Source organism: Rana temporaria, chromosome 2 (assembly GCF_905171775.1).
Source record: "Rana temporaria chromosome 2, aRanTem1.1, whole genome shotgun sequence".
In the NCBI taxonomy this organism is placed as follows: domain Eukaryota; kingdom Metazoa; phylum Chordata; class Amphibia; order Anura; family Ranidae; genus Rana; species Rana temporaria.
Window position 1 is genome coordinate 4,163,577 of NC_053490.1, and position 144,179 is coordinate 4,307,755.

General features: G+C 48.1%; 2 protein-coding genes and 1 pseudogene across 2 annotated transcripts; 2 read left to right on the plus strand and 1 right to left on the minus strand.

The window, feature by feature from the left end:
• Window positions 1-6,343: 6,343 nt before the first annotated feature.
• LOC120929942 lies at window positions 6,344-6,478 on the minus strand (annotated as a pseudogene).
• Window positions 6,479-9,861: 3,383 nt separating this feature from the next.
• Window positions 9,862-11,351, plus strand: LOC120928415 (olfactory receptor-like protein DTMT). Its single transcript, XM_040339516.1, has one exon. It carries the CDS (start codon window positions 10,016-10,018, stop codon window positions 11,000-11,002), a length of 987 nt encoding a protein of 328 aa, XP_040195450.1. The 5' UTR covers window positions 9,862-10,015; the 3' UTR covers window positions 11,003-11,351.
• A 9,833-nt stretch (window positions 11,352-21,184) lies between these two features.
• LOC120928398 (NACHT, LRR and PYD domains-containing protein 3-like) lies at window positions 21,185-84,300 on the plus strand. The gene is made up of 7 exons (XM_040339496.1): window positions 21,185-21,689; window positions 26,584-26,622; window positions 31,416-33,123; window positions 47,586-47,759; window positions 76,937-77,134; window positions 78,807-78,880; window positions 84,032-84,300. Exons 1-7 carry the CDS (start codon window positions 21,470-21,472, stop codon window positions 84,163-84,165), a joined length of 2,547 nt encoding a protein of 848 aa, XP_040195430.1. The 5' UTR covers window positions 21,185-21,469; the 3' UTR covers window positions 84,166-84,300.
• Window positions 84,301-144,179: the final 59,879 nt, after the last annotated feature.

The following is a 144,179-nucleotide window of genomic DNA, read 5'->3' on the forward strand; positions in this document are numbered from 1 at the left end:
CCTGAGGTACGGGGGGCACAGGAGCCGAGAAAAGCCAAGCATTGGCCTGCAGTACCTCATTTTCCCTGAGGTACGGGGGCGCAGAAGCCATGAAGAGCCAAAAATAGGCCTGCAGTACCTAATTTGGCCTGAGGTACGGGGGCGCAGGTGCTGAGAAAAGCCGAGCATTGGCCTGCAGGACCTCATTTTCCCTGAGGTACGGGGGCGCAGAAGCCGAGCAGAGCCGAAAATAGGCCTGCAGTACCTAATTTGGCCTGAGGTACGGGGCGCAGGAGCCGGGAAAATCCAGACATTGACCTGCAGTACCTCATTTTATCTGAGGTACGGGGACGCAGAAGCCGATCAAAGCCAAAAATAGGCCTGCAGTACCTAATTTGGCCTGATGTACGGGGGCGCAGAACCCGAGAAAAGCCAGACATTGGCCTGCAGTACCTCATTTGGCCTGAGGTACGGGGTGCAGGAAACGAGCTGAAGTGTCCTCTGGCCTTTTCGGCTGTTTTTCAGCGCTCTCTGGCACCCCCCCACCTCTGGCCACATTCGGTATTGCATCCCATTGAAGTCAATGCGGAACAAATTATTTTCGTTTCCATTGACTTCAATAAGAAAACTTGCTTTGATATGCAAGTTCTTTGGATTACGAGCATTCTCTTGGAACGGATTATGCTCGTAATCCGAGGTTCAACTGTACACAATTCAGAAGGAGGTTCCCCTCCTCCCTACCAATACAACTGTTACCAGAAACATAAATTAACATGAGCTAATTAACTAGTCGTTTACCCAGCCTAGGTGACTCAGATGTATGACCTTTCGGGGCAGACTTTCCGTCTTTTAGCTCAGAAGACACATTAATCTAAATATAAACACAGGACACCCTCACACAATAGAGGAGCTCCAGCAGGAGTCGGCCCGTCTCCTACATTGTACAGAAGCCAATGTAATCAGCTCTTTCAATTGACAGGTCGAGTTCAGAATCAAACAAACCAGGAATAGTCTTTGGGAAATGTTGTGGTTAAATTTTACGTAATTCAAGATACATTTTCTCAGTCACCCTGTGCCCCTAATGGGCACAGGGTGACTTAGACATGGTGGGTGCTGAAACAAGGGTTTCTCGAACTCTCCAAGGGATTCTGGGTTCCACGGGCCCTCCGGTCGCAAAGATGGTTGTGACGGGGGTCACTTTGGGTGGGGGGTTTGTGCGGCTCAGCTTGCCTGGGAGAGCTCTGAAGGCTCCATGTCCAGCTTCCCCGACCCCTCTTATGTGTAGATCACTCTAATAGGGGCACAGGGTGACTTGGACATAGGGGGTGCATTGGGAGCTGAAACAATGGTTTCTCAAACTCTCCAAGGGATTCTGGGTTCCACAGGCCCTCCCGTCGCAAAGATGGTTGTGACAGGGGTCACTTTGGGTGGGGGTTTGTGCGGCTCAGCTTGCCCGGGAGAGCTCTGGAGGATCCTTGTCCAGCTTCCCCGACCCCTCTTATGTGTAGATCACCTGAACAGGGACACAAGGTGAATGAGAACCCCACTATGATCTGTGCTTATCGGACTCAATGCTGTATACAATGGCCCGGATTCACAAAGCACTTACGCCGACGTATCTCCAGATACGCCGCGTAAGTGTAACTATGCGCCGTCGTATCTATGCGCCCGACTTTGAAACCAAGATACGCCTGAAAATAGGCTTCATCCGACCGACGTAACTTTCCTACGCCGGCGTATCGTGGGCGCATATTTACGCTGGACGTAGGTGTCACTCCCATTGATTTCCTATTCACATATGCGAATGAGGGAGATATGTCGATTCACGAACGTACTTGCGCCCGGTGCATAATATACACGGTTTACGTAAGTCGTATGCCCGGCGTAAAGTTATTCCCCATATATGAGGCACAACTCATGCAAAAGTATGGACCAGGGAACACAGCCGTCGTATTTTACGTCGTTTACGTAGTACGTGAATAGGGCTGGACTTAGGTTACGTTCACGTCGTAGGCAGTGAACCGTCGTATTTTAGGGAGTAGTTCCGACGTGATTCTGAGCATGCGCACTGGGATGCGTCCATGGGACGGCGCATGCGCCATTAGTTTTAAGTACTTGTATGGCACTCGGACCATCATTTGCATGGGGCCACGCCTCATTAGCATGGCTCATGCCCACTTCCACCTACGACGGCTTACGCCGAGGGAACCCAGCGCAGTTTGGGAGGCAAGTGCTTTGTGAATTCGGTGCTTGCCTCTCTGCGCGGCGTCGGCGTAGCGTGTATTAGATACGCTACGCCGGCATAAATATGTGCCGATGTTTGTGAATCCGGGCCATTGTATATATTGTGTGTTGGCCGTTGTGGACTATTTGCTGGGATGGTTTGGGGTGTGACTGTATTCTATCGTCTATTGTGTCTGATGCCTGAACTATTATGGGATGTGCAAGTGTTTTTGCTGTGAGGAAAAAGGGACCCCCCTGCTGATGAGACTGTGTATTGACAAGTTTGAACACACCTGACCGGTGTGGCCATTGTCATTGATTGGACAGTTTGACCCACCCTGTTTTCCAAGGGATGTGTTTTTGAAGAGAGATATCTGTTACCATGTGCTTGCAATAAACTTTTTCCTTTTTGACCCTCAAGACAGAGCTGTTGTCTCGTTTGTGGGGGGGTGGGGGCTGGGAGAATTATTTGTATGGGGTCTTTTATTCGGCTGGTTGGAGTGTCTGATAGCTGCCTTGTGTTCTGGAATGGAATATCCTAAACGACGTTAACCCCTGCCGTTACAATGGTCAATGCAGCTTTACCAGTGGTTTGACCCCGCCCCCCCCCCCCCCCCCCCCAGTTAAAATAACTTTAATGGGTGATTCCCTCAAGTGGGTTTTTGTGCCAGTTTAACCACTTCCCGCCCGGTCAATAGTTGATTGACGTCTGGGAAATGGCTCTGTTATCCTGACTGGACGTCTATTCAAATTGCGACAGCGCTGAAAGCTGAAAATTGGCCTGGGCAGGAAGGGGCGTAAGTGCCCCCCAGTATTGAAGTGGTTAAGGCCCGTGTAGAACTCAAGGTAAGGACAGGTTTTTAGACTGTCGGGTTACTGTTCCAGGGTGCGAACAGTGTACTTTAACTGGGACTGATACTGGTTATGTTGTTACAGGGCCAATCCTGGGCGGGTGCACGGGGTGCCCGGCACCCGGGCGCCCAGAGGGGGGGCGCCGAAGTGTCAGAGGGCTTCCCTCCCTCCTCCTCTCCTTGATCCGTGCCAAATTAGCATACCCGACGCGGAAAACGGCGCGAACTCCACCCAGCGGGCGCCGAAGTATTGCACCTACGATTTGAAGGCGTACGCCTGTCGGATCGAAGCCAGAAGCCGTCGTATCTTTGTTTGAGGATTCAAACTAAAGATACGAAGCGGCAAATTTGAAAGTACGCCGGTGTATCAGTAGATACGCCGGCGTACTTCTTCTGTAAATCTGGCCCTCAGATTTTTATGCAGTTACAGGCATGTTACAGTTAATCACAAGGACAAAGACACACTCCACCCACACATCACACAATGGGGGGCTAACGAGTCTCCAATACACATCCCTCAGACTTTTCGGCACCGGTCTGACATAATTTACATGACCTAATTACTACACCTGAGAAGTCAGACGTTATGACTCTCACCTGTTATTCACAAAACACATTCCTTTACTAAACATAATTGACATGCTAATTCCCTACCCCTGAAAGGAGACATCTGACCTTTCAGACTTAATCAGTACAATAGACACAACACAGTATTAGCATCACACAATGGACTTTCAGGAGCCTATTGACCTGTTGTGGGTCAGCATGAAATAACCTGTAATATGTCCTGATCTCCTGCCATACATGAATTATCAGTTATCAGTCACCCTATGCCCAAAAGGGGCACAGGGTGACCCTAGACACAAGAGTCATTAGTGACGCTGGCACAGGAGTACCCCCCATTCTTCAAAAGTCTCTGGGTGTCACGGGGCATTCCGTTACACCCATCATTTCTGTTCGGGTGACTACAGTAAAAGTTTGAATTTCCCCTTCACTTTCTATCTATTACAATAATCATAAGGGCAAACATAGAGGATGAATTTCCTCAGCGGGATACAGACAGCATTAAAAACCATAGGGCCAGATTCACAAACAGATACGATGGTGTATCTCCTGATACGCCGTCATCGTATCTCTGACTTACACTGGTCCTATCTATGCGTCTGATTCATAGAATCAGTTACGCATAGATAGGGCTAAGATCCGACAGTGTCACACTGTGTTACACTGTCGGATCTTATTTTCAATTTGAAAATGGCGCCGGGGGCGTTCCCGCGGATTTACGTTGAATAATATGTAAATCAGCGAGATACGCGAATTCACGAACGTACGCGGACCCGACGCAGTGTTCTTACGACGTTTCCGTAGCGGCTTTCCCGGCGTTTACTTACCCCTGCTTCCATGAGGCGCAGCCAATGTTAAGTATAGCCATCGTTCCCGCGTCGATTTTAAATTTTTTAACGTCGTTTGCGTAAGTCGTTCTCGAATACGGATGGATGTCGTTTACGTAAGCGTCAAAACCACTGACGTCCTAGCGACGTCAGTGGGAGCAATGCACGCCGGGAAATTCCGCGGACGGTGCATGCTCATTTAAATCGGCGCGGGAACGCTCCTGATTTAAATAGTACACTCCCCCTAGCCGTGGAATTTGAATTCCGCTGGGCGATTTACGATCTGCCGCCGCAAGTTTGGAGGTAAGTGGTTTGTGAATTACCCACTTGCCTCTCAAACTTGCAGGAGCGGATCTTAAATCAGGTAGATCTAGCGGATCTAAAGATCCGCTGATCTACGTGAATCTGGCCCAATGTCTTGGCCTTACACTTAAAGCTGAACACTGGTCTTTCTTTAGTCTTGCATAGTTTTTTTTTTTTTTTACAGCCCATGGCGTGTGAAACACACCCAAAAACTCCACCCGGTGCCAAAAAAGTGCACACATATAAAGAGCAAAACACAAAACGTGCAACGAGTGTTACACTTGTCCTCCTTACCCTAATCCCCCGGGGGCATTAGGCTCCAGACGGGGACTGAGGTACTTCACATGGTCTATCTGGCCGAAACCAGACGGACCCCGTTCTCTGGAAGGTCTGCCGAAACAGACCCAGGAAACCAGACGGACCCCGTTCTCTGGAAGGTCTGCCGAAACAGACCCAGGAAACCAGATGGAACCCGTTCTCTGGAAGGTCTGCCGAAACAGACCCAGGAAACCAGACGGACCCCGTTCTTTGGAAGGTCTGCCGAAACAGACCCAGGAAACCAGACGGACCCCGTTCTCTGGAAAGTCTGCCGAAACAGACCCAGGAAACCAGATGGACCCCGTTCTCTGGAAGGTCTGCCGAAACAGACCCAGGAAACCAGACGGACCCCGTTCTCTGGAAGGTCTGCTGAAACAGACCCAGGAAACCAGACGGACCCCGTTCTCTGGAAGGTCTGCCGAAACAGACCCAGGACTAGGGTCTGACCACAGTACCAGGTGGGGCTCCCCCGAAGGGAGACCCCATGAGAGCAGGTGAACTAAGCCAAAAGTCCATGTCCACCCACTCCCAAGACGTTCAGGGCAGGCCCAAGGACCCACACCCTACTAATCACTCGTGACAAACGTGCAACCAGCAAAAAAATACAAAAAAGTGACAACACAGGGGTAAACAATAAGAAAGTGGGCGAGAAGGAACATAAGGGAGAGTGAAAAGTGACCATTGTGCAATACGATGGCCGGCCCTCTGGCCAGGAATCAAAAATTCCTCTGGTCCAAACTAAAAGTCCCAGCACTTTCTTAAGTGTCTCAGCCAAAAGTCCCAGCACTTTCTTAAGTGTCTCAGCCAAAAGTCTCAGCACTTTTGCTTTTTGGCACCATGGTCACTTCACCATACACACTTTTTTAAAAATGTGTATGGTGAGGTGACCATGGCGCCAAAAAGCAAAAGTGCTGAGAGAAACACTAGTACAGATATGGCACCCCTGAACTGCCACTCCAGGAGCACATTCACCATAGACTTTTCGGTTCTTATCCGACCCCCTGACCAGGTCAGTGCGGCACTCTTCTCCTACCAGATTGAGAGCCCTTCTGGGTTTTCTCAGGGAGAGCCACCAACTATCAAGCAGCCTCCACCGGTACTAACCCTTCCAGGCCCCCATCAATCCAGCAGATTTGTATGGCTCACCCAGACTCCCTCAGACCGGGCTCGCCAGCTCCTCCACAGGACGCCAATACCAATACGGCCAGACAAACCCCCGACCCTCTGCCTTGACCCAGTTCTTCTCCATCCCCATCAGAAAGCTTTCCCCTCCACACGAGCAGGTTTTGCATATGCCACTGCCATCCCTTTCCACCTCGCTGTATATTAGGGATGGTTAGCACAGCGCCACCTCCTGGCAACTGATAAGAACAGATACTACACTTGATCTTAGCCAAAAGGCAGAGAAGCGATCAGTCTTGCACAGGTGTACCAGCTCCTCTCCTGGACTGAAATGGCTTACTCTGATTTCACTGCACACTGTGAGCTTCTCCCAATGTGCATTAGAAGCTGCAGCAAGTCAGGGAGAGCCCACCTCAGTTCCTGGCTGGGGGACATCCAACATTTAGCCTGAATGTCCCTTGCCAGGCCCTTTTTTTCGTTCTTTGGGTTTGAGTTCTTTCAATCATGAAGGCTCACCATCCCATGTGGGATCTACCTAGGGTGCTCTGGATGCAAATACAGCCTGCCTAGGAACACCCTTTCCTCAAGACTGACATCTACCCACCAAGGCATTCTAATATTTGCATAACCCTCCCAAGAGCGAGTCCACTGCTTGCATCAGGACGAGGGCTCTTCAGAGGAATACTGAGGCAGGGATGTTTTTTGGAAGCTATGTACAACACCATGTCAACCCTTCCCACCAGCCATGATCTGCTTGCATTACAAATTGTATTATAACGTTCATTGGTTGAAGAGAGAACTGGGGAAAGAAAAATCTCTGGCTGGCATTATTTGCTGTTTCTGGAACCATTGGAAAAAGAGGCCTGGAGCGAGTAGATTGGAAAGGAGCTAGCAGAGGGCCAACATGACAGGAGTGATAAGGGACAGCAGGTTAAGGAAGTTAGTTTGGAAAGTGGGGGGTATTAAGGGATTGGAGGAAAAGTTGTGGAAAGGAGGGGTTTTAGTTTATTAAAGGGACAGGAGGGGTGACCCGGGCAACACAGCAGGGGAATCAGTTAGACTGCAGTGGTCATCAACCTTGTCCTGCAGGGCCCACTAACAGGCCAGGTTTGCAAGATAACTGAAATACATCACAGGTGATATAATTTGCTGCTCTAGTGATTGCAGTATTCTAGTCTGCATCTCCCCAAGGTAATACATAAAACCTGGCCTGTTAGTGCCCTGCAGGACAAGGTTGATGACCACTGAGTTAGAGGAGAGGTTTCCCACCCGCCCTCCCTGGGTTTCGTTAACTTTCCTTTCTTTCAGGTGTTGTTGTAGTGCACGTCATGGCAGCGGACGGTTGGCGGTGGTGGTCTTTGATGGTGGTAACTATCCTATGAGGTGGAAGTGTGGGGGACTCACCTGTGGTATGGGCCCCCTGGTGTGCGCAGTTAACAAGGGTTAGCTGAAGATGGTAATGGTGGCACTGTGGGTAACAGGTTGTCTCCGAGCTGGTGTTATTTTGGCTGGAGGCCTAGTACGGTAAAAGGCCCGCATCGAAGAAGTGAAAATGGTTATGTTGGGAAGTGCCGTCAAAGACCACCCGGGGGGAGCATCTGATATCTGAGTTTTGTTATGGTTAAAACATGGTTAAAATATGTTTTATATACACATATTTATATATATATATATATATATATATATATATATATATATATTTAATATTTATGAATAAAGAAGGCTGCAGTTGGCCAGTTTTACTCCAGCTCAAGTGTGGTCTCATTATTATAGGTAAGGTTAAGTGGGGTTTAAGGTTGGAGTAAGTAAATATGGTGGCAGTCAAGCTATGGGATGTACATCTTAGCTACCCTGGTCAAGATTTTCCTTCCCTTTCTTGTAGTGAAGTCATATATAGTGGAGTCCAGTTGATAATTGATATTTAGGTATTAGTATGATGACTATAAGTTATGTTCCGCAGCAACACCCAAGTTCTCCAGAGAGTGCAATTTATTTGGCTTCCAACACAGAACAAAGTCCAAATTCCACAGATGATACAAATCCAACAGAGTAAATATGACAACGAAAAGTAGATTTAGAGTCCCATCTTTTCCTAGATCAATTCTAGACCCGTGCCTTCATATTCATACAGAGTGACAAGACTGACTGAATGCCAGCTTGAATGTCTCAAATACTGGTCTCACACTGGAGGGAGGGGTTCTTCCAGGTCAACCAAATGTTTCCCATGAATAATTACCCCCTCAAGTCTAATTACCATCAATAAATACTTCCTTATGTATGTAATCAATTTATCCTTTGAGGTTAACAGGCCACCTCACACACCTAGGTAGTCTTGCATAAGATTAACACATCAAAGGGTCCTCCGCCCGATCCATTTGATATGTTAGAATTCAGCTGGCTTCTAAAGTTCAACTGAATTCCTGATCAATATGGTAATGTAATACAATATCCTACATAAATCATTGAGATTAGACATGTGCGTTCCCGTTCGTAACGAATGGATTTTCATAAGAATTTGTTAGTATTCGTACATTCAGATCAATTTGAACATCCGAAAAGCTGAAAAAAACAAAATACGAAAATTACGGAATTACGAATAAGCAAAATAATGAACAAGCGAAAATACGAACGTATGATTGGACAATCTTACTCAAATACGAAACACCGAAAAAGCAAAAGAACGAAAATGACATCTATAATGAACGATTTGCATTCCGTATTTCAAATCCTTTGTCTGTTCGTATTTTCATTCGTATGTTCGTATTTTCATTTGTGTGTTTTGTAAATCCATTTCTTTGTCTGTTCGTAAATTTGTGTACTTGTATCGTTCTTTCCAATGGGCACTGGGCAGTGTAGTTAGTGAGTGATTATTTAATATCTTAGCCAATCAGCTTATCTCTTTTGTGCTGAGTCACATTGGACAGTGTAAAGCCTCGTACACACGATCGGACTTCAAACAAACTTTTCCGTGGATTTTTGTCTGAAGGGAGTTGGCCAGACTTTTGAAACCGAAAAAGTTTCTCCGATAGAGCGTACACAGTGTCGGATTTTTTGGAAAACGCTCATTTTGACGTTTGTTGGCAAAAAGTCCGACCGTGTGTACGGGGCTTAAGAGAAAGTCTAACCTAATATGGATTAGCCACGTGTTGCTATGTATTTACGAAAGTACAAAATTACGAATCCATTAAACGGAAATTATTATCTAACAAAATTACGAATTTCGAATCAACGAAAATAAATTAGACAGAATTACGAATCATTCAGTATCAACGGAAATAAAACTGTTACAAAAATACGAACGGGTCCGAATAGGAAAACTTGAGTCTTACGAAATTACGAATCTTTACGAATCTACAGAACGAGTCGAAACGGAACAAAAAAATACGAAAATTTTTGTTGTGCACATGTCTAATTGAGATAACATGTAACCAACATCCCCTTGGCAGACAGTATTCCCTTGGCAGACAGTAATAATAGCAGGTGGAAAGGTGAAAAGGTTCTTACAGTTGAGTGTGACCTTGTTGAGAAGATCCCCTTAATTCCTGGTCACGAAAAGCTGTGAAAATGTGGAAAAGTCTAGACTAAGTTGCTTCTAGCCAAGTCTGTAGATTGCATAAAAAAGTCTGGATATGATTCAAAATATGAAAAATAGTCTCTGAATATTTATGTAATAAAACATTGTCTCAGGAGATCAGGAAGCAATCTTCTTCTCTGTTAGGTCATATTTTATACGTTTTTAAAAAATTTGATTGGCATGCCTTTATTACCTTACAAGCTCTATCATTGTGTCTTTTAGGGATATCCTTCTATTTGAACCTTCACCGGTCCATGGATAATCGGTCTGCCATCTCTGAATTGGTTCTGCTTGGATTCCCAGGAATTGGAGAGAAGTTTCACTCCCCGGTCTCCATAGCTCTGTTCCTGGTTTATCTCACATCGCTTTTCTCGAATGGCGTAGTCATAGCACTGATCACTTGTAACCGACATCTGTACCAACCGATGTATGTGCTCATCATTAACCTCGCCATCTCCGACTTGCTATTTGATACCATCACTCTGCCGAAGATCGTGGCCAAGTACTGGTTTAATGATGGGTCTATCTCATATGCTGGATGCCTCTTCCAAGTACATTCTGCCCATTTCCTTGGGAGCTTTGACTCCTACATCCTCTTACTGATGGCCGTTGACCGTTATGTTGCCATATGCAAACCCCTGAGGTACACATCAATAATCAACAATCAACGTACCATCCTCATCTGTTGCTTCTTCTGGCTCTTCACAAGTATTATTGGCATAACAATCGCTGTTCTGGACTCTAGTGAACGACTATGTGGACAGAATATCAGTAGCTGCTTTTGCACCAATTCAGCGGTCTTGTCCTTGGCCTGCAATGATGTGACCCCTGTGAAGCATATAACTTTTTGCCTTGCTATGTTTGTCCTTCTTTTGCCTCTTTTCTTCATCCTTTTCTCCTATGGAGTCATAATCCGGGTCATCATCACACAGACCCAGTCTGTGAGTCGGAAGAGAGCCTATTACACATGTGCCACCCAGTTGAGTGTTATTTGTCTATATTTTATCCCACGGATATTTGTGTCTGTAGCCAACCAAGTCAACTTGATCCTCAACGAAGACGTGAACGTCCTTATTCTCTGCCTTTACACATTTGTACCGCATATGGCTAACCCCATCATTTACTGTTTGAGGACTAAGGAGATTAGAAGGACCTTTAAGAACCTTATCAAAAGGTGGATGCTGATAAAGATTCCAAGAATTCCAGCAGTGAATGTAAATACAATCTCAGATCACCTTTAGGGAGCGACCCAAAACTGTGCTATGGAGGGGCGCTGGTGGGCTGGATACCTAAGTGGTGTTTGACATCTTATAAGGCTACAAACATGGAGATCACCTTCTCAAAATCTTGCCTTTGCCACCACACCCCCCTGTGAAGCCACAATACTCTTGTTGAAGGAGGTGGATTCCCAGAACAGTCAAAAAGTAAAGGTGAAACTCCTTCATCATGGCCATGACTTTCAGAAGACAAGTACAGACATCCCACTCCTGTGACTCAACCTGACTCAACCCAGCAGAACCCTCCAAAACCAAATTCATTTTTCTTACCTGGAGTGAGCTTTTAAGCCCCGTACACACAATCGGAATTTCCGGTGGAAAAAGTCAGAGACCATGTGCATGCCCAATCGGAGTAATTCCATAGGAAATTCCGATGAATTCCATCGGAGTTTAGAGAGAGAACATGTTCTCTTTTGCTCCGATGGAATTCTGTCGGAATTCCGATTTGATGATTTTGGTCGGACAAAGGTCTGATCGTGTGTACGGGGCTTCAGAGTTTATTTATTAATGAATTATTACATGTTTTGTTGAATGATGCAGAGCACACAGAGTCGGATGTGTTATTTCCTTCATCGAACATGGCACCACTTTCTATTTGGATGTACACAGATGAAGTCATAGTGCCACCATGTGTTATATACAGTATCTTGCATGTCACATATCTCTTTCTGAGGCCCCGTACACACGACCGAGTTTCTCGGCAGAATTCAGCCAGAAACTCGATCAGAGCTGGATTCTGCCGAGAAACTCGGTCGTGTGTACACTTTTCAGCGAGGAAGCCGACGAGGAACTCGTCGGGCCAAATAGAGAACATGTTCTCTATTTCCTCATTGTTCAATGAGGAAAGTCGGCCCGCCGAGATCCTCGGCGGCTTCAACACTGAACTCGACGAGGAACTCGATGTGTTTGGCACGTCGAGTTCCTCGGACGTGTGTATGGGGCCTCATTGTTATCATTATCGAGCTTTCAGGGATAGTGCCAAATGTAACATTGTTTTTGTCACAGGATAACTTTACTTTTAAGGGGCCCGCTATGTTGTCCCAGGTTCTCTTTCCAAGCAAGTGTAGTGGCATCCAATCACACAATGACAGTCTCAATGATCTGTCTAGGGGTATCTTTTGATGCTTTAGTGCAGGGGTCTCCAAAGTGTGGCCTGAGGGCCAGATGTGGCCCTTTGTTAGCCTTTAAACGGCCCTTGGGGCACTATTCCTCCCACTGATATGAGGCACTATTCCTCCCACTGACACCAACAAGGGGGCACTGTCTCGTTCACTTATTCCAATGGTGGGATACTATTCCTCCTACTGATAGGGGCACCACTCCTCCTCCTACTGACCACCAACCCTGAGGCCATCTTTATTCTCACTGATGCTGGGCCCAGAACATTTTCTGCGCCCACCGGCCCTCCTAAATTCTGAAGGACAATAAACTGGCCCTTTGTTTGAAAAGTTTGGAGACCCCTGCTTTAGTGTAAGGTCTGTACTCACTATGTCCCTGGATATATGGATGCCTCCTTCCAATATCATACATTTCTCAAATGAACACTCCAGACCAGATCCTCAGTAAAATCCCTTAATAAGTTTCAGCAAGTTTCAGTAGAACAGGCTCCCTAGTTCTAGCATAGTTGGGACCTCGATGAGCACATGTAGAGCTTACAGCTGAACTGCCCAGAAGGGCAGCAGCCCTTTAGGCTGGGAACTTCTCCTCCCAGACAAGAACAGGGTTCCCTCAGGTCCCAGACTATTAATGCATACTTCATATTCCCATGGCACACATTCCTGGATACGCTCTTGGGTTTGGGTGCTCGTAGCAACCACCAGCTGGATACTGGTGCACGTTACAGTAGAGATATTTGCCAGCACACCATGGAACGACGTAAATAGCGTCCAAAACGGATGATTTATTGCATGATCACTGTAACGGAATGGCCCGTGACACCCAGAGACTTTTGAAGGATGCGGGGTACTCCTGTGCCAGCTTCACTAATGACTCTTGGGTCTAGGGTCATCCTATGTCCAATAGGGGCATAGGATGACTGAGAAATGATATCATAAATTACATGAGATGGGACAGTAATGATAATTCATGTATTGCAGGAGATCTTGAAATATTACAAGTTGCTCCTTATGAACAGGTCAATAGACTGTTGAGGTGTTAATGGAGTCGGGCTCCTAAGATATTCCATTGTCCATTGTGTGATGCTAATACTGTTTTGTGTCTATTGTACTAATTAAGTCTGTAAAGGTCAGGGGCCAGATTCAGAAAAGAGATACGACGGCGTATCTCCTGATACGCCGTTGTATCTCTGAGTTTCGAGAGGTCGTATCTATGTGCCTGATTCAGAGAATCAGTTACGCATAGATATCCCTAAGATCCGACAGGTGTAAGTGTCTTACACCGTCGTATCTTAGGCTGCATTTTCAGGCTGGCCGCTAGGTGGCGCTTCCGTAGGTTTACGCGAGGAATATGTGAATACGTTCGGCCGGCGCAATTTTTTTACGTCGTTTACGTTAAGCTTTTTTTGGCGTATAGTTACCCCTGCTATATGAGGCGTAGCTAATGTTAAGTATGGCCGTCGTTCCCGCGCCGAGTTTTGAAATTTTACGTCGTTTGCGTAAGTCGTTCGCGAATAGGGCTGGACGTAATTTATGTTCACGTCGAAAGCAATGATGTTACGCCGCCGTAACTTAGGGCGCAAGTTCTTTCTGAATACGGAACTTGCGCCCAAAGTTACAGTGGCGTAACGTATCTAAGATATGTTACGCCGGCCGGATAGATACGCTCAGGTATCTGAATCCGGCCCCAGATGTCCAACTTTGAGGTGTAAATTGGGTCTGGCTTCTGAAAGACCTTTCATTGTGGATGCTAATGACACTGGGGTAGATTCAGGAAGCAATTACGCCTGCGTATCCATAGATACGCAGCGTAATTGCTAAGTAGCGCCGGCGTATCAACTTTCTGTATTCAGAAAGCTCGATACGCCGACTGTAGCCTAAGATACCACTGGCATAAGGCTCTTATGCCGTCGTATCTTAGGCTGCATTCTGACGCTGGCCGCTAGGTGGCGTTCCCGTAGTTGTCAGCGTAGAGTATGCAAATTGCATACTCACGCCGATTCACAAACGTACGCGCGCCCAGCGGTCGTGTTTTACGTCGTTTGCGTTCGTCGCTTTCGTCGTAAGGCTGCTCCTGCTATTAGGAGGTGCAGCCAATGGTAAGTATAGATGTCGTTCCCACGTCGCGATTTTCGAAATTGACGTCGTTTGCGTAAGTGGATCGTGAATGGCGCTGGACGCCATTTACGTTGACGTCGAAGCAAATGACGTCCTTGCGACGTCATTTACCGCAATGCACGTCGGGAAATTTTCCCGACGGAGCACGCGCAGTACGTTCGGCGCGGGAACGCGCCTAATTTAAATGATCCATGCCCCCTACGGGATCATTTAAATTACGCGCGCTTACGCCGGCCCCTTTTACGAAACGCCGCCGCAAATTACGGAGCAAATGCTTCGTGAATGAAGCTTAGCGCAAGTAATTTACGGAGGCGTATCGTAAAAACGGTACGCTGCGCCGCCGTAGCAGTGCGCGCCCCTACCTGAATCTACCCCACTGTTTTGTGTGAAAAGTCTATTGATGATAGAGGTGTTGTGAGTTAGCAGTCTAAAGGTCAGACGTCTCTTTTCAGGTGTAATGGATTAGCATGTCAATTACGTCTACAAAGGAATGTGCATTATGTAGCAGTGGCGGAGTCGGGACGTCTGGGGGATGACTAATAATTAACTCAACTGAATGTCATTATCTAAGAGAGTGTGTATTGAAGTGCCTTGTGGGTGGAGTTGATTCATTGCTCACTTGGTTTCTAAAACTGTATATAACAAGCTGAGTGTACCATTAAAAGTATTCATTGATTTTGGAACCAGTAACTTTTTTTTTGTCTTTAAGCTTTGGATAAAGCGAGTAATGCTTTACAGGAATAGAGGGGAACATTTTCCAATGTGGACATCGACTTCAGGGGCAACTGTCTAATGCCTCGTACACACGTACAGGTTTCCCGGCAGACTTTTTACCGCCAGGAAAAGCCGAGAACCTGCCCGGCAGCTTTTTCCCCCTACACACGGCCGGTTTTCTTGGCAGGAAAACTGCCATGAGAGCTTTGGCCAGGAATCCCGGCCATGTGTGTGCTCCACCGCAGTGTTTCCCATAGGAAAACTCCTGGGAAAAAGACCACTGGGAACCCAGGCAGGAAAAAAGAAAACACGTTCTCATCGTCGGAAAAACCTTGGGGTGGATTCAGGTACGACTTGCGCCCTCTTACGGAGGCGCAGCGTACCGTTTTAACGCTGCACCTCCGTAAATTACCTGCGCTACGCTTCATTCATGAAGCAGTAGCTACGTAATTTGCGCGGGCGCTCCTTAAAACTGCCCGGCGTAAGGGCGCGTAATTTAAATGATCACGTAGGGGGCGTGGATCATTTAAATTAGGGGCGTTCCAAACGCAGTGCGCATGCTCTGTCGGGAAACTTTCCCGACGTGCATTGTGGCAAATGACGTCGCAAGGACGTCATTTGCTTCAACGTGAACGTAAATGGCGTCCAGCGCCATTCACGATTCACTTACGCAAACGACGTAATTTTCAAACATCGCGGCGCGGGAACGACGGGTATACTTAGCATTGGCTGCCCCTGCTAATAGCAGGAGCAGCCTTACGCGGAACCCGACGAACGTAAACGACGTAAACTCCGTACGTAGGGCGCGCGTACGGTTGTGAATCGGCGTTAGTATGCAATTTGCATACTCTACGCTGACCACTACGGGAACGCCACCTAGCGGCCATCGTAAGAATGCAGCCTACGATACGACTGGCATAAGAGCCTTATGCCAGTCATATCTTAGGCTGCAGTCGGCGTAACGAGGTTCCTGAATACAGAAAAGTCGTTACGCCGGCGCAACTAAGCAATTTCCCTTGCCTAACTATGGTTACGCAGACGCAATTGCTTACTGAATCCACCCCCTTGTTTTTTTTCCGACAGAATTCCGCTCAAGCTTGGCTTGCATACACACGGTCACACAAAAGTTCTCTGAACTTTCCACCGTCATGAATGCTGTGATGTACAACACTACGACGAGCCGAGAGAATGAAGTTTAACGCTTCCGAGTGTGCGTCGGAATTTTTGCTCTTTGGAATTGCTACAGACGATCGGAATTTCCGACAGGAATTTTTTTTTTTCGTTGGAAAATTTGAGAACCAGCTCTCAATATTTTGTTGGCGGAAATTCCGACAGCAAAAGTCCGATGGAGCCTACACGCGGTCGGAAAGTTTACGTTCAAAAGCTCACATCGGACTTTTCTTGTCGGGAATTTTCGATCGTGTGTACGGGGGGCAACCCGTTCGCTAATGTTTTCATGTCTGTGTTCCATTGAGGGGGGATCTTCCTTTACTTCCTCTCCTTCAGACAACAGCAGCAGTCAGAAAAATCTCTACAAAATCAGGGGAATTCTCCTCCTATGCCTCGTACACATGACCATTTTTCCCGTCGGGAACACTGCCATGACAGCTTTTGGCCGGGAAAACTGGGCGGCCCGGATTCAGAAACAACTTACGACGGCGTATCTCCAGATACGGCGTCGTAAGTCTGAATCCGGGCCGTCGTATCTATGCGCCTGATTCAAAGAATCAGATAAAGTCTCTTACGTCGTCGTATCTTAGGTGCATATTTACGCTGGCCGCTAGGGGCGCTTCCGTATATTTCCGCGTCGAATATGCAAATGAGGTAGATACGCCGATTCAGAAATGTACTTGCGCCCGTCGGATTTAGCTACGCCGTTTACGCAAGGCGTCGGTCCGGCATAACTTTACCCCTCATAAAGCAGAGGTAAGTCATGTTAGGTATGGACGTTGAAAACGTCGGAACAGCGTTGTATTTTACGTCGTTTGCGTAAGTCGTCCGTGAATGGGGATGGGCGTAGGTAACGTTCCCGTCGACTAAGCATTGAGCCGGCGTAACTTAGGGAAAAAATTTCTACGTGATACTGAGCATGCGCACGCATGCGCCGTTCGTTAGGCACGTCATTTACGTGGGGTCACGATTCATTTCCATACAACACGCCCCCTACCAGCCTACTTTGAATTACGCGGGCTTACGCCGGCCCATTTACGCTACGCCGCTGTAACTTAAGGTGCAAGTTCTTTGTGAATACGATACTCGCCTCTCTAAGTTACGGCGGCGTAGCGTATATGAGATACGCTACGCCCTCAAATAGTTACGCCATTCTATCTGAGTCCGGGCCGGCGTGTGTATGCTCTGTGGCAGTTTTCCCGACAGGAAAACCGCTGGGAATCCCGGCGGGAGAAATGAGAACATGTTTTCTTTTTTCCTGCCGGGATTCCCAGGCGGTCTTTTTCCTGGCAGTTTTCCTATGGAGGAAACATAGGTGGAGAATACGGTGGAATATGCGGTGGAGCATACACAGGTCCGGGATTCCCGACCAAAGCTCTCATGGCAGTTTTCCTGTCAGAAAAACCGGCCGTGTGTAGGGGGGGGGGAAGCTGCCGAGCAGGTTCTCGGCTTTGCCCTCGGTTTTCCCTGCGGTAAAAATGGCTGCCGGGAAACCCGAACATGTGTACGCGGCATTAGACAGTTGTCCCTGAAGTCGACGTCCACATTGGAAAATGTTCCCCTCTATTCTGGTTCTGGTGACGAATGTAAAATTCGGTATTTCCCATCACTTTCTACCTCGGTGACGATGGTCATCAGGACCCAGACCCCAATATAAACCTCATAGAGATTATAACCCTTCACCACTCCGTCCCAAACTGGAACACAAGTTTTGGCTTTACACCTAAAGTATTTATAAAACTCAAAACTTTTCTTAACCACTTAAAACCCGGACCATTATGCAGGTAAAGGAACTTCCCCCTTTTTGCGATTCGGCGCTGCGTCACTTTAACTGACAATTGCGCGGTCGTGCTAAGTGGCTCCCAAACAAAATTGATGTCCTTTTTTCCCACAAATAGAGCTTTCTTTTGGTGGTATTTGATCACCTCTGCGGTTTTTATTTTGTGCGCTACCGTGTTTCCCCGAAAATAAGACCGGGTCTTATATTAATTTTAGTCACCAAAAACACACTAGGGCTTATTTTCAGGGTAGGGCTTATTTATTTATGGTACCGTATAAACAACAAAACAAGTTTGTCGCCAAAGACTGGAAAAGTAATTATACAATAAAAAAATCAAGAAAATTAATCGATGGTTGGCTGCAATAATTAGGAAGATTCTGCCAGGCATTGATCAGCAGCTAAATGGTGTGGCACATCAGGAGTCATGTGAAAATGGTGAGCAGAACAACAATAGTGAAAACAAAGTAATATTTATTGCTATGAACACGTAAAAATTCCAGCAATCCTCTGTGTTGTAAATAATGTAACTGACAAGCAGGATCAGTGTAGTGATGGAATTTACACAGTCAATCTACCTTGCAGTGTACAGCACCTGTCACCCACAGGCACAGCTCCACTGGCAGAGGGAGGGGGCGTATGGAGCCCAGAGGCAGCACGTCTGTGCTATGACATTCTTACCCGGTCCACGGGAGACAGATGGGAAGGGGGAACCGAAGCTGTGGAGGGCTCGGTGGTGTGACTGTGGTATCTCCGCTCCGCTGTGTAGTTTAACTCCACTCACGTGTGCGCCGGCAACTTCCTGGTCGGGACGTCTCGCCGAATCAGGAAAGCAGAGCAGGAACGAGGCTTGGAGAGGGCGGAGGGGATTGGCGGTAGCTCTCCCATTAGCTGAGATCCCTGGCTGATGAGCGCACAGGAGGCAGCATCAGCCGGGAGGAGAGAAGAGGACCTCCGGCGGGGCAGCAGTGGGTGCAAACACGTTTTTCTTATTTATACCGGTAGCAGCAGGCAAACAGTAACAAGCATTTAAAAACCAAAATTCACGGAGATTGACTAGGTCTTATTTTCGGGGTAGGGCTTATATTGCAGCCCACCCCAATAATCCAGGTAGGGCTTATTTTCGGGGTAGGGTGTATTTTCGGGGAAACACGGTATAAACAAAAATAGAGCGACAATTTTGAAAAAAAAACAATATTTTTTACTTGTTGCTATAATAAATATCCCCAGAACAGATATAAAAAAATAATTTCCTCAGTTTAGGCCGATACGTATTCTTCTACATATATTTGGTAAAAAAATATCGCAATAAGTGTTTATCGATTGGTTTGTTTATTTATAGGGCCGGATTCACAAAGAAGATACGACGGCGTATCTCTGAGTCTGGCCGTCGTATCTATGCGACTGATTCATAGAATCAGGTTACGCATAGATCTCCCTAAGATCCCACAGGTGTAAGTGACTTACACCGTCAGATCTTAGGCTGCAATTCCAGGCCGGCCGCTAGGTGGCGCTTCCGTATCTTTTACGCGTTGAATATGCAAATGAGCATTTACGTCGATTCAGAAACGAAAGACCGCCCGACGCTTTTTTTTTACGTCGTTTGCGTTCGGCTTTTTCCGGCGGACAGTTACCCCTGCTATAGGAGGGGTAAGTGCGGCGTATCCTATGTTAACTATGGCCGTCGTTCTCGCGCCGAGTTTTGAATTTTTTACGTCGTTTGCTTAAGTCGTTCGCGAATATGGCCAGACGTAATTTACGTTAACGTCGAAACCAATGACGTCCTTGCGACGTCATTTGGAGCAATGCACGCTGGGAAAATTTGCGGACGGCGAATGCGCTGTTGGATCGGCGCGGGGACGCGCCTGATTTAAATTGTAGACGCCCCCTAGCCGCGGAATTTTAATTACGCCGGGGGATTTACGATACGCCGCCGCAACTTTAGAGGCAAGTGCTTTCTGAATAAAGCACTTGCCTCAAAAACTTGTGGCGGCGTATCGTAAATCAGATGGTGAGCAGAACAACAATAGTGAAAACAAAGTAATATTTATTGCTATGAACACGTAAAAATTCCAGCAATCCTCTGTGTTGTAAATAATGTAACTGACAAGCAGGATCAGTGTAGTGATGGAATTTACACAGTCAATCTACCTTGCAGTGTACAGCACCTGTCACCCACAGGCACAGCTCCACTGGCAGAGGGAGGGGGCGTCAAGGACTTGATTCTGAGCATGCATGGGTTTTCTCCGATGGAATTCCACACAGACGATCGGAATTTCCCATCAGAAAAATGTAAAACTCTTGTATGGAGAGGAGGGAATGCTTGACGGGGATATCATACCGATACCGTCACAGCCCCAATGTGCACCAATATGCCCCAATGTGCACCAATATGCCCCGATGTGCGCCAATATGCCCCGATGTGTGCCAATATGCCCCGATGTGTGCCAATATGCCCCGATGTGCTGCAATATGCCCCGATGTGCGCCAATATGCCCCGATGTGTTCCAATATGCCCCGATGTACTGCAACATGCCCCGATGTACTGCAATATACCACGATGTGTGCCAATATGCCCCGATGTGCTCCAACATGCCCCGATGTGCTCCAATATGCCCCGATGTGCGCCAATATGCCCCGATGTGTGCCAATATGCCCCGATGTGCTGCAATATGCCACGATGTGTGCCAATATGCTTCAATATGCCCCAATGGGCGCCAATATGCCCCAATGTGTGCCAATATGCCCCGATGTGCTGCAATATGCCACGATGTGCTGCAATATGCCCCGATGTGCTCCAATATGCCTCAATGTGCGCCAATATCCCCCGATGTGCTCCAATATGCTACGATGTGCTGCAATATGCCACAATGTGCTCCAATATGCCCCGATGTGCTGCAATATATCCCGATGTGCTGCAATATATCCCGATGTGCTGCAATATGCCCTGATGTGTGCCAATATGCCACGATGTGCTCCAATATGCCCCGATGTGTGCCAATATGCCCCGATGTGTGTCAATATGCCCTGTTCCCTGATGTGCCATGTGTCCTGATGTCCTGTGCCCTGATGTCCTGTGCCCCAGTCTGCTGTGCCTTAATGTTGTGTGCCCTGATGTGCTGTGCTCTTTACCCTGATGTGGCCTGGTGTGCTGTACCCTGATGTGCTATGCCCTGATGTTCACTGTGCCCTCATGTGCTGTGCCCTGATGTGCACTGTACCCTGATGTGTTGTGCCCTGTGCATGCATGCACGCCGGGGGGGCAGGGGCGGCAAAATGCACCTTCGCCTGAGTTGGCAAAAATCCATGCACCGGCCCTGTCCGTGTGCACAAATGATGCCCCACCGTGAACTTCAATTCCATTCTATCATGAAAAAATCTTGACTCCATTTAGGACAACTTAGTTCCAGAAATTATTCATGAAACAAATGAATCAAAGCCTTGCCATGCTAACTAAAACCGTCTATTTAATATTACTATAAAGGTGAGGAGCACTTTTTGGATAAACATCGTAATGACCTTATCCAGCATATAACGATGGTACATCCCGTGTTGGACTGTCTATTGGAAGGAGGTCTCCTGACTCAGGAACAGTACGACATTGTGAAGGAATCAGAAGTCATAACCCAGGAGAAGATGAGAGTTCTTTATAAGTTCGTCAGTGGTTGGAGCTTCTCTCACAAGGACACGCTCTACCGAGCTCTGAAGACCAGCAATCCCGGGGTCATTGAAAACCTAGAAGGAAATTCCCAATCAGGTACTAGCGCCTAATGAACCTTTTCTATGCTCGACATAGCTGTCCCGACGCAACCAGAAATGTTTTTTTTTTAACAAAGCCCCGTACACACGACCGCTTTTCCCGGCAGGAAAACCGCCAGGAGAGCCTTTGGCCGGGAAAGCCGGCCGTGTGTATGTGTCAGAAAAACAGTCGGGAATCCCGGCGGGAAACTAAAGAACCTGGGGCCATATTCTCCTAGATTTCCCGCGGGCTGCGCGTAAGCCATTTACACTCCGCCGCCCCAACCTACAGGAGCAAGTGCTTTATTCCCCAAACACTTGCTCCGTAGTTTGGGGCGGCGGAGTGTAAATGGCCCGGCGTAGCCACGCGTATCTCCAAGGGGGCGGCTTCTATTTAAATTAAGCGCGCCCCCGATTCTAACGAACTGCGCATGCGCCGGGCTTAAAATAGCCCAGTGCGCATGCTCCAGTTCTCGGCGTAAAACGTCAATGACGCCGACGTGTGCGTCATTGACGTAAAGTCGTATTCAAGAACGACTTAGGCCGGGTACTCACGAGCAAACATGTACGGTGAAACCGGTCCGTCGGACCGTTTTCACCGTACATGCCTGCCAGAGGGCTTCTGTACGATGGTTGCACTAACCATCGTACAGAAGTCCGCGCGTAAACATTACGCGGGGCGTGTCCGCGTCGTCGCCGCGATGATGACGCGGCGATGACACGGCGACGTAGGCGGGCCTGCCATTTAAAGGCTTCCACGCATGCGTCGAAGTCATTCGACGCATGCGAGGGACGGCGGGCGCTCGGACATGTACGGTAGGTCTGTACTGACGACCGTACATGTCCGAGCGGGCAGGATTCCAGCGGACGGTTTTAAAACACGTCCAGGAATATTTGTCTGCTGGGAAAAGGCCCGGCGGGCAAATGTTTGCTGGAATTCGGCCCGCTCGCGCCTACACACGACCAAACATGTATGCTGAAACTGGCCCGCGGACCAGTTTCAGCATACATGTTTGGTCGTGTGTACGGGGCCTTAGGGAAACGACGTAGCCGAAGGAAAAACACGACGGGGACCCGACGCCATACTTAACATGGCCTACGTGGGACTTGCGTAAACTTACCCCTCATATAGCAGGGGTAAGTTTACGCTTACGCAAACGACGTTAGCGACGGTTACGCGACGCAAATTAGTTCGGGAATCGGCGTATCAGGCTCATTTGCATAAACAAATGAGACCTGAACGTAAACGCCATCTAGCGGCCGGCGGAGTAATTACATTTAAGATCCGACAGTGTAAGTGACTTACACATGGCGGATCTTAAGCGTATCTATGCGAAAATGATTCTAAGAATCAGTCGCATAGATACACGGGCCAAAAAAGAGAGATACGATGGAGTATCCTGAGATACTTCATCGTATCCTTACTCAGAATATGGCCCATGCTCTCTATTTTGCCCCGTCGGGATTCCCGGCGTTTTTTTCCCCCCCGCCAGATCTACTACTTACCTATGGATTCCCGGCCAAAGCTCCATGGTAGTTTTCCTGCCGGGTTCTCAGCTTTCCCTTCGGTGTTTATCGGTGGACTTTTTACCGCCAAGCGTGTGTACGAGGCTTCAATCTATGAATGACCACAATATATGGTTGCCACCTTTTCATCGAGCAAAACCAAAACACTTTTTTGTTTTAAAGGGGGACTGCTGTGAACTCTGGTGTAAAGAGGAACCCTGATGTAAGGGGGGTTTCTGCCCCCCCCCCCCTTACATCAGAGTTGCCAGCATTTTGCCTTACCACTTGCCCACCGGGCCTATTCCGGCACTTCTCTCCTTCATGTAGAAAAATCACAATTTTTTTGCTCGAAAATTACTCAGAACCCCCAAACACCATGGGCCAGATCCACAGAGCGAGTACGCCGGCGTATCTACTGATACGCCGGCGTACTTTCAAATTTCCCGCGTCGTGTCTTTAGTTTGAATCCTCAAACCAAGATACGACGGCTTCTGGCTTCGATCCGACAGGCGTGCGGCTTCGTACGCCTTCGGATCGTAGGTGCAATACTTCGGCGCCCGCTGGGTGGAGTTTGCGTCATTTTCCGCGTCCGGTATGCAAATTAGCGATTTACGACGATCCACGAACGTACGCATTTTCTAACGTCGTCTCTAGTCGGCTTTTTCCGGCGTATAGTTAAAGCTGGTATTTTGCGGCGTATAGATAGACTTGCCATGTTATTTATGGCCGTCGTTCCCGCGTTGAAATTAAAAAAAATTTTTTACGTTTTTGCGTAAGTCATCTGTGAATCGGGATGGACGTAAGTCACGTCTAAGTTTAAAAAATGACGTCGTTGCGACGAAACAGAGCATGCACAGTTAATTCGGCGCGGGGACACGCTTCATTTAAATGAAGCACACCCCCTAATCGCCGATTTGAATTCCGCCGCCAGAAATACACTACGCCGCCGTAACTTACGGCGCAAAATCTTTCAGGATTTGAAAGAACGCCAGGTAAGGTACGGCGGCGTAGCGTATCTCTGATACGCTGTGCGGGTGCAGATCTATGTGGATCTGCCCCCGCATTTCTAATGTGTTTTTTCACTGCCATCTTCTTCCCTCTAATTAGAACCCCCAAACATTATATATATTTTTTATCCTAACACCCGAGAGAATAAAATGGCGATCGTTGCAATACTTTCTGTCACACCATATTTACGCAGCGGTCTTACAAGCGCACTTTTTTGGGGAAAAATATACTTTTTTTAAATAAAAAATAAGACACCAGTAAAGTCGGGCCAATTTTTTTTTATATTGTGAAAGATAATGTTACGCCGAGTAAATTGATACCCAACATGTCACGCTTTAAAATTGCGTCCGCTCGTGGAATGGCGACAAACTTTTACCCTTTAAAATCTCCATAGGCGACGTTTAAAAAATTCTACAGGTTGCATGTTCTTTTGAGTTACAGAGGAGGTCTAGGGCTAGAATTATTGCTCTCGCTCTGACGATCGCGGTGATACCTTACATGTGTCAGGGTTTGCTTGGAATCTAGGAGCCAGCTAAAAAAGTTAGGAGCCAGAAAACGCGCCCCGTCCCGACGAGCTTGCGCGCAGAAGCGAACACATACGTGAGCAGCGCCCGCATATGTAAACGGTGTTCAAACCACACATGTGAGGTATCGCCGCGATCGTTAGAGCGAGAGCAATAATTCTAGCCCTAGACCTCCTCTGTAACTCAAAACATGCAACCTGTAGATTTTTTTAAACGTCGCCTATGGAGATTTTAAAGGGTAAAAGTTTGTCGGCATTCCACGAGCGGACGCAATTTTGAAGCGTGACATGTTGGGTATCAATTCATTTGGCGTAACATTATCTTTCGTAATATAAAAAAAAAATGGGGATAACTTTACTGTTGTCTTATTTTTTAATTAAAAAAAGTGTAATTTTTTCCCAAAAAAGTGAGCTTGTAAGACCGCTGCGCAAATACGGTGTGACAGAAAGTATTGCAACGATCGCCATTTTATTCTCTAGGGTGTTGGGATAAAAAATATATATAATGTTTGGGGGTTCTAATTAGAGGGAAGAAGATGGCAGTGAAAATTGTGAAAAATTACATTAGAATTGCTGTTTAACATGTAATGCTTAACTTGTAATACCAACGGCTCACCACCAGATGGCACCAGCTCACAAAAAAATATATATATTTTTTTGCCCACCTTCCAAGCCAAGGACACTATTTCTAGTCGCCATGGCGACCTGGCGACCGGGATTTGTCGAGCCCTGACATGTGTGGTTTGAATACCATTTACATATGCGGCGCTACTCACGTATGCGTTCCCTTCTGCACGTGAGCTCGGCGGGACGGGGTGCATTTTTTTGCTCCTAACTTTTTTAGCTGGCTCAAAGATTCCAAGCAAATTTGTCAAACCCTGAGTCATAAAGGTTAACAAAAATGGCTGCAGAAAGTTGCACGTATCTAGCACACAGTGGGGTAGATTCAGGTAGCAATTGTGTCTGCGTAACCATAGTTACGCAGCGCAATTGCTTACTTGCGCCGGCATTTCGAATGCTCCTGATTCAGGAACCTCGTTACGCCGACTGCAGCCTAAGATATGCGTGGCATAAGGCTCTTATGCCGTCGTATCGTAGGCTGCATTCTTACGCAGGCCGCTAGGGGGCGTTCCCGTAGTGGTCAGCGTATAGTATGCAAATTGCATACTAACGCCGATTCACAACCGTACGCGCGCCCTGCGTATGCAGTTTACGTCGTTTGCGTTCGTCGGGTTCCGCGTAAGGCTGCTCCTGCTAATAGCAGGGGCAGCCAATGCTACGTATACCCGTCGTTCCCGCGTCGCGAAATTTAAATTTTACATCGTTTGCGTAAGTGGACGCCATTCACGTTCACTTAGAAGCAAATGACGTCCTTGCGACGTCATTTGCCGCAATGCACGTCGGGAAAGTTTCCCGACGGAGCATGTGCACTATGCTCGGCGCGGGAACGCGCCTAATTTAAATGATCCATGCCCCCTATGGGATCATTTAAATTACGCGCCCTTACGCCGGGCAGTTTTCCGGAGCGCTCACGCAAATTACGGAGCTACTTCTCCGTGAATCAAGGGCAGCACAGTAAATTTGCGGGGGCGCAGGGCAAAAACGTTGCCCTGCGCCTCCGTAAAAAAGGCGCAAATCTACTTGAATCCGGGCCAGTGATTGAGCAGAGGCAAATTTGGCGGCCACGAGGCCCCTGTGAGTGCGAGGCCTTAGGCGACCGCCTAATTTGCCTAATTAAAGAGCTGCCTCTGACCCTACCACAATAGTCCTCCATCATACAGTTTGCTCATCTAAAACCGTAGCATAGCCGTGATGCGCAAAAATGATAACCTTCTGTCCTTGCTCTTCTAACTGCAAACTTCTTCTTCTTCTTCAGAGAACATAGAAAAGGCCTCGCCTGGTGACCCCATGGAAGGTGTGTAAAATATAAATATATTATAAGAAAAAAAAACGATACTCCCTATTTTATACCATCTAATCAAAGTTAGCCTTGAGATGAAGGGGCTTATCCCAAAAGGGGGGTTGTGGGAGACGGCGCCCCGAAAAGTAAGAGATGATGGAGGTTTTCTTTGTAAAGTTATAGGTCTTCATTTGATTATATGATAAAATATAACACTTTCAACGCGTTTCTTTGCTTACACGGGCCACTTCATCAGGAAAATGTACTAAGACACTGAGGCCCAGATTCACAGAGAGCAAGGCGCACATTACGCCGCCGTAGAGTAACCCATGTACGCTACGCCAACGCAGCGCAGAGAGGCAAGCATTGAATTCAGCAAGCCAGTGCTCCCAACGCTGCGCCAGTGTGGCGTGGGTTTCGAAGGCGTACGCCGGCGTAGGTGGAAGTGGGTGTGACCCCATGCAAATGATGGGTCGAGCGCCATGACATGTACGTATCACGAACTGCGCATGCGCGCACTTAATTTTTTACAACCCGAAAAACGGACGTGTGTACGCGCCATTAGGCCTTAAAAAGGCTCTGCCTGACCCAAGAAGGTTGCTGGAGTCACATGGGGTGGCAGCTTCCAATTGGATCGCTTCACCAGTGACCCAAGAAAACCATAGAAGAACCATGTTCCCCCTGACTTCCTCTCCAACTGCAGTGTCACTGAGAAAAAGCGCCACCTGCAGTTGGAGAAAGCAGACTGCACCTGCCTAAATGCTGAATCAAGATTAACTATGAGATAGGGATTTCTCCAAAGGATGGAGGGAGAAGAAAAAAAAGTGAGGAGAAACCAGGACAGGTCAGTGTGTGGTATGGAAATATTGGGAAGGTTCATTCAGAATTATTGTTGAAATGCCAATACTCACGTCCTTGACGTTACAAGGAGCTCACATGGGAATTAAGCGGTCTGGTGACTTTCACATGTGGAGATAGGATACAGAGGGATATATTCGAAAATGAGGCTTCTAGCTGTACCCAGTCCTTTTCTTTATAGTGTGCATGCCAGTCAATTATTCTGGCTAGATGACATTCTCATTGGTATTTACCTAGGTCTGGGAGACATATGCCCCCTTTTGGTTTAGGTAGGGTTAGTTGGGCATAGCTGTTGCGTGGGCGTTTTCTACCCCACAGAAAGCTTGTGCATATTTTCTGATAGGTGCATAGGAATGCTGGAGGTAATGCTATCGGCACCTCCTGCAGGACATAAAGCAAACATGGTAGCACATTCATTTTTAGTACAGTCGCTCTTCCAAACCAGGAAAATATGGGTTTATCCCATTTTCGAAGATCCTCTGTTATGGTATGTAATTGGTGTGAGGCGATTAGCCAGTATTTTGGCAAATATTTTTAGGTCTACATTGAGCAAGGAGATTGGACGGTAATGGGTTACAAGATTGGGGACTTTCCTTGCTTTTGGGATCACAGAGATATTTGCCTTGGAAAAGTTATGCATGTTAATATCTGGTTGTGATAGGGAATTGAATGCCCGGAGAAAAGGATAGGCAAGGGTGTCTAAAAATGTTTATAGTAGATTGCCGTATATCCATCTGGGCCTGTGCTTTCCCAGATAACCGCCGTATTGAGTTCCTCACAGGACAATAGACCATCTAATTGGGCAGTTTTTTTAATGGGGAATTGGCTTGGGGCTATGTTGCACAATGAAATCTTGGATGATTACCGATCGGTGTCTAGGGTCATCGTATGGGTGTTGGGCTGGGGGTAGGTTATATAAGCCGGAATAATATGTCTCAAATTGTGTTGCAATTTCTGTGGAAGTCACCACAGGTTGGTCTTGTGTGGTGTGTATCCGGTGGATCGTAGAGGCCGCCTTTCTAGCTTGCAATACTCTTGCTAGGATTTTGCCACTTTTGCTCCCACAGCTTCCCCCACGGCTTCCGGGTAGTGGGCATTCCTATCCAGCAGGTGATTGACGTGATGACAAAAACGACCTCCCCCCGTCGCATAAGGAGCATCACGAGTTGCCGAAAGAAGCCGTTCGGTTCGCCGTTCGGTTTCTTTCGGCAACTCGTGACGCTCCTTATGCGACGGGGAGAGGTAGTTTTTGTCATCACGTCAATCACCTGCTGGATAGGAACGCCTACTCTCGCTGGAGTCACTGCCCGGAAGTCGGGTAAGAAAATAGCTGTACGAGGTATGTACAGCAAAAAAAAATAGGCATACTGTTATTGTCGAGAGTCAGCTCAATGTAATGTTAGAAAATTGTTTTTAGGGTGAACCTCCGCTTTAACTCCAGGTTAGATTATGCAAATTCCCTCTACCTTGGATTACCAAAATACCAGATTGCCCGTCTCCATACTGAAGCAGAGCATGATCCCCTCCCTTCAGAGACTGGGCCGCAGGGCAGTATTCCAACATGATAACAACCCCAAACACACCTCCAAGATGACCACTGCCTTGCTAAAGAAGCTGAGGGTAAAAGTGATGGACTGGCCAAGCATGTCTCCAGACCGAAACACTATTGATCATCTGTGGGACTCCTCAAACGGAAGGTGGAGGAGCACAAGATCTACAACATCCACCAGTTCCGTGATGTCGTCATGGAGGAGGGGGAAGAGGACTCCAGTGGCAACCTGTGAAGCTCTGGTGACCTCCATGCCCAAGAGGGTTAAGGCAGTGTTGGAAAATAATGGCGGCCACACAAAATATTGACACTTTAGGCCCAATTTGGACATTTTCACTTAGGGGTGTCCTCACTTTTGTTGCCAGCAGTTTAGACATTAATGGCTGTGTGTTGAGTTATTTTGAGGGGACGGCAAATTTACACCGTTATACAAGCTGTACACTTACCACACAACATTGTAGCAAAGTGTCATTTCTTCAGTGTTGTCACATGAAAAGATACAAGAAAATATTTACAAAAATGTGACTGAGGGGTGTACTTACTTTTGTGAGATACTGTACATGGTTCCGTATGGTTGAGACAGTGGGAAAAAAATGCATTGACATTTTTTACATATAAAGCCTTGTACACATGACCGGTTTTCTCGGCAAGAAAGCTGCTGGGAGAGCTTTTTGCCGAGAAAACCGGTCGTGTGTATGGTTTCTCGTCGGGAAAACTGTTGGGAATCTCGACGAGAAAAATAGAGAACCTGCTCTCTATTTTCTCGGCAGAGTGTTTCCTGCCGAGAAAACCAGGTAATCATGCGCATGCTTGATAAGAGTTTGACGCATTCACGGTAGCATACAAGTTTAGTGTAGGGTGTAGCAAGATGGCGGCGACGGCATCGAATGTGACGGGCGCCGGCTCATTGTAGTCGATGACTTCACCGCGTTCTGGCCATTCAAAAGAATGGTGGTTCTTTTGAATGGCCGTGTGTACACAGGGCTTGGCAAGGCTAGCTTACCGGGAATCCCGTCGGGAAAACTAACGTTTTTTTCCCGATGGGATTGCCCCCCCGTGTGTACAAGGCTTAATTCTCAAAAAGCTAAGCCGATCAACAGTTACTCCCCAGTGGACAAATGTGTTGCTGCAAAAGATTAACCACGTATTCATAAAAGTGGAAAATTAGACAATGAACACATAGGGCCAGATTCTCGTAGAATCTGCGGCAGCGTAGCGTAAGCCATTTACACTATGCAAAATAACTGAAGCAAGTGCCGTATTCTCCAAGCACTTGCTCCGTAATTTGCGGCAGCGTAGTGTAAATGGCCCGGCGTATGGCCGCGTAATTCAAAGGGGGCGGCTTGTATTCAAATTAAGGGCGCCCCCGCGCCGATTGAACTGCGAATGCGCCGGGCTGAAAAATAGCCCAGTGCGCATGCTCCAGCTCACGACGGAAAACGTCAATGACGCCGACGTGAGCGTCATTGACGTAAAGTCGTATTCAAGAACGACTTAGGAAAACGACGTAACCGACGGAAAAAGACGACGCGGACCCGACGCCATACTTAACATGGCATACGGCGGACTGGCGTAAGGTTACCCCTCATATAGCAGGGGTAACCTTACGCTTACGGAAACGACGTAAACGACGAGTACGCAACGCAAATTCGTTCGGGAATCGGCGTATCAGGCTCATTTGCATAGTCAAATGAGACCTGAACGTAAACGCCACCTAGCGGTCAGCGTAGTATTGCATTTAGGATCTGACAGTCTAAGTGACTTACACCAGTCGGATCCTAGCCTAATTCCGGCGTATCTAACAAGGAAAAACGCATATGTGGAGTCCGTGTGCCGCGCACCCCGAAAATGCAAAAACAAAAATGGGAAGGTCCCCCAGTGGGGTTTTTTAGCGGCATGATGTTCTCAATAAATAAGAGTGGTTGGATGATATTGAAGTTAAAATCTTTACTTGGTTTCAACATTAAATTACAATAAAATGTACAACATGGTTGGAGCATTTGTAAAATAGTGTAGATAATATACATATAGTACACTCTGATTATACATGAATATAAAAAAATAACAGTGGCAAAAATCAACAACAATACAATACATGTTACATCGTGATTCAATTGGTTTCCGTATGAGTACCCCGGCGCGTTTCGACCTAAACTGTCGCAGTCTTCTTCAGGGGAATTGTACTCTGATAGATATAATTAGAAAAATTATTAAAGTTACATCCCTCTAACAAAAATTCCCGCGTATCTTGTTTTGCGAATACAAAACAATAATACGCCGGCGGGAATTTCGAATTACGCCGGTGTATCAGTAGATACACCGGCGTAACTCTTTTGAGAATCTGGCCCAGAATGTTGTGTTGCTCCTAAAATATCTAAATTTGTTTCTTTCTCCAACGCAGATTGTAGAGTACAATATATGGCAGTGATGAAACAGAATTTCCAGTGCGTCAGAGAGCACAACTCCCGTATAGGAGAGGCAATTAGTCTGGACAGAACATACACCAGTCTCCTAATGGTAGAGGGTCATCGGAGTAGAAAAGAGAAAGAACATGAAATAACGTCTTTAGGCATAAGACTTCAACAAACAATGGATGAAGGATCTTCTGATGGATGGACCCACATTCCACTCCAAACTCTGTTCAATCCCAATCAATGGGGAGTTATTCCCAAAATCGTAGTTTTAAAAGGACCTGCCGGGATTGGAAAAACGATGACCTCCAAGAAGATCATGCTGGACTGGGCCTCGGGAAATTTCTACCAAGATGACTTCAGCTTTGCGTTTTACCTTGGCTGTAGAGAACTCAAGACCATCACCAATAAAATAAGCCTTGCCAGACTTTTATCGAGAAGCAGCAAATTTCATTTTCCAGAGAATGTGATTCGGTCCATTCTGAGTAATCCTAGTAAATTACTCTTTATCATCGATGGTTTTGATGAGGGGAGATGGACTCTGAAGGATGATTTTGAAGGTTGCGGTGACCCATTTCAGGAAACTCACCAAGAAGTTTTGTTGCGAAGTTTGGTCACTAAACAAAGTCTCTCTGAAGCTTCTCTGATTATCACCACAAGGCCATTTGCCTTAGAGAAGTTGGATGAATTTATTGGAGACGTGTCTTCACGTCATGTGGAAATTCTGGGATTTACAGCGGAAAACTGTGAGAAATATTTCTACAACTCATTTAACACTGAAGATGATGCAGTCAAGGCTCTGAAGATGATAAAAGACAATATAGTTCTGTACACCATGTGTGCCGTCCCCATCACTTGCTGGATTGTGTGCACTGTATTGAAACAACAATTAAAAGAAGATGTGGATTTAACGGAGTGTAGAACAGCCACCTCTCTCTACCTTCTCTACCTCAAGGGTCTTACAAAGTACCACGGGAGAAACCAGCCAGTGCACAGTTGCCTGAAGAAGTTGTGTGCTCTGGCCAATGAGGGCATATTGAATCGGCAAATCTTATTTGAGGAGGAAGATCTAGAAAGGCATGGCCTCTCTCTGTCTGAGGTTGAGTCTGTATTCCTCAATGAGAACATCTTTCACCAGGATATTGACAGTAGCACTTGCTACGGCTTCATTCACCTAAGCATGCAGGAGTTTTTGGCTGCTCTGTATTATATAATGAAGGAGGAGGACGAGGAGGCCATAAGAGGCCAGGAGACTTTCCTTCCAGAGATCTGTGAGGGAAAAAGCCTCTTGGGCTTGTGTTCTTCTAGTCCGCACTTGTCATTCGTTTTACGTTTCCTCTTCGGCCTCACAAATGAAAAACAGCTAAAGGAGTTGTCAAAGATCACAAGACGTAGCGTTTCTTTCCGAACAGCACCCGCTATCAGAAATTGGCTTGCTGCAGAAGACCCAATCAAATACAGACCCATGCAAATTTCCTGCTTGTATGAGACACAGGATGAGGATTTTATACGGACAGTGATGGGCCGAAGCACACACTTGGAATTCAACATGATGGAGAGCAAAATCTTCACCAGACAGCTGGCCTACTGTTTGAGGTTCTCTGCAGATATTAGTGCTCTAACCTTTGAATGCTATATAACGGTACAGAAGGACCTGGAAGTACTCTCTCCCTTCCTGCACAAGTGTTCTTATCTAAGGTAAGTGTTTATGTAAATACGCAAATCACTATCAGATTATAGCTGATGGTTTTTCACCCATATTGAACTTGAGCTCCTAAGTGCTTCTGTATCACCATGTTAGATGGTATCACATGACTATGGTATACCAGAATTCACCCTGACCGCTAAAGCCCCTTTACAGTTAATACCCCCACTTAACCTTTAATAAATAATGAGACCACTACTTAGTGTTGGAGTAAAAACTGGCCGTAGCAGCCTCCTTTATTTTAAATACTCTTTAAATAATCATAAATAACCAATAACAAAAACCAATAACACATAGAGAAAAAACACTTATTTCCTGAGATAATAACCTCTCTAACATGGTGCTGGACTTTGCAGGACCCATTAACCCTTAACTCGTTAACCTTTAAACTTTGTAACTATGTAACACTTTTTTGGCACTGCGGTGTCCTAACCTCTGGTCATAGGCCTCAAGCCGAAGCTGGCTCAAAGACGACCATTGACCGCAGTGCCCCCATTCACCAACCTTCCAGCTACATTAGTAGACTGGGAACTAGAAACCCCTTCAGGACCCCTCCCACCGCTGGGTACTGGCGTCCATCTTTGGGGTAATATCTTCTCCTGCAAAGTCCAAAAACACCCGCCACTGCCACGACACCGTGATCCATAAACCTGAAAGAAAAGAAAACACCAAAACAGCACCAAACCACATACCAATTTATCCATATACCATCAATACCGTAATCAATAAAACCCCAGAATAAAGGGAGGGTGGGTGGGAACTTCACTCCCCCACGCTGCCTCTGCCCGGGAAACTGAGAGTAAGAGATATCTGTGATCTCTCCTCCCCTGCTCTGCTCCTCCCCCCACAGCTACTAGGGTTTCTGTTAACCCTGTCATGGCCGGCCCTACACTGACTTCCAGTTGCTCCGGGCCTCACTTGACTATGGTATACCAGAATTCACCCTGACCGCTAAAGCCCCTTTACAGTTAATACCCCCACTTAACCTTTAATAAATAATGAGACCACTACTTAGTGTTGGAGTAAAAACTGGCCGTAGCAGCCTCCTTTATTTTAAATACTCTTTAAATAATCATAAATAACCAATAACAAAAACCAATAACACATAGAGAAAAAACACTTATTTCCTGAGATAATAACCTCTCTAACATGGTGCTGGACTTTGCAGGACCCATTAACCCTTAACTCGTTAACCTTTAAACTTTGTAACTATGTAACACTTTTTTGGCACTGCGGTGTCCTAACCTCTGGTCATAGGCCTCAAGCCGAAGCTGGCTCAAAGACGACCATTGACCGCAGTGCCCCCATTCACCAACCTTCCAGCTACATTAGTAGACTGGGAACTAGAAACCCCTTCAGGACCCCTCCCACCGCTGGGTACTGGCGTCCATCTTTGGGGTAATATCTTCTCCTGCAAAGTCCAAAAACACCCGCCACCAGCACCCAAAGGTAACCCCTTACCTATGGGAGCACCTCCACACCCTCATCGCTTGCTGTACCCCCTCCTCTAAACGCAACACCCACATATCAATCCCCACGTCCGTGAGGTGAACACCATCACTCCTGAGGTATCTCCATGTGTCCACTTCCAATTCGGGGTGCCGAACCACTAGCCCCCCGTTCCTGAGCACAAACCGCCCCACATTTCTGTTTATCTTCCTGCGCGCCCGATTCACCCCCTCTACCGACCTGGCCATCCTCCATGTTGACCTGGCCACCATGTCTGACCACACCACTATCGTATCCGGAAAGGACATCCGGATCCGCTGAAAGTAAAATTTAATGTCCCGTGCTATCTCCATCATCGATCTCACTCCAAGATCATTCCCCCCGGCGTGAATAACCAGAACCTCCGGTGGCCTGTCCAGCTGTGCAAATTTGTGCACCCCCGGCACCACCTTGCTCCATAACATCCCGGGGACCCCCAACCACCTTACACTCGCCTCCTGTCTCGATATTCCCAGCTGGCGACCGGTCGGGCGATCATCCGCCCGTCTGGCCCCCCGAACCACATAGGAGTGGCCCATTATCCAGACCAAAAGCGGTCCAGTACCTGAAAAACAGTAAACAAAAAAAAAAAACACGTCACCAACATACCCACATAGAGATAACCCGCTTTTGAGTAATCCCTGTCACCCCCTTTGCCCCGTAACTCAAAACCCCACTCCCCAGACCTTCAACCCAAACTAGCCACCAGCTGCGGCCTAACATATAATTGAAACCGCCTGGATTCCCAACGCCCTATCCTCTTTATTGCCTCTTCACCCAGTCCATTCCTTGCCGCTTCCCTAGCTGCCCCGATCCTAAAGGAATGAGCCGAGAACTCCTTTGCCACCAGGCCCAATGCCCCCAGACACTTCCTAAACACTGCCACAAACTGATATCGTGACATCGGGGACCCATTTTCGTGTACCAAAAAGGCGCCCCCCACCCCCGGACGTATGTCCAGGTAGTCCCTTACCAGCCCGACCGGGCACAACTCCGACCCTTCAATTGGGAACACATGAACCGCCCTTCCCTTGCCACTCTGATCCGTTTTGGACCTTCTGAGCCACAACGTGACCCCCTCCGGGGTCCAACCGACATCCGCAAATCCCATGCCCCCCTGGACCAATTTCGACGGGCTCACCAGCTCGCCCACCCTAAAGGCCCCAAAAAATGCCAGCGCGAATGCCGCGCGGAACAATGTAACTTCAAACCTGGATGAACATATCGCCCCCACTTTAGCCAGGATTCCTCTCAAAACTTCGAAAGACACCGGGCGGCGAGCGTCAGGTCGCCGCCCCTGTTTCCTGTACCCTTTCAGAGCTTGTCGCACCCAGAAGTCCTTTGTAAGATCCGGCCACCCTTGCCATTTGAACAGAAATGCCAACCCGGCCAATTTCTTATCCAACGCCGACGGCGACACTCCCGCTTCCATGTTTCTAGACAAAAAATACAGAACCAGTGTCCTCACCTCCGGTCCCGAAAGGTGAACCTCCGATTCCCTCACCAAATCGCTCCACTCCGACCATACCTTCTCATAGGCCGCCCAAGTACCCGCACTCAACGATTTCCTAATCCAGGTGGAGATTGTTCCAATGGAATCTGCCACAGCCACTCCGGACAAGGGACCCCCCGTTCCTCTGCCTCCGGCACCAGCTCCCGGAACCTGTCCCACTGAAACCGAGACAAAGCGTCAGCCACGACATTGTCCACACCCGGTAAGTGCACCGCATACACAAACACATTCAGCTGCATACAGCGCAGCACCAAGTGTCTCAGGAGACGAATCACTGGGGGAGAAGATGCGGTAACTCGATTGATCACCTGCACGACCCCCAAGTTATCCCCATGGAAGCGCACCTTCCGATCCCGGAAAGACGTGCCCCATAACTCAACCGCCAGCACCACTGGAAACAGCTCCAGCAGCACCAAATTCTTTGTAAAGCCCGCAGTCACCCAAGACTGCGGCCAAGAGCCAGCGCTCCACTGACCCTGAAAGAAGGCCCCAAAGCCCGCACCCCCGGCCGCATCTGTATACAGCTCCAGGTCAAAATTGCTGACCGGGCCGGACATCCACAAGGCCCTGCCGTTAAAACCCTCTAGAAAAGAGTGCCATACCCGCAGGTCCTCCCTATGCTCCTTCACGAGCCGCACATAGTGATTGGGCAACCTAACACCCGCAGTGCTAGCCGACAGCCGACGACAAAAAACCCTCCCCATCGGGATAATCCTGCAGGCAAAATTCAGCTTACCCAACAACGACTGCAAAGCCCGCAGCTGCACCTTATGCACTCCAATCATACCCCTGACCTCCGCCTTGAGGCCTTCTAGCTTATCCTGCGGCAAACGACATTCCATCTTCTCGGCGTCTATGACTATGCCCAGGAATTGAATGACAGACCTAGGACCTTCCGTCTTTTCGGGCGCCAAAGGCACCCCAAAACGTTCCGCTATGTGTTCTAGCGTAGATAACAAAACTGCACAAATCCGTGACCCCCCCGGTCCAATGCAGAGAAAGTCATCTAGATAGTGGATGACTGAATTCACTCCCGCCACGTCTCGCACCACCCATTCCAAAAAGGAACTGAATTGTTCGAACAACGCACAGGATACCGAGCAGCCCATGGGCAGACATTTGTCCACATAGAACTCCCCTCCCCAGTGACACCCCAACAGTCTGAAGCTGTCCGGGTGCACCGGCAACAGCCGGAAGGCCGCCTCGATGTCCGACTTGGCCATCAACGCCCCCCGACCGTATTTCTTGACCCATCCCACCGCCGCGTCAAACGATGTGTAGCACACCGAACAATCGCCCGCATCAATCGCATCATTTACCGACCCCCCTTTCGGAAATGAGAGGTGGTGAATGAGTCTGAACTTGTTTGGTTCCTTCTTCGGTACCACCCCCAACGGTGATACCACCAGACCCTCCAAAGGGGGGGATTCAAACGGGCCCCCCATGCGGCCTAGCCCCACTTCCTTCCGTAATTTCTCAGAAACCACTTCGGGGTGTTGGAGAGCCGAACGCAAATTCTTGGACAGCGGCGGAACCACCGTCAAGCTACAAGGAATACGGAACCCCACAGTAAAACCTTCCTCCAGGAGCTGAGCCGCCGCTCTGTCCGGATACCTACCGAGAAACGGCAGCATCCTTCTCACCATCACCGGGGTGCTCCCTCTTACCTGAAGAATCCCCGGGACGTCCCTTGCCCTGCTTGAAGCAGCGGGAAGAGGGGTGATTACCCCCACACCCGGAGCACTCATGCTTGTATCGGCACGACCCCCCAAACTTGCAGCTACCCTCGTTGAACTGCCAACAAACCCCTTTTTTCTTTCCGGCCGACTGTCCCAGGGAAGAGGCTCCGCCGCCCCCCCCCCTGAAAAAAACGGCGCCGACGTCCTCGGAGCCGTCATAAGCCGCATCCAAAGGCTAATGTCCTTGGCGTCCCAACGAATTTCCGGCCTGATCGCCCGACGTTGCCTGAACTGTTCGTCATATCTAAGCCAACCTGTGCCCCCATAGCACCTGTAGGCCTCACTGATCGCCTCCTGGTAACTGAAGAGCGCCGAGCAGTGCTCGGGGTTCTTCTCGCCAATCACACTGGCCAAAATGGAATACGCCTGCGACCAGTTTGCAAACGTGCGAGGTATTAGCCTGTACCTCCTCTTCTCCTCATCTTCCTTCTTAGAATCCTCTGGTTTTACCCTGTCCAAATTGAATTTTTCCAGCGGTAACAGCGCGAATATCTCCACGTACTCGCTCTTCCAGATCTTTTCCCGTACCTCCTGTTTCAGATGCGACCCCAGCGGCGCATCGTAACAGGTGTAAACCTGTCCCCTAGCCTCATCCGCTAACCGTACTAAATCCCGTTTTTTTGAAGCGGCCCCCGCCGACTCGGCGGTAACCTCCGGCTGCACTGATGCCCAGGCCCCCAAGCCGCCCCCACTTGCCTCCTTTCCAGCTACCACCAACGGCGTAGTGGCAGCCGCCACCGCCGCCGCGGCCACCCCCGTAGCTCCCCCGACCGGCCCCCAAGCCGCCGCCGGGCTTGCGGGAGGTCTGTCCCCCCCTTTTAGCTGACTGACCAGAGCCTCTAACCCCGACAAAAACCTTTGCAAACCCACATCACCTCCAGCAATACCCACCTGTGCATCCGTAACCTGGGACGCCGGTGCAACAACCACATTCCTCTCAACCACATCAACACATTGCCTATTAGAAACATCAGTGTAAAATGACTTACCGGGCTGCGTGGAAGCAATCCCATCAGCCGACCGTCTCGAATCCCTCGTTGCTGGTATCGTCCTGGGCAAGACCTCGTCCTCAGATCCCGACCGCTCTCCCTCCGACCGATCCTCCTCCTCCGATGATGACCCACCGGGCGGCTCGGTCCCGGAGGCCGAAGGCCCAGGGCCGGATTCACTCCCCCTGCGGGCCCTGGACCCGTGCGGCGATTTTGCCGAAGCTTTCCTGCTTGGCGTAACCCTGTTGCTGCCGACGCGCTCCACCTCCTGCAAGTGGCTAGCCGAGGAAGCTGGGGGGCTAGCCACCGTGGCCTGCGATCCCACTCGCCGAGACCCCACCACCGGGCCCGTCACTGCCTGATCCACACGCCGGGCGGGCAAGGCCGCCGCATCTGAGCCCCCTGGCCGTCCCCCCCTTGCACCCACGCTACTCCTGGTGCCCCCGGCTGGGCCTTCCAACACAATACCCGCCGCCCGCTTCGCGGGGGGGCCCGAAGGGGCCCTGCTATGTCCACTATCCCCCCTCTGCCGTCCCGGGGATATACTGGGCGAATACCGGCGGGGGGGGCGGGACGAGCGCGTCCGCGAGGCCCCCCGGCCTGTGTGACTAGGCCCCGACGACGCTGCTCCCATGCCTGTGTGATCAGGCCCCGATGCGACCTGAATTGTGTCCCCGTGTGCCCGCACTGCTCCCCGGACCGACCGTTCAGGCCCCGACTCCGCCAGCACCACACCTGTGTGCTCCGGCCCCGATGCTGCTTGTCCGGTCTGGACGCGGCTAGGCCCCAACGCCATGCGCCCCATGTCCCCTCCATCCTGCGATAAAAGCGCCCCCAACTGCCTCTGCAGCCAGTCCTCACCCCGGATAGCCGCCTCCGCCCTCAATCTCCCGAATAAATCCTCGATCGCAGCCATCGCCGTGACAATTTGGGACAAGCGAAATCCCTGCAGGCTGAGCAGACACAGCAGCAACTTCACTCCCCCACGCTGCCTCTGCCCGGGAAACTGAGAGTAAGAGATATCTGTGATCTCTCCTCCCCTGCTCTGCTCCTCCCCCCACAGCTACTAGGGTTTCTGTTAACCCTGTCATGGCCGGCCCTACACTGACTTCCAGTTGCTCCGGGCCTCACTAGCCTATGATGTGGTGACATGTTTTCTTTACATTCATGGGCTGAGCCCACCAAACTTTTTCTATGGATTCCTGGTTTTCCTAGTTCCCCTAAACCAGGGGTCTGCAACCTTTAAGACATAAAGAGCCTGTCATGGATCTGCCACTTAAGGGTTAATGGTGCAGACTGATTTCAGTGATTAACAGCAGGCTGCCCTATTTAAACACCTCAGCAGCACAGGGTCTTTGCTGCCTGATCTGCAGTTCTGACGTGGATCCTATCTGAGACCTGTTTGCTATCTGAAACCTGATTTGAACACTGAACTTGGCTTGTTTTGACTACTCTACCTGAAACCTGATTTGAACACCGAACCCGGCTTGTCTGACTCCTCTCATCTCTCCTATCCTGACCCGGCTCCGTTTGACCATCCGCCTGCTTGACTTCACTGCTGCCAGATCCACCTGCTTGTTTACCGACCATTCTTCAGTCATCTTTCTGCACGATCACCTGTTATGACCCGGCTTGTTTGACCCTGCTTTCCCGGTATACCTGAACTATTACTAACTTGTGCCGCTGTAGTCGCAGCTTCTGTGCGGGTCGCTAACCCGTTCCTACCTGAACTGTTACTAACTTGTGCCGCTGTAGTCGCAGCTTCTGTGCGGGTCGCTGACCCATCCTCCGCTGTACGTTCATGACCAGTGTAATTCGGATAGCCCAATTACCCCCCAAAACCCAACCACATTGTTACCGTTACCTTAACCCCCTATTATTATATAAACGAGAGACACAAGTAGTTGGAGTTAAATTTGGCCACGACAGCCAAAATTTTTATTTTACCACAAAATAATATTAAATAAATATTAAATAAAATACTTAAATCAACAAAACTTTTCCTTTAACACTTTAATAACCACTTTTAATAATAGTAACCCAGCCTATTGGTCTTTGACGGTACCCGGCTTAAACTTCCTATATTTAACCTTACACTGCGGAAACCATAACCATAACCGGCCCCCAGCCGACCCAGCTCGGAGACGAACCTTTTCCCACCGCAGTGCAACTATACCCGTATTCCAGCAGACACCGTTCCACTGGAATAATCCCCCATAAGGGTCCCATCCCACCGATGAGCCCACCACCATTTTCATCCCGTCTGTACTGCCACCATCAAAGACCACCGAACACTGCCACAGCCCGAAAGGGTAACGCCTTACCCTTACGGGCCCCTCCACACCCGCAGGGCCCTCTGTATTCCCTCCTGCAGATCCAAAAACCACAGCTCCATCCCCACATCAGATAAATGAACCCCATCCTTACTGAGGTATAAGCCTACATTCTCCTCCAACTCCAAGTGTCTTATCACTAGCCCCCCATGTCTTACCACAAAACGCCCAATCACCTTATTAACCTTGATCCGCCCTTTGTTCAGCCTAAATACCGATCTAGCCATGCGCCAAGTGGTCCGAGCGATTATGTCGGACCAAACCAGTAGCATTCCCGGGTAGGCCGCGCGAAAGGTCAATACATCCGCCTTAACGGCCGTGATCAAGTCCCCGATGGGCCTAATTCCTAAATCGTTCCCCCCTACATGGAGGACTAACACATCAGGAGGACGGTCCAATCGGGCATAGTGCTGCACCTCCGGCAGCACCCTGCCCCATCCCATCCCATCCCCCTAATGCCCAACCACCGTATACTGGCCTCTCCCCTAGGGAATCCCAGCTGCTTGCCCTCTGGCCTAGCTTTCGCCCTTCTGGCCCCCCAATACACATATGAGTGCCCCAAAATCCAAACGAGGTGCTCCTGACCACCATCTGAAAAGACAAACAACAAAATTGAGTGAACAGCATCATGTACCACCTTCCACATGCACCACCTCCCACCTTCCGATACCTTTTTTACTCCGTCAACATATGTGGTCTAACGTATGACCTGAACCTCTTTGATTCCCACCTGCCGATACGTTTCACTGCCGCCTCATCCAACCCGCACCGAGCCGCCTCAGTAGCCGCCCCGATGCGGAAGGAGTGTGAAGCGAATTGCTTTTCATCGAACCCAGCTGCCCTTAGGCATTTCCTGAACACTGCCGTGAATTGAAACTTGGACACGAACGACCCGTCCGCATGCAGTAGCAGGGGCCCTCCCAGCCCCGGGCGTATGGCCAAAAACTCCCTCATCACCTTCACCGGGCAAACTCCTGACCCATGTAGCGCGTATAAAAACACGTCCACCCCTTTTCCGACCTGATCCGTTTTAGACCTGCGCAGCCTAAACACCATTCTACCTTCCCCCACTTGTACGTCTGTGAACCACAACCCTCCCCCAACTGTTTTTGAGGGGCTAACTAATTCACCCACCCGGAACGCCCCAAAAAACGCGATAGTGAACACTGCCCTAAACAAAATAACCTCATACTCACCAGAGCATACCTCCGACAGCACCCCACAAATCGCCAGCAACACCCCGAATGACACCGGTCTCCTCGTATCCCTGCTCCTGTTCCCTTTCCTGTAACCTTTTACCGCTTGTTTTACCCAAAATGACTTTGTAAAATCCAACCTGCCCTGTAGCTTAAATAAAAAGGCCAGTGCCGCCAACTTTTTGTCCAGCGCGGAAACCGACCCGCCCCCTTCCATGTGTCTAGCCGCAAAGTACAGTACCAACAAACCCATTTCGGCATCACCTGGCTTGTCTTCTGAAATGCACCTGAAAATGTCCCACTCCTTCCAGACCTTGGCATATGCCGCCCACGTAGGCCCACTCACCGAGCGCCTGATCCATGTTGCGGCGATTCCGAAACAATCCCCCACATCCACCCCGGGCAGGGGACCCCTTCTCTGTCCGCGTGCGGGGCCAACTCTCTGAACTTGTCCCACTGAAAGCGAGACAGCGCGTCAGCCAGCTTGTTGTCCACACCCGGAATATGCACCGCATACATAAATACGTTCCATTGCAGGCATCTCAACACCAAATGGCGCAGCAACCGCACCACCGGCAAAGAAGAAGCGGTGATCCGATTGATGACCTGTACCACCCCCATGTTGTCACAGTTTAGCCTGATCTTCATATTCCTGCAACATTCCCCCCACAATTCCATTGCCACCACCACCGGGAATAATTCCAGCAATACCAGGTTCTTCACCAACCCTCCCGTGACCCACTCCGCCGGCCACCCCTCCGCACTCCAGTGCCCTTTGAAAAACGCCCCGTAACCCGTAGATCCCGCCGCGTCAGTGACCAGGTCCAAATCGAAGTTACTCACCGGGCCTTCCATCCACAAGGACCGGCCATTGTAGTCCTCCAGAAACGAATGCCACACCCGCAAATCCGCCTGTAGCTCCCTTGTCAGTCTTACAAAATGCGTTGGCACTTTAACCCCCGCCGTAGCCGCCGACAGCCGTCGGCTAAACACCCGTCCCATAGGGATGATGCGGCAGGCAAAATTCAATTTGCCCAGCAGGGATTGCAGTGCCCTCAACTGTACTTTTTGGCGCCCCAACATACCTTTTATCTCCAGCCGGAGATTGTCCACCTTCTCCACAGGTAACCTACACTCCATGGCCACCGAGTCTATCACAATCCCTAAGAAACTCAATTCTGTGGTTGGACCCTCCGTCTTATCTGCCGCCAGCGGCACTCCAAACCTTTCCGCCACATGCTGCAATGTTGCCAGCAATGTCGCGCAAACCCTGGAAGCCGGGGGTCCAACGCACAGAAAATCATCAAGGTAGTGGATGACAGAATTTACCCCTGCCACGTCCCTAACTACCCATTCCAAGAAAGAACTGAACTTCTCGAACAAGGCGCACGAGATGGAGCACCCCATGGGCAAACACTGGTCTACATAATACTTCCCCTGCCACTGGCAACCCAACAGCCAAAAACTGTCCGGGTGTACCAGCAGCAAACGAAATGCAGCCTCAATGTCCGATTTTGCCATGAGCGCTCCCTCCCCATAGCGCCTGACCCACTGCACTGCCGCGTCGAAAGACGTGTACGACACCGTACAAGCCTCTGGGTCAATCGCGTCATTCACCGATCCCCCTTTTGGGAAGGACAAATGGTGAATGAGGCGGAACTTGTTCGGCTCTTTTTTGGGCACCACTCCCAGGGGCGACACCACCAGCCTGGGCAAAGGCACCTCCTCGAACGGCCCCCCCATCCTACCCAATTCCACCTCCTTGGCCAACTTGTCTGACACTACCCCCGGGTTCTCAAGAGCCGAACGCAAATTCTTAGCCAAAGGTGGCACCTCCGACAATGCGCACGGAATGGTAAAACCCACCGAGAATCCGGAGGCAAGCAGCGCAGCTGCCGCCCTGTCTGGATAGCTATTTAGGAAAGGACGCATCCTTTCCCACCTCACCGGAGTCATCCCTCTTGTTCCCAGCTTCCCCTGTTCGCTTCCCTTTTTTAAAACATCGTGACAACGGATAGCTCCCCCCACACCCTGAACACTCGTGACGGAAACGACAGGTTCCTCCATATGTGCAGGAACCCTCGTTGAACTTCCAGCATAACCCCCACTTTTTTCCGGCCGGCGGTCCCGAGGTGGATGTACCTCCGGCCCCCCCCGAAAAAAAACTGGTTCGGCGCCCGTGGAGCCGACATCATGCGCATCCACAGACTGATATCCTTGTGGTCCCACCTGAGGGATGGGCGCACCGCCCTGCGCTGACGAAATTGCTCGTCATACCGCAGCCAACCCGTCCCCCCATAAACCCGGTGAGCCTCCCCAATCGCGTCCATATAGCAGAACAACCCGGAGCAATGCTCCGGATTCTTCTCCCCTATGACGCTGGCCATAATGGCAAAGGCCTGTAGCCAGTTCACAAAAGTGCGCGGGATCAGCCTGTACCTCCTCTTCTCCTCATCCTCCTTTTTGGAGTCATCCGGCTTCACTCTATCCAGATTGAACTTCTCCAAAGGGAGGAGGGAGAAGATTTCCACGTACTCACCTTTTACGATCTTGTCCCGCACCTCCTGCTTCAAATGCACCCCAAGCGGACCCTCATAACAAACGTAGACTTCGCCTTTTGCAGCGTCAGCTATGCGCACCACATCAGATCTGACCACCGCTGGCTTGTCCCCCCCCGCCTTATCCCCTCCTGTGCTGCTATCCGGAACCGGCCCCGACCCCCCGGTGAGGGGGACGTCCGCCACCACCGCGGGGGGTGCTGCCGCTGCAGCCCCCGCCCCTCCCCCCACCCACGGCGCCACCTGTGGATATGGTTGTAGCCCCCCAGAAAACCTCTGCACAAGATCCCGCAGTCCCCTGAAAAATTCCCCTAGGCCCGCCGGTGTCCCCGGCGCAGCAGGCAGAACGCCCGCCACCCCAGGGCCAGCAGCGGGGGGTGGGGGCTGGGCAGGCTGCCCACCCCCCCTGACATGACACCCCCCACAGAAACCCCCATTGCCCCCCCCCCCACCCCCAACCCCCAACAATCTACACAAAACAGCAGCTACATCCCCTTCCATAGAATTGGAGTGCTTACCTTGTCGGCTGGATGCGTCTCCCACAGCCCTAGCAGGCCCGATCACCGCCGGCGACGCCACCGCGGGCTCCTCTCCGTCTGACTCCGAGACTTCACCCTCCGACCTGTCTTCTGAAGCCGGCGTCCGAGACGAAGTCAACCCCCCAGGCGGACCATGCCTGGGGGTCGCAGACCCTGGCCTAAGCGCCGGGCGACCTCTAGATTGTGACCCGGCTGTCGTCGGGGCGGACTGCCCATCTCCTCTCCCAGGGCCCCGACTAGGCCCCGGCCCTCCATCTTCCTGCAAGGGGGGGTCCGACCCCCCTCCCCTCCGGGAACCGGCGGCCGCATGGGAATCCAGCCCGCCGGTCGAATCCCTGCTACTCCCACGCCGAGTCCCCCCCCTCGATGTCCCTGGGCTAGAGGGGGAGACCGAACGATCCCTGTGTCCCCGACGGGCAGGCGAGGAACGGGCGCCATCGTGACCCGTAGCCCCGCCCACCGAGCTCCGCCGACGGCGAGGATTCCGGTCCGCCTCACCCCCCGCCGAAGCATTGGCGCGCTTGGCCGGGGGGGCGCCGGGTCCACATGGGGGCTCCTAACTGGGCGCTGAGCTCTCACCGTAGGGCTGGGCGAGTAACGCTCCGGGGCCCTGGACCTCCGAGCGCGAGGCAGCCGCGCTTCCGTCTCCTGGGACCCACCCGCTTCTTCCCTCAGCAGACCGCCGACTTGCTCCTCCAGCCATCCGGGGTCCCGAGACGCGGCCGCCGCCCGTAGCCTTGCGAAAATCACGTCAATATCCATCGCTATCCAACAGACCAGAAGCAGAGAGAAAAAACCTGCCTCCTCTGGTCTTTGCTTCCCGCACTTTCCTCCCTGGTCCACGCCTCCCCCTTTTATAATGCTCCTCCCCTCACTGCAAGTCCCTGCATTTTCTTTCCACCAATCAGCTTCCATCCTTCTTAACCCTTTCTTGTCCTACCTCCCCACAGTCATGCCCGGCCCTACGTTATTGTCTTCTGGCTTTTACTCCGGGCCTCACTGCATCTACTTGCCAGAGGTATTCGTCCACCTGCTTCTACACATCACCACCCGGCATTCCTACCCCTCTGTGCTCCGAGCCCGCTGTCCCATATCCAGTGGCTTGCGAACCAGAGTCGTAAGAGAGGCTACCCTGCATCAGACTCTACACACCAGGTTCGTTACAGAGCCACTTGGACCCATTTCCGAAGGAAAAAAAAAACTGGGAGCCGCAAAACCAAAAACCAGTGTATTTCATACTGCCCAACTCCCATACACACCGCACCCCTCTCATGTACATACCACCCACCTCATACACTCCACACCCCTCTTATTTACATACCACCCACCTATATACACTCCGCACCCCTCTCATGTACATACCACCCACCTCTGATATTGTACAGTATTGCATTTGCTGGGCATGTGGAAGTGGAATCTTATCTGATATTGTCAATATCGGATAAGATTCCACCCCCACATGCCCAGCAAATGCAATACTGTACAATATCAGAGGTGGGTGGTATGTACATGAGAGGGGTGCGGAGTGTATGAGGTGGGTGGTATGTACAGGAGAGGGGTACAGTGTGTATGGGAGTTGGGCAGTATGAAATATACACCATTGGTCACTGATGCATTGGTGACCAGTGGCAGTTAACCCCTGAGGGGTTAATAAACACTGACACTGGTGTCACTAATGCAGCACAAAGGGGTTAATTACCTGCCACTGGTCACCACATGACTGTGGCCACATGACCCGGCCGCCGACGCTGTGATCCAATCACAGGCCGGCTAAGGCCTGTGGCCACATGACCCCCTGACAGTCACATGACCCCCTCTGCCCAGACTGCCCCCCCCCCCCCCGCACGCGGTTAATGTAATTTCGGTAACGCCGCCCAAGTAATGGGAACGGCATTGCCAAGAGGGGACTTACAACACTGCCCGGAGCCGCGGCAAAGGTTCAAAAGAGTCACATGTGGCTCCGGAGCCACGGGTTGCCGACACCTGCCCTAAACCCTTCCTCACTCCAAGGCATAGTTCAAAACTTATTTAACAGATTTTACAGGAAGTAAGGAACCTAAAAATGGACCAGTTTTTTAATCATTATGTACCTTTCTGCAGGATAGCAAATTATGTACATTTCTCATCAATGCCATGTATCATTTTGCGGGACCTTCTTATCAAAAGCCAGAACCTGAAGCAACTGGATCTATCAGAAATACATCTGCGCATCCAAGATGTCCAAATTCTGTGTCAGGGACTTAGACATCCAGACTGCACCCTGCAGGAGTTGGGGTAAGAATTATACCATCAAAGAGGGATACAGGTCTCTGAAATAGTGATGATCCGAACACAACTGGGTTTGGTGAACATGACTCTTAGGGAGTGGCGGAACTACCAGGGTCACAAAGGTCACACTAGGGACCGGGCCCTGGCATTCTGCCACTGTGGGGAGGCCCAGAACCGGCGTTAACATAAGGCACTCTGTGCTGAATCCCTCTGGTTGCTTGCCCAACAGGGTGCTCTAGTGTGGGCAACTGGTTCACCTGTCTCCCTATCTCTTGCTATCTTTCAGGGTGCCCGGGGTCCCACACTGGCAGTCGTCCTCTCTGTGAAATCTCCCATTTCTCATTGCCGACTGCCTGCACACAGTCTTTACGAGTAACTTGATTTGAGAGCGTTTTGATTTGCGAGCAACTTTTTTTATTTTATTCTGACTCTGTTTGCAAGTGTTGACTCGCAAGAAGAGCAGAATTCAAGCTAAATATGCCTGCAGTACCTCATTTGGCCTGAGGTACGGGGGCGAAGGACCCGAGCAAAGCCGAACATTGGCTTGCAGTACCTCATTTGGCCTGAGGTACGGGGGCGAAGGACCCGAGCAAAGCCGAACATTGGCTTGCAGTACCTCATTTGGCCTGAGGTACGGGGGCGCAGGAGCCAAGAAAAAACGAACATTGGCTTGCAGTACCTCATTTGGCCTGAGGTACGGGGCGCAGGAAACGAGCCGAAGTATCCTTGGGCCTTTTCGGCTGTTTTCACCTCTCCTCCCCCCCCTTTGGCTGCATTCAGTATTTTATCCCATAGAAGTCAATGCGGAACAAATTATTTTTGTTTCCATTGACTTCAATGGGAAAACTCGCTTTGATATGCAAGTGCTTTGGATTACGAGCAGCGTTGACGCCCGTCCGTATTTTTATGGACAGTTCGTAAAAACGGGCACTTTTTTCCCCCGTTCGTAAATGTCCGTGGTTGCGGGAATGTGCCAGTAAAAATAGCCGAGATCGTTTCGGCTTGGAACTGTGCATGTAGATTGGAGGCAGGGGGTGATGGTGGCACCGCAGAGGGGGATGGAGGCAGGGGGCAATGGAGGCAGGGGAAGATTGGAGGCAGAGGGGTGTTAGTGACAGAGGGAGATTGGATTGGGGGTGTTGGTGGCACCGCAGAGGGGGATGAAGGCAGGGGACGATGGAGGCATGGGGTGATTGGAGCTGGGGATTTGATTGCTTTGCCAGAACCGTCGGGGGGGACAGCCTGCTTGCCCATATTTCTCAGGCAGGATTGCTGCTGGGGATTCGTGGGCTTTGCCAGAACCGTCGGGGGGGACAGCCTGCTTGCCCATATTTCTGCATAGGCCGGGCGGCTCTGGAGGGGTGATTTCAGCCGTTTGGGAGCCGCTCCTCGCACACTTTGCCAGGCCGATCGCACCGCCTGTTGTGGGGGGGGCCACTCGAGCGCGGCGCTTGCGGCCTAGTAGCGGCGCCTCCCCCCCTGGGCCATCCACCTGGGAAATTAGCTAGGTGGGGGGCCCTACTGGGTCCCCCCGCCCCCCCCCTCATAATAGGTTCGGCCGCGGCGCTTGCGGCCTAGTGGCGGTGCCCCCCCCCCTCGGGCCTTCCACCATGCACATCTGCAGGGAGGGGAGCCCGCGATCGTGTCGCCTGTTCCGGGGGGGGGAGATCACTCGGGCGCGGCGGGGGGGCCACGGTGACAGCGCCAGGCGGTGGTGCGGTTCGGGGGGGTCAGCTCGGGGGGGCTCCAAGGCGGCAGCCAGGCCCACCTGTACGGGAAGAGCAGAATGCTGCGGGCTCCAACCCCGGTTGTGCACCGGAGGTCCCGGAGTCTCGGCGGGGGAAATCTGTCCCAGCGGTGGCTATAGCACCTCACCATCCGAGGCTAGCCACCTCCAATCCAGCCCAGGAGAGAGTGGGCGAGGGGGAGAGGGACAAGGCAGCGGGAGTCGCAGAGGCCTGGCACCCTAAAAAAATAAAATTAGAAAAAAAATAAAAAATCCGGAGGGGTCCTGAGGGCGCAGTGGGAGTGCACGCTTGCGCTGGGCCGTCAGCCGCTAGGCCCGAGGTGCCTGGTGGGCCTTCTTTCTTTTCAGATGTTCGTGCGTGGGCCGGGCGGAGGGGGAGATGTCGGGCTCAGAGGAGGAGGTCGTATCCAGGACGGTGTCGGCATCGAGGGAGACGTGTCGGTCGGCTGCTGGGATTGCTTCCAGGCAGTCAGTTAAGGTGATTTCGGCTAATTACTTTTGCAATACGGTGTGAGGGGTATCTGTGGGGTGGGGGCCGAGGGAGGGGGGCCCAGGTGATATTGAAGGTGCCCGCAGTGGCGGGGGGGGGGGGGTGGCCGTCGGGGGGGCCAGGGCCCATGGGGAAAAATTATGTGGTTGACTCAGGTGTGCAACGATTTCGGTTGGGGTTGGAGGCCTTGGGGAGCAAGCAAAAGGGGAGGGACAAACCTGCCGTTGGCCCGATGGCAGCTGGGGTGCAGGCGGGTGGAGGTAACTTGGAACCACCGCTACCGCGATAGCGGTGCCGGTGGCTGCTGGTTTCGGGGCAGAGGAGAGGTGTATGGGATGGGCGAGTGCCGCGTGGCAACTAGGGGGACAAGGCGGAGGCGGTGGGGGTACACTGCAAGTAAGCGGTATCTAGCCCGTTTGGCGGACGCGTTAAAGGGGGAGGTATACACGTGTCTGTGGCTCCGCTGGGTTTACATTTGAAACAAGAGATAAGCTGGAAGAGCGAATATGTGGAGAAATTGCTCTGTTGCCGCTGGGAGAAGTTTAACCTGGACAGGCTAAATAAGTGATAAGCGCTCCAGGTATGTGATGAATCACAACACAGTGTATAAATAGATGAATGAAACACAAAAATGAAAAGGGGGTGAGTGACCAAACTCAGAGTGTGCAGTGCGTATCAAAAAATACAATAGAAAAAATTCAGTGTTAAGACAACGTGAAACCCTTTGGGGTGTCGCGTCCCCTGTGGGTTAAAAATCACTGAAATGTGCACACATATAAAAATAAATAATATATAAAAGGTATAGGATATATAATATACAAAATGTGATGTATAATAAGTGAATAGAGATCTGTAGTAAACAACAATAGTGATAGTGATGAGACAGTCTATTGATGAAGATAATGGGATGTTCACATGTGAAGATTCCTATATATAAGGCAGTGATTGGGGAATCCTTATTGGTGTTGTAGTGCCCTTACCATGAAGGTGCTATATGTGCGCATATAGGGATATCCCTCCGGGTCTCCGATCACCTTTCTCCTGGGATCACTCAGTGCAGGTAATTCCAACTGCTGTGTGTCATGAAGGTGTTTATATGTACACATATAATGCTGGTCCTCCGGGTCTCCAATTCCTTTTTTCCTGGGATCACTCAGTTGGTTCCAGCTGCTGTGTAACTCCCAAAAGGGTCCAAGTAATAATGGTCCAAACAGTTAAGCAATGGGATGGGAAGAAGAAAAGAGATTGCCTCCGATTGTGTAGTGGGTTTAGGGATCCAAAAAGTATTTATTCAAAACATAAAATGCAGATGATACAAAGGTAACACAGAAGGCGTTGTGTATTGCCAAGCAGCGTTGATAATAAAGTGCAGACGTGGCGTTTAAAATTACCGCCTTACGTCCTATGGTCTCCGGCTTGTGTGAGTAATTTCCTCGGTCTCGGCTTGCGACTCCCTACGGCGTTACGTCACGCACCTCGTGACTTCATCAGGGGATTGCTATTGGCTGTCGGGCCGCCGATTAAATACGCCCAAACCGGAAGTAAACAAACTTCCATTTTCTTGTAGTCCATGTAGGTGGACAAATCTTGTTTCAATGGAGGTTGTTATAGGGACGTGTTAACAATAAAAATAGATGCCTAGATGAATAGTAGGCATCCCGTTACATATATATAATAAGGATTGCACATTTTTAAACTAAACCTTATTTATAAGTATGTATTCTGAGTTTAGCAGAACTGCACCTTATTATATATATGTAACGGGATGCCTACTATTCATCTAGGCATCTATTTTTATTGTTAACACGTCCCTATAACAACCTCCATTGAAACAAGATTTGTCCACCTACATGGACTACAAGAAAATGGAAGTTTGTTTACTTCCGGTTTGGGCGTATTTAATCGGCGGCCCGACAGCCAATAGCAATCCCCTGATGAAGTCACGAGGTGCGTGACGTAACGCCGTAGGGAGTCGCAAGCCGAGACCGAGGAAATTACTCACACAAGCCGGAGACCATAGGACGTAAGGCGGTAATTTTAAACGCCACGTCTGCACTTTATTATCAACGCTGCTTGGCAATACACAACGCCTTCTGTGTTACCTTTGTATCATCTGCATTTTATGTTTTGAATAAATACTTTTTGGATCCCTAAACCCACTACACAATCGGAGGCAATCTCTTTTCTTCTTCCCATCCCATTGCTTAACTGTTTGGACCATTATTACTTGGACCCTTTTGGGAGTTACACAGCAGCTGGAACCAACTGAGTGATCCCAGGAAAAAAGGAATTGGAGACCCGGAGGACCAGCATTATATGTGTACATATAAACACCTTCATGACACACAGCAGTTGGAATTACCTGCACTGAGTGATCCCAGGAGAAAGGTGATCGGAGACCCGGAGGGATATCCCTATATGCGCACATATAGCACCTTCATGGTAAGGGCACTACAACACCAATAAGGATTCCCCAATCACTGCCTTATATATAGGAATCTTCACATGTGAACATCCCATTATCTTCATCAATAGACTGTCTCATCACTATCACTATTGTTGTTTACTACAGATCTCTATTCACTTATTATACATCACATTTTGTATATTATATATCCTATACCTTTTATATATTATTTATTTTTATATGTGTGCACATTTCAGTGATTTTTAACCCACAGGGGACGCGACACCCCAAAGGGTTTCACGTTGTCTTAACACTGAATTTTTTCTATTGTATTTTTTGATACGCACTGCACACTCTGAGTTTGGTCACTCACCCCCTTTTCATTTTTGTGTTTCATTCATCTATTTATACACTGTGTTGTGATTCATCACATACCTGGAGCGCTTATCACTTATTTAGCTTGTTCTTCTTTTTTGTGTTATGTGAACACTTTTAGATACAGCTGCCCCAAGTATTATCTGCACAATATTTTTTCATCATTCTGTTTACTCACAGTAGCGCATTGGAATTAATTATTTATTAACCTGGACAGGGTCAAGCCGGAGGAGTCCAAGAAGGCGGGCAGAGGTACAAGGAGGTGCAGGCGTATACCCAGGAATTTTCTTTTAGCAAACTAGTCGCAGGGGTATTCGGTTGTGGCGAGCGTGATAGGAGAGGGGCCCCGGGCACGGTCTGGCGCTCTTCAGCTACCATGAAACGAGCAGCAAAGCCTACGGTTTTGGGGGGGCACTGCCTGGCGGTGTAAGCAGGGTAGCGGCGAAAAGTTGGGGGGGTTCCTCTTTCCGCTGTCTTAAGACAAGGTAGGGGCGTCCCGCATATCCTTCCGGTAAAAGGTAGTACGCCGGCGATGGGTAAAAGGCTGCGACAAATTATAGTTAGGTGGCCCGACAGGGTGGCTGCTTGGGAGGGGTTTCGCAGGGGGTTTTAGTGGTCCGGATTTCGTGGTCCGGGGTTCCCCCGGAGGTACAGACCTTTTGCGTGCTGTGTTACATCTCTCCAGAGCGGTTTCGGTGGCCTGGGGAGGGAAGGGGCACTGGTTAGTGTGGTGGCCTGTTTCACCCTCCCCCCCCTACTCTGGTGTGGGGTTGGTAGTTTCCCCATTGGGGGGTGGTCAGGCTCATTCTCATTCATCATCTTTCATGTACAGGGGGGGGGGGGGGTCGGTCAGAGGGGGCCATCAACCTGGGAGATTGTACGGTGTGGTACACGTCATTCGTTGCGGCAGTGATGGGTAGGTAGTGTGGTCGGGGGACCTGGGTGTCTAGGTCGTACATCAAGGCGGCCTTTCGGCTTTGCCGGTACAGCCGGACAGCTTCAAGCTGTTGGGTTGTCCGGGAGAAGGGGTGAGCTACGTGGATAAGTGCCGGCCAATGGGTTTCTCCGGAGCCGGTGCGCTATCGGAACGACTTCTCGGCATTTGCCCAGCTGGGTCGCGTATCTGCGGTGTTTGGATGGCCATGGTGGGTTGCATGGCGGTACGGTTTGCGCCCTGTTGGTGCCCAAAAGACTGACGGGGGCCCCAGGTCGTGCGGGCAATTCTTGGGCATTGTCAGCGATTCGTAGGCACTGGAAGTCAGGTTGCCGCCGGATAAACTGGTAGGCCTCAAGGCAGAGATTAAGGGGATAGTAGGTTTGTGGAAGGTTCACCTTAAAGCGCTGGAGATGCTCCTGGGCAAGACTTGACTTTGCGGGTCGCATCCTCCCGGCGGGGAGAGGTTAGGTGCGGTGGGGAAAAAGGTCACAGGTAGGACCTGCTGGGGCACTCATCCTTTTGTTGGGTTTTGGTAGTCTGTTAACGTCAGGGCCTCGTGTCCGAGCCGGTCAGCACTGTTGGAGACTGAACATTGTTTCATGCTATGTTATACATTGCTTGGTTTATTTCCCTGTGTATTTGGAGTATGTCCACTAGATGTCACTATACACAGATACTATATCATAATGTTCTTTGTGTTAACTATCTGTTACTGCATTTTCCTGTTATCTATGGTCGTTGTTCTTTTATATCTTGTGTGCTAACATGAGCACCATGCTCTCTGCTGTATGTCTCTTCAATACAAATGAATCCAAGTAAACTACAGCCATCCATATATGTCTGATTATTCTTTGCATCATCTGCACCAGCCAACAAAGGTTATGGGCCCAGACAACGTGAATCATCAGACAGCCGGAACAGAGGCCTAGTCTTCACCTGCACACCATCTTTGATCAAGCTGCGGAGGAAATCTGCTCTGAGGTATCCAGGTGTTTGGAATACGAGCAAGGTACATTAATCATGGCTAGCAGCGGGGATCTTAAACTGGGGATCACTAAGCTAAATAGTGACAACTACCAGATATGGAAGTTCAAGATGGAGATGTTGCTGAGCAAAGATGACACATGGGATGTCCTCACCACAGACAGGCCGGATGTAGACAACCAGGAGTGGGATAAGAAAAACAGACAGGCAAGAGCTACAATAGCCCTACTGGTAGAAGATGAACAGCTTATCCACATAAAAGGGGAAGATACTGCCAAAGGTATGTGGAATGCACTCCGTAGATTACATGAGAGCTCTAGCTTAAACAACAAGTTATATTTACTAAGGAAGCTGTATCAGTCAAAAATGACTCCAGAAGGGGATATGCAAGAACATATAAGAAGCGTGCTGGAGATTGTTGCACAACTCAGGGACCTCGGAGAGGAGATCAAAGATAACCATGTGACAGCAATACTTTTATGCAGCCTGCCAGAGTCATACAACCCTCTGATTAATGCATTAGAGACAAGATCTGAAGCAGAACTCACATTACAGTTAGTGAAATCTCGACTTTCAGATGAATACAAGCGCAGAAAGGAGCAAACTTCTCACAGGCAAGAGAGCGATACAGGAGCAGCACTTAAAGCAACAGACACTAAGATGCCAAACTGGAAGGCCAAACTATGTTTCCGGTGTAACAGGGCCGGGCATTTCAAGCGCGACTGTCCATTGTGGAGGAATGAGCAGAGGGAAAAAGATCCCAATCAGGCACTCATAACCATGATGAAAAATAACGACCAAGCAGCGTGGCACGGAACTTTTAAAGTGACAGATGCCGTCACCAACCATAAATGGTATATAGATTCTGGAGCAACAAGTCACATGACTAACGACAGAGAATTCTTTGTAGAGCTCAATCCAGACAAGAAAGAAGCCATATATCTTGCAGACGGGAGTTGCACAACTGCTGAAGGAACAGGATATGGAATAGTCACTTGTAAAAATGAGAATGGACAAGTGTTAAAAATACCAATGACGGATGTACTGTATGTTCCCGGACTCAATGGCGGCCTTATATCAGTTAGGCGACTGGCAAGCAAAGGACTAACCACAACGTTTAAAGGTGACCAATGCACTATCCAAGATGGGGAAAGAGTGATAGCAACAGCTAAAGCGGGCAAGCACCTTTATGAACTTGATGTTGTTGAGCAAGAAACAAAGCTCTGCACACATAAACACAAGAACTGTATTCATTTATGGCACAGACGTCTGGGCCACAGGCACCCTGACAGCATACAGGAGCTGGCCAGACGGGATTTAACAAAAGGCTTCAAGTTAACAGGCTGCCCAAACACGCTAAGGTGTGAATGCTGCATCAAGGCCAAAGCCACCAGAGTAACCCCACCAAAGGCAAGTGAAAGCAGAGCAACAAGACCGATCGACCTAATACACACAGATGTATGCGGGCCTATGAGAACAACCACCCCAGGAGGAAATAAATACATATTAACTTTTATAGACGACTACTCAAGGTTTACAGTGACATACCTAATGAAGAATAAGTCAGAAGTATTCGACAAGCTGAAGGACTATGTTACCAAAGTAAGCAATAAATTTCACAGAAAACCATTAGTACTCAGAAGTGATAATGGTGGGGAGTACACCGGGTTTCAAGTTGAGAATACACTCAGGGAACTAGGAATAGAACATCAAAAGACTGTCCCATATACTCCAGAGCAGAACGGGGTAGCAGAGAGGAAAAACAGATCCCTGACTGAAATGATCAGATGCATGTTGACTGATTCTGGACTCCCTGAAAAATATTGGGGAGAAGCAGCACAAACGGCCACCTACCTACAAAACAGATTACACTCCAAGGCAACAACCAAAACTCCATACGAGCTATGGCACAGTCGAAAACCAAGCATAGGACACCTCAAGGTATTTGGAAGCAAAGCTTTTGCTTACATTCCGGGAGAAAAGCGCAGCAAGCTCCAGAATCGAGCAATTGAAGGTGTCTTTGTTGGTTATGCCGACAACACCAAAGGATACAGAATCATAGACCCGAAGACCGATAAAGTGACAATCAGCAGCAGCGTAACATTTATCGAGGACCCGAGAAATGAAGTAACGGAGCCAGCCATGCCAAGAGCAGAAGAACCAAATAACGCTGAGCAGGTTTTCTTTCCTATGGAACGAACCCCCGAAAGTGATACTGTGTCACAGAAAAGACTGGAACAAACTGAACCAGCTAATGACGCTGAACCAAGACGCTCAATGAGGGAAAACAAAGGTAAACCCCCCAACAGACTCGCGTACAAAGTAGAAACATCCTGCGTAAGAGAACCCACTTGTTGGAAAGACATAACACAACTCCCAGAGAGGGAAGCCAAGAGATGGATAAAGGCAGCAGAGGAAGAAATCATCTCACTACAGGACACGCAGGCTTGGGTACTAACGCAACTGCCGGCCAAAAAGAGGGCAATTGGGTGTAAATGGACTTTCAAGGTCAAGTACAACACTGATGGCACAGTTGAGAGATATAAAGCGAGACTCGTAGCCAAAGGATACTCCCAAAAATATGGAGAAGACTACGATGAGACATTTGCCCCAGTCGTCAAACATACCACAATCAGAGCTCTACTCACAGTTGCAACTACAAAACAAATGCTAGTAAAGCACTTTGATGTAAAAACCGCTTTCCTACACAGTGACTTAACAGAAGACATCTACATGGAGCAACCAGAGGGCTTTGTAGACCCACAAAAGCCAGAACAGGTGTGTAAACTTAAGAAGGGGATCTACGGGCTCAAGCAAGCAGCCAGAGCATGGAACATGAAGATTAATGAGGTGCTTTTGAGAGAATCCTTTCAGAGGAGCAAGGCCGATCCCTGCCTATACACCAAGAAACTAAATGGTAGGTGGATCTTTGTACTCATTTATGTAGATGATCTGTTAGTATGTTATGAGCAAGAAGGGGATTGTTCCAGACTGCTGGAGGTCTTAAACATGGACTTTGAAACAAAAGATCTAGGTGATGTCAAACACTTCCTAGGCATGCAGATAGAAAGAGAAGAAGATGGTAGTTTTCTTATTAACCAGAGTCACAAAATACAGGAAGTAATTGAAACTTTTGGGCTCAATGATGCCAAACCAGTCAACTCGCCTATGGAGACAAATTATCTTAAAGAACTAAACAACTCAATTAACCCCTTGCAAAATGACTCACAATTCAGAAGGGCAATGGGGAAGTTACTATACATTGCTACAGTGGCAAGGCCTGACATAGCTACAGCAGTGGGATTCTTATGCAGAAAAGTATCCCAGCCAACCCAGATGGACTGGAACGCAGCAAAAAGGATCATACGCTATTTGAAGGGAACAATAGACTTTAAACTGAAATTTTCATCAACAGGGAAGAGTGGTCTGACTGGATATGTGGATGCAGACTGGGCAGGTGACCCCAGTGATCGGAAATCCACCAGTGGACACCTGTTTCTATTTAAAGACGGCCTGATCAGCTGGACCACCAGAAAACAGTCCACAGTGACACTGTCCTCCACCGAAGCAGAATACGTGGCCGCATCACAAGCAGGGCAAGAGGTAATCTGGTTGAGACAATTGCTGGAAGATCTAGATCAGAACCAGAAAGAGTCCACGCCAATCTATGAGGACAATCAAGGATGTATAGCACTCGCACAGACAGAGCGGATAAACCCGAGAACCAAACACATAGACGTGAGATATCACTTCTTAAGAGACTTACAAGAGCAAGGACAGATGGATCTACAATACTGTCCCACTGAGGAAATGTTAGCAGACATCCTTACTAAGCCTTTGCCTGCAAAGAGACATATGGATCTAACGAGAAGAATCGGTTTGTCTAATTAAGCACTTCACAATGAGAAGGGGTGTTGGAGACTGAACATTGTTTCATGCTATGTTATACATTGCTTGGTTTATTTCCCTGTGTATTTGGAGTATGTCCACTAGATGTCACTATACACAGATACTATATCATAATGTTCTTTGTGTTAACTATCTGTTACTGCATTTTCCTGTTATCTATGGTCGTTGTTCTTTTATATCTTGTGTGCTAACATGAGCACCATGCTCTCTGCTGTATGTCTCTTCAATACAAATGAATCCAAGTAAACTACAGCCATCCATATATGTCTGATTATTCTTTGCATCATCTGCACCAGCCAACAAGCACCTTGGAAATGGAGCTGCTCATGGATGTGGGCGAGGAGCAGGGGTTTGGGATCATCTTTCAGGGCAAGGGGTGTGCTTGCCATTTTTCCTCAGTCCGGTTGGGCAGCGGTGTTTCACAAGGAATTTAGTGCGGCTGAGCTGATTCAGGGGTGCTGGCAGTTGAGTTGTGGGGGTGCGGCTTCTCGGGACAGGAAAAGTACGCTCAACGGGGCGAAGTTGGGGGTGGTACAAAGGTGGCAACAGGGTCACGGGTTCCTCCCCTCAGTTACTCGTCTCCTGCGACATGGGGCTGCGCGGTTTACGAAGGGATAGTTTGTGTATGCTGTGTTTTGCCGGGAGTGGACATTGTAGTGGCGTACGCCTCGTTCCGCTTTCAGTGGGACGGGTTTTCGTGAGTGGGTGCGGATGAACATGGGGTCCCTTGCCCTGAGTGGCTGTGGAGGTTAGTTCAATCGTCCCCTGTGGAAGCAGAAGGTCGGTAAAGTGAGGGAACATGGGCAGTCTGTGGAAGGTCTGGTTGGGTGGCAGACTATGGTTCGGGAGTCAGAGGTGTAGCCGTTGGGACCGGAGGAAAGGGTTCTGGTTCGGTATGGTTGGTCCAGGAACAGGGAGGCGGTGATGTCACAGCTGGTATTGGATGAGGAAAATTGGTGAGGCTGGCATTCTTGTTCGAGTGGCAAGGTTGTCCATATTTTACTGAGGTTTTGGGTGCGGCAAGCGCTCAAGGGTTATAGGAATCAGAGGCGCCGGATGGATGCACGTAGCTCGGTGTCGTTTACATCTTTGGAGGTGGTTATGGAGAAAGGGGGGGACATTGTGTCCGTCCCGGTATGGGGTTGCCTTGTTCCGTGTAGTGTTTCCTCGGGCTATTTTTGCAGCATTTGGGGTGGTCGGGTCGGTTACCCACCCTAACCCCTTAAAAAGGTCAAGGCGGCATGTTTCTGCTGACGCGGGGTGGGCAAAGGAAGGGGCTACACTGGTTCTAGTATATCCAAAACGGATCGGAAGGGGAAGGTTAAGTCAGTGCAGACGTTCACTGTTGTTGGTTCAGACCTTTGCCCAGTAGGGCTGGTGCGGTAAGTCCCACAGGCACGCCCGAAGGTGGGCGGTTCATTTTCGTTACATAAGAAGGGGGGATCCTGGTCGCGGTATCGGTGGTGGCAGTGTTTGGGAAATGTTTTGGGGGGCATTGGGCCTCGTGTATAAGGAATTCTCGGTGCATTTCTTTGGAGTGGGGTCAGCGACAGAGGCTGCGTGTGATGGTCGTGACGAGGCAACTGTCAAGAGGATAGGCAGGTGGGAGTCGTGGAGGTTTTTTCGAGTGGCTGTGTTTTATTAAAAAAAAAAAAAAAAATAAACAATTTGGGGCCACATCAAGGGTTGTATATGTGGCTTACTGTTTTCTGGTACTGTACAGGGATTGGTCTGGATTGTGACCACCACTTCGGAGATTGGGGGGCAAATAGAGCAGGTGCGACCGAAGGGTCGATAGCTGGGGGCCCAGTGACGACAGGCTCATGTGCGTTGGTGCGGTTTCCCGGGAATGTGGTGGAGTAGAGTGGTACCGGATGGGCACAGGTTTGCAGGTGTGGACCGACCGCCGGATGTACGGGTTCCCCAGGTGGGAAAGGATTTGGGGGAGGGGTCAATACTGGACGTCGCGAAGGACGCTTTATATTTGAGTTGCTGCGCATCCACATGTCGTTCCCGGATGCGAAGTTGGTATGGTCGGTGTCATGAATATGCAACAAGTCTGTCTGCTTACCTGATCTCCATGTGTCCATTAGAGGCTGACCCTGCTCTGGTTCCCCTTTTTATCACTTCCTCTTCCTGTATGGCTCCACCCTAGTCCATCCCAGGAAGCCTATATTAACCGTTGCTCTACAGGTCTGCAGTGCTGTTCAACAGTGTTCCTATGCTTAGTTCCTGTCTGCAGTATAGTTGCTAGTTCCTGTTTGCAGATTGCTTCGTTCATCTTCCGTGTACCGTTTTGGCTTGTTCCCGACTTCCCTGTCTGCCTGTGCCCCTGACTATTTGCATGTCCCACGGTTATCCTAGTCTGCCTGTTGCCCTGACCTCGGCTTGCCCATCGCCACTGTTTGTCCGGCTGACTGCTTCCCCTTTCTCCCTGCGGAGTGTGACTTGAGGAATCTCGGGGATGCGACCTGGACCCAGTTGCGGCCAAGACCATCCTTACCATCAAAGGCTCTGGTGAATACAAAACTGGGTCTTAGACTCCGCGCCCTGGGTGATCTTAGGTTCACGCTTCGTCTCTGCTAGCAGTAGTCGGCCATAGGATTCATCACCCTGTGGTGCATCCCTGACCCCTACGGGGTGCACTTGTCACCTGGCTACGGGTGACTTGACAGTGTGAACAGCCATGAATCCGGCCGACATGCCGCTCCCCGCAGATGATCCATTACAGTTCATTGTTCGCAGACTCGAGACGCATGAAGCTAATCAGGATCAGGTGATGCGTTTCCTTCAGGATCTAGCTTCCCGCTTTGATCAGCTTCAGACCTCGCTGGGAACCCCGAATCCGCAACCCCAAGTACAACCAGCAGCTGCACCTGTTGCACCAGTCGCAGAGTCGCATTCACTGAAGTTATCACCTCCAATCCGCTTTTCTGGAGACTCCAAAGCCTGCAGGGGATTCCTTAGCCAATGCACTATTCATTTTGAGCTCCTGCCCCAGTACTTCTTGTCTGATCGGGCCAAGATAGCCTATATAATTTCTCTCCTCTCCGGGGAAGCATTAGCCTGGGCTGCCCCTCTGTGGGAATTGAATGATCCAGTGGTTTCTAGCCTGCCTGTTTTCTTGAAACTTTTTCGGAATATCTTTGAAGAACCGGCTCTTCAGCAGCCAGCGCCCTTTTACGTCTCCGCCAAGAATCCCGTTCAGTGGGACAATATTCTCTTCAGTTCCGTATCCACTCAGCTGAACTGAGCTGGAACAATGAGGCCTTAGTCGCAACCTTTTTGCATGGCCTATCTGATAGAGTGAAGGATGAACTAGCAGGAAGAACCATCCCCACTGATCTGGACGGAGTGATCTCCTTGTGTAATCAGATCGATATTCGCTTTCAGGAAAGGACTCTAGAAAAGCGACGCCAACATCCCTTGGCCCTTAGTCAGCCTGAGCTCCCCTCTCTTCGACCCGTGGAGCATCCCTTGCCAACTGAGGAACCCATGCAGCTGGGTCGGACCAGGCTATCCCCTGAGGAACGTGCCAGGCGCAGAACTCTAGGCCTGTGTCTATACTGTGGGGGCAAAAGTCATTTTCGTGACACCTGCCCTCTTCGCCTCGGGTTCAATACATCTGGAAGGTGGAGTATTGGATCCAGAAATATCTCCTTCACCTTCTCGTCTTTTTCTTCCTGTGTCCCTTCATTTTGGTGCTTCTTCTCATTCGGTCTCGGCATATCTGGATTCCGGAGCCGCTGGCAATTTCATAGACTGGGAAATCGCATCGTCCATGAGACTTACCCTTTTGCCCCTCACCACACCATTGGTGGTCTCGGCGATTGATGGCACTCTTCTCCCGGGGGGTCCTATTCGCTTCCAGACAGTCCCTGTTAAGATGTCAGTAGGCACACTTCACCAGGAGTGGATATCCTTCCTTGTTCTACCTAAAACCTCAGCTCCTATCGTTTTGGGTCTTCCTTGGTTAAGACTCCATTCTCCTCACATTGACTGGACTGCCGGACAGATCCTGGCTTGGGGTCCCTCCTGTTCCACGTCTTGCCTACCCAAGGTTGCCCCAAAAGAGAAACTTCCTGTTGCCACCATTCCAGAATCTTTTGCTCGTCCTACCACATGTAGTGATGTCCGGAATGTGTCCTGCAATAGTCAGGCTGATGCACTTTCTAGCCAATGTAGCACTCTGGATGAGGAGCCCGTCTGTGAACCTGAGCCGATCATTCACTCCAGTTTACTGTTGACTGTCCCTAAAACGCACAGCCAGGCTAACTTGTCTGCGAGTTCTGCAGTCACTACGCCTTGTGATGCGATTCGGGTAATCACTACACCTGACTATGCTATTCAATCGGCCTCTGCATCAGCTATGCCAGGTCAGCCCATGCCCAGTGAGCCTCCTACCTTTTCTTGTTCAGGCCCTCCTGCAACCTGTCTAAGGGGCTCAATCCATCCTTTGGATAGATTGCCTCATTCGGCCAAATGGGGTTTTCTACCTTGTTTTCAGGGCTCTCTGCATTCTGCTGGTTTCCCTGCTATCCAGCTTGACTCCTGTGCCCTGTCACCTTCTAACCAACCTGACTTCAGGGTTCCTCTGACCTCTGCCCAGTCTGATGGTCCTGTGCTTAATCCCCAGTTCATCTTTAAGGGTCTGCTTGATCCTCCTCGGATTCCTGTTGACCCTCTCATGCCCTTACTTATTCCTAAAAGGCCTTTGGTCCTCAATAAATCCTCTCCTCCTGTCCCTACTTCGGTTCTGGTCAATGAGGATACTCAAGTTCTGGATTCTCGTCTCTGCAGAGGCATTCTTCACTACCTTGTGCTTTGGAGAGGATTTGGTCCTGAGGAGGCGTCTTGGATTTCTGCATCTGAGATCTTTGCGCCCCATTTGTCGAGGAGGTTTCTTCTGGGATTCCCCTTTAGCCCTGGCTCCAGGCTGGGGAGGGGGAGGGGCCTTAAGAGGGAGGGTACTGTCATGAATATGCAACAAGTCTGTCTGCTTACCTGATCTCCATGTGTCCATTAGAGGCTGACCCTGCTCTGGTTCCCCTTTTTATCACTTCCTCTTCCTGTATGGCTCCACCTTAGTCAATCCCAGGAAGCCTATATTAACCGTTGCTCTACAGGTCTGCAGTGCTGTTCAACAGTGTTCCTATGCTTAGTTCCTGTCTGCAGTATAGTTGCTAGTTCCTGTTTGCAGAGTGTTTCGTTCATCTTCTGTGTACCGTTTTGGCTTGTTCCCGACTTCCCTGTCTGCCTGTGTCCCTGACTATTTGCATGTCCCACGGTTATCCTTGTCTGCCTGTTGCCCTGACCTCGGCTTGCCCATCACCACTGTTTGTCCTGCTGACTGCTTCCCCTTTCTCCCTGCGGAGTGTGACTTGAGGAATCTCGGGGATGCGACCTGGACCCAGTTGCGGCCAAGACCATCCTTACCATCAAAGGCTCTGGTGAATACAAAACTGGGTCTTAGACTCCGCGCCCTGGGTGATCTTAGGTTCACGCTTCGTCTCTGCTAGCAGTAGTCGGCCATAGGATTCACCACCCTGTGGTGCATCCCTGACCCCTACGGGGTGCACTTGTCACCTGGCTACTGGTGACCTGACAGTCGGGACATGGTGACTGGGGCATCATAGAGGATGGCCAGGTCAGTGGTGGGGGTGAAAGGAGCACAGAGGTAGATTAACAGAGATTTGGTGGGGGCACTGTGGTCAGTGGTCGTCTCTGAGCCAGTTTGTCGGCTTGAGGCCTATGACCAGAGGTCAGGTACCGCAGCGCCAAAAAGAAAAAGGTTGTGTGTAAATAGAAACGGGGGGCCTGGTGGTCAGGCATCCGGAGTTGGGGATGTCTAAATGGGGTTACAGTAGGGGTGATTGAGTTCACCACTCGGCCGTAGGTGTCGATATGGGGGTGTTGGACCCGTAGTACGGGGTACAGCAAGCATTGAGGTTGTGGAGGTGCGCCCAAAGGCAAGGTGTTACCTTTGGGTGCTGGTGGCGGGTGTTTGGACTTTGCAGGAGAAGAAATTACCCCAAAGATGGACGCCATTACCCAGAGGTGGTATGGGTTCTGAAGGGGTGTTATTTGCCAGACTACCAAGGTGTAGCTGGAATGTTGGTTAATGGGGGCACTGCGGTCAGTGGTCGTCTCTGAGTCAGCTTGTCGGCTTGAGGCCTATGACCAGAGGTTAGGTACCGCAGTGCCAAAAAGGTTATAACGTTAAAAGGTTTACAAGTTGGTGTTAGTGGTGCCTGCAAAGTCCAGCACTAGTATGGGAGAACTGTTTTCTCAGGAATTCTATGGTTTATATATGATATGTATTACTTGAAGTATTTAAAATAAAGTAGGCTGCTACGGCCAGTTTTTACTCCAAGTTACAGTGGTGGTCTCATTATTATTAAAGGTTTAAGGGGGAGTATAAACTGTGGGTCTTAGCAGTAAAGGTTATATCTGGGATACCATAGTCAAGACAGAGGGCCAGATTCAGATAGATTAGCGGATCTTTAGATCTGCGTAACCTATCTGATTTACGATCCGCCGCCGCAAGTTTTTGAGGCTAGTGCAGTATTCAGAAAGCACTTACCTCAAAACTTGCGGCGGCGTATCGTAAATCCCCCGGGCGGAATTCAAATTCCGCAGCTAGGGGGAGTCTACTATTTAAATCAGGCGCGTCCCCGTGCCGATTGAACTGCGCATGCGCCGCCGGCTAAATTTCCCAGCGTGCATTGGTCCAAATGACGTCGCTAGGACGTCATTGGTTTCGACGTGAGCGTAACTTGCGTCAGCTCTTTTCTGAATCGACTTACACGAACGACGTACAAATTCAAAACACGGCGCGGGAACGACGGCCATACTTAACTTTGGCTGCGCCTCATAGACCCAGGGGTAACTATCCGCCGGAAAAAGCGTAAAAAAAGCGCAGGGCGGTCGTTCGTTTTTGAATCGGCGTAACTCCACATTCGCAATATTCATCGCGTAAAAAACCCGAAACGCCACCTGGCGGACGGCCTGGAATTGCAGCCTAAGATCAAACGGTGTAACACAGTTACACCTGTCGGATCTTAGGGATATCCATGCGTAACTGATTCTATGAACCCAGAGATACACCGTTGTATCTCTTTGTGAATCTGGCCCAGAGATCTCACACCCTTTCCATCCCAGTTTGCTCTTAGCTCTCATAATTGTCCTGTACCCACCATGCAGCCTAGCACGTTCTCTGCATTCTGTCACTAATAACTAAGACATTAGCACTTTTACCACCCCAACCTCCTCACCAATTCTCTCTTTTCTAATCTCTTAGCCCAGGGCTCGACAAATCCCGGTCGCCAGGTCGCAATGGCGACTAGAAATAGTGTCCTGGCGACTTGGCTTGGAAGCTTTTTTTGTGAGCTGGCGCCATCTGGTGGTGAGCCGTTGGTATTACAAGTTATTACCACCAGATGTGTAAGCTGGCGCCATTTGGTGGTGGCCGTTGGTATTACAAGTTAAGCATTACAAGTTAGACAGCAATTCTAATGTAATTTTTCACTATTTTCACTGCCATCTTCTTCCCTCTAATTAGAACCCCCAAACATTATATATATATATTTATCCTAACACCCTAGAGAATAAAATGGCGATCGTTGCAATACTTTCTGTCATGCCGTATTTGCGCAGTGGTCTTACAAGCGCACTTTTTTGGGGGAAAAATTACACTTTTTTTAATTAAAAAATAAGACAACAGTAAAGTTATCCCCATTTTTTTTTTATATTATGAAAGATAATGTTACGCCGAGTAAATTCATACCCAACATGTCACGCTTCAAAATTGCGTCCGCTTGTGGAATGCCGACAAACTTTTACCCTTTAAAATCTTCATAGGCGACGTTTAAAAAAACTCTACAGGTTGCATGTTTTGCGTTACAGAGGAGGTCTAGGGCTAGAATTATTGATCTCGCTCTACCAATCGCGGCGATACCTCACTTGTGTGGTTTGAACACTGTTTACATATGCGGACGCTGCTCACGTATGCTTCTGCGCGCAAGCTCGTCGGGACGGGGCGCGTTTTCTGGCTCCTAACTTTTTTAGCTGGCTCCTAGACTCCAAGCAAATTTGTCAACCCTGACTTAGCCCCCCCCCCCCTCCTTCACATTGAAGCAATTTGTCATGCAGTTTGACAAGTCACATCCTATTGCCAGCGAGGCAGTGTTCAAATCAATGCAACGCCAACTTTGAGTCGCTGCATCAATTTGAAAAAGTAGTACATGCGATTTAGGGTGCGACACACAGATGTCTTCAAAGTCACACTGAGACGCGGCTCTAAAATTGCGCCATTTTCAGGTTAGGTCGCACAATTTCAAAGCCACAGTCAATGTGAAAGGGGCCAATAGTAGATTCACACTGGTGTGCTGTGGTCTGGCCGCGGTGCGATTGTATATGCAGTTTTCCCCCCAGTTTTAGGTGCGCTCCCATTCAATTCTATTAGACTGTTTTCATGAAAGCAAATCACAGACTTGCATGCTGGATCTTTGATGTGCAATCAGAAAACACACAGTCCACTAGAATTCATCAGGAGCACACCTAAAACTGCAAGTCAATCACACATACAATCGCACCGTGGTCAAACCACAGCGCACCAGTGTGAAATCGCTCTAAGGCTAGGTTCACGCGCAGTCAGGATCATGCACAAAATTGTGCCGCTTCATAGGAGTGAATGGAGGTTCCGATCAGGTCCGCCTGAAAAACTGACAGACAGACCTGATCGGAAAGCCCGTGTGAAAGGAGCTCAAGTTCGAACCGGGGGGGGGGGGGGGCGCACTTTGCCATCTTCGCCCTGGGCGCTGGATGACCTTGTCCCAGCACTGGTGGCAGGGGACGATGGAGGCAGAGGGAGATTGTGGCACCACAGAGGGGGGTGGAGGCAGGGGACGATGGAGGCAGGGGGCCTGGGGGTGATTGAAGGCAGAGGGAGATTGGAGGCAGAGGGAGATTCGAGGCCGGGGGTGTTAGTTGCAGGGGACTATGGAGGCAGGGGGAGATTGTGGCACAGCAGAGGGGGGGTGGAGGCAGGGGACAATGGAGGCAGGGGGTGATTGGAGGCAGGGGGCCTGGGGGAGATTGGAGGCAGGGAGAGATTGTGGCACCGCAGAGGGGGGATGAAGGCAGGCGGTGTTGGTGGCAGAGGGTAATGGAGGCAGGGGGTGTTAGTGGCAGGGGGAGATTGGAGGCAGGAGGAGATTGGAGGCAGAGGGAGATTGGAGGCAGGGGGAGATTGTGGCACCGCAGAGGGGGATGGAGGCAGGGGAGATTGGAGGCAGGGGGCCTGGGGGAGATTGGAGGCAGGGGGTGATTGGAGGCAGGGGGCCTGGGGGAGATTGGAGGCAGGGGGTGATTGGAGGCAGGGGGGCCTGGGGGAGATTGGAGGCAGGGGGAGATTGGAGGCAGGGGGCCTGGGGGAGATTGGAGGCAGGGGGTGATTGGAGGCAGGGGGCCTGGGGGAGATTGGAGGCAGGGGGTGATTGGAGGCAGGGGGCCTGGGGGAGATTGGAGGCAGGGGGTGATTGGAGGCAGGGGGCCTGGGGGAGATTGGAGGCAGGGGGAGATTGGAGGCAGGGGGCCTGGGGGAGATTGGAGGCAGGGGGTGATTGGAGGCAGGGGGCCTGGGGGAGATTGGAGGCAGGGGGAGATTGGAGGCAGGGGGAGATTGGAGGCAGGGGGAGATTGGAGGCAGGGGGCCTGGGGGAGATTGGAGGCAGGGGGGGATTGGAGGCAGGGGGAGATTGGAGGCAGGGGGAGATTGGGAGATTGGAGGCAGGGGGAGATTGGGAGATTGGAGGCAGGGGGAGATTGGAGGCAGGGGGAGATTGGGAGATTGGAGGCAGGGGGAGATTGGGAGATTGGAGGCAGGGGGAGATTGGAGGCAGGGGGTGATTGGAGGCAGGGGGTGATTGGAGGCAGAGGTAATGGAGGCAGGTGATGATATTACTTAATAATTTGCCCTTATTATATCAAAAATACCTTAAATCACATTGCTCTTTGCCCAGCGTACTTGTTTGTGGCCTAAATACTGAAATTTGCACCTAAATGTTTAGTAACTTTTGTGAAATGTCAGTAAAAACGTGGTTGCGCCAGTAAATTTTGGGTGTCGTGCCAGTAGCTTTCAATCTGGTAGGTTGGCAACACTGATTACGGGCATACTCCTGGAACCGATTATGCTCGTAATCCAGGGTTCAACTGTAAGTAAAAACGAATTTTGGGAGTAACTAAATAAATGTATTTTTCGGACGAAAAGGAAATTGCGAAATGAAATATTTCAGTGTGCGCGTGTCTAATAAAGTTCTGTTTTGTGACGCTGCTATTTTCCGTGACCGATGCCTAAACAGTCGAGGTTTGGTGTGAACACAAGTTGGTCTCTACTCTGAAATAAAACTTGGAGGGGGGCGTGGCTTGGCACCGGACCCGAATGGCTGCCTGATTCCCGAGCTCCCGTCCACAGGAGATAAGCACTGCTCTTAGCCGAGCCATCCGCTGCCAGTAAATGGGGAAAGTATCCAAGGGAGCCTCCCCAACCAGGTCCCGCTCGCCCAGAGGCTCCGGAGCGCAAAACGAGCGCGTAATTCCGGACATCTTCCGGACCCAAGTACGCGAGGCCCCGGCTTCAAATCGGGCCTACTCGAGCGCCGCACGCTCCTCCAGCCTCAGCCCTGCAGGTAGGAGACGATCCCAGCCCCAAGCCATGACCACCACTACAGATGCCTCACAGCCCCTGTGCATACAGGACCTCCGATCAGTGGCAGAGGACATTAAAGCCACGCTTTTCTCTGCCATCACAGACCTCAGGAGAGATGTGCAGGCCATGTCAGTGCGGCTGGAGGATGTGGAAGAAACAACATCCCGCCATGACACTGCTATCCAGCAATTGCAGGCCTCTTCCCATTCTAATGAAAGGCAATTAAGAGATATCCAAAGACACATGGAAGACTTGGATAACAGGGGGCGTCGCCACAATATTCGCGTACGGGGCATCCCCGAATCCGTCGAAAACGCGCAAATTACTAAAGCCACTATCGCCATCTTTAATGATCTTCTTGGCAGACCCCCTGAAACACATATTGAGTTTGAACGCTTGCATAGAGCTCTAAAACCTAGAAGCAGAGATACCGATCCCCCTAGGGATGTGATCGGCTGTCTCGTGAACTTTAAATTGAAAGAAGAAATTCTCCGCAGGGCCAGAGACCGTAGCTCCCTGTCATATCTAGGAGCGGAAATTAAACTGTTCCAAGACCTCTCGCCTATTACTCTTCAAAATAGGAGAGACCTACGCCCTCTTCTCGATCTCCTGCGCTCTAAAGGCATTCAGTATCGATGGAAGTTTCCCTTCTGCCTTTCTGCTTCCTTTCAAGGTCGCACAGCAAACCTGCGTCTACCAGAAGATTTGCCCGCTTTCTTTCATACACTGAATCTTCCCCGCATTGACATCCCGGATTGGTACAATACCCTTCGCCCGCCACACATGAGAAGATCGACCTCCACCGATGCTATTCCAGTCCGTGATGACTTCCACTTAGGACGCCGCAGACACACCTCGCCAAGGGAACCCGACATCTCGGACCACCAGACTGCTGTCCAAAACAGCCCAACAGCTTCCCCAGCTCACAGGAGAGCACGCCGCGAACAACCTGATGAGATGATAGTCTCCCTGCCCTCCTTCACACCTTAAAGACATGCTCTCACAGAGACATCAAAAGATAACTTTTCTTTTTTCTCCCCAGTATCCGTCAGCCCCGGATGTCCATGACTGCTCTACTCTACAGTTCCCAGCATTCTGATCCGGATCTACTGACTGCAACCTCTCTGGTTCCGTAAGTCTTTTACCCCGCCGGGGAGACACCCCAAGTCCCGATAGACCCTCCCGAGAAACTTGGTGGCTCCCCCTGCCCCCCTTCCCAACCCTCTGATCCTTGCCTGCCCCACCCCGTCCTGGCAGGCTTCCAATGCCTCTTATACCGAGAGACTTTCCGCACTCAGGCCCCCTGGTCACTGTCACTAGGCCTGCCTAGATTCGAGATCCAGAGACTGTTATTTTTTCCCTTTTTTTTTTTTTCTCGCTTCTCCATTGCTCTGTATAGCACTGTACAAGGGGGGTGTTACTACACAAAAGTCGAGTTCCCGCATGCATATGTTCACAGACCTAATCCACCTTTCTGGCCTTTACCCCACCCAAACTTAGAATGCTATACCATTGTTAACATACACCCTTTCTGTGGGTAATAGGTCTAAGGCTGCAATACCTACCCCCTGATTGGCTGCATGCACAGCTCTGATTTTCTTTTGATTGCTTCACCCGGGGGGGGGGCAAAGGGAAAGGTTATTTCCAGATTAAACTGTATCAGAGGGCAAAATTTCTTTCACTGATTGAAAGGCTTACGCATCGGTCACTCCCGAACAAGGGGTGTTCGACCATATCAACTCAAACACAATAACTGCCCTCTTATATCTCTTGGAACATTGACCACGTATGGTTTTGTACCACTCCTGGTCCAACCTATGCTGGTATAGCCTAGACAACCTATCTGACGCTATTTTAAGAAGCTACTTGACCAGATACAATCACATGGGAAGTGCTGCTCTCTGATACAGGCTCAGTTATAATTATACTCATATTTTGTTTGTTTGTTCACGTTAAATGATTTTCTGTTATATCTCAGGGTTATAGGATCCCCTCATCTTAAATTTGGGTATATAACGTTAGATGAAGAGGATCTCATACTATTATTCTAGGTTCTAGGTTCTACCTCACTATCAAATGTTATGTTATGTAAGCTGCTCAACTGTCTATAACTGCTTAACCTGCATGCTGAGTGACATCATATAGTACTTGATTCATGACTCCCTGGAGTCTAGACCCATAGCCATCCTATCTACTACAACACTTATTGGCTCCTTCACATATCCTGCTGCATAAATCTCCTGTGGACGAGAGATACTGACTCCTGACCGTTCCACACCGGTTCTTACCACCTCTCCACGAGACAGGAACATACCTGCTCCTGTCGAACCTTACCGGATACTTTAGTATACGAGGGGAGGTCACATATAACCTCTCCGACTCCGGTAATTTGTCCACTTCGGTGACTTTTATACCCTAACTTACCTACTTATCCTCCCCCCCCCCCCCTTTTTTTTTTTTTCTCCTTTCTCCTTCTTTCTTCCTTTCTTCCCTTCTTTTTTTGTTGTTTTTCTTTTTCTCTCGCTCTCATCTTGCTCCATCTCTCCTTCTTTTCCTCCTCTGTCTTCCTTTTCTCCCCCCCTCTCCCTCCTTCACCTTCTCCCTCTCTCCCTTATACTCCCGCCTTTTCTTTCTCTCCCCCCCTTCTACCTCGCAGTCTCCGCCTCTTCCGCATCCTTTCCAACACAAAGCGATTCCAGATTCCGCCCCTCTCTCATTATTTGTGCTCATACAAGTGAGGCCAATCACCTCACATCGGACCGTCCTCTATTACAAGTATAACTGCACACTTGTCTCACCATGTCGCACCTAAGCTCCACAAAAAAAACCTCCACGCTTAAAATAGTATCCCTGAACACAAAGGGCCTCAACATCCCAGAAAAACGTAGCCAAACTCTTGACTTGATGGCCAAAATGAAGGCAAATATAGTGTTCTTGCAAGAAACACACTTTCACACAAACAAAATCCCTAAGCTTACCAACCACCTTTTCCCAACAATATACCATGCTACCAACTCACTCGCTAAAACCAAGGGGGTTTCAATCCTACTTTCCAAAAATTTAGACTGGCAACCCATAGACTCACTTATAGACACAGAGGGCAGATACATCTTCCTTAAGGGCCGTCTCCAAGGGCGACCTGTTACCTTAGCTAACATCTACAGCCCCAATACTGCTCAAGTAAGCTTCTTCAGATCCATCTCAAGATTGCTCTCAGACTTTCAATCCGGACTGACCATTCTAGGGGGAGATTTTAATGTTGCATTATTCCCAATTTTGGACACCTCCACTGGAACAGCCTCCCTACCATACAGAGCAATTAAACAAATTAAACTACAGATCCAAGATCTTCTTCTACACGACACCTGGCGCGCCCTCCACCCCGACGATAAAGATTTCACTTTTTTCTCAGCCCCCCATAACAAATACTCCAGGATCGACTACCTATTCCTATCCCAGAAAGACCTTCCCTTTCTCTCCACTGCCACTATTGAACCAATGACATTATCAGATCACCATCCAATTACAATGACCCTGAGCTTCCCTAATGAACACACTTCCAAAAGTATCTGGCGCCTCGACTCGACCTTACTTACCTCAGAAGAGGTGGTCGAAGACGTTCGTAAGTGCATACATACGTTCTTTCTAGAAAATAACACATCCGACATAGCCCCACTCACCCAGTGGGAGGCCCACAAATGTGTAGTTAGGGGGAAATTAATTTCCCTTAAGGCAGCCCGCCGAAAAGCCCAACAACGTACAATTACAGACATACTCGACAAGATCAAGGCCCTTGAACTCACCCACAAACATTCTCAAGCGCAACAAACTTACCATGAGCTTACCCATAATAGGAAACTCCTGCGTGAAGAGTTGAATCGCAAAACGAGACGCAAATTTGTCCTGCACCAAAAGCTCTTCTACGAATTCGGAAACAAATGCGGAAAATATTTAGCGAAAGCTCTCCAAACCAAAAAAGCACAGGTTACTATCCACACTATCAAAGATTCGCAAGGAAAGGCCTTCATTACGCCGACAGATATAGCAATGCAATTTGAGACCTATTACTCCAATTTATATAATCTGCCTAAACATGCAACAAATCACAAGAGCCTTGAAGCCCGCCACACATTAATCAAATCTTTCCTTGACAAACACTGCCCCAAACTTATAAACAGTGATGATGCACACAAATTAGAGCACCCCATTTCAGAAGAAGAACTAAAACTAGCAATCAAAATGCTTAAAAATGGTAAAAGCCCAGGCCCTGATGGGCTTACAGCTACCTATTACAAGGCCTTCACGGATGTTCTATCCCCGCATATTATTAAGACTTTCAATTCCCTAACATCCCCCACCCTCCCCTTTAATAGACTGCTAGAAGCTCATATCACCGTAATTCCGAAAGAAGAGAAGGATCCCACATCAGTTAGTAACTATAGGCCGATATCCTTATTAAATGTAGATATCAAGCTGTATGCCAAGATTTTAGCCTCGCGTTTAGCACCCTTCCTACCATCCCTGATAGGGAAAGACCAAGTTGGATTTATCCCTGGCAGAGAAGCCAGGGATAACACAATCAAGGCTCTAAATATACATCACTGGATTACAACACATAAACAAGAGGGATTTTTTCTGTCATTGGACGCAGAGAAGGCGTTCGACAGGCTGGCATGGGATTATCTGGAAGCAGTCTTGAAGCATGTTGGCCTTCCAGACCAAATGCTCAATGCTATTATGTCCCTATATACTACACCAACTGCCAGAGTCCGTGTAAATGGCCACCTGTCGAACGCCTTCACTATTAGCAACGGGACAAGACAGGGATGCCCACTTTCCCCAATTTTATTCGTCCTAACCCTTGAGCCTTTTCTCCAAAGTCTCAGAGCTAATGACAATGTCAAAGGTTTCCACATCGCAGACCGAACCTATAAAATGGCAGCTTTCGCCGATGACATACTGCTATTCCTGAAAGATCCCCACACATCAATTCCAAATCTCCTTAAAGAACTGAAGCTATTCCATGTCATCTCCAACTTTAAGATAAATTTTGATAAATCCCAAGCCCTGAATATCTCCCTCCCACAGGAAGCGGTACTACAATGCAAAAACAACTTCCCCTTTAAATGGAACCACGATCAAATTAAATATCTAGGGATATATCTAACAGCTAGACTTTCAGACTTATTCTCCAAAAATCATCTTCCTATCCTTAAAACCATCACGAGTGACTTGAGTAAATGGAATAAACCACATTTCTCTTGGTTTGGAAGGGCAGCAATTCTAAAAATGAACACACTCCCCCGCGTCCTATTCATCTTACAAACCTTGCCCATTAGACTCCCCCCATCCTTCTTTCTAACTTACAAACGACTTTGTACTAAATTCTTATGGAATCAGAAACGACCTAGAGTAGCTTACGATCAGTTAACACAACCAAAAACGAAGGGGGGCATTGGGCTACCTGACCTCAAAAAATACTATTGGGCATGCCACCTCGCTAGAATTGTAGACTGGTCAATCCATAGCCACAGTAAAGATTGGGTCTCTCTTGAACATACCTTCTCCCCCCTACCATTACGATCCATTCCTTGGACCCCACGCAAACACACCCCGAAGAGTCTAAATGATCACCCTCTCATTGCCCCGACACTTCACTGTTTTAAAGAAGCCTGCCGAAAGTTACGCATTTCCTCGACCCCTGGGCCCCTTACTTCGGTAAAGCTCAACCCAGAATTCCCACCTGGTATGTCCACAAATTTTCTGGCAGACACCTGGCAACATCCAGAAGTCTTGGCACATCACTTCTACCACTCAGGCACTTTTCTAGAGCGCTCTTCGTTACCAGCCAACACAGAAAACGTTGCGTTTCCTCTCTGGACGTATTTCCAGATCAGACATTTCCTGAAAGATGCTGACTGCACATCCTCTGTCTCTCGCCGTCTCACAGCATTCGAACAGCTATGTTCCCACTCTGCACCACAGCAACACATGATATCTAACATTCACAACATACTCTCCTCAGACAGCTTACTGAAGACTAACAAAGCCTGCTCAAGTTGGGAAAGAGACCTACAGATAGAAATGACAGAGGCACAGTGGGAACGCATATCTACAATAACTCATAAAGGCTCTCTCAATGTCTCGATACAGGAAAACAATTATAAAGTCTTAACGCGCTGGTACAGAACCCCGGCTATCCTTCATAAATACAACCCAACCCTTTCGGACAAATGTTGGAGATGCTCTAGCGACACAGGTACCCTGGAGCACATTTGGTGGTCTTGCCCCCTAATCCAGCCATTCTGGACCCAAGTCCGAGAAATTACATCGCAAATCTCTACATACACCTTAGAACACTCTGCAGCACAGCTTCTTCTACACCATTCTGACATGCCAGCTCAACGATACTGCAAAACGCTAATACCACCCCTAGTAAACGCAGCCAAACTATGCATCCCCATACATTGGGGAACAACACAGGTTCCAACCATTTCTGAATGGCTCAATCGCATTGGAAAAATTGCAGAAATGGAAGAATTAATCTCTATAGCCAAAGATTGTCCAACCAAATTCTCCCACACATGGGCCTGCTGGACCCACTTCTGTACCACAGCCAATTACAAACTTCTGATGGATCAAACAAATGGGAATCATCCACCTCCAGACGATTGAAGCCCCTGGTAATTGTACGATTACATTCTGTACTCTTATCTAATCAAAATAAGCGACACCTAGCCTCCCTCCCCTACACAAGGGAAGACTGAGGGAGGACCTCTATTGACTCATCCTGATAAACATACTGTCAATTATCTATAAAGCACAAATCTCTTGGTATTCAACATATCCCAACACTTGGGATCCGGCGGCGGAGACTGTGAGGTACCCCCCCTCCCAGCCTACCCCTCTCCCCCCACCCCCCCCCCCCCTCCTCTCTTTGATTCTAAGTTTGGATATCTACACATTATATTGCTCTCTTCCTATACTTTATATTATTTTACTTTACTCTTCCTTCTCTCTTTCTTCTTACCACGGCTCTTAATCTCTCTTCCTCCCTTTCTCCCCTTGTTCTTCCGCTCCTATACCCATCCCTCTTCCCCCTCCCCTTTAGGAGTCTACAACCGGATTCAATCCCCTCACCCGCTACAGCCCACTCCATTTAGTACCGACAGCTGACCAACTTCAGCACCCAAATTATTAAAAGAGAGTGATTACGCAAAGTTGGTCAGCCCCTCATGAACTAGCCATCCCCTGCCTTCTTCCGCTGTTTACACCTACATAGAATTCGATAGGAGACATACACACGATTACCGTTGGAAGCGCAGATAATCATTAAACTAGTCATTAACTTTGCTTGCATCCCATAACTTGTTAAGTATGTCGACAAATGCTATGCTTTTTTCTATACTCCTGTTTACATGCTGGTTCTGATTATCAATGCTGTAAAACCTACTGTTTTATTTCAGACTCCTTGTCCAAATGTAATGTAAGCATTATTCTGTTCACCAATAAAATTTATTATGGAAAAAAAAAAAAAAAAAAAAAAAAACTTGACTACTTCTGCGTAGGAGACCTTGGGTGGGATCCATTTCTCTTGGTGACTCTTCTACCATCTTTTGTTTTTAGTTTGCTTTGTGATCTGAACATCTTCAACTGTCACGATCTCCATCTCATCACGACGTTCAAGCCTCGTCTTCAACTCTATGTGATCTTTCATGTGAGCTCCACAATGGCCGTGTCAGAAGCCGAGAGGTTGTGCCAAATCCTCCGACATCCACATTACGCCTTTCTCAACGATTCCATATTACACGATCAATCGCCCAGGTGAGGACATAATGTTGGTTGTTGTTGTTTTTTTTTCTTTTTTGTAAGGTCGTTCCTTCCAGTTCCGATAGATAAGATGTCGATCAGTGCCAGGGGATCACATAATTTCATACAGGGCTCGACAAATCCCGGTCGCCAGGTCGCCATGGCGACTAGAAATAGGGTCCTGGCGACTTGGCTTGGAAGGTGGGCTGGTGCCATCTGGTGGTGAGCCGTTGGTATTACAAGTTATTACCACCAGATGTGAGCTGGCGCCATCTGGTGGTGGCCGTTGGTATTACAAGTTAAGCATTACAAGTTAAACAGCTATTCTAATGTCATTTTTCACTATTTTCACTGCCATCTTCTTCCCTCTAATTAGAACCCCCAAACATTATATATATTTTTTATCCTAACACCCTAGAGAATAAAATGGCGATCGTTGCAATACTTTCTGTCACACCGTATTTGCGCAGCGGTCTTACAATCGCACTTTTTTGGGAAAAAATTACACTTTTTTAAATAAAAAAATAAGACAACAGTAAAGTTATCCCCATTTTTTTTAATATTGTGAAAGATAATGTTACGCCGAGTAAATTCATACCCAACATGTCACGCTTCAAAATTGCGTCCGCTCGTGGAATGCCGACAAACTTTTACCCTTTAAAATCTCCATAGGCGATGTTTAAAAAAATCTACAGGTTGCATGTTTTGAGTTACAGAGGAGGTCTAGGGCTAGAATTATTGCTCTCGCTCTACCAATCGCGGCGATACCTCACATGTGTGGTTTGAATACAGTTTACATATGCGGGCGCTGCTCACGTATGCGTTCGCTTCTGCGCGCAAGCTCGTCGGGACGGGGCGCGTTTTCTGGCTCCTAACTTTTTTAGCTGGCTCCTAAATTCCAAGCAAATTTGTCAAACCCTGAGGTAGAACATCAGATCTGGAACAGAGGTGATGCAGCGTATACCAGTGAAGGTTAAAGGGGCACCCCGCTGGGATCGCAGGTTCTGGATGCGTGGCTTGTCAGAGCTCCCAGCAAGCTTGAGGCAGGAGCACACCGGGGCAACTGGAGCTGGAACGAGGGACAGCCAGAGCAACCCCCCCCGGGAATAATGTGACGCCAAACCGGAAACAGAAGCGTAGTTAGAAGGGTAGCCAGGGTCAGCAACGAGCAAGCGATGAGGTACCAAAGCACCAGACAGGAACATGGTCGGGAACCGATGAGCAGAAGCATAAACAGGATCCAAGGTCAGGTAAATAACAAGCCAGGTCAGCAATGGCTATCATGCAGGATACAAGCAGGGCATGAGGGAACAGCTGAAGATCAGTCAGCACTGAGCATGAATCTGAGCCTCCTTTAAAAAAAAGGCCATCTGGGGCCAATGGACACTGTGGCTGTGCTCACGCATTTGCGTGCATTCCTTCGCACCTGGATAACATGCCATGGGCAATACCCTGCCCATGTCTGTGTGCCCGACGTGTCACAGCAGCTTCCTGACAAATACTGTTCTAGTGTCAACTACAAATGTGGGATTTTCTTTTACTTTCACGTGATAAAGGACAAATAGAGAGGGTAATTATCTTTAATGGGGGCACAGACAGCAATAAAAAACCTGACAGGGGTTCTAATTCCTCTCCACCTAATAACAATTGTGACCTAAACCTGATTGGTGTCCTTTCTTTATTTTAGGCCGTTTCATCAAATACTTTTTTTTGGGTGCAAAACATCCTGGCAGAGACAAATGGGCCCCACCTATAGAAGAGGTAACACAACATTTAACTTTGAATTTATTGATGATGTTTAAATTGCCAAGAACTGATAATTGCCTGTTGATTGCTCTTTTGAAGTACAATGGAACCTCAGTTTAAGGCCCCATACTCACGAGCAAACATGTCTGCTGAAACTGGCCCGCAGGCCAGTTTCAGCAGACATGTTTGGTCGTGTGTGGGCGCGAGCGGGCCGAATTCCAGCAAACATTTGCCCGCCGGGCCTTTTCCCAGCAGACAAATATTCCTGGACTTGTTTTAAAACAGCCCGCTGGAATTCAGCCCGCTCGGACATGTACGGTCGTCAGTACAGACCTACCGTACATGTCCAGCCGCCCGCCGTGCCTCGCATGCGTCGAATGACTTCGACGCATGCGTGGAAGCATTTTAAAGGCGGGCCGCCCACGTCGCCGCGTCATTGTCGCGGCGACACCGCGTCATCGACGCGGCGACACCGCGGACACGCCCCGCGTATTGTTTACGCGCGGACTTCTGTACGATGGTGTGTACAACCATCGTACAGAAGCCCTCTGGCAGACATGTATGGTGAAAACGGTCCGACGGACCGCTTTCACCATACATGTTTGTCCGTGTGTACCCGGCCTAAGAGTAACTTGGTTTGAGAGCGTTTTGACTTGCAAGCTTTTTCTTTTTAAATTCTGACTCGGTTTGCGAGTGTTGACTCACAAGACGAGCAGAATTCAAGCTAAATTGGCCTGCAGTACCTCATTTGGCCTGAGGTACAGGGGCGCAGGAGCTGAGAAAAGCCGAACATTGGCCAGCAGAACCTCATTTGGCCTGAGGTACAGGGGCGCAGGAGCTGAGAAAAGCCGAACGTTGTCCTGCAGTACCTCATTTGGCCTGAGGTACAGGGGCGCAGGAGCCGAGAAAAGCCGAACATTGGCCTGCAGTACCTCATTTGGCCTGAGGTACAGGGGCGCAGGAGCTGAGAAAAGCCAAACATTGGCCTGCAGTACCTCATTTGGCCTGAGTTACAGGGGTGCAGGAGCTGAGAAAAGCCAAACATTGGCTTGCAATACCTCATTTGGCCTGAGGTACAGGGGCGCAGGAGCCGAGAAAAGCCGAACATTGACCTGCAGTACCTCATTTGGCCCGAGGTACAGGGGCGCAGGAGCCGAGAAAAGCCGAACATTGGCCTGCAGTACCTCATTTGGCCTGATGTATGGGGGGCGCAGGAAACAAGCCAAAGTGTCCTCAGGCCTTTTCAGCCATTTTTGGCGCTCTCTGGCGCCCCACCCCCACATCTGGCCGCATTCGGTATTGCATCCCATTGAAGTTAATGCAGAACTAATTATTTTTGTTTCCATTGACTTTGGATTACGAGTGTGATGCATTTGCCTATATGTCTCAGTTTAATTCTCCCTGCTAGCCATGTGTGTGTGTTAGAGGTAGAAAGGGATTTCATGTGTGATTCATTCCTCTAACCGGTTATTGAAGTGCTAATGTCCCCTCACTATTCTAAAGGTTAATTGATCTATTGTGTTGTGTGAAGAAGATCTGTGTTTACCCTTAAAAGATGTGTATTGTATCATCAGGCTAAATGATTAGAGAAGTAGTATGTTAATTATTCTGATTGCTTCAGTGTAGTAATTACCTCCACTGATGTAATTATCTAAAGAAATGTGTCTGCATGGTCGGCTCCGACTTGTCTCCTATAATCTGTATGGGAAACCCCACTGTGTGAGGGGGGGGGGGGCGGAGATTTCATTGTTCCTAACAGGTTGTAACCACATATAAGCTGAGAGTTGTGTCATTAAAGTGTCTTGTTCTAGCAGTAAGCCTGGACTCATGTGTGGCTTATTGGGGCGATTCCATGGACTCCTACTTGTGGAATATTGGGTGATTTTCGTTATGGGAAGAAGGGACTGTTTGACGGGGATATCATACCAATACCGTCACAACGAGCATTCTCCTGGAACGGATTATACTCGTAATCCGAAGTTCAACTGTAATAGGAAATGGCTAGCAGGTGCCAGGAGGAATTATTTTCCTGCTGGGGTAAAATAGCATCTCGTCCTTTCTCAGAAAGTTGGGTTATGTGTAAACCTCTATCTCAGATTTTTTTTTTTTAAATGATGGCTCACAATGAGCTTGGTCCTCACCCAAGTTCATCTGAACTCGGAAGTTAGGTGTTGTTGCTGAGACAATGAGCTCCGAAATTGGGCCTGTTGAGATGAGGTACCCAAAGGGATGGCAATGACTGTGACATCATGGACCCAACATGGACACATGGCCTTAGGAGGTCAATGTGGATGTGGCCATATTAGGTGAATGATGTCATCCCCACCCCCTTTGTATATGTGTAGATGTGGGATTTGGAATCTTATAAATGGCCAACAACGACCAAATGGCCAACGACGACCTAATGGCCAACAACGACCAAATGGCCAACAACGACCAAATGGCCAACAACGACCAAATGGCCAACAACGATCAAATGGCCAACAACGACAGCTAACTTCCAAGTTCCAATTGAACCCAAGCTCATCCCTAACCATGTCTAGATTTGAACTGTGTCCCTTACTGCTCGGGCTCTATGCTTCTGGCCTATCAGAAGCTGTGTTTGGTGTAATGGCGCACCTATGAAGGCCATAAGGGCACGTTAAGGTGCCTTACTGCACATTGGCTTAACCACTTCCATACCGCCTATTCTGGCACTTCTCTCTTTCATGTAAAAAACATAGGGCCAGACTAACATATAATTACGTTGCTCCAGGGCAGCGTAACGCATGTGATTTACGTTACACCGCCGCAGGTTTACAGCGTAAGTGCCTGATTCTCAGAACACTTACCTGTAAACTTGCGGCAGTGTATCGTAAAAGCGCTCGGCGCAAGCCCGCCCAACTCAAATGGGGCGGGCACCATTTAAATTAGGCGCGTTCCCGCGCCGAGCGTACTGCGCATGCTCCGTCGGGTAAATTACCCGACGTGCATTGCGCTAAATGACGTTGCACCGACGTCATTTGCTTAGACGTTAACGTAAATGGCGTCCAGCGCCATTCATGGACGTCTTACGCAAACGACTTTGATTTTTAAATTTCGACGTGGGAACGACGGCCATACTTAACATGGCTTAGGACAACTAGGGCTCAGCCCTAATTTTACGCGACGTAACTCGACGGAAACGACGTACAGTTAGATTGACGGGCCGTTAAGACGTTCGTGGATCGCCGTAAGTATTCATTTGCATATTCTACGCCGGCCGCAATGGCCTCGCCACCTAGCGGCCAGCCTAGAATTGCATCCTTAAGATCCGACAGTGTAAGTCAATTACACCTGTCGGATCTTAGGGCTAGCTATGCGTAACTGATTCTATGAATCAGCCGCATAGTTAGGACGGCCGTAACACAGAGATACGACGGCGTATCAGGAGATACGCTGTCGTATCTCTTTGGTGAATCTGGCCCATAGTTTTTTTCTAGAAAATTACTCAGAATCCCCAAACATTATATATGTTTTTTTTAGTAGATACCTTAGGGAATAAAATGACGGTCATTGCAACTTTTTATCTCTCGCGGTATTTGAGCAATCCTTTTTCAAACGCTTTTTTTGGGGAAAAAACTGTTTCATGAATTAAAAAATAACAAAACGGTAAAGTTAGCCCATTTTTTTGGTATAATGTGAAAGATGATGTTACGCCGAGTAAATAGATACCTAAGTTGTCACGCCTTAAAATTGCGCACACTCATGGAATGGCGCCAAACTTTGGTACTTAAAAATCTCCATTGGCAACGCTTTACATTTTTTTTACAGGTTACCAGTTTAGAGTTACTGGATCGGGCAGGTATATCTTCTTTTCTATGTCCCCTAAACATAGATGACCAATTAACCCTTGCAGCGAGGGCACAACCCTACTAGCAGCCGGTTTAGAAGAGATCAATCTGTGCCAACTTTCCTAAGTTAAATGGCACAAAAACTAATATTATCATCTTCAGTGACATGGAGGAAGACACTTCTATTCCCGCATGGCCTTCCTCGTTCGGTGCTCCGCCTGAGGTAGCCAACCAGGTGAGGGATTTGGAGGTCATCTTGGATTCCAGATTGACTCTGCACCCTCAGGTGAGTGGAGTAGTGAGTTCATGCCGCCACCTCCACCTAAAGCTCCTGTGGGCCCTTTTCTGCTATCTGGATGATGACTCGGATAAGATCGCTCTGATCCATGCAACAATTACCAGTCGGTTGGACTATTGTAATGCTTTGTACCTTGGCCTACCTAAAAAGATCATGCATAGACTCCAACTAATTCAGAACACTGCAGCAAGGTTACTTACGTACGGGTGCTGGTAGGAGAGAACATATCACCCCAATTTTGAATACCTTGCATTTGTTGCCTGTCCGCGAGCGGGTTCTGTTTAGGATTTGCTGTTTTATGCATAGGATAGTCCATGGAGGTGGACCAGAGTACCTCCGGATAAAATTCACACGATATGCTCCTAGTGGAGCACTACGTTCAGCGGGACAAACAAATGTCGTTGTCCCTAGGGTGAGGAAACCTAGATGAGGAGGACGTGCCTTCTCGGTGCAGGGGGGTAAGGTATGAAACGATTTACCGTTGGTCCTAGAAAAACACCACCAACTTGCTAAGCTTCAGGAAGAGTTTGAAGACCTTGCTCTTCCAGAAGTGTTATGGGGGCTTATAGGTCACTGCATGCCAACCAGTAAGGGATCTAGATTAAGAAGATCAGAATCTCCCTGCTCATTATAGTCATACACATCGGGGCCCATGGGTAAGACTGCGTTTATAAGCATTTTTTTAATAATAATAATCCCTTTCAGTAGGGTTGAGCCCAATTTTAGATTTCCTGGAGTTAGGCTTTAAAAGCTAAAGTTTAGGTATGGCACATTTTTTCATAATTGCATTGGTCTAGTTTGGACCATTGTAAATCCATATGCAGGGATGGACTGGCCATTGGGACTACAGGGAGCTTCCCGGTGGGCCGATGGCTCAGTGGGCCGGCTTCAGTGACAGCGGTCTACCGCCCCCCTCTGCTCCTCTGTCTCTCTCTCCCCGCAGCGCTCACCTGGGGGGAACAAAAAAGCAGGAGGAGGAGCAGGGGGGACGCCACATTGATGAAAGCCTGTAAGAGCTCTTTGATAAAAGACCTAATTCCGTTTTTTTTTTTTCAGGTGGTGTCATGCCTTGTTTGGGTGCTGCAGCTCTCCCGACATTATTTGGATTTGGATCTTCATCGATCTACGTACACTCAAAGCACCCCCTCCTGGCTTCATGTAATTACCGTTGTATCAAAAACCTGAAATGAAGACTGAACCCAGGGCCAGCATTAGAAATCATGGAGCCCCGTACAGCCTACACCACTGAGCCCCCTACCTGACAGGGTCAGAGCCCTATCTGACCACCCTTTCCCTTAACCACTTCAGCCCTGGACCATTTGGCTGGCCAAAGGCAAGAGCACTTTTTTGCGATTCGGCACTGCCTCGCTTTACCTGACAATTGCGCGGTCGTGCAAAATGGCTCCCGAACAAAATTGGCGTCCTTTTTTTTCCACAAATAGAGCTTTCTTTTGGTGGTATTTGATCACCTCTGCAGTTTTTATTTTTTGCGCTATAAACAAAAATAGAGCGTCAATTTTGAAAAAAAAAACAATATTTTGTGCTTTTTGCTTACAAAATAAATAATAAATATCCATTTTTTTTTAAAAAAAAGCTAATTTTTTCCTCAGTTTAGGCCGATACGTATTCGTCTACATATTTTTGGTAAAAAAAAAATCACAATAAGCGTTTATTGATTGGTTTGCGCAAAATTTATAGCGTTTACAAAATAGTGGATAGTTTTATTGCATTTTTATTAATATATTTTTTTTACTAGTAATGGCGGCGATCTGCGATTTTTATCGTGACTGCGACATTACGGCGGACACATCGGACACTTTTGGGACCATTCACATTTATACAGCAATTAGTGTTATACAACTGCACTGATTACTGTGTAAATGTGACTGGCAGGGAAGGGGTTAACATTAGGGGGCGATCACAGGGTTTTAATATGTTCCCTAGGGAGTGATTCTAACGGGGGCGGGGACTCACAAGGGGAGGAGACCGATGTGTGTGTGATCTCCCATCCTGGGTGAACGTCATATGACGTCCTGGGCTTCCCGGCCGGGAGATCCCATCTGTGGACGTCATTTGACTATGGGCGGGACCTGAAGTGGTTAAATAGCAAATTTGGCCATGCCCATCATTCGGCATGGTGCTTCATATTTCACTCCCTGCTCCTCCCCCTTACCCGCCCCTATTATCAGGGTCACGAGTCTCTACCCAACCACACCTGAGGGCTACAGCTGGAATCATATTGGAGGAATTGAGGACGGTGTGGGGGATTCGGAGGGGTTAGAAGAGATTTTCTGTCATATTTTACCTTTTAGGGCTCATTCAGATGGCAGATTAGTGCCGTCCTCTATGCAGAGCCTCTGGTAGATATGTGTGCATCCACCTCGGAGCTGTGTGCACGCCGCCCATAGAAGTGGATGAACACGCAGCGCCGGCTGGGACACAATCGTATCTGAAAGTTATAAGCAGAAATGTTCTGACCATTAAGGGGTTATTCTAGATTTCCACACTATATATGTGTGTGCCGTCATCTGCTGGAGATAAAAGACGTCACATTGGCCCAGATTCAAGAAGCAATTGCGCCTGTGTAACCATAGGTTACACAGCGCAATTGCTGACTTGCTCCGGCGTTACGAATGCTCCTGATTCAGGAACATCGTAACGCCGACTGCAGCCTAAAATCTGCGTGGCATAAGGCTCTTATGCCACGCATATCTTAGGCTGCATTCTTGCGATGGCCGCTAGGGGGCGCTCCCATTGTGCTCAGTGTATAGTATGCAAATTGCATACTAACACCGATTCACAATGTTGCGCGAGCCCTGCGTACGCAATTTACGTTGTTTCCGTAGGGCGTGTTTAGCGTAAGGCTGCCCCTTCTAATAGCAGGGGCAGCCAATGATAAAGTATACCCATCGTTCCCGCGTCGCGACGTTCGAATTTTACGTAATTTGCGTAAGTGATTCGTGAATGGCGCTGGACGCCATTCACGTTCACTTTGAAGCAAATGAAGTCCTTGCGACGTCATTTGCCGCAATGCACGTCGGAAAAGTTTCTCGACAGAGCATGCGCTCTACGCTCGGCGCGGGAGCGCGCCTAATTTAAATGATTCCCGCCCCCTACGGGATCATTTAAATTAGGCGCCCTTACGCAGGGCAAGTTTACACAGCGCACACGCAATTTACGGAGCTACTGCTCCGTGAATCGCGGGTAGCGCAGTAAATTTGCGGGGGCGCAGGGCAAAAACGTTGCCCTGCGCCTCCGCAAGAAAGGGGCAAATCTACCTGAATCCGGGCCATTGACTGTAGAGGAAGAGGGCGGACATGACGGGGGTTATTGGGTGTATCTAGAAAATAATTGTAGCGCTACCCCCGAAGGAGACGCTGATTTGTTGTTGGGGTCGGCATATTAGGTTACCTTGATGTGGTCCAGGGGTGCAGTTGGAGAACAGAGCAGTGAGCGAAGATCCAGACAGTGGTGTAGATTCAGGTAGCTTTGCCCTTTTTTTACGGAGGCGCAGCGCACCGTTTTGCCGCTGCGCCTCCGTAAATTTCCTGCGCTACGCGCGATTCACGGAGCAGTAGCTCTGCAAATTGCGTGTGCGCTCCGGAAAACAGCCCGGCGTAAGGGCGCGTAATTTAAATGATCCCGTAGGGGGCGTGGATCATTTAAATTAGGCGCGTTTCCGCGCCGAACGTAGTGCGCATGCTCCGTCGAGAAACTTTCCCGACGTGCATTGCGGCAAATGACGTCGCAAGGACGTCATTTGCTTCAAAGTGAACGTGAACGGCGTCCAGCGCCATTCACGATTCACTTACGCAAACAACGTAAAATTTAAACTTCGCGACGCGGGAACGACGGGTAGACGTAACATTGGCTGCCCCTGCTATTAGCAGGAGCAGCCTTACGCGAAACCCGACGTACGCAAACGACGTAAACTGCGTACGCAGGGCTCGCGTAGGGTTGTGAATCGGCGTTAGTATGCAATTTGCATACTATACGCTGACCACAAAGGGAACGCCCCCTAGCGGCCAACGTAAGAATGCAGCCTACGATATGACTGGCATAAGAGCCTTATGCTAGTCATTTCTTAGGCTGCCGTCTGCGTAACGAGGTTCCTGAATCAGGAGCATTCGTAACGCCGGCGCAAGTAAGCAATTGCGCTACGTAACTATGGTTACGCAGGCGCAATTGCTCTTTGAATCTACCCCAGTGAATAAAGGTTTTCCAATGCTTTATTTCCTGGCCAACGCCAACATCAAATAGGAAGACAGGGTTGATGAAGAGAAAGGGAGAACTTTGCGATATCAGGCCTGGATATGAACCGAGCAGTCCTGCTCTCAGTAATGTCAATTTGTGATTCGTTGCCACTCTAGCCAGAGTGGGTGAAGTGCCCCCGGACAGACCCCTCTCTCTAGTCTGGCAGCCCAAGTGACACTTTGAATTCGCTGGGAGGAACAGGTCTCTCTCACAGGCCTGGCTCTAGGGCCTCTGCCACAGGCCTATTACTTTAAGCGAGCTAAATGGATGATCTGAGCGAATCCTCCCAGTAAGTTTTAGCACAGGTCACCGGATGACAGCAAAGCATACCTGTCAGCATTCCAGTCACCAGATCCCCGATTGGTTCGTTCAAGCCCTGTTGGACAACCTGCCTCCGGGTTCTCCTCAAGCCGACCCCCCAATCGAACGGCACCCAGCCTGGGATTCTCTCAATAGAACTGGGGACCCAGTAAGTCACTGGAGCCCCTCTTCACCTCTGGATGAGGTTCTGTGTAGCCGGCAAATTTGGCCAGGTGGGCCGCGCCGGCGGGGTCCATGGATGCGCGCACCCTGAAGGTGGATGCCGCACCTGGAACCGGGACCCCGCAAAGATTTTTGAGCACATGACACCTGTCACAGATATACTCTCCCCCAGCATGCCCCGCGAGGGAAAACTCCTCTGATTGGCTGCTGGGGAAAACTTGCTCTGCCAGAACCCCTCTGGTGCTAACTGCTGGCCAGGGATGGTACCGCATCCCTGGAGCACAGACTGACCCAGTGGACATTTCTGGAGCGACAGAAGTCCAAATTTAGCAATCTGTGAATGGGAGCAAAATAACTCTCCCATTCCCCACTAACTTTAGCATAGTGCCCATACTGAAAGTAAGGGGGCGCTACATACTCCCCCCACTTGAAATTACACTGTCCCCAGCATCCTAAAGCATTCAAGCCCGAATGCTGGCCTGATACCTGCTAACCAGACAGAAAAAGGAGGAAAAGAAGGAAGGACAGGATTCACACATTGGCCCAGATTCAAGAAGCACTTGCGCCCGCGCAACCATAGGTTGCGCGGCGCAAGGGCTTACTTGCTCCGGTGTAACGAGTGCTCCTGATTCAGGAACCTCGTTACACCGAATGCAGCCTAGGATGTGACAAACATAAGCCTCCTTATGCCTTCACATCCCAGGCTGCATTCTTGCGTTGGCCGCTAGGGGGCGCGGCCTTTGTGATCGGCGTGTAGTATGCAAATTGCATACTACCACCGATTCACAAAAGTTGCGCGGGCCCTGCGTACGCAAGGTACGGAGTTTCCGTACGGCGCCTTTAGCATAAGGCTGCTCCTGCTAATAGCAGGCGCAGCCAATGCTAAAGTATAGCTGCGCCTCCCGCCCGTGAAATTTTAATTTCACGTCGTTTACGTAAGTGAACCGTGAATGGCGCTGGATGCCATTCACGTTCACTTAGAAGCAAATGACGTCCTTGCGACGTCATTTTCCGCAATGCACGTCGGGAAAGTTTCCCGACGGAGCATGCGCTGTTCGCTCGGCGCGGGAGCGCGCCTAATTTAAATGATTCCCACCCCCGGCGGGATCATTTACATTAGGCAGCCTTGCGCCCGGCTGTTTAGCATATTGCCCGCGCAATTTACGGAGCAACTGCTCCGTGAATCGCGGGCAAAGCGCAATATTTGCGTGGGCGCAGAGAAAAAAATTGGCTCTTTGCCCACGCAAATATTGCGCGATTCTACCTGAATCTGGGCCATTGTATTACAATATTTAAATGGCATAAGACATACAACATACACAACCCTATCTATCTAGCTGCCCATTCTCCGCAGTGTTGATAGTAGGTGGGTCCAAAAAAAAAACCTGTATAGGAAATATAAAAGGCATACGAATATATAATACACATTCCCAGGTATCAAAATAATCTGTTATTATTTACAACCTCCAGGGTCAGGATTGAAGCTGTGCACTCGAGCCCGAGCACAACATTTCCTTCCCTCCCGAGGAGTTTCAGTATAAGTGCTGTGGAAGAAATACTCTTTGCTGTGCAAGAAATTCAAAACATAAAACTTAACACATTTTTTTTTCTCTGTAAAGTAACGGTGCAGAACACGTAGATAATAAAACTTAGAAGGGATGGTGGAAACCCCTCCTATAGATATTGTAACGGTATGGCCCGTGGGACCCAGAGGCTCTTGAAGGATGTGGGGTACTCCTGTGTCAGCTTCACCAATGACTCTTGTGTGTCTAGGGTCATCCTATGTCCACTAGGGGCATAGGATGACTGAGAAATGATAACTCGGATTACATGAGATGGGACAGTAATGATAATTCACAATGTATTGCAGGATATCTTGAAATATTACAGGTGGTTTATTCTGAACCCAACAGGTCAATAGGACAGTATTCATTCATGTGGGGACACATACTGTTGAGGTGTTAATTGAGTCTGGCTCCTAACATATTTCATTGTGTGAAAGTCTATTGATGATAGATGTGTTGAGGGTTGGCAGTCTGAAGGGTCAGATGTCTGACTTTTCAGCTGTAGTGGATTAGCATGTCAATTACGTCTACAAAAGAATATGTATTGTGTAGCAGGTGAGAATAGCTTATCGCGGAGTCAGAACGTCTGTCTAAGATGTGGATTGAGGGGGACTCGTTAGGAACCATTGTATGATGTTGTGGGTGGAGTGTGTCATTGTCCATTTGATTAACCCCTTAACGCCCGCCGCATGACTATTTACGTCCGCAAAATGGCACGGACAGGCAGATGGGCGTATATATACGTCCTTGCCTTCTAGCGGGTGGGGGGTCCGATCGGGACCCCCTCCGCTGCGTGCGGCGGGCGGATTCCCTCAGGGAGCGATCCGGGACAACGGCGCGGCTATTCCTTTATAGCCGCTCCGTCGCGATCGCTCCCCGGAGCTGAAGAACGGGGAGAGCCGTATGTAAACACGGCTTCCCCGTGCTTCACTGCATCGATCGAGTGATCCTTTTATAGGGAGACTCGATCGATGACGTCAGTCCTACAGCCACACCCCCCTACAGTTGTAAACACACACTAGGTGAACCCTAACTCCTACAGCGCCCCCTGTGGTTAACTCCCAAACTGCAACTGTCATTTTCACAATAAACAATGCAATTTAAATGCATTTTTTGCTGTGAAAATGACAATGGTCCCAAAAATGTGTAAAAATTGTCCGAAGTGTCCGCCATAATGTCGCAGTCACGAAAAAAATCGCTGATCGCCGCCATTAGTAGTAAAAAAAAAAAATTAATAAAAATGCAATAAAACTATCCCCTATTTTGTAAACGCTATAAATTTTGCGCAAACCAATCGATAAACGCTTATTGCGATTTTTTTTACCAAAAATAGGTAGAAGAATACGTATCAACCTAAACTGAGGAATTTTTTTTTATATGTTTTTGGGGGATATTTATTATAGCAAAAAGTAAAAAATATTGCATTTTTTTCTAAATTGTCGCTCTATTTTTGTTTATATCGCAAAAAATAAAAACCACAGAGGTGATCAAATACCACCAAAAGAAAGCTCTATTTGTGGGGAAAAATAGACGCCAATTTTGTTTGGGAGCCACGTCGCACGACCGCGCAATTGTCTGTTAAAGCGACGCAGTGCCGAATCGCAAAACCTGGCCTGGGCATTTAGCTGCAAAATGGTCCGGGGCTTAAGTGGTTAATGTAGCATTCTTTTTGTGTATATAAAAGCCTGCCTTCTCAATAAAGATTGTCATTCTGTTTGGAACCAGAGAACAGAGCTGTGTCTCGTTTTCTGGGGGAAATCCAATGGGTCCTGTCTGCTGAATTGTGGAGTGTCGGAAGCGGTCGTGGGTTGGTGGAATGGAATATCGTAAACGGCGTTAACCCCTGACCGTTACAGATATTTACCATACAGATTACCTCCAAGTGTAATAATTCCAGTGATATGCGATTTCATATGTAATACACATCAAAGGGAGGATAAGACATAAAAACATTTGTTAAAAACTTGCAGGAGTGGTGGGAACCCCCGCCAGATATTTGCAATACAATTTACCTTCAAGTGCAATAATTCACACTACAATGGTAACAAAAACATATACAATTCAGCATAACAATCATGATAAGGCACAGGAGTGAGAAACATGTTGTCATAGTGATGGGACCACCCTTCCAGCTTGCTCTCCAGGGGTCCCTTCCTCCAGTGGCTTCCGCTCTGTTCTCCTGGCACAGCGAGTGATGTCATCGCCAGCCGCCGCAGTCAGATGGTGTCTCCACAGGGAGACTAGTCACAGCTCCTTCCGGCCGCTGCCTTTCCAGTGCCGTGCATGGTAACTCACAACACCAGATTCCCATCTTCCCCCCGGACTCATCTGCCCAGTCCAGCTGCCACACGCCAACACTGGAGCCTGAAGTCATTGAGACACATCTCAGACTCTTCCATCTGTGAACAGTAAGCAGACCCAGCCAATGGTGGTTGTTTTACTTCAATCTGACACTACTGGTTTGGCTAATGGCGGGATGCCTTTAGCCAATTATGGCTCAGGGGGCCAAAACCATGTCCCACACTATATAAGGCTACTTACATGGTGGCCACATATAGTGTAATTGTGACGGTATCGGTATGATATCCCCGTCAAGCATTCCCTCCTCTCCATACAAGAACATCACAGGATTCCCCACACATGAGTCAAGACTGGATGCTGGAACCAAGACACTTTATTGACACAAAAACTCAGCTTATATGTGGTTACAGCCTGTTAGGAACGCCCCCCTCACACAGTGGGGTTTCCCATACAGATTATAGGAGACAAGTCGGAGCCGACCCTGCAGACACGTTTCTTTAGATAAAGACATCACTGGAGTTAATTACTACACTGAAGCAATCAGAATAATTAACATACTACTTCTCTAATCATTTAGCCTGATGATACAATACACATCTTTTAAGGGTAAACACAGATCTTCTTTACACAACACAATAGATCAATTAACGTTTAGAATAGTGAGGGGACATTAGCACGTCAATAACCTGTCAGAGGAATGAATCACACATGAAATTCCTTTCTACCTCTACCCATGGCTAGCAGGGAGCAGTACACTGAGACATATAGGCAAATGTATCACAATGGCCCCCCTTTTGCTCCCTGCTCCGGCAAATCCGGTTGGACCTTCCCTGGTCCAGTAGGGTTGACGGGTTCAGAGCTTTTAGTCCGAGGTTAACTCCGTTTGGCATGACTGACCTCCCTTGACAACTGCTTCAGACTCAGGTATGTCACCGGGTCGTCAGATCACACGCCGGTCAGTCCCCAAGTCTTTGTGCGATCTGCAAAGTCACCAGAAGTCAGTGTGAAGACAGCGAATGGGTCTGTGCGCCGCCGTCTAGGTGTCCCGCTATGGGAGGGGGCAGGTTATGGCTCTGAAGTGACAATCACAGGAGATTCATAAAAAGGAAAAGTTATATTTGTTGTAGCACTGGTGCTCAGAGTCCGGGGGGGGGGGAGAGAGGGGACTCAGAGCCCCATAAGGTCAGCCACCCCCTGCTCCCTCCGCAGCTGCCGGTTCTCCTCTTGGAGCTTCTCCAGCTCCATCTCCAGTTCATGGAGCCTGGGGGAGTCAGCCTGCTGTGACCTCAGGTGGTTGTTCTCCTCCTCCATGCGGCTTATGCACTCCTCCAGCTCTATGTACTCACGGATCAGATCCTGCTTGCTCATGTCCTGCAGGCTCTCCACGTGGTCCTTCATCATCAGGAACTGGGTGGTGGTGTAAGGGGCCACCAGTGGGCCCTTGGCGAACATCTCGGCCCGCATCTGGGACGCCCGCTGCGACTCCCTCTCCTCCAGTCGCTTCTTCTCCTCCCAGGTCCGCTGGTTATATGACTTCCAGGACCTCTTCTTCTTGAAGGGTGGCCGGCGGTGCCTCTTTCTGCCCAGCTCCCTCCAGGGCCCCTCCGGCTCAGGGCTGGAGCCCATGACCAGCTGACAATGGTGTTCCCTGTTGTCCGTAATAGCAGATTGTACCATGAGGGCTTCGTAAGGGGTGCCCAATGGTTCTTCCCGACCCCGCTCCTGGGGATCCCAAGCCGAGTCTACACAATGGGCTGCTGCCAGTGGGCGGTACCCAGGTTGAGACCAATTTGACCTGGTGTTGTCATTCATGGGGCAATTCTGCTTGAAGTGACCCAACTGTTTGCACCGGAAGCAGCGTTGTTCGTTGTCCTCCTGGCGTGGATAGCGAGGGCTAGATGTCACCGGTCTGTTAGGAGGTTGGTATCTAGCGGCTGGTGGGTGTGAGGGCGCCGTTGGTCGTGGAGGTTGTACCCGTGGTGTGACCTGGTTTGTCTTGCGAGTATCCGCATATTCATCCGCCAACTTCGCGGCCTCTGGTAGAGTCATGGGCCTGCGATCTCTCACCCAATCTTTGACATCCATCTGGATGTGATTGTAAAATTGCTCCAGGAGCATTAGTTGCAAAATGTCCTCTGCGGTGGTGGCCTGGCTGCTGTTAACCCAGTTAGAGGCCGACAGGGACAGCTGGCATGCCCATTCTGCGTAAGAGTCTTTCGTGGTTTTGCGTGAGTCCCTGAACTTCTGTCGGTGGGACTCTGGGGTTACTGCATAACGAGCCAGGAGCACTTCTTTAACCCGGGCGTAGCTATGGATATCCTGATCTGGCACGGTCCGGAAAGCATCAGAAGCTTTGCCTGACAGTTTGCCTGACAATATTGCAACCCACTCTCTTCTAGCTATTCGGTGCAGGTTACATTGTCGCTCAAAATCCGCCAGGTAGTTATCAATTTCACAGTCCTTTTCATCAAAAGCTTTAAAAGCGCTAAACGGAATCTTCCTTGCGTCTGCTGTGCTGTACTCACTGTTCGGAGAAGGTACGGCTGCTTGTTGGACTGCTGCCAGTTTTAACTGTAGTTCTGCGTCCCTTATTTGTTTATCCTTCTGTAGTTCTGCGTCCCTTATTTGTTTAGCCTTCTGTAGTTCTGCGTTTACTAACATGTCCATCACTTTCAGCACCACATCCGGCGTTGGGTTCGGGCCGAACCACGCTAGCTTCTCTCTCATTAGCTTGTTGGCTGGCGATTCCTCCTCCTGAATCACTGGTGTCTCCATCTCTTGTACTGCTGGCGTTGCTGCAATCCCGTCCTCCTGGTCTATCTCCATTGATTCCGCTATGATGACCCGCTTGGTTTTGTTGCTAGCAATCCTTCCAGTAGTTCTTCCAGTGTCTGCTTGGAATCCGGGTGTGAAGGAGAGTAGAAGGGAAGATCCCGCTGCTGCCAACCAATTTGTGACGGTATCGGTATGATATCCCCGTCAAGCATTCCCTCCTCTCCATACAAGAACATCACAGGATTCCCCACACATGAGTCAAGACTGGATGCTGGAACCAAGACACTTTATTGACACAAAAACTCAGCTTATATGTGGTTACAGCCTGTTAGGAACGCCCCCCTCACACAGTGGGGTTTCCCATACAGATTATAGGAGACAAGTCGGAGCCGACCCTGCAGACACGTTTCTTTAGATAAAGACATCACTGGAGTTAATTACTACACTGAAGCAATCAGAATAATTAACATACTACTTCTCTAATCATTTAGCCTGATGATACAATACACATCTTTTAAGGGTAAACACAGATCTTCTTTACACAACACAATAGATCAATTAACGTTTAGAATAGTGAGGGGACATTAGCACGTCAATAACCTGTCAGAGGAATGAATCACACATGAAATTCCTTTCTACCTCTACCCATGGCTAGCAGGGAGCAGTACACTGAGACATATAGGCAAATGTATCACAGTAATGAATCAGAGAAGTTAGCTAGAGGCAGGTTAGTTAGTGGCGTGCAGGCAGTTTAGTATATATCTATAAATATATATACATAAAAATCATTGAAAAAAAAACAGTGTGGGTCCCCCCCCCTGCCCATTACCATGGCCTTCGGGTCTGGTATGGATATTAAGGGGAACTCCACTCCAAAATGTTAAAAAAAATTGCGTGGGGGTCCCCCCCCAAAATCCACATCAGGTCCTATTCACATGGGGGGCTGGGATCTGGGAGCCCCCATGTTAAAGTGGGCTTCCTGCAGACCCCAACAACAACCGGGCAAGGGTTGTGGATATGAGGCCCTTGTCCCCATCAACATGGGGACAAGGTGGATTTAGGGGGGGGGGGGGGCGCTCGCTCATCCCCTTCCTATCTTGGCCTGCCAGACTGCTTGTTCGAATAGGGGTCTGGTATAGACTTTGGGGGGACCCCACACCAATTTTCTTTTACATTTTGGCGTGGTGTTCCCCTATAAATCCATACCAGACCCAAAGGGCCTGGAATGGACTGGGGGGGGGGGGGGGACCCATGCCGTTTTTTTTTTCTAAATTCTGTCATAGGGTTCCCCTTAACCACTTCAATACACTGTATTATATACTGAGTATATACACTGAATGCAGAGTGTATATATATATATATTACCGGCATCTGACAAGTCATTACAGCTGCTAGCAATTTTAAATATTTTTCCTTTAGAAATGTCTTTTTGCTGTGGTACTGTTATAAACATGGGAAAGATGCGCTACTTTACAGGCAGACTAAGGACACACCCCAGGCACGATATTTAAAGGAATATTTCACTTTTATGGTTTCATTTTAACCACTTAAGGACCGCCTCCTGCACATATACGTCGGCAGAATGGCACGGCTGGGCACATGTACGTACAGGTACGTCCTGTACTAGTACCCAGCTGTGGGTTCGCAGGCGCGCTCCCGTGACCCGGTCCGAAGCTCCGCGGACCCGATCGCCGCTGGAGTCCCGCGATCGGTCCCCGGAGCTGAAGAACGGGGAGAGCCGTGTGTAAACACGGCTTCCCCGTTCACTGTGGCGGCTGCATCAATCGTGTCATCCCTTTTATAGGGGGACACAATCGATGACGTCACACCTACAGCCACACCCCCCTACAGTTGTAAACACACTTCAGGGAACACATAACCCCATCAGCGCCCCTAGTGGTTAACTCCCAAACTGCAACTGTCATTTTCACAGTAAACAATGCATTTTAACCACTTACCCCCCGGACCATATTGCTGCCCAAAGACCAGAGTACTTTTTGCGATTCGGGACTGCGTCGCTTTAACAGACAATTGCGCGGTCGTGCGACGTGGCTCCCAAACAAAATTGGCGTCCTTTTTTTCCCACAAATAGAGCTTTCTTTTGGTGGTATTTGATCACCTCTGCGTTTTTTATTTTTTGCGCTATAAACAAAAATAGAACGACAATTTTGAAAAAAATGAATATTTTTTACTTTTTGCTGTAATAAATATCCCCCAAAAATATATAGAAAAACATTTTTTTTCCTCAGTTTAGGCCGATACGTATTCTTCTACATATTTTTCGTAAAAAAAAATCGCAATAAGCGTTTATTGATTGGTTTGCGCAAAAGTTATAGCGTTTACAAAATAGGGGGTATTTTTATGGCATTTTTATTAATATTTTTTTTACTAGTAATGGCGGCGATCAGCGATTTTTTTTTCGGTATTGCGACATTATGGCGGACACTTCGGACATTTTTGACACATTTTTGGGACCATTGGCATTTTTATAGCGATCAGTGCTATAAAAATGCATTAGATTACTATAAAAATGCCACTGGCAGTGAAGGGGTTAACACTAGGGGGCGGGGAAGGGGTTAAGTATGCCTGGGTGTGTTCTTACTGTGGGGGGGGGGGGTGGCCTCACTAGGGGAAACACTGATTTTCTGTTCATACATTGTATGAACAGAAAATCAGCATTTCCCCTGCTGACAGGAACGAGAGCTGTGTGTTTACACACACAGCTCCCGTTCCCCGCTCTGTACCGAGCGATCGCGTGTGCCCGGCGGCGATCGCGCCTGCCGGGCACACGCACGGGAGTCGGGGGCGAGCGGGGGGCGCGCGCGCGCGCCTCCGGCGGCGCGCGTGCGCCCCTAGTGGCGGCTAATAGGCAGGACGTCCATTTACGTGGTCTCGCCTAGGAGAGCCACCTTGTGGACGTATTTCGGCGGTGCAGCGACGGCAAGTGGTTAAACGCATTTTTTGCCATGAAAATGACAATGGTCCCAAAAATGTGTCAAAATTGGCCGAAGTGTCCGCCATAATGTCGCAGTCACGAAAAAAAACGCTGATCGTCGCCATTAGTAATAAAAAAAAATAATTAATAAAAATGCAATAAAACTATCCCCTATTTTGTAAACGCTATACATACCAACCGATAAACGCTTATTGCGATTTTTTTTAACCAACAATATGTAGAAGAATACGTATCGGCCTAAACTGAGGAAAACATTTTTTAAAATATATTTTTGGGGGATATTTATTATAGCAAAAAGGAAAAAATATTGCATTTTTTTCAAAATTGTCGCTCTATTTTTGTTTAATAGCGCAAAAAAATAAAAACCGCAGAGGTGATCAAATACCACCGAAAGAAAGCTCTATTTGTGGGAAAAAAAGGACGCCAATTTTGTTTGGGAGCCACGTCGCACGACCGCGCAATTGTCAGTTAAAGCGACGCAGTGCCGAATCGCAAAAAGGGTCAAGGTTCTATAGCTGCATTTTGGTCCGGGTCTTAAGTGGTTAAAGGCCCCAATCAGTAAAATTACAACAATACCGCACTATGGCCACTAGAGGGAGCCAATGATCATAGGAAGTCACTGTATGAAATAAAATATGGACAATATTCATCACAGCTGGGTGAATTCTTATCATTTTCATTCAATAATTAAAAAAAAAAAAGTACAAAGCTTACATCACAAAATTTATCAAAAGGTAATGATTCCATTTTTTATTTCAATGGTTTTTATTGGAAGTTCTCTTATTGAACAATCAGTTACAGAATACAAAGTGTTACAAATCACAAGTGACATTGTCCATCCTTGTGTAGATAGACATATCACATGGACATGGAAGTGTACTACATCCATATACTAGTAAAGGGATCATATCCCATCTGTACAAATCCTATACACTCTATTGTAACCACTTCCAAGAATATGACATCAAAGAACCATCAACTGAGAACAAAGAGAGTAAAGAAAACAAATATAATAAAGATAAAACCCGCTTGCCTGGGAATAGCCAATGATGTAGGCGGGGTCTGACGTACGAGGGGGCGGGGTCACCCGTCACATCATAGGGTAAGTCCTGGCTTTCCCCGCTTGCCGGGGAATAGCCAATGACGTAGGTGGGACCCCGTCATTGGCTATCAACAAAAGGTTGATAGGTTGGCTAGACTTGACTGATCCTGAAGACCACCATCATTGGGACTTTGAGTGAGGTGTAACACGCATGGCCGCTGAATACAAGGTACCCCATTCTAAAATGTAAAAACGATTCTAATAATGTTACATCATGCAGCAGATTCCATACACGTAGGACACCCAACATTGGAGGAGATTTATTCTTCCAAAGTAAATACACCTTTGTACACTGCTACTGACTAGTATTCCAATGTTTCTCACCTCCCTCACTCAGCTAATGAGACCCTAGTGCCGATGGAGAGGGGCAGGGAAGGGCAAACAAGGATGCTGTGCAGGAACCCGACTTTCTCCTTATCAACCAATGACATCATCCCTGGTACAAAGGATGTTGGTGGCTAGTCAGAATGTAAGGAAACAGTAAAGGTAGAAAATCCACAGGTCAGGAAAATAACTTGTCTGGAATGTGGAGGCGGAGTCATTATTAATGTGTGTACAATACAATACACAACGTGTTACATTATAACAACAAAGAATTGTAGAAAAGGTTAAAACACAGAAAACGGGGAAAAGGTAGAACATAAACCCGGATAGTAAAGGGGTTGTAAAGGTACAATTTTTTTCCCTAAATATCTTCCTTTCCCTTAGTGCAGTCCTCCTTCACTTACCTCATCCTTCCATTTTGCTTTTACATGTCCTTATTTCTTCTGAGAAATCCTCACTTCCTGTTCTTCTGTCTGTAACTCCACACCGTAATGCGAGGCTTTCTCCCTGGTGTGGAGTGTCGTGCTCGCCCCTCCCTTGGACTACGGGAGAGTCTGCATGCCCACTAACACACAGTTTTTTTTCTCTATCTGCAACGTAGAGAGCGTCCTGACTCTCCTGTAGTCCAAGGGAGGGGGCGAGCACGACACTCCACACCAGGGAGAAAGCCTTGCATTACTGTGTGGAGTTACAGACAGAAGAACAGGAAGTGAGGATTTCTCAGAAGAAATAAGGACATGTAAAAGCAAAATGGAAGGATGAGGTAAGTGAAGGAGGACTGCACTAAGGGAAAGGAAGATATTTAGGGAAATAAAATTGTACCTTTACAACCCCTTTCAGGTGAAATTTGTGTACGAGGAAAACCTCAACAATTACCACCAAGTATTCATCCAGCTGAGACAAATAAGGAGATCTTTTTTATTGTAATTAGCACAGTGATTTCCTATGATTGTCAGCTCCATCTAGTGGCCATAATGAGGTATGTATCTTAAAATGCCCCTATCAGTAAAAATAGTGCAATACTGCATTATGGCCACTAGATGGAGCCAATGATCATAGGAAATCACTGTACGAAATAATAAAAATGGCCACAATTCATCAGAGCTGGGTGAACACTTGTCACATTTGTTCAACTTTTTTAAATAGACCACTAAGTGTTTGCAAAGCTTACTTTACAAAATGTACCAACAAAAGGTACTAGGTAGTGACACCATTTTTATACTGCTATCAATGGCCAACACAGTGCAACACTTCATCCATGTCTTTGGTGATCTCCTTATGTACTGCTTCTTATATGTTTGAAGATCAGCCATGGAGTATATCTGAGGTGTATATCAGGGTGTGCTTCTTCCCCACATGAGAGCTGTGATGTCCAGCAACATTCATATAGAAGACATTTCCCGCACTCAAACCACTAATACACCTTAATGCCGCGTACACACGACCGTTTTTCGGGTTCTAAAAAATGACGTTTTTAAGGGTCTAGAAAAAACAACGTTTTTTTTCAACCCGATCATTAATACGGCCTTGCCTACACGCGATCGTGAAAAATAAATGCTTTAGCAAAGCGCGGTTACGTACAACTTGTACGACGGTACTATAAAGGGGAAGTTCCATGCGGATGGCGCCACCCTTTGGGCTGCTTTAGCTGATTTTGTGATAGTAAAAGACGATTTGAACATTTCAGCCTGTTACAGCGTGATGAATGTGCTATCTCCATTACGAACGCTAGTTTTACCAGAACGAGCGATCCCGTCTCATAACTTGCTTCTGAGCATGCACGTTTTTTTTCACGTCGTTAAAGCCCACACACGACCATTTTTTACAACTTTAAACACAACTAGGTAGTGACACCATTTTTATACAATGGGCCAAATCCTCAAAAGGGATACAATGGGCCAAATCCTCAAAAGGGATACGCAGGCGGAACTGCTGTTCAGCCTGCGTATCCCTGTACTTATCTTTGGAACTGATCCTCAGAAGCAGTTTTCCAAAGATAGGCAGAAGATCTGACATCTGTAAGATGTGTGTTTATTTATTTATGTGTGTATTTATTTATTTTATTATGTGTGTATTTGTTTATTTTTATTTATTTATGTATTTATTTATTTTGCTAAGGACAAACGCACCTGTCTGTGTAGTACACCGATGAAAGGAACTTGGGGTGTCCGCACACACACTTTAATAAACAATCAATTTATTTACTGTACAGGATTTATAATTTCATCAACAGTTTGCGCAGCACTTTACACCAATGAGGGCAGACAGGACAATTATTATACAATTCATGCGCAGCACCGCCACTGCCTATGTGGGCGCTCCAGTGATGGGAAGCAGGTGAAGGTGGCTGTGTAGACACATAGGTGGGCGAGTCTTTGTGCAGGGAGGGAGGGGGCGGGGCTTCGCTGGTGCTCTGACAAGCGGATGCGTTCAGGTGATACAAAAGGTAATTACTGGGGAATGAACTGATGGAGAAAATGGAATTGAGCGATCGTGCGACTCTGTTTCCAAACAAAATTGACGTCTTTTTTTGCACAAATGGAGCTTTCTTTTGGTGGTATTTGATCACCACTACGGTTTTTATTTTTTGCGCTATAAGCAAAAAAAGAGCGACAATTTTGTAAAAAAACATAATTTTTTACTTTCTGCTATAATGCCGCGTACACACCATCACTTTATGTGATGAAAAAAAAACGACATTTTCTGTGAAGTAAAAAACGACGTTTTTGAAACTTCAATTTTCAAAGACGAAGTTGCCTACACACCATCGTTTTTTCACAATGCTCTAGCAAAGCGCCGTTACGTTCACCACTTTTTTCCATTGAAGCCTGCTTCATAACAAGCTTCTGGGCATGCGCGGGTGTAAAAACATTGTTTTAAACGTCGTTTTTTGCTACACACGGTCAATTTCTGTGAAGTAAAAAACGACGTTTTGAAAAACGACACATAAAATTGAAGCATGCTTCAATTTTTTTGGATGTTTTTTACAAGACATAAAACAACGTTTTCCCCCACACATGGTCAATTAAAGTGACGTTTTTTAAAAACGTCTTTTTTTTCATCACATAAAGTGATGGTGTGTACGCGGCATAAAACATACCAACAAAAAATGTCTTCGTCAATTTGGCCAATATGTATTCTGCTACATATTTTTGGTAAACAAAATTACAAAAAGCATAAATTGATTGGTTTGCGCATAAGTTATAGTGTCTACAAACTATGGGATATTTCTTTTTTTTGCTGCAAATATGGACACAGCGAGGCTGCAATTATGGGCACCGCGAGTCTGCGATGATGATGCACGGTCAGGCTGCAATGATGGGCACAGTGAGGCTGCCATGATGGGCACAGTGAGGCTGCCATTATGGGCACAGTGAGGCTGCATTGATGGGTACAGTGAGGCTGCATTGATGGGCACAGTGAGACTGCATGGACTGGCAGAGAGGCTGCATTGATGGGCACAGTGAGGCTGCATTGATGGGCACTGGTTAGGCTGCATTGATCTCCTGTAACATGCCTGCAGCCTCCGACATCTCCTGTACCATGCCCGCAGCCTCTAGCCATCTCTTGTATCATGTCCGCAACCTCTGACCATCTCCTGTACTATGCCCGCAGCCTCTAACCATCTCTTGTATCATGTCTGCAGTCTCTGACCATCTTGTCTTATATCATGTCTGCAGTCTCTGAGGGAGTCTGGAGAGGAGTCAAGAATGGGAGATATATATTATAGACCTATGTGCTTTTATATCAGTCTTATCTATATATAATACGCTCTTCAAATCAGTTTTAAAGTGCATGGTTTTCCCTTTCATGAACAAGAAAATAATGACGTTATGCTGTTACGCTGGTGTAATAATGTTATGGGGCTGGTATGAAATTATTTCCAGGGCTGGTTTTTATTCCCAGTCCGGCCCTGACTATGGCTTCTCCCCTGTGTGAGATCTCTGATGTGCGTTAAGACTGGACTTCTGTGAAAAACATTTCCCGCACTCAGGACAGGAATACGGCTTCTTCCCTGTGTGAGATCGCTGATGTGTGTAAAGATCGGACTTCCTTGAAAAACATTTCCCGCACTCAGGACAGGAATACGGCTTCTCCCCCGTGTGAGATCTCTGATGTGTGTAAAGATTGGACTTCTGTGAAAAACACTTTCCCACACTCAGGACAGGAATATGACTTCTCCCCCGTGTGAGATCTCTGATGTGTGTAAAGACTGGACTTAATTGAAAAACATTTCCCACACTCAGGACAGGAATACCGCTTCTCCCCCGTGTGAGATCTCTGATGTGTGTAAAGATCAGACATATGTGAAAAACACTTTCCGCACTCAGGACAGGAGTATGGCTTCTCCCCCGTGTGAGATCTCTGATGTGTGTAAAGATTGGACTTCTGTGAAAAACATTTCCCACACTCAGGACAGGAATACGGCTTCTCCTCCGTGTGAGATCTCTGATGTGTGTAAAGATTGGACTTCCTTGAAAAACATTTCCCACACTCAGGACAGGAATACGGCTTCTCCCCCGTGTGAGATCTCTGATGTGTGTAAAGATCAGACATATATGAAAAACACTTTCCGCACTCAGGACAGGAATACGGCTTCTCCCCTGTGTGAGATCTCTGATGTGTGTAAAGATTGGACTTCTGTGAAAAACACTTCCCACACTCAGGACAGGAGTACGGCTTCTCCCCTGTGTGAAATCTCTGATGTGTGTAAAGATCAGACTTATGTGAAAAACACTTCCCACACTCAGGACAGGAGTACGGCTTCTCCCCTGTGTGAAATCTCTGATGTGTGTAAAGATCAGACTTATGTGAAAAACACTTCCCACACTCAGGACAGGAATACGGCTTCTCCCCCGTGTGAGATCTCTGATGTGTGTAAAGATTGGACTTCTGTGAAAAACATTGTCCGCACTCAGGACAGGAATACGGCTTCTCACCTGTGTGAGATCTTATATGCAGATCAAGAGAACTTTTAAAATTGAAACACTTTCCACACTCAGAACAGGAAAGCCTCCTATGTGTTGGAAGGACGGCACCGTCCCTCACAGTCTGAGGTTCCTCAGGATAAGTGGAAGACGATGGTCCGCCACGGTCCCTCACAGTCTGAGGTTCCTCAGGATAAGAGGAAGACGATGGTCCGGCACTGTCCCTCACAGTCTGAGGCTCCTCAGGATAAGAGGAATACGATGGTCCGGCACCGTCCCTCACAGTCTGAGGTTCCTCAGGATAAGAGGAATACGATGGTCCGGCACCGTCCCGCACAGTCTGAGGTTCCTCAGGATAAGAGGAATACGATGGTCCGGCACCATCCCGCACAGTCTGAGGTTCCTCAGGATAAGAGGAAGACGATGGTCCGGCACTGTCCCTCACAGTCTGAGGCTCCTCAGGATAAGAGGAATACGATGGTCCGGCACCGTCCCTCACAGTCTGAGGTTCCTCAGGATAAGAGGAATACGATGGTCCGGCACCGTCCCGCACAGTCTGAGGTTCCTCAGGATAAGAGGAAGACGATGGTCCGGCACCGTCCCTCACAGTCTGAGGTTCCTCAGGATAAGAGGAAGACGATGGTCCGGCACCGTCCCGCACAGTCTGAGGTTCCTCAGGATAAGAGGAAGACGATGGTCCGGCACCATCCCTCACTATCTGAGGTTCCTCAGGATAAGAGGAATACGATGGTCCGGCACCGTCCCGCACAGTCTGAGGTTCCTCAGGATAAGAGGAAGACGATGGTCCTGCACCGTCCCGCACAGTCTGAGGTTCCTCAGCATAAGAGGAAGACGATGGTCCATCTACACTGTGTGGTGCCGGATGGACATTTGAGGTAGTCGGGTTTTCTCCTGGACTATACTGTGTGATGTCCTCATCTTCTACTTCACAGTCTGGAGACAAAGTGAGACAATCCTCTGAGGTTTTCCTCATCTCCCGTCCATCTACTAAAATAGAGATACAAAGATTATTACTAGACATGAGCAGATTGGTTCCCCTACACCAGGACTCCGCCCACATCAGACAGCTTTGTCTCTGAGGATCTTACAATTCCCCCCTCAAGGTAAGTAGTAAATGGTTCCTCTGATCTCCTACCAGATCATTTCCTTATTCATGGACCTTAGTCAGAGAGTGAGGACACAATGAAGCCCTGTACACATGATCGGATATCTGATAGAATCTAATCCGATGGTTTTTTTGTCGGATATCCGATGAAGCTGACTTTCATCAGTGATGCCTACACACCATCGGTCAAAAATCCGTTCGTGTCCAACGCGGTGACGTAAAACACTACGACGTGCTGAGAAAAATGAAGTTCAATGCTTCCGAGCATGCGTCAAAATGATTCTGAGCATGCATGGATTTTTGACCGATGGACTTCCCCACAGACGATCGTTTTTTTCTATCGTTTTTTATCCATTAGAAAAATTTAAAACAGGTTGTATTTTTTTTCACAGATGGATAAAAAACGATGGGGCCCACACACGATCGGTTTGTTTGATGAAAACGGTCCATTTTCATCAGACGAACCGATCGTGTGTACAGGGCTTAAGAACTGTCATTTATAGGAGTGAGAGTGATGAGGGGATTATAGGATGAGTGTCCCCACCCCCTCTATCACTCATTGCCATTTTCCCAACACAAGAAGTCCTGCACTCCCTGATCTAGTCCATGATTTAGTCATGAATAACAGCGAGGCTGAGCCCCACCAGAGGTCAGAGAGTGAGGATGTGGGAAGAACAACCAAGATGAAGACTGGACTGATCCTGAAGACCACCATCATTGGGTTATTGACTCCTCCCTCTTTATCACTTTCTTTTTAAGATTACAAAGATTATTATCAACATGTAAAAGTGTGTGCTCCAATCAAATCATCAGATATAAAATCAAACCGCTATGAAATAAGTAAATAGGAAATTGCTCATATAATACCCAGATATGAGATATAACAGAACTGCTCCGATATTGGTTAATGAACGAAAACAGAACAAAAATGTGAGAGAGAGACTGAAGTTCTGCTTTCCTTGGAGTGCCGCCTGTCTCTTAAATCCCAGCCCCCTGACTCTATCGGCAAGCTGTATTGGCTGAGAGAAGCAGGCTCCCATCAATCCTTTCCCTTTCCTATGCAGTTCCACACATTGCACTCATTCACATTATCTCTTTGGTGCCCTCTGCTGGCCTTTCTAAATCGGCAAACACAATTCCATCCCCAGCTTATAATACTAGTACATTAACCACTTGACGACCAGCCGCTGTCAGCGGGTTTGCTCGTTCCAACGAATCACCATACTGGTATGTTGGCTCCTTTAAGAGCCATAGCAGGTGCAGGCGCGTGCCCGCTGCACTGCAGGAGACCTGATGCGTGTGGCAGGCAGCTGCGAGGTCCGTTGTCCACCCGAGATTGTGGCCACGGGAGCAAGAATGGGGATCTGTGTGCGTAAACAGATCCCCGTTCTGACAGGAGAGGAGAGACAGATCTGCTGTTCCTAGCAATCAGGAAAAGCGATCTCTCTCCTCCTCCAGTCAGCCCCTCCCCCCCACAGGTAGAAACACATATAACCCTGTGATCGACTCCCAGTGTTAACACCTTCACTGCCAGTGACATTTACACAGTAATCAGTGCATTTTTATAGCTCTGATCTCTGTATAAATGTCAATGGTCCAAAAAATGTGTCAAAAGTGTCCGATGTGTCCGCCGCAATGATGCAGATCGCCGCCATTACTAGTAAAAATAATATCCCATTAGTCTAAATCTATCCCCTATTTTGCATAAGCTATAACTTTTGCACAAACCACTCAATATACGCTGATTGCTATTTTTTTTTACTGAAAAAAATGCATTACAATTTACCGAAAAAAAAAATAATAATTTTAGTTGACTAAAACGTACTGCAGATTTTAGTTGAGTAAATACAACGAAAACTAAAACAATTCAGATTCAGATGACTAAAATACAACTAAAACTAAATAAAAATTTGACGTCAAAATTAAAATCGCAGAGGAGATACACTGTGCATGTCTAACGAGCCGAACCCCCCCCCCCCCCCCCCCCCGTTCAGTTTGCACCAGAACCAAAAGTTTGTGTGAACTTTAGAACCCCATTAAAGTCTATGGGACTCGAACATTTGAAATTTAAAGTGCTAATTTTATAGGCTAATATGCAAGTTATTGTCCTAAAAAGTGTTTGGGGACCCGGGTCCTGCCCCAGGGGACATGTATCAATGCAAAAATGTTTTAAAAATGGCAGTTTTTTCGGGAGCAGTGATTTTAAATGACTTTTTATCCTTCAAAAATGACACTTTGTGCAGGGACAGTTCTAAGCACGGGAAACATGCGCTGCTTTACAGGCATACTATAGACACCCCCCCCAGGAAATTTAAAGGAATATTTCACTTTTAGCATTATTATAATCACTGCTCCCGAAAAAACTGATGTTTTTTTAAAAATGTTTGCATTAATACATGTCCCCTGGGGCAGGACCCGGGTCCCCAAACACTTTTTATAACAATAACTTGCATATAAGCCTTTAAAATTATCACTTTAGATTTCTCCCATAGACTTTTCCAGGCAGTTCTGCGGCTTTTCTAACTTGCCGCGAACACCCCAAATTGTTCGCTGTTCGCCGAACAGGCAATGTTCCAGTCGAACATGAGTTAGACTCGAACTCGAAGCTCATCCCTATTATAGATCTATACTGTGTGGAGAGTTCTTCTTGTCTTGGGTCTGAGACTATACAGACATATCCCTCCACCCGGCACTGCCAGCAAACATCAGAACTAGTAACCCCGGGAGAATTCCTCTGTCACAGATCTCGCTAGATCCGGGTATGGGACACAATGTAAGACTCATACCCCAGATGACTAAGACAAGCAATGCCTATGGAGAAAATCAACATTTTACTACCAGCTGAACCCCAGAATCTCCATAAATCCATCCTAGAGACATGAACTGTGTCTGCAGCACAGAGAAGGAAGATTATCCGAGAGAAATACAGGAATACAGGACGGGGAACACAGCTCAGGAAAGTGACCAGGGGATTACTGGCTGATATCACCCAGTCCCCGCCCTACTCTGGACCAATCAGTGAGCAGTATGGGTGGAGGAATGGATTTAGTGTTAATGACCCACCTGTGCTGATCTCTGTAGGAGTGTCCTCCTCTATAAATGTCCCCGTTATTCCATCCTCCTCCATAGACTGCTGATCATCCCTCACATACGTCTCTTCTTCTTCTGATTTCACCTCAAATTCTATATCGATTGGATCTCCACTCTACACCAAGAAAATCCGAGAAAAGATCGTCTGTAAAACATAAGCTTTAACCCCTTCCCGCCTTATGGTAAAACAAATGTTAATGCCTAAGCACAGTTTTGCAACTTTGACATGTGCTAGTAAAACCGTACATATCATCATAACGACTTTGTGTATCCAGGTGGATTATACCGCGTTGTTTTTAGGGAAAATTGGGATTTCATTGGGCGGTAAATAGTTATGGATATCTCCTGATTTTTTTATTACCCAAAAAAGTTAAAAAAAATTACTTTATTTTTTTAAATGTAGCTGTATGTTTCTTGATACTACCATAACTTTCCACCAAAGAGCAACACAAAATAAATGTTCCTGCTCCTGACGATCGCAGCGATGTCACATATGTGTATGTTAGTTGTTGTTTGTACCCGTAGTACAGCCCAGAAACAATACTGCGCATTTTACTTTGTTATCCTAACTAAAACACACTGACACTAATACTAATTACAAAAATATATATTTCTTTAACCCCTTCAATACCGGGCTTTTATACCACCTCAATACCGGGCCTATTCTGGCACTTCTCTCCTACATGTACAAATCATCATTCTTTTGCTAGAAAATTACTCAGAACCCCCAAACATTATATATGTTTTTTTTATCAGACACCCGAGGGAATAAAATGGCGGTCATTGCAACTTTTTTATCTTGCACGGTATTTGCGCAATCATTTTTCAAACGTCTTTTTTGGGGGAAAAAATGGTTTCATGAATTAAAAAATAACATAACAGTAAAGCCCAATTTCTTTGTAAAATATGAAAGATGATGTTACGCCGAGTAAATAGATACCTAACATGTCACGCTTAATAATTGCGCACACTTATGGAATGGCGCCAAAGTTCGGTACCTAAAAATCTCCATAGGCGATGCTTTGAGATATTTTACAGCACACGCTCTAACGCACACGGCGATACCTCACATATGTGGTTTGAACAGCATTAACATATGTGGGCGGGACTTACAAGTACGTTAACTTCTGAGCACGAGCTACCGGGGACAGGGGCGTTTAAAAAATGTTTTACTTTTAATTTTATTTATTATTTTTTTGCACTTTTTTTAACATTTTGATCACTTTTATTCCTATTACAGGGAATGTAAACATCCCTTGTAATAGGAATAGTGTGTGACAGGTCCTCTTTATGAAGAGATGCGGGGGGGTCAATAAGACCCGTCATCTCTCCTCCAGGCTGGAAAGCATGAGATCGTGAAACAAATTTCATCGGTCTCATGCATACTAGCCACAATCGCGGCTTTGTTTACTTCTGAGAACCTGGTGTGACGTCATCACATCGCGCCCGGGCCTCCGACGGTCATATAGATGACTGGTGATCATCTGGTCACCAGTCATCTCTATGCTTCCCATCCGGCGCTGGGCGATTCTTTCTCTGGGACCCTTGATGGCACGGGAGAGCACGGAGAAGCACCGGATGGCGGCGGGAGGGGGGATGTCCCCTCCCGCCGCCTATAAGAACTGCCGCTATGATCGTCCTTAACGTGCACATAATCGCCGACAGAAGAGAAGGATATCTGAGTAGCTGCACCCATCATTCAGATATCACCGCACAAAGCCCAGGACGTCATATGACGTCCACCCAGGATGGGAGATCCCCTCTGTGGATGTCAAATGACTATGGCTGGGTAATGAAGTGGTTAAATCTGCACAAAAAAATACTGACCTAAACACTAACCCTGGCACTGACCTTTATTATTATTCATTTTTATTTTACACACAGTTTTTTTTTTTGTCTCTGCAAGGAGAGAGAGATACAATGCATTTCTCTCCTCCATTCAAAGAGAGAAAACACGGGGGCGGGCGTCACAGTGATCAGGTGACCCAGAACCAGGAGTTCCAGGACCCAATCATTAGTACAAGACCTGGGGCTGACGGTGAGACCTTGCAGTACGCTCCCAGCACAAAGACACATACCCATATATGAAGCCCTATGGAAAAACACCCAGTCCGGTGGGGCTTCATATATGCGCACGCTCAGCGGGAAGGGGTTAATAATGTGACATCACATATATAAAATCCTCACATCCCCTCCACGAGTCCATGTTCTAGATGCTCCACCCCACCAACCTTGTAACAGTGAGGGATGGTGTGACCTTCCTTTGTGGAATCCCGGGAATACAGAGGACGGGGACATCTCTCTGGTGGGGTCCAATTACTGGAATCATCTGTAGGAAACACACACACTGACTGGATCCATTGTTTCTATGTGTTTATCAGATGATGGGGGATCTAGGTGGAGCCTCCATACTACTCTCTGAATATATTATGGGTCACCTGTGCTATTCTCTGTAGAAGTGTCTTCCTCTATGAATGTCCTCGTCATTCCAGCCTCCTCCGTATATTGCTGATCATCCCTCACATACGTCTCTTCTACTTCACCCTCAACTTTCATGTTCATCAGATCTTCACCCTAAACCAAGAAAATATCTTGTAGAATCCATACACCACCTCCACAAGTCATTTTCATGTTCTAGATGCTTCATCCCACCAACCTGATCTTCCTGTGTGGAATCCCGGGAATACAGAGGAAGGGGACATCTCTCTGGTGGGTTCCCATTACTGGATCCATCTGTAGGAAACACACACACTGACTGGATCCATTGTTTCTATGTGTTTATCAGATGATGGGGGATCTAGGTGGATCCTCCGTACTGCTCTCTCCTTTACAATAAAGTCTCCTCTTACCCGGTGATGTGAGGGGCGGCTGATTGTCCATCATGATGTCCTTGTAGAGATCCTTGTGTCCTTCTAAATACTCCCACTCCTCCATGGAGAAATAGACAGTGACATCCTGACACCTTATAGGAACCTGACACACACAATGATACAGTCACCATCCAGACACATCCCCTTGTCTGTTACTGGATAATGTCCCAGAATTCCCAGAATCCTCCTCACCTCTCCTGTCAGCAGCTCCATCATCTTCTTGGTGACTTCTAGAATCTTCTCCATGTTGTGTCTCTCAGGTTTTAGGGAGTCACATGGAGGCACTGTGATGGTCATGTGATCACCTGACCTCACAAGAGGAAATCTCTGTATTGGGGAACCAATAGGAATATCGTGTTAGACTCCCAGAATCCTCCTCACCTCTCCGGTCAGGTCTGTGTTTTATGAATAGCGATAAGAGTGATGTAATGTGACCTCCCAGAATCCTCCTCATCTCTCCGGCCAGGTCTGTGTTTTATTAATAGAGATAAGAGTGATGTCATGTGACCTCCCAGAATCCTCCTCACCTCTCCGGTCAGGTCTGTGTTTTATTAATAGCGATAAGAGTGATGTCATGTGACCTCCCAGAATCCTCCTCACCTCCCCGGTCAGGTCTGTTTTATAAATAGAGATTAGAGCGATGTCATGTGACCTCCCAGAATCCTCCTCACCTCTCCGGTCAGGTCTGTGTAATATTAATAGAGATAAGAGTGATGTCATGTGACCTCCCAGAATCCTCCTCACCTCTCCAGTCAGCAGGTGGATGATCTCCAGGGTGAGGTTTAAAATCCTCTCAGTCATGTGACTCCGGTCCTCCTCCATCCTCATTGGTGACTGGTATCCCTATGGACCAATAATTGATAACAGGGAATTATCTGGGCTGTACTGGTTGTACAATATTAGAATGGGGATCTATGGGGGTAATATGAGGGTTTCTATCATGTAAGAAAAAAGAAAGAGGATTTGGGACTTTATATGAGGACATTGGATTGTACCTCCATCCCCGATAATTGAGATATATAGGAGCAAGGTCTGAGACTTTATATGAAACATGCAGCCAGGGAGGCAACACAACACAATGATGTCTGGTAGGTAAAACATTATAATAACCGCCATATATCTTGCATAATAACAAACCTTCCAATTTAATAAAATACAGAAACATTTTATTCCATATAATAGTAATATAGTGACATATTGGCATAGCAACTTATTGGTTTAACAATGGTAACATCATAAAAACGCCAGACTCATTGTGCTTGTCTCCACAGTATAAAACATAATTGAAATTGGTAGAATCCACTGGAACATATTGTTGATATTATATAAAAGTAATATGGGGGGTATCTAATAGCTTGACGTGTTTTGTGGCTAAACTGCCACTCCTCAGGAGCAGATGTAGTGTAGATGTCTATAAGGGTATGAAAGGTAATTATTAAATTGGGTATTGTATAGAAGGAAATGTACAAGAGTAAGTCCCCCGCTAATACTTACAGACCAACCACGAGTCTGGGTACCAGCATTGGAGGACAAGGGCCGGCCAGGTCATCGGCCTTGTGAGCTGAGGCGGTAGTCCCCAGGACGCCGATGGAATGGCCAACAAAGAGACGAGTCCCCCATGGATAGTGAAGGGTAGTGTAAGCCTTCCTTAACGTGATTTGATTTTGATTTGATTTTAATATTTCTTTACAGCGCCACATACACCCTAAAGGGTGTGTCTAAGCGCTGGAAGGAGGTCCGCTAGTCTATTCTGGACCAAAAAGCAATCCAAGAAAAGAAAGAAAAAAATACTTCATAGACGAACTGATAGCTTGTGTACATAAAAGAAAAGAGAAACCATGTAAAATATCAACAATAAAAACAAACAGTAGCAAGGGGGTTTGGAGTGAGGGGGACATAGAACAAGGGGAGGAGGGGCCAGGTCAGTTTAATCAGGCGTGGTCATAATCAACTTGCCCCAAAGAGGAAAGTTTTCAGAGCTTTTCTGAAGGTAATAAGAACAGTAGACTTCCTCAAAGGCAACGGGAGAAGGTTCCAAAGCGAGGCGGCTCTGGCTTACACTACCCTTCACTATCCATGGGGGACTCGTCCACCGGGGGCTGCTTTCTTTTTTGGCCATTCCATCGGTGTCCTGGGGACTACCGCATCAGCTCCCGGGGCCGATGACCTGCCCTTGTCCTCCAATGCTGGTACCCAGACTCATGGTTGGTTTGCAAGTATTAGCGGGGGACTTATTCTTGTACAATTCCTTCTATACATTATCCAAATGAATAATTACCTTTCATACCCTTATAGAACTCTACACTGCATCTGCTCCTGAGGAGTGGCAGTTTAGCCATGAAACGCGTCAAGATATTAGATGCCCCCCGTATTACTTTTATATGATATCAACTATGTTCCAGTGGATTCTACCAATTTCAATTATGTTTTATACTGTGGAGACAAGCACAATGAGTCTGGCGTTTTTATGATGTTGCCATTGTTAAACCAATAAGTTGCTATGCCAATATGTCACTATATTACTATGTTACTATGATATGGAATAAAATGTTTCTGTATTTTATTATATTGGATGGTTTGTTATTATGCAAGATATATGGCGGTTATTATAATGTTTTATCTACCAGACATCATTGTGTCGTGTTGCCTCCCTGGCTGCATGTTTCATATAAAGTCCCAAACCTTGCTCCTATATATCTCTATCATGTAAGAACGACCCCCCCAGTGGGATTACACACAGAGGAACATTCAGTTTAGTGTTTGATATGTTTCTGAGGTCTGGGAGCCTCTTATCCTTTGGCCTTTATGTCTACATAAACCCCCCTACCCCCCCCCCCCCCACATCTCCAAAATGAAGAGAATGTTCCGGCCACATAGGTGAGGACATTTTCTGACCCTGAGGGAAAGGGGAGATTTGGGACTTTATATGGAGCATAGGACCCATAGGTACAATGCCTCCATCCCTGTTTGACAAATCATTAAAGAAAGAGGTTTGGGACTTTGTATGAAGCATACAACTGGGGGGTGACCATGATGAAAATTGTGTCTGACCAGTTTGTTATATAACTGTAATTACGAAACTTCAATACAATGCACATAAAGAGTATAATAGAATAAAAATGTATTCCATATATGATGTGTACAACCAAAACATCATAATAAGATAGCATAATAATCCATAATAATAATGTCAGACACATAACCCATGTTTCTTTTTCGTACATCACGGGACACAGAGCTGCATAGTAATAACTATGTGGGTTATAGGCCTACCTTCAGGTGATGGACACTGGCACACCCAAGACTGGAAGTCCCCTCCCCTATATAACCCCTCCCATGCGGGGAGTATGCCATGACTAAGCACTGACGCCAGTGCGAAACGTTGGCCATACTGATTTTTGTGGGCTTGCAGTGACTGTATGCACAGTTGAAAATAAAGACATCTCTTTTAAAGAAAATTTTGGAGTGCGGCTGTCCAGCTTTTGTTCTTTTGTTTTTTGCCATTACCGCATTGCCAGCACCCTGGTGGTTCAACAACCCCTGATCATCACGAGGCTCACCTGGAGCGGTGAGAATTCTGTCCATGCGGGGAGTACCTCAGTTTTTCTGCCAGTGTCTAAGGTGTTGGTCACGGTTAAGATGTGTTATGAAGAGCTCTGCTGGAAAGATCCTTCTGGATCAAGCAAGCTATGCAACTGGATCCATCCAAAGTGCCACTGAGGACAAAGTGGATGGTACCCGTGCCTCGGTAAAGAAGAGCGAGGTTTTGCCTGTAATGCCTCTCTTAGGAGGGCTGGATCCTGGTTTCCAGTACTTTGGTTATGCACCAGATACCAAAGGTTTTTTTCTGGCAGGATACGATACAGGTCCAGGGGAGTGGAAACCCTGTCTAGGAACCAGGTCCCTGAGGTTCTGTTGACATGACCCACTGTGATGGGTGAAGAGTGGGTCTGTCTGTTTGTCAGAATCCTGTGGCGCGAGAGGTAAGCGAAGGTTCCTAAGGAACTTAGTTCACTTAGGAATCCTTCTTTGAGCAGTTGTTGTCATGTCTGTAAGTTACCACTAGAGGGTGTAAGCATACCTGATTTCACATGTCTCCTCTGTATTCTCTCTGTGTGCTGGGATGATATGTCTGCTTGCAGCCACTGGTTGTATTGAGAGGGGGAATTGCTGGGGGTCCCAATGGCAACAAAAACAAAACCTGCTGCTCTCAAGGCTGCTTGCAGCCAACCTACAGTGCTGCCATGCATGTGCCACTGTGGCTTCCGCTCCTCGAGTGGCTTGCAGCGAGTTTCAATGTCTCTCTCCCTCCTCCTCTCCCCCCACGCCATGTCCCGCAGCGGCGCCAGCATGCATGCAAGCGGGAATACTATTTTAAATAGATGGGCATTCCGGGGAGGAGAAAAAGCGTCCGTATGTGCCTCAACATCCATGTGTTTGGCTCGGCACAGGGCGGCCCTATCACATAAAAGCCTCTATTTTCAGAACAATCTGGCTGATGGAGGGACACAACAGCATTGGGGACAGGCATGTAAGCTGGTGTATGCAGGCATTCCCACAGACACATCTTGCTCAGCATCAGGCTGAACTTTAATAGCAGCATTTTTTGCTGGACTATAGCTTAGCATGTTTTTTTGTAAGTACCTCTGCTTTTGTGCTTAGGACTATGCCTTCCAAGAATTCAGGGACTAAGCTTCCAAAGAAGGCTCCAAAAAGTTATCACCATCAGGCTCTGAGTATCCCAGTCATGCCTCCACAGTGCCATCCTCCCCTGATAAATCAGATGTGGTTGCCCAGGGTGAGCCATCGGGGCTGTCAGGTGCTGCAGCCGCCCCCTTTCCACCTGCCCCTGTTTATGCTACTGAAGACGTTTTTGCTTAGGCCCTGGGAGGGTTGGAGGAGAGGTTAACGGCATTGATCGCATCTTCTTCCCAGGCCGGAAAGAAGCGTGGCAGAGCTCCCTCTCCCCCCTCGGGCTCTTTAGCAGGAGAGCAGCAGTGGCCAGATGAAGTTGATGCAGGCGGCCTTATAGAGTGTGGGCCAATGCTTGCTATCACCGAGAGGTAGCGAGTGAAAATGTGATCGTATGGGAAAATGCCATATCTTATGCCTTGTACACACAACCGGTTTTCCCGGCAGGAAAATTGCCATGACAGCTTTTCGCCAGTAAGAACGGCCGTGTGTATGCTAAATTGCAGTTTTCCCGGCAGGAAAGCTGCCGCGAATCGCGGCGGGAAAAAAAAGAACAAAAAGAGAAAAAACTGAGGGGAGTTCTGACCCTGAAGGGGTTAATCTACATTACTGTAACCTGCTATGTCGGGATCAGCATGTACGGTACAAAGAAAGGGTTGGAGAGTGAGGATGGAAATGACGGGAGAGAGGGGGCACCCTTGTCTTGTCCAGTTTTTTAATGTTGAAAAAGTCAGATCTGGTCTTGTTCACTTTGATAGCTGTGGACGGAGCCGACTAAAGGGGCGAAAATCACTTCAGCACATGGGTGCCCAAGCCAATATGCTCCAGAGCAGCCCGCATGAACTACCAACTGACCCTGTCAAAGCTTTGTTGGCCCTACTTCTGTTATGGATCCCAGTAGTGCAGTTCATTCTGCATTCTCCTGTGACAGCAGGCTAAAGTCTGCCATCGGCTGATGACTTTACAGTTGGCGTTCTCCCAGAAGCCTGGACCAGTAGCTGTCTCTCAGCGAGCTGCTGGGAGAAGGAGCCAGCCACTCCCATCCCTTGCACAGCCCAACACTCCAGTGAGCACTAGAGAGCCACAGCAGAAACTGAGCCAGCCGCTCCCATCCCCTGCACAGCCCAACACTCCAGTGAGCGCTGGGGGGCCACAGCAGAGACTGAGCCAGCCGCTCCCATCCCCTGCACAGCCCAACACTCCAGTGAGAGCTGGAGGGCCACAGCAGAGACTGAGCCAGCCGCTTCCATCCCCTGCACAGCGCAACACTCCAGTGAGCGCTGGAGGGCCACAGCAGAGACTGCGCCAGCCACTCACATCCCCTGCACAGCCCAACACTCCAGTGAGCACTGGAGGGCCAAAGCAGAGAGCAAATGACTGACAGTTTTCAGTGTAGAGGCAGGGGGGACAGATGCAGCATCAGATCAATGCTGCATCCACCTAGGTGAGTATACTTTTTGGAAAACTGAACTTCTCTTTCCAGCATTTAAAAATCCCTGGGGCAGTGCCCACCCCCTCCATGCTATCGTTTGACACCTCCTTGCCTATGAAACCAATAAATGGGAATTTTTGATTTGGCTCCCATTGATTCCAGTGGGGTTCTGGATCGGCATTCAAACTTTTTCGGAGTTTCTGAAGCTCGCTGATTCAAATCAAACCTATGGCAGCTTTGTTCATCCCTATTAGGAAGCTGGTGGCTTCAGGCATTCTGGAAACCAGTGAGGCATCCTCACCCAATTTGAGGCTGGGAGAAGTGAGAGCACAGGCCGGCACTGCTGACAGCGATCCTCACTGGGTGCACTGTGTGAGAGCCCCCATTGTACCCATGAAGGATACCCTACTGAGGAGAGCCCAGTGCTGGAATTTGGCTCCAGCGCTAGCTCCGGTAAACCAGTCCAGATCTGCGGAATGCTGGAAATTAACTTGAAATCAGGGATGGTTGGGAGGTATGTATTAGTCTCTCAGCTGGCTGACAGGTGAATGTAAACAAAGGGGTTAGGATGGTGGGTGACACCATGGAAGGACAAAGAGAAGAACGTTGCTGTGATACTGAGAACAAGCGTCCGACCTCTGCTGTGTCACAGAAGCTGCTAGGGACAATCAAAAGTATTGGAGATACTCGGGCAGGCTCCGGGGGGGCAGAAAAGGTGTGCCAATCCCATTACACTGTAGAGGGAGTGCATTGTAATATACTTGTATAATATGATTGTAATGAATTGCTGGAGGTAAATAGTGTCGCTATCCAGCCGGATAAAGTGAGAGGTTCCATGTCCTGGAGGAGAAGGTGGAGCACAGTGATCCCGGGCAGATTGACCCACCGATTAAGGGGTCCACATCTTCCGATGAGTGTGTGAGACACAAGGGAGAAGGTCCATCCCAGAGAGAACAAAGCATCAATCAGAACAACTTTTTCCACATCATGGACTGTATAATGTAAGGGGGAGGTGCACTGTAGAGCACAAATAAGTACACAGTGTGTTTGGACATTTGAATGGGGCAATTTTTTATGCTGATTATTGAGAAGTACGTTATAGTATTCTTAGTTTCATTCAAATTTCTTGCACATCACTAATGCCATAATTGAAGAGGAGGTGTACTGTAGTACACAGTGTATCTGATTATGAACGTTTGAATATTGTGCCATATATGATGAGTATTGAGTCGTAGTATTTTTACCTAAGTGTTTTCTGTCTTGTGTGACTCACAATTTATATGATATATGGTAATTGTTTGAATATCAGTAGAAAAGTTGTATGATATTGTAGATTCTCATATATTTTCCTTTTTTATGTTTATATATATATATATATATATATAATTTGATTTATGGAAGAGGTGATCTATTAATGAGCTTTACTAAGGGAGTTACTCATCATAGAAGGCTTACTGCTGCACAATTCATTTATCTAATTACCTCTGCTGTCACTTCCAGGAATGTGTTCTCTCTATTTCCTCCTGACTCACCTCTCACCTGAAACTTCCTGTCTCTTCCTGACATCACTTCCTGTCTGTGCTAACATCACTTCCTGTCTGTATCTGACATCCCTTCCTGTCTATCTTCCTTTTTGAGTATACGAGAGATCACCACCTTGTGGAGCTCGGAGGAACTGCATTCCTGAGAAACATCTCATTCTGTAAGGCCTGGTTCACACCTATGCATTTTTTAGGGCATTTTCAGTTTTGCAGAAACACACTACAGTCCATTTAACAACATAAGGTAGGGTGACCAGACATCCCCAGTTTCAGGGGACAGTCCCCTGATTGAGGACACTGTCCCCGGACCAAGTCTGTCCCTGGTTTTGTCCCCAGATTGGATTTGATAGGGGGCAGGGGCAATTTCAAAGACAATCAGTGCAGAATTAAATACAAAAATGTAGAATTACACCCCCCCCCCCTGCTCCACCGTGCCTACTAGCATAGGGGGGTTGTGTTTTTCCCATTATCTGTGCCCCTTTCTGATGATCATGTGCTGGTCGGAGCGGAGGGAATATTTCTTCAGTTTCGGGTGCATGCCCATTCAGCTTCGCTCACATGTTCTTCTGCCTTGGCTCAAATCCTGGCCAGCCACCTGCCACTCTCCTTGCCTTCTCTGGCGGAGTGATCTTCCTCCACTCCCCATCCAGTAGTAGCCGGGGCCCGAAGAGTACGACTTGAGAGGCTGTGAGGTGGGCGGCGACGGCAGAGAGTCGCTGATTGTTGCCATTACTAGTAAAGAAAAAATATGTCCCCGGATTTCATTTAAAAAATCTGGTCACCTTAATAGGGTGACCAGACATCCCCAGTTTCAGGGGACAGTCCCCTGATTGAGGACACTGTCCCTGGACCAAGTCTGTCCCTGGTTTTGTCCCCAGATTGGATTTAATAGGGGGCAGAGGCAATTTCAAAGACAGTCAGTGCTGAACTAGCTTAAGGGGTTGTATTTTTCCCATTATCTGTGCCCCTTTCTTATGGTCATGTACTGGTCGGAGGGGAGGGAATATTTCTTCAGTTTCGGGGACATGCCCATTCAGCTTTGCTGGCATGTTCTTCTGCCTTGGCTCAAATCCTGGCCAGCCGCCTGCCTACCTCCTTGCCTTCCCTGGCGGAGTGATCTTCCTCAAATCCCCACCCAGTAGTAACCGGGGCCCGAAGAGAAAGACTTGAGAGGCTGTGAGGCGGGCGGCGAGGGGCAGAGAGTCGCTGATTGTTGCCATTACTAGTAAAGAAATCCCTGGATTTCATTTAAAAAATCTGGTCACCTTTACCTAAGTGTTTTCTGTATTGTGTAACACAGTGGGCCCCCCACCCCTCAGGGCCAGTGTTCAGTGAACGTGTTGCACCCATGGTGGCGGGACGGCTCTTGTTCTGGGAGGATGTCATATGTCATATGCACGGCGATCAGTGGTGAGATGTGTTCCTTGGACACAGCGGATCACCAATCACGGTAAAGAGCCAATGACATAGGATCTTCACCATGTGATCAGCTTTGTCCAATCACAGCTCATCACATGTAAACATCTGTCGGTTATCGGCAATTCCTTTCCTCAGCGCTGTCACTGTCTGAGGAGACGTAAGCCAATAAGCGTTTTTTCTGTGACACGGGACATTTACATTGATAATCAGTGCAGCATATCAGTCCCGCTTATCAGTGTCCATCAGTGCCAACTCAGTGTCCACCAGTGCAGCCTATCAGTGTCCACCAGTGCAGCCTATCAGTGTCCATCAGTGCCAACACAGTGTCCACCAGTGCAGCCTATCAGTGTCCATCAGTGCCAACTCAGTGTCCACCAGTGCAGCCTATCAGTGTCCACCAGTGCAGCCTATCAGTGTCCATCAGTGCCAACTCATCAGCGCCCATCAGTGCAGCCTATCAGTGTCCATCAGTGCAGCCTTGAGGCGATTTAGTTTGCATTTGTATCGCTATACAAGTTACTCACTCACTCACTCGCTGCACAAACTGTTGGCGCCATATAAATCCTGTATAATAATAAAAATAATAACCACCAAAAGAAAGTTGGCCTGGTCCTGAAGGAGGGAAAACCCTCCAGAGCTGAGGTGATTTACACAGTGATTTCCTATGATGGTTAGCTCCATCTAGTGGACATAATGATTTTTTTTTTTAAAGGCCCCAATCAGTAAAATTACAACAATACCGCACTATGGCCACTAGAGGGAGCCAATGATCATAGGAAGTCACTGTATGAAATAAAATATGGACAACATTCATCACAGCTGGGTGAATTCTTGTCATTTTCATTCAATAATAAAAAAAATTACAAAGCTTACATCACAAAATGTATCAACAAAAGGTAATGATTCCATTTTTCTATTTCAATGTTTTTTATTGGAAGTTCTCTTATTGAACAATCAGTTACAAAATACAAAGTGTTACAAATCACAAGTGACATTGTCCATCCTTGTGTAGATAGACATATCACATTGACATGGAAGTGTACTACATCCATATACTAGTAAAGGGATCATATCCCATCTGTACAAATCCTATACACTCTATTGTAACCACTTCCAAGAATATGACATCAAAGAACCATCAACTGAGAACAAAGAGAGTAAAGAAAACAAATATAATAAAGATAAAACCCGCTTGCCAAGGAGTAGCCAATGACGTAGGTGGGGGTTTGACGTACGAGGGGGCGGGGTCACCCGTCAGATCATAGGGTAAGCCCCAGCTTTCCACGCTTGTCGGGGAATAGCCAATGACATAGGTGGGACACCGTCATTGGCTATCAACAAAAGGTTGATAGGTTGGCTAGACTGGACTGATCCTGAAGACCACCATCATTGGGACTTTGAGTGAGGTGTAACACGCATGGCCGCTGAATACAAGGTACCCCATTCTAAAATGTAAAAACGATTCTAATAATGTTACATCATGCAGCAGATTCCATACACGTAGGACACCCAACATTGGAGGTGATTTATTCTTCCAAAGTAAATACACCTTTGTACACTGGTACTGACTAGTATTCCAATGTTTCTCACCTCCCTCACTCAGCTAATGAGACCCTAGTGCCGATGGAGAGGGGCAGGGAAGGGCAAACAAGGATGCTGTGCAGGAACCCGACTTTCTCCTTATCAACCAATGACATCATCCCTGGTACAAAGGATGTTGGTGGCTAGAAGGTCATAATGGTGCACAATGAAAACCTGTGGCTTTGTGTAGCTAAAAGGCAAGCTTAGTCCACCTGTTGGCTTGTATACCATTTTTGACCAATTTTTAGGCATTTTGCTAAGGCACCCCTGAAGAATCCTGAAGACCCCCCCCTCCCCTCCCCCCGGGGGGTTCCTGGGCACCCTGGATGAAAAAGTCTGCTCTAAACTGATGATGACGCCTCAGCTATGAGCAATTCTTGGATACTAAAGATTGGTCTCATTCCACAGAAACACACAATTATTTTTTTGTTCAATAAATTCTTTATTACAATTTTACTATTAACAAGATTGTAGTCAGAATGTAAGGAAACAGTAAAGGTAGAAAATCCACAGGTCAGGAAAATAACTTGTCTGGAATGTGGAGGCGGAGTCATTATTAATGTGTGTACAATACAATACACAACGTGTTACATTATAACAACAAAGAATTGTAGAAAAGGTTAAAACACAGAAAACGGGGAAAAGGTAGAACATAAACCCGGATAGTAAAGGGGTTGTAAAGGTACAATTTTATTTCCCTAAATATCTTCCTTTCCCTTAGTGCAGTCCTCCTTCACTTACTTCATCCTTCCATTTTGCTTTTACATGTCCTTATTTCTTCTGAGAAATCCTCACTTCCTGTTCTTCTGTCTGTAACTCCACACAGTAATGCGAGGCTTTCTCCCTGGTGTGGAGTGTCGGGCTCGCCCCCTCCTTGGACTACAGGAGAGTCAGGACGCCCACTAACACACAGCTTTTTTCTCTATCTGCAACATAGAGAGTGTCCTGACTCTCCTGTAGTCCAAGGAAGGGGACGAGCACCACACTCCACACCAGGGAGAAAGCCTTGCATTACTGTGTGGAGTTACAGACAGAAGAACAGGAAGTGAGGATTTCTCAGAAGAAATAAGGACATTTAAAAGCAAAATGGAAGGATGAGGTAAGTGAAGGAGGACTGCACTAAGGTAAAGGAAGCTATTTAGGGAAACAAATTGTACCTTTAAATTTGATAGACGCAGTGTTCTGTCTATCACAAGAGCTGGTCTAGGAGGAGGGCGGGACTTTTGTCACAGGCAGCGTGGTCTGCTGAGGGAAGGTCAAGATAGCGGCATAGTCGCCGGGAGACGGTCGGTCGGAGGTAGGTCCCGATCCCTCGGCAACAGGCCACTTCCCTGAGCGGCAGCAACAACTTTAGGTAGAGGCGTCCGCAGGTCAGAGCACCAGCAAAGCCCGCCCCCTCCCTCCCTGCACACAGACTCGCCCACCTATGTGTTTACACAGCCACCTTCACCTGCTTCCCATCACTGGAGCGGAGCGCCCACATAGGCAGTGGCGGTGCTGCACATGGAGGAGAGGGTGGGGCAATATTTACTTGCCAAAGGTGGAAGATCTGTTGTGACAGCAAGTCGTTCAGAGAGTGGCTTGTTCGTGAGATATTTGGATTTTTTTATGTTATTATTATATATTTATGTGTGTATTTATTTATTTTTGTATGTATTTATTTATGTGTGACTTTTATTTATGTATTTATTTGTGTGACTTTTATTTATGTGTGTGTTTATTTATTTATGTGTGTATTTATTTATTTTTATTTATTTATGTATTTATTTATTTATTTTTATTTATTTATGTATTTATTTATTTTGCTAAGGACAAACGCACCTGTCTGTGTAGTACACCGATGAAAGGAACTTGGGGTGTCCGCACACACACTTTAATAAACAATCAATTTATTTACTGTACAGGATTTATAATTTCATCAACAGTTTGCGCAGCACTTTACACCAATGAGGGCAGACAGGACAATTATTATACAATTCATGCGCAGCACCGCCACTGCCTATGGGGGCGCTCCAGTGATGGGAAGCAGGTGAAGGTGGCTGTGTAGACACATAGGTGGGCGAGTCTTTGTGCAGGGAGGGAGGGGGCGGGGCTTCGCTGGTGCTCTGACAAGCGGATGCGTTCAGGTGATACAAAAGGTAATTACTGGGGAATGAACTGATGGAGAAAATGGAATTGAGCGATCGTGCGACTCTGTTTCCAAACAAAATTGACGTCTTTTTTTGCACAAATGGAGCTTTCTTTTGGTGGTATTTGATCACCACTACGGTTTTTATTTTTTGCGCTATAAGCAAAAAAAGAGCGACAATTTTGTAAAAAAACATAATTTTTTACTTTCTGCTATAAAACATACCAACAAAAAATGTCTTCATCAATTTGGCCAATATGTATTCTGCTACATATTTTTGGTAAACAAAATTACAAAAAGCATAAATTGATTGGTTTGCGCATAAGTTATAGTGTCTACAAACTATGGGATATTTCTTTTTTTGCTGCAATTATGGGCACAGCGAGGCTGCAATTATGGGCACGGCGAGGCTGCAATGATGATGCATGGTCAGGCTGCAATGATGGACATGTTGAGGCTGCAATTATGGGCATGGTGGGGCTGCAATTATGGGCACATTAAGGCTGCAATGATGGGCACAGTGAGGCTGAAATGATGGGCACAGTAAGGCTGCAATGGTGGGTACAGTGAGGCTGCAATAGTGGGCACAGTGAGGCTTCATTGATGGGCACAGTGAGGCTGCAATGATGGGCACAGTGAGGCTGCCATGATTGGCACAGTGAGGCTGCCATTATGGGCATAGTGAGGCTGCATTGATGGGTACAGTGAGGCTGCATTGATGGGCACAGCGAGACTGCATGGACTGGCAGAGAGGCTGCATTGATGGGCACAGTGAGGCTGCATTGATGGGCACTGGTTAGGCTGCATTGATCTCCTGTAACATGCCTGCAGCCTCCGACATCTCCTGTACCATGCCCGCAGCCTCTAGCCATCTCTTGTATCATGTCCGCAACCTCTGACCATCTCCTGTACTATGCCCGCAGCCTCTAACCATCTCTTGTATCATGTCTGCAGTCTCTGACCATCTTGTCTTATATCATCTCCGCAACCTCTAACCATCTTGTCTTATATCATGTCTGCAGTCTCTGAGGGAGTCTGGAGAGGAGTCAAGAATGGGAGATATATATTATAGACCTATGTGCTTTTATATCAGTCTTATCTATATATAATACGCTCTTCAAATCAGTTTTAAAATGCATGGTTTTCCCTTTCATGAACAAGAAAATAATGACGTTATGCTGTTACGCTGGTATAATAATGTTATGGGGCTGGTATGAAATTATTTCCAGGGCTGGTTTTTATTCCCAGTCCGGCCCTGACTACGGCTTCTCCCCCGTGTGAGATCTCTGATGTGTGTAAAGATCGGACTTCTGTGAAAAAAAATTTCCCGCACTCAGGACAGGAATACGGCTTCTCCTCCGTGTGAGATCTCTGATGTGTGTAAAGATTGGACTTCTGTGAAAAACATTTCCCGCACTCAGGACAGGAATACGGCTTCTCCTCCGTGTGAGATCTCTGATGTGTGTAAAGATTGGACTTCTGTGAAAAACATTTCCCACACTCAGGACAGGAATACGGCTTCTCCCCCGTGTGAGATCTTATATGCAGATCAAGAGAACTTTTACAATTGAAACACTTCCCGCACTCAGTACAGGAAAACCTCCTATCTGTTGGAAGGACGGCACCGTCCCGCACAGTCTGAGGTTCCTCAGAATAAGAGGAATACGATGGTCCGGCACCGTCCCTCACAGTCTGAGGTTCCTCAGGATAAGAAGAAGACGATGGTCCGGCACCGTCCCCCACAGTCTGAGGTTCCTCAGGATAAGAGGAATACGATGGTCCGGCACCGTCCCTCACAGTCTGAGGTTCCTCAGGATAAGAGGAAGACGATGGTCCGGCACCGTCCCTCACAGTCTGAGGTTCCTCAGGATAAGAGGAATACGATGGTCCGGCACCGTCCCTCACAGTCTGAGGTTCCTCAGGATAAGAGGAAGACGATGGTCCGGCACCGTCCCGCACAGTCTGAGGTTCCTCAGGATAAGAGGAAGACGATGGTCCGGCACCGTCCCTCACAGTCTGAGGTTCCTCAGGATAAGAGGAAGACGATGGTCCGGCACCGTCCCTCACAGTCTGAGGTTCCTCAGGATAAGAGGAATACGATGGTCCGGCACCGTCCCTCACAGTCTGAGGTTCCTCAGGATAAGAGGAATACGATGGTCCGGCACCGTCCCTCACAGTCTGAGGTTCCTTAGGATAAGAGGAATACGATGGTCCGGCACCGTCCCGCACAGTCTGAGGTTCCTCAGGATAAGAGGAAGGCGATGGTCCGGCACCGTCCCGCACAGTCTGAGGTTCCTCAGGATAAGAAGAAGACGATGGTCCGGCACCGTCCCGCACAGTCTGAGGTTCCTCAGGATAAGAGCAATACGATGGTCCGGCACCGTCCCGCACAGTCTGAGGTTCCTCAGGATAAGAGGAATACGATGGTCCGGCACCGTCCCTCACAGTCTGAGGTTCCTCAGGATAAGAGGAACACAATGGTCCATCTACACTGTGTGGTGCCGGATGGACATTTGAGGTAGTCGGGTTTTCTCCTGGACTATACTGTGTGATGTCCTCATCTTCTACTTCACAGTCTGGAGACAAAGTGAGACAATCCTCTGAGGTTTTCCTCATCTCCCGTCCATCTACTAAAATAGAAATACAAAGATTATTACTAGACATGAGCAGATTGGTTCCCCTACACCAGGACTCCGCCCACATCAGGCAGCTTTGTCTCTGAGGATCTTATAATTCCCCCCTCAAGGTAACTAGTAAATAAGTCCTCTGATCTCCTACCAGATCATTTCTTTATTCATGGACCTTAGTCAGAGAGTGAGGACACAATGAAGCCCTGTACACACGATCGGATATCTGATGAAATCTAATCCGATGGATTTTTTCGTCGGATATCCGATGAAGCTGACCTTCATCAGTGATGCCTACACACCATCAGTCAAAAATCCGTTCGTGTCCAACGCAGTGACTTAAAACACTACGACGTACTGAGAAAAATGAAGTTCAATGCTTCCGAGCATGCGTCGACTTGATTCTGAGCATGCGTGGATTTTTGACCGATGGACTTTCCCACAGACGATCGTTTTTTTCTATCGTTTTTTTATCCATAAGAAAAATTTTCAACAGGTTCTATTTTTTTTCACAGATGGATAAAAAAAACAATGGGGCCCACACACGATCGGTTCGTCCAATGAAAACGGTCCATCAGTCTGTTTTCATCAGACGAACCGATCGTGTGTACAGGGCTTAAGAACTGTCATTTATAGGAGTGAGAGTGATGAGGGGATTATAGGATGAGTGTCCCCTCCCCCTCTATCACTCATTGTCATCTTCCCAACACAAGAAGTCCTGCACTCCCTGATCTAGTCCATGATTTAGTCATGAATAACAGCGGGGCTGAGCCCCACCAGAGGTCAGAGAGTGAGGATGTGGGAAGAACAACCAAGATGAAGACTGGACTGATCCTGAAGACCACCATCATTGGGTTATTGACTCCTCCCTCTTTATCACTTTCTTTTTTAAGGTTCCAAAGATTATTATCAACATGTAGAAGTTTGTGCTCCAATCAAATCATCAGATATAAAATCAAACCACTATGAAATAAGTAAATAGGAAATTGCTCATATAATACCCAGATATGAGATATAACAGAACTGCTCCGATATTGGTAAATGAACGAAAACAGAACAAAAATATGAGAGAGGGACTGAAGTTCTGCTTTCCTTGGAGCGCCGCCTGTCTCTTAAAGCCCAGCCCCCTGACTCTATCGGCAAGCTGTATTGGCTGAGAGAAGCAGGCTCCCATCAATCCTTTCCCTTTCCTATGCAGTTCCACACATTGCACTCATTCACATTATCTCTTTGGTGCCCTCTGCTGGCCTTTTCTAAATCAGCAAACAGAATTCCATCCCCAGCCTATAATAATAGTACATTAACCACTTGACGACCAGCCGCGGTCAGCGGGTTGGCTCGTTCCAACGAATCACCATACTCGTATGTTGGCTCCTTTAAGAGCCATAGCAGGTGCAGGCGCGTGCCCGCTGCACTGCAGGGGACCTGATGCGTGTGGCAGGCAGCTGCGAGGTCTGTTGACCACCCGAGATTGTGGCCACGGGAGCAAGAATGGGGATCTGTGTGTGTAAACAGATCCCCGTTCTGACAGGAGAGGAGAGACAGATCTGCTGTTCTTAGCAATCAGGAAAAGCGATCTCTCTCCTCCTCCAGTCAGACCCTCCCCCCCACAGGTAGAAACACATATAACCCTGTGATCGCCTCCTAGTGTTAACACCTTCACTGCCAGTGACATTTACACAGTAATCAGTGCATTTTTATAGCTCTGATCTCTGTATAAATGTCAATGGTCCCAAAAATGTGTCAAAAGTGTCCGATGTGTCCGCCGCAATGATGCAGATCGCCGCCATTACTAGTAAAAATAATATCCCATAAGTCTAAATCTATCCCCTATTTTGCAGATGCTATAACTTTTGCACAAACCAATCAATATACGCTGATTGCTATTTTTTTTACCAAATATATGTAGAATACATATCGGCCTAAACTGATGAATAAATTATTGCTTTTTTGGGATATTTATTACAGCAGAAAGTAAAAAATAGATTTTTTTTTTCAAACATGAAAAGTAGTAACCCCGGGAGAATTCCTCTGTCACAGATCTCGCTAGATCCGGGTATGGGACACAATGTAAGACTCATACCCCAGATGACTAAGACAAGCAATGCCTATGGAGAAAATCAACATTTTACTACCAGCTGAACCCCAGAATCTCCATAAATCCATCCTAGAGACATGAACTGTGTCTGCAGCACAGAGAAGGAAGATTATCCGAGAGAAATACAGGAATACAGGACGGGGAACACAGCTCAGGAAAGTGACCAGGGGATTACAGGCTGATATCACCCAGTCCCCGCCCTACTCTGGACCAATCAGTGAGCAGTATGGGTGGAGGAATGGATTTAGTGTTAATGACCCACCTGTGCTGATCTCTGTAGGAGTGTCCTCCTCTATAAATGTCCCCGTTATTCCATCCTCCTCCATAGACTGCTGATCATCCCTCACATACGTCTCTTCTTCTTCTGATTTCACCTCAAATTCTATATCGATTGGATCTCCACTCTAAACCAAGAAAATCCGAGAAAAGATCGTCTGTAAAACATAAGCTTTAACCCCTTCCCGCCTTATGGTAAAACAAATGTTAATGCCTAAGCACCGTTTTGCAACTTTGACATGTGCTAGTAAAACCGTACATATCATCATAACGGCAGTGGGCCAGATTCACAAAGAGATACGATGGCCGTCGTTCCCGCGCCGAGTTTTGAATTTTTTACGTTGTTTGCTTAAGTCGGTCGCGAATACAGATGGACGTAATTTACGTACACGTCGAAACCAATGACGTCCTAGCAACGTCATTTGGAGCAATGCACGCAGGGAAATTTAGCCGGCGGCGCATGCGCAGTACAATCGGCGCGGGGACGCGCCTGATCTAAATAGTAAACTCCCCCTAGCCGCGGAATTTGAATTCCGTCGGGGGATTTACGATCCGCCGGCGCAACTTTAGAGGCAAGTGCTTTCTGAATACAGCACTTGCCTCTAAAAATTGCGCTGGCGGATCGTAAATAAGATAGATTACGCAGATCTAAAGATCCGCTGATCTATCTGAATCTACCCCAGTAACACTAATACTAATTACAAATATATATATTTATTTAACCCCTTCAATACCGGGCTTTTATACCACCTCAATACCGGGCCTATTCTGGCACTTCTCTCCTACATGTACAAATCATCATTCTTTTGCTGGAAAATTACTCAGAACCCCCAAACATGATATATGTTTTTTTTAATCAGACACCCTAGGGAATAAAATGGCGGTCATTGCTATTTTTTATCTTGCACGGTATTTGCGCAATCATTTTTCAAACGCCTTTTTTGTGGAAAAAAATGATTCCTGAATTAAAAAATAACAAAACAGTAAAGCCCAATTTCTTTGTAAAATATGAAAGATGATGTTACGCCGAGTAAATAGATACCCAACACGTCACGCTTAATAATTGCGCACATTTATGGAATGGCACCAAACTTCCGTACTTAAAAATCTCCATAGGCGATGCTTTGATATTTTTTACAGGTTACCAGTTTAGAGTTACAGAGGAGGTCTAGTGATAGAATTGTTGCACACGCTCTAACGCACGCGGCGATACCTCACATATGTGGTTTGACCAACGTTAACATATGTGGGCGGGACTTATGTGTACGTTAACTTCTGAGCACAAGCTACCGGGGACAGGGGCGTTTTAATTTTTTTTTTATTATTATTATTTTATACAAATAATTTTTTTTATCACTTTTATTCCTATTACAAGAAATGTAAACATCCCTTGTAATAGGAAAGGTGTGTGACAGGTCCTCTTTATGAAGAGATGCGGGGGGGTCAATAAGGCTCCACATCTCTCCTCCAGGCTGGAAAGCATGAGATCGTGAAATTTTTTTTATCGGTCTCATGCTTACTAGCCGCAATCGCGGCTTTGTTTACTTCTGAGAACCCGGCGTGATGTCATCATATCGCGCCCGGGCCTACGACGGTCATAGAGATGACTGGTGACCATCTGGTCACCAGTCATCTCTATGCTTCCCTTCCGGCGCCGGACGATTTATTCTCTGGGACCCCAATGGCACGGGAGAGCCCGGAGAAGCTCCCCTCCCACCGCCTATAAGAACGATCAAGTGATGGAACTGCCGCTATGATCGTTCTTATCGTGAACATAATCGCCGGCAGAAGAGAAGGATATCTGAGTAGCTGCACCCATCATTCAGATATCACCTCACAAAGCCCAGGACGTCATATGACGTCCACCCAGGATGGGAGATCCCCCCTGTGGACGTCAAATGACTATGGCTGGGTAATGAAGTGGTTAAATCTGCACACAAAAATACTGACCTAAACACTAACCCCGGCACTGACCTTTATTATTATTCATTTTTATTTTACACACAGTTTTTTTTTGTCTCTGCAAGGAGAGAGAGATACAATGCATTTCTCTCTTCCATTCAAAGAGAGAAAACACGGGGGCGGGCGTCACAGTGAGCAGGTGACCCAGAACCAGGAGTTCCAGGACCCAATCATTAGTACAAGACCTGGGGCTGACGGTGAGACCTTGCAGTACGCTCCCAGCACAAAGACACATACCCATATATGAAGCCCTATGGAAAAACACCCAGTCCGGTGGGGCTTCATATATGCGCTCGCTCAGCGGGAAGGGGTTAATAATGTGACATCACATATATAAAATCCTCACATCCCCTCCACGAGTCCATGTTCTAGATGCTCCACCCCACCAACCTTGTAACAGTGAGGGATGGTGTGACCTTCCTGTGTGGAATCCCGGGAATACAGAGGACGGGGACATCTCTCTGGTGGGGTCCAATTACTGGAATCATCTGTAGGAAACACACACACTGACTGGATCCATTGTTTCTATGTGTTTATCAGATGATGGGGGATCTAGGTGGAGCCTCCATACTACTCTCTGAATATATTATGGGTCACCTGTGCTATTCTCTGTAGAAGTGTCCTCCTCTATGAATGTCCTCGTCATTCCAGCCTCCTCCGTATATTGCTGATCATCCCTCACATACGTCTCTTCTACTTCACCCTCAACTTTCATGTTCATCAGATCTTCACCCTAAACCAAGAAAATATCTTGTAGGATCCATACACCACCTCCACAAGTCATTTTCATGTTCTAGATGCTTCATCCCACCAACCTGATCTTCCTGTGTGGAATCCCGGGAATACAGAGGACGGGGACATCTCTCTGGTGGGTTCCCATTACTGGATCCATCTGTAGGAAACACACACACTGACTGGATCCATTGTTTCTATGTGTTTATCAGATGATGGGGGATCTAGGTGGAGCCTCCGTACTGCTCTCTCCTTTACAATAAAGTCTCCTCTTACCCGGTGATGTGAGGGGCGGCTGATTGTCCATCATGATGTCCTTGTAGAGATCCTTGTGTCCTTCTAAATACTCCCACTCCTCCATGGAGAAATAGACAGTGACATCCTGACACCTTATAGGAACCTGACACACACAATGATACAGTCACCATCCAGACACACCCCTTGTCTGTTACTGGATAATGTCCCAGAATTCCCAGAATCCTCCTCACCTCTCCTGTCAGTAGCTCCATCATCTTCTTGGTGACTTCTAGAATCTTCTCCATGTTGTGTCTCTCAGGTTTTAGGGAGTCACATGGAGGCACTGTGATGGTCATGTGATCTTCTGACTTCACAAGAGGAAATCTCTGTATTGGAGAACCAATAGGAATATCATGTTAGAATCCCAGAATCCTCCTCACCTCTCCGGTCAGGTCTGTGTTTTATTAATAGAGATAAGAGCGATGTCATGTGACCTCCCAGAATCCTCCTCACCTCTCCGGTCAGGTCTGTGTTTTATTACTAGAGATAAGAGTGATGTCATGTGACCTCCCAGAATCCTCCTCACCTCTCCGGTCAGGTCTGTGTTTTATTACTAGAGATAAGAGTGATGTCATGTGACCTCCCAGAATCCTCCTCACCTCTCCGGTCAGGTCTGTGTTTTATTAATGGAGGTAAGAGTGATGTCATGTGACCTCCCAGAATCCTCCTCACCTCTCCGGTCAGGTCTGTGTTTTATTAATAGAGATAAGAGTGATGTCATGTGACCTCTCAGAATCCTCCTCACCTCTCCAGTCAGCAGGTGGATGATCTCCAGGGTGAGGTTTAAAATCCTCTCAGTCATGTGACTCCGGTCCTCCTCCATCCTCATTGGTGACTGGTATCCCTGTGGACCAATAATTGATAACAGAGAATTATCTGGACTGTACTGGTTGTACAATATTAGGATGGGGGTGTATGGGGGATAATATGAGGGTTTCTATCATGTAAGAAAAAAGAAAGAGGATTTGGGACTTTATATGAGGACATTGGATTGTACCTCCATCCCCGATACTTGAGATATATAGGAGCAAGGTCTGAGGCCTCGTACACACGACAGAGTTTCTCGGCAGAATTCACCGAGAAACTCGGTCAAAACCCGGATTCTGCCGAGAAACTCTGTCGTCTGTACACTTTTGGCTCGATGGAGCCGCCGAGGAGCTCGTCGAGAAAATAGAGAACATGTTCTCTATTTTCTCGTTGTTCAATGGGAGAAGGTGGCCCGCCGAGCTCCTCGGCAGCTTCATCCCAGAACTCGACGAGGAACTCGATGTGCCTGGCACGTCGAGTTCCTCGGCCGTGTGTACGGGGCCTGAGACTTTATATGAAACATGCAGCCAGGGAGGCAACACAACACAATGATGTCTGGTAGGTAAAACATTATAATAACCGCCATATATCTTGCATAATAACAAACCTTCTAATTTAATAAATTACAGAAACATTTTATTCCATATAATAGTAATATGGGGCCAAATTCTCAAAACCATGTGTAAATTTAGGATTATCTAACTTATGTCATTTAAGTTACGGCGCCCTAAGTTGGTGTCGTAACTACCGTATTCTCAGTGCATTTGCGCACAAAACTGCGCCATCCTTAACTTAAGTTTCAATGCGTAAGGCGTGGTTATGGCAAGTGGGAGTGAAGTGGGCGTGCTTCATTGTAATGAGCCGTGACCCCATGCAAATGAAGTGCCGGCCGTACTGCGCATGCGCGCACGAATCTGGACCTCAATGCGCATGTGCAGAACTTTGGTCAGCGCAATCAGTGAGATAGGTAAAAGGCCAAGCGTACTTAGTTTGAAGATCGCCCTGTGTCTAAATAGCCCCAGTCAAACACACTTCAATTGCAAAAGTATTTCCCTGTGTTCCCTTCCTAAAGCAAGTTGCTTCTGCTTTGAACGTTTGTCAGTGTTTGTTGGTAAGATTGTTTTGTGAGAAAAGTGTTTGTGGAGTTGGAGGGTATAGTTGGTGTTTGTTTTTGCTAATTTGTTTTTTGTTTTGATTGTTTGCCTGTTTGTTTTTCATAATAGTTTTTTTTGGGTTTTGTTTATATTTTTTGTTTTCCTTTTTTGCCTGTTTGTTTTCGAATTAATAGTAGCTGTCTGTCTATTTTTTATTTAGGCTTGTTTGTAGTTTCTTTGGTGTGTGTGTGTATTGTTGTTTGTTTGTTGGGTGAGTTCCCTGTTGCTGGGTGTTGTCTGTCATGGCTCCCAAGCGCAGGAAGCTAAATTTTTCACCGGCAGAGAAGCATATACTTGCTCAGGGCGTCATTAAATTTGGGCGATTTCTCCATGGCCCTGAGAGCCACACCACCACCCCGGCCAGGAGGAAGGAGATCCTTCAAAAGATCACCTATCGGATCAATGCGGCGGGGGGGGGGGAGACCAGGACCATCGCTGGAGTTCAAAAAAAAATAAATGACTTGAGGAGCGTGTCCCGGAACAAGCTGGCAACGCTGCATGCCCATACCAGGGGCACTGGAGGAGGGGGACCCTGCCCAGTCAGGATGAGTGAGGAGGAATGGGCAGTGGCCCAGTGTTTCCACCCACAGCAGGTGGTGGGCCTGCCTGGCTTTGACAATGATCCTCTTATGAGGACAGGTAATTTTTTTGAATTTCTATCTGGTGATTAGCATGTGTGGGTGGGGGAAGGGAAGATGTGCCAAGTGTATGGATCCAACAACCTGTGATTGTTTTGTGTCCTCCCCAGATGGCCAGGAGGTTGCAGCCCCATCAGCCCAGGAGGTGGCAGCCCCATCAGCCCAGGAGGTGGCAGCCCCATCAGCCCAGGAGGTGGCAGCCCCATCAGCCCAGGAGGTGGCAGCCCCATCAGGTCAGGAGGTTGCTGGCCCATCAGGTCAGGAGGTTGCAGGCCCATCAGGACAGGCTGCTGCACCACCCCCAAGACAGGCTCATGCAGAGTCCCAAGAAGGGCAGGATTCGCCATGGGAGGGGAGTGCCCACAACTCCCCTAATTTGGATGTTGAGTGGGAGGAGGATGAGGGGGAGGAAGATGACAATATTCTGATTGGGCAGGAAATAATGATGGGCCAAGATATGACCTTTGAATCATCCCCTGAGGGAACCCCACAGGCGCCCAGAAGTCAGGCCACCATCATGGGTCGCCCCTTCCAACCCTCCTCCAACATGCAGCAGCACCCATGGCTCACTCCAACTCCTCCTCCAAGGCCACAAGCCTCAGGGGCAAGTAGGATGCCGACCCCTGAAAACAGGGGGGGGTTGGTGCGTCTGCCGGTCAGTCTGTTGAGGGACAATGTCCGGCAGACCCGCAGTCTGTCTGCAATACAAAAAACAATGAGCAAGGTGGAGCGCAGCCTGGGTGCAATGAGGGAGTCACTGGGTGACGTGGCCACCAACTCCGTGGGGGTCATCACCTGTTTGTGGGACCTGAGGAACGCCACAACAGGTGTGGCCCAGGAGGTGACTGCCCTCACCCAGGCTGTGCAGGCCAATACCCGGGCTGTGCAGGCCAATACGGCTGACATAACTTCCTGTCTGACAAGGATAGCCGTTGCCTTGGAGGGAAGGCCAGCAGGAGGACAGACACCAGGGGAGGCTGCTTCCTCCCCTGTACAGTCCCCCCGCCCTGAAAATACTCCCTCCCCTGCACAGTCCCCCCCCCTGAAAATACTCCCTCCCCTGCACAGTCCCCCCCCCCTGAAAATACTCCCTCCCCTGCACAGACCCCCCCGTGAAGATCCCCCAGTCGGCCGTGGCCGTCCCCGTGGCCGTCCCCGTGCCCGTCCCCGTGACCGTGCCCGTGCCCGTGGGCAGCCCAGAAGGAGCACTCGGCAACATCCCTAATTTGCAGGGGTACTTTTTTTTTTTTTTTTTTACACTGTACTTATGATTTGGTATATGTGTGTGAATGATGTGTGAATGTGGGGGGATGGCATTCCTGAAAACATAAGGGTGTCACCCTCAGTTTTGGTGGAGTAGGGATCCCCAGGACCAGGGAGAAGTCATCCTAGGTTCCTGAATGGTGTATGAATGCACAGTGACATAATTGGAGCCGTGGCGGGGCGTTACTGCTCCCAAGTACCAAAGGGGGGGGGGTACTTGGATCTAATCCAATTCGATGTGCATGTGATGTGTCTGTGCTAGGGACCACAGTGACGTGCATTCATGCATTCTCATTGTGAGATAATTAATGTGCGTTTTGTAAATAAAAATAAACATTCTCTTTGGCATATAAGTAATGTGCATTTATTTACCAAAATAAAGATTTAAACGTCACATAATCTCTGTGATTTGGTCTTGGCAAATCAAAAACAAAAATAGTATTAGGATGCATTTACTGGGCAAAGATGCCTTCAGACAGTTGTCTCCTGATTGCCTGGCCCTCAGCAGACCGGGTAGAGGGGTTTGGGGGGGGGGGGGGATTGCCTGGGTGGGGGGTTAGGTCAGGAGATATCTCCACATGCATGCCCCTTCTTAATGCAAAATTGTGCAGTATGCAACATGCACCAATAATTTTGCATACAAAGTCTGGGGAATACAATAGTGTACCCCCAGTCTTGTCCAGGCATCTGAATCGTGACTTTAGCATGCCAAAAGTCTGCTCTACTATAGCCCGGGTCTGGCTGTGCACCTCATTGTATTTTCGTTCTCCGGGTGTTTGGGGGTTCCTAAAGGGGGTCATCAGGTGGGGTCCCAATGCATATCCTGAGTCACCTGTAAGGGAAAAGACAGGAGGATATTAGTCATGCATGTGCCCCTTGTGATGTCTCCATCATGGGGGGGGCATACCTGACACCAATGTCACTCACCAATCAGCCAGCTGTCTCCATACACGTTCATCTCAAAGTCTCTGTAGATCTTGGTCTGCCTTAGTATGAAACTATCATGGCACGAGCCGGGAAACTTGGCACAAACGTGCCAGATGAGGCCATGTGCATCGACAATCATCTGGACATTGATCGAATGCCAGCCTTTCCTGTTTCTGAACAGGTGTTCAGTATCATGGGGGGGCTGGAGTGCCACATGGGTGCAGTCAATCGCCCCGATGATCTTAGGAAAGCCAGCAATATTGTAAAAGTCTGTCATTGCTTGCACACGCTGGTCCTCCTGGGTGGGCATGACAAACTGGTGGCTCATGCGCCGCAGTATGGCAGGGACCACCTGATGTAGGCATTTACTCATGGTTGACTGCACCATGCCAGCCACACCTCCAGATGCTCGCTGGAATGAGCCACTCGATAAAAAATGGAGGGTTGCCATAACTTTTTCAAGAGGTGTCAGGGCATGGGAACGTAGGGTTGGGGCGATTAGATCCTCATGAAGGAGTTGGGTGATCTCCAGGATGGCCTCCCTATCAAATCGGTAGTTGCCGATGACCTCATAAGCTGGCATTTGCCAAATATCACGGCGTGGCCGATAAACACGCGCCTGTGCCCTCATCCTCCTCCTCTGTGCCCTCCTCCTCCTTTGTGCCTGTAAGGCAGCAAGTGCCGTCAAAATCATTGCTGGTCCTGGCATTTTTCAACAACAACCTTCACAACTAGAGCTGTAACCTCTAGTCACTTCCTTCTGCAAACCCTTCCACAGCATGTGTAAAATTAGGGCTGGTTTTATAATGTGGAAATTTAGTCAGAAAAACTAACAGGTGCGCACAGGGCGGAAAATACGGCACACACACTTAATTCTGAGAATCGCCCTAACTCCCTCATTTGCATCTTTGCCTATCAAAAACAGCGGCGAGCCTAGCGTAATTTGCGCCCGGGAATGCGCAGGCGTAACTAATTTAAGTACGGCTGAAAATACGGAAATCTTTGCTTAAGTCGTTTTGACGATCGCGCGCAAATATACGCGCAGTGTAAAATTAGAAAAATGGAGTTAAGTCTGCGTATCTCTTTTGAGAATTTGGCCCATAGTGACATATTGGCTTAGCAACATATTGGTTTAACAATGGTAACATCATAAAAAACGCCAGACTCATTGGGCCAAATTCTCAAAAGAGATACGCAGACTTAACTGCTGTTCAGCCTGCGTATCCCTGTGCCTAACTTTGGAAACGATCCTCAAAAGGCTTTTTCCAAAGTTAGGCAGAAAATCTGACATGTGTAAGACACTTACACGGTCAGATTTTAGGATGCAGTACCGCATCCGCCACTGGGGGCATTTCTCATTGAAATCCAGCTTTGCGTATGCAAATGAGGACTTAAGCAGATTTTCAAAGCATTTCAGCACTTTGATTTCTGCCTAAGTTCCGAATTTGCCGGCGCAAAATTAGGGCTGGTTTTACAATGTGGAAAGTTAGCCAAACCTTGTAAAGGCCCATTCCAGCGACGGCATTTGCTATGCATTCCTGAGGGAGAACTCCACGGCAATTTTTAAATTCAAAACCGGCATGGGTTCCCCCCCAGGAGCATACCAGGCCCTTAGGTCTGGTATGGGTTGTAAGGAGACCCCCCCACGCCGAAAAATTGACGTAGGGGGTCCCCCTACAATCCATACCAGACCCGTATCCAAAGCACGCTACCCGGCCGGCCAGGAAAGGAGTGGGGACGAGCGAGCGTCCCCCCCCTCCTGAGCCGTGCCAGGCCGCATGCCCTCAACATGGGGGGGTTGGGTGCTCTGGGGCAGGGGGGCGCACTGCGGGCCCCTCCACCCCAGAGCACCCTGTCCCCATGTCGATGAGGACAGGACCTCTTCCCGACAACCCTTGCCATTGGTTGTCGGGGTCTGCGGGCGGAGGCTTATCGGAATCTGGGAGTCCCCTCAAATAAGGGGGCCCCCAGATACCGGCCCCCCACCCTAAGTGAATGGATATGGGGTACATCGTACCCCTATCCATTCACCTGGAGGCAAAAAGTAAAATGTAGTAAACACACAACACAAGGCTTTTTAAAATATTTTATTATTCTGCTCCGGATGCCCCCCCTGTCTTCGTTATTAGCTCAATTACCAGGGGGGGCTTCTTCTTCCGCTCTCCGGGGGTCTTCCACTCTCCGGGGGTCTTCTCCGCTCTCCGGGGGGGGGCTTCTCCGGACTCCGGGGGGCTTCTTCCATCTTCTCCCCTCTTCCGCTGTTGACTCGGCGAACCCCGGTTCTTCTGCAGCTCTCCGGTGCCTTCTTCTTCAGCGCTGGCTGCCTGCTATCTTTGTGTGTTAGCTCGATTTCAAACAGGCAGCCAGCGCCGTCTTCTGTGACGTCAGGGTCTTCTGGTCTTCTCCCTTCTTCCGATGTTGCCTCGTCGCCTGTTGTCGCTGTAATGATGGAAGCGCGCCTTGCATCACATTTATATAGGCATCACCGTCCCATCATGCTCCGGCAGGTACCCACGTGGTGGGTGCACGTGGGTAGGCACCCACCACGTGGGTACCTGCCGGAGCATGATGGGACGGTGATGCCTATATAAATGGGATGCAAGGCGCGCTTCCATCATTGCAGTGACAACAGGCGACGAGGCAACATCGGAAGAGAGAAGAACAGAAGACCCTGACGTCACAGAAGACCGCGCCGGCTGCCTGTTACTAATTGAGCTAACACACAAAGATAGCAGGCAGCCAGCGCTGAAGAAGAAGGCACCGGAGAGCTGCAGAAGAACCGGGGTTCGCCGAGTCAACAGCGGAAGAGGGGAGAAGATGGAAGAAGCCCCCCGGAGTCCGGAGAAGCCCCCCCCCGGAGAGCGGAAGAAGAAACCCCCCCCCCGGAGAGCGGAGAAGACCCCCCCGGAGAGCGGAAGAAGAAACCCCCCCCGGAGAGTGGAAGAAGACCCCCGGAGAATGGAAGAAGACCCCCGGAGAGCGGAAGAAGAAGCCCCCCCTGGTAATTGAGCTAATAACGAAGACAGGGGGGGCATCCGGAGCAGAATAATAAAATATTTTAAAAAGCCTTGTGTTGTGTGTTTACTAAATTTTACTTTTTGCCTCCAGTTGAATGGATAGGGGTATGATGTACCCCATATCCATTCACTTAGGGTGGGGGGCCGGTATCTGGGGGCCCCCTTATTTGAGGGGACTCCCAGATTCCGATAAGCCTCCGCCCGCAGACCCCGACAACCAATGGCAAGGGTTGTCGGGAAGAGGTCCTGTCCTCATCGACATGGGGACAGGGTGCTCTGGGGTGGGGGGGCCCGCAGTGCGCCCCCCTGCCCCAGAGCACCCAACCCCCCCATGTTGAGGGCATGCGGACTGGCACGGCTCAGGAGGGGGGGGGCGCTCGCTCGTCCCCACTCCCATTCCTGGTCGGCCGGGTAGCGTGCTTTGGATACGGGTCTGGTATGGATTGTAGGGGGACCCCCTACGTCAATTTTTAGGCGTGGGGGGGTCTCCTTACAACCCATACCAGACCTAAGGGCCTGGTATGCTCCTGGGGGGGGAACCCATGCCGTTTTTTTCTTTGAAAATTGGCATGGAGTTCTCCCTCTCAGGAATGCATACTGAGCGACGCTGACATTTTTTTTTATAATTATTTGTTTTCCCGGCGCGTCTTTTTTTTTCACCCGTCGCAACTTTAGTGTCCCGTCGAAATTCTCAAAGCCGACCGGCGTTAATTACGTTCGCGCGCTGCACGTCGGGAAAATGACGTCACACGCATGCGCAGTACGGCCGGCGCGGGAGCGCGCCTCATTTAAATTTTAAACGCCCCCAGGAGAGGAGGACCGCCTTACGACGGCGGCACTTAAGTTACACAGCGTGTAATTTCTACCTAAGTGCTTTGACGATCAGGCACTTAGGTAGAAATTTTAAGTCAGTGTAACTTAACTGCTGAAATTTAAGTTACGCAGAGTTTTTGAGAATTTGGCCCATTGTGCTTGTCTCCACAGCATAAAACATAATTGAAATTGGTAGAATCCACTGGAACATATTGTTGATATTATATAAAAGTAATATGGGGGGCATCTAATAGCTTGACGTGTTTTGTGGCTAAACTCCTCAGGAGCAGATGTAGTGTAGATGTCTATAAGGGTATGAAAGGTAATTATTAAATTGGGTAATGTATAGAAGGAGCTGTACAAGAGTAAGTCCCCCACTAATACTTACAGACCAACCATGAGTCTGGGTACCAGGATTGGAGGACAAGGGCCGGCCAGGTCATCAGCCTTGGGAGCTGAGGCGGTAGTCCCCAGGATGCCGATGGAATGGCCAACAAAGAAAGAAGTTCCCAGGGATGAGTCCCCCAGGGATAGTGAAGGGTAGTGTAAGCCTTCCTTAACGTGGCTTACACTACCCTTCACTATCCATGGGGGACCCATCCCCCGGGGGCTGCTTTCTTTTTTGGCCATTCCATCGGTGTCCTGGGGATTACCGCCTCAGCTCCCGGGGCCGATGACCTGCCCTTGTCCTCCAATGCCGGTACCCAGACTCATGGTTGGTTTGCAAGTATTAGTGGGGACTTACTCTTGTACAATTCCTTCTACACAATACCCAATTTAATAATTACCTTTAATACCCTTATAGAACTCTACACTGCATCTGCTCCTGAGGAGTGGCAGTTTAGCCATGAAACGGGTCAAGCTATTAGATGCCCCCCATATTACTTTTATATGATATCAACTATGTTCCAGTGGATTCTACCAATTTCAATTATGTTTTATACTGTGAAGACAAGCACAATGAGTTTGGCGTTTTTATGATGTTACCATTGCTAATCCAATAAGTTGCTATGTCAATATGTCACTATATTACTATGTTACTATGATATGGAATACAATGTTTCTGTATTTTATTATATTGGATGGTTTGTTATTATGCAAGATATATGGCGGTTATTATAATGGTTTACCTACCAGACATCATTGTGTTGTGTTGCCTCCCTGGCTGCATGTTTCATATAAAGTCTCAGACCTTGCTCCTATATATTTCTATCATGTAAGATTGCCCCCCCCCCCCCAGTGGGATTACACACAGAGGAACATTCAGTTTAGTGTTTGATATGTTTCTGAGGTCTGGGAGCCTCTTATCCTTTGGCCTTTATGTCTACATAAACCCCCCTACCCCCCCCCACATCTCCAAAATGAAGAGAATGTTCTGGCCACATAGGTGAGGATATTTTCTGACCCTGAGGGAAAGGGGAGATTTGGGACTTTATATGGAGCATAGGACCCATAGGTACAATGCCTCCATCCCTGTTTGACAAATCATTAAAGAAAGAGGTTTGGGACTTTGTATGAAGCATATAACAAAGGGGGGGGGGGGGTGACCATGATGCAAATTGTGTCTGACCAGTTTGTTAAATAACTGTAATTACGAAATTTCAATACAATGCACATAAAGAGTATAATAGAATAAAAATGAATTCCATATATGATGTGTACAACCAAAACATCATAATAAGATAGCATAATAATAATGTCAGACACATAACCCATGTTTCTTTTTCGTACATCACGGGACACATAGCTGCATAGTAATAACTATGTGGGTTATAGGCCTACCTTCAGGTGATGGACACTGGCACACCCAAGACTGGAAGTCCCCTCCCCTATATAACCTCTCCCATGCCGAGAGTACCTCAGTTTTTCCGCCAGTGTCTAAGGTGTTGGTCACGGTTAAGATGTGTTATGAAGAGCTCTGCTGGAAAGATCCTTCTGGATCAAGCAAGCTATTCAACTGGATCCATCCAAAGTGCCACTGAGACCAAAGTGGATGGTACCCGTGCCTCGGTAAAGAAGAGCAAGGTTTTGCCTGTAATGCCTCTCTTAGGAGGGCTGGATCCTGGTTTCCAGTACTTTGGTCAAGCCCTAGATACCAAAGGTTTTTTCTGGCAGGATACGATACAGGTCCAGGGGAGTGGAAACCCTGTCTAGGAACTAGGTCCCTGAGGGTCTGTTGACATGACCCACTGTGATGGGTGAAGAGTGGGTCTGTCTGTTTGTCAGAATCCTGTGGCACGAGAGGTAAGCGAAGGTTCCTAAGGAACTTAGTTCACTTAGAAAACTTTCTTTGAGCAGTTGTTGTCATGTCTGTAAGTTACCACTAGAAGGTGTAAGCATACCTGATTTCACATGTCTCCTCTGTATTCGCTCTGTGTGCTGGGATGATCTGTCTGCTTGCAGCCACTGGTTGTATTGAGAGGGGGAATTGCTGGGGGTCCCCATGGCAACAGAAACAAAACCTGCCGCTCTCAAGGCTGCTTGCAGCCAACCTACAGTGCTGCCATGCGTGTGCCCCTGTGGCTTCCGCTCCTCGAGTGGCTTGCGGCAAGTTTCAATGTCTCTCTCCCTCCTCCTCTCGCCCCACGCCATGTCCCGCTTGCGGCGCATGCAAGCGGGAATACTATTTTAAATAGATGGGCATTCCGGGGAGGAGAAAAAGCGGCCGTTATGTGCCTCAACTTCCACGTGTTTGGCTCGGCGCAGGGCGGCCCTATCTAATTAAAGCCTCTATTTTCAGAACAATCTGGCTGACGGAGGGACACAGCAGCGTTGGGGGCAGGCATGTAAGCTGGTGTATGCAGGCATTCCTACAGACACATCTTGCTCAGCATCAGGCTGAACTTTAATAGCAGCATTTTTTGCTGGACTATAGCTCAACAGTAGATGCGTGTTTTTTGTAAGTACCTCTGCTTTTGTGCTTAGGACTATGCCTTCCAAGATTTCAGGGACTAAGCTTCCAAAGAAGGCTCCAAAAAGGTATCACCATCAGGCTCTGAGTATCCCGGTCATGCCTCCACAGTGCCATTTCCCCTGATAAATCAGATGTGGTTGCCCAGGGTGAGCCATCGGGGCTGTCAGGTGCTGCAGCCGCCCCCTTTCCACCTGCCCCTGTTTATGCTACTGAAGACGTTTTCGCTTCAGCCCTGGGAGGATTGGAGGAGAGGTTAACGGCATTGATCGCATCTTCTTCCCAGGCCGGAAAGAAGCGTGGCAGAGCTCCCTCTCCCCCCTCGGGCTCTTTAGCAGGAGAGCAGCAGTGGCCAGATGAAGTTGATGCAGGCGGCCTTATAGAGTGTGGGCCAATGCTTGCTATCACCGAGAGGTAGCGAGTGAAAATGTGATCGTATGGGAAAATGCCATATCTTATGTCTCATACACACAACCGTTTTTTCCGGCAGGAAAATTGCCATGACAGCTTTTCGCCAGGAAAAACGGCCGTGTGTATGCTAAATTGCAGTTTTCCCGGCAGGAAAACTGCCGCGAATCGCGGCGGGAAAAAAAAGAACAAAAAGAGAGTTCTGACCCTGAAGGGGTTAATCTACATTACTGTAGCCTGCTATGTCGGGATCAGCATGTACGGTACAAAGAAAGGGTTGGAGAGTGAGGATGGAAATGACGGGAGAGAGGGGGCACCCTTGTCTTGTCCAGTTTTTTAATGTTGAAAAAGTCAGATCTGGTCTTGTTCACTTTGATAGCTGTGGACGGAGCCGACTAAAGGGGGGAAAATCACTTCAGCACATGGGTGCCCAAGCCAATATGCTCCAGAGCAGCCCGCATGAACTACCAACTGACCCTGTCAAAGCTTTGTTGGCCCTACTTCTGTTATGGATCCCAGTAGTGCAGTTCATTCTGCATCCTTCTGTGACAGCAGGCTAAAGTCTGCGGTCGGCTGATGAATTTACAGTTGGCGTTCTCCCAGAAGCCTGGACCAGTAGCTGCCTCTCAGCAAGCTGCTGGGAGAATGAGCCAGCCACTCCCATCCCCTGCACAGCCCAACACTCCAGTGAGCACTAGAGAGCCACA

What these genes read in the sequence shown, in the direction of transcription:
- LOC120928415 (XM_040339516.1), top strand. Translation starts at nt 10,016, where the DNA reads ATGGATAATCGGTCTGCCATCTCTGAATTGGTTCTGCTTGGATTCCCA.
- LOC120928398 (XM_040339496.1), top strand. Translation starts at nt 21,470, where the DNA reads ATGGTACATCCCGTGTTGGACTGTCTATTGGAAGGAGGTCTCCTGACT. An exon ending in AGAAGGAAATTCCCAATCAG is followed by an intron (nt 21,690 to 26,583) that starts GTACTAGCGCCT and finishes CTTCTTCTTCAG; the next exon opens with AGAACATAGAAAAGGCCTCG. An exon ending in GGGCCCCACCTATAGAAGAG is followed by an intron (nt 78,881 to 84,031) that starts GTAACACAACAT and finishes TTTTTTTTTCAG; the next exon opens with GTGGTGTCATGCCTTGTTTG.